The 144179-nt window shown below is 46.4% G+C and overlaps 2 protein-coding genes across 3 annotated transcripts in view; both read left to right on the forward strand.

The window, feature by feature from the left end:
* Positions 1-5444: 5444 nt before the first annotated feature.
* On the forward strand, positions 5445-115082 carry Nmnat3 (nicotinamide nucleotide adenylyltransferase 3). 2 transcript variants are annotated; one of them, XM_076868259.2, is made up of 5 exons: positions 5445-5707; positions 55161-55314; positions 103238-103421; positions 107920-107999; positions 113758-115082. In XM_076868259.2, exons 2-5 carry the CDS (start codon positions 55206-55208, stop codon positions 114138-114140), a joined length of 756 nt encoding a protein of 251 aa, XP_076724374.1. In that variant the 5' UTR covers positions 5445-5707; positions 55161-55205; the 3' UTR covers positions 114141-115082. The 2 variants fall into 2 exon arrangements, with proteins under 2 accessions (XP_076724374.1, XP_076724375.1); XM_076868260.2 differs by having other exon boundaries at positions 113712-114141.
* Positions 115083-142539: 27457 nt separating this feature from the next.
* The window catches only part of Rbp1 (retinol binding protein 1), a 22879-nt gene continuing 21239 nt past the window's right edge, over positions 142540-144179 (forward strand). The window contains 4 exon segments of the mRNA XM_076868522.2: positions 142540-142679; positions 142682-142768; positions 142771-142878; positions 143316-143494. Of these exon segments, the coding sequence (XP_076724637.1) occupies positions 142619-142679; positions 142682-142768; positions 142771-142878; positions 143316-143494 (435 nt within the window). The 5' untranslated portion in view covers positions 142540-142618.

A 144179-nucleotide genomic window follows, 5' to 3' on the forward strand; every position in this document is an offset into this window, starting at 1 on the left:
TCTAAGCCCTGATCTCCAATCTTCCTGTGCATTCTGGGGTCCAATCCTACCAATAAAGCCTCTTCTATGGGGTGAGCAGAGACTGTGTTTGTTGATGGTATCAAACAGATGAACAAAACCCTAATAGTCCATCCCCATCACTGGCTTGCTGTGTGAGACCCTGAGAAAATCCTCTAACCTCTTCGGATAACAATCTCTTCATCGTAAAATGATGGCTTATTCTTTAAGTGTGAGCGTCCTGAACAATTTTAAAATTCTGATCACTTACAGAAAGCCCTTTTGTACCAAATAGGCTCTAATGAACATCAAGATCTGCATTCAGGTTTTAGAGGCAAGGGTGGGACGTAAAAGCTCCATTAGGAAAGACAACGGAAGCACTGGGGTGCAGCTGCTGGAGCATTCCTTAGACAATTAAGCCTAGGTAGATGCCAATCAGAATTCACAGAGCGCCAGAATGCAATGTTTTCATTAGCAAAGAGTCTTCTGGCCATCGTTTCCAGGGTCCACTTAAACTGCTATGATTTCAACTCTTCTTGGATCTAAGACCTCTTAATTACTCCATTGTAAAAGATGTTTTTAGGGGGCATTTGTTTTCCATGTGAATGCCTCTTTTGCAGCAAAACTTCAGCATAAAGGGAAGAGACCTCTGTAAACTCAGTCCACACCTTCAAGGGAAAAAAAAATGTTTTCTTAGAACAGCAAAGTGGCCCCAGTTCGGCCTTCTGTTCTAGCAAAAGCTCATTGCTTAGCTGCATTTAATAATCCATGAAACATTTCTATTAACTTTAGTGTGTATGAATTGTGTGGCTGCAAAATGGGTAAAATGAAATTTAAAAAAAAGTGAGAGAGAAGCAGGAATACAAAATATGCAGAAAATGAAAATAAGTGAGATCTTAAATATTTGATCAAGGCCTTCCCTTTTCAGGTAGCCAGTTACCATCTTGGGCTCTCAAATGCCTACAAAAGCCACGGAACACCATTCTGAATTATTAAAATGACAAGGGGAACCTTTTCTTTTTACTACTTTTTAAAAAAAGCATGTAGCCTTTCAAGCTAACCTTTACTTAAATATTTAACACAGACACAGGGTCAAATATGAACTAGCAAAATTTCTCAGTCAAATACTCAACCTGTAATTATGAATCGGTTTAGATAATGCAGCCCAGCCAAACTCCCTTTGACCTTTTTCTGTGTTCTAACAATTCTTTCCGGAGTGAGGAATCCAGTCTAGCTTACTTGAAAGCTTGCATCCTAGAATGCTTTTAATCTATGTATTCACTGATTTTATTTTTTTTTATTCACTCAATTCTGTTCTTTCACTTGTTTTTTTTTTTTTTTTTTTTCATTCATTCGACAAATATTTTTTGAATACCGACCAGGAGCCTGGCACTCATCTGGATGTGGAGATACATCCGGAAATAAAATATATGATAAAGACTCAGCTCCTTTGAACCTTACATTTAAGTGAGGGAGACAGACAATAAATAAAAATATACTCCACTAACAAATAAGAAGTACTCTAAAAGGGGTGTTGTGTGGGAGTGCGTCTTTGGTTTTTGGCAAGTGGAGTTTCAGAAGGCTGATGAACTGGGCAAGCTGCCTTAAGACTGGGGGATGTGTCCTGTCAGTGAGTGACAACAGCAACACAGTTCTGGGGTACAAGAATGCCCAGGGCATCTGTTATGGCTTGGAGATGAGGTGTCCTCCCAGAGCGCCTGTTAATGCAGGAAATTTCCAGAGGTCAAATGATGGGATTATAAGAGCTGTACCCTAATTGGTCCATTTTACTTAAATGGTTTTGGGCAGGTGGAGTTTCAGAAGTGGGTGGTACTGCAGACAGGTGAGTATGGCTGGAAGAGGTAGGTCACAGGGGACATGCCTGGCAGGGTGCATTTTCCCTGCTGCCCCTCCCTCCATCTCTCTTTTCCCACCAGGAATGGAGCAGCTTCTCCTTGCCGCAGTCTCTAGCTGGGCACAAATCACAAGCCACCACACAGCTTGTAGATTCAAACAGCAATTCTTTATTCCCGAACTCACACCGGCCGTCTACAAACACGTTCTGGGGGAATCCACGTTCTCTGCCCAAATCCACACCTCCTGGGCTCTGTCTCCCAAATATACTGTCTGACCCTAAGAACTCAAGAGGAACTCAGGCAGCAGGATAGGCCCTATTCTAAACGGGGAACACCCTAATCTCCTATTATGCTAAACCGGGGACACCCTAAACACGGATCCTCCCTGGTCCTTGAGCAAGGTCACCTTTCAGGAGTCCTTCCACTAGACAGCATGGGAGTACGCTGGCAAGGAAATTGTCATACCTACTTGGCTGATGGCTCCCAGCATCTCCTCCAGGGCCTTCCATCATGAAGTTCTGCCTCATCTTGGGCCCAGAGCAAGGGACTTGGCCAACCATGAACTCAACCCCTAAAACTATGGGCAATAATAAACCTTTCCTGTTCTAAGTTGTTCTTGTCAGGTATTTTGAACATAGCAATAAAAAAAAAAAAAAAAAAAAAAAAAAACCTGACTAAAACAGAGTCCAAGGGGGGACAGTAAAATCTAGAACAGAGGTAAGGACTAGGTGATGCTTGGAGAACTTGTCAAGGCAAAACACATGAGGGCCCAGCCAGCCATGGGGCCAACTTGAGATTTTTAAGCTAATTGTGGTCGAAGTCACTGGAGGCTTTTGAGTGGGGGAGTATTGCAAATCAACTCATGTTGGAAAAAGTCACTTTGGTCCAGTGGTAGTGGAGGCCTGCCTCCGTTGCTATAGGAGAAAGACTTGGCTTGAGCATTACCTGTTCGCCATCTTCCAAAGTACTCCCAATGACTGAGAAGTTTGCCCTCTGGTCATTTTAAAAGCCCACCAGTTTCCTTTTCCACATTTTATTTCCAACCAGGCAAACCCTGCTCTTTCTGAGGGAGAGCTCAGAAGTCAAGGTTAGAATGGGTGCATCTAAAGGCAGAGGTATATCCAGAGTATGGAACAGTACCGCACACCCAAAAGCCTATTTTCCAGAATGTTCTCAGAACACAGCTTAAACCTGTGACTCCCAGCCAGACCAGTTGCACACTGATTGCTTCCCAGCGTTCCCAGTGAAATTCCATCAGAACACCATTAAGTGACCCAGGGAGACTTCAGGATCATGTTATATCATAGCTTGAACTCCTTTTTATGCCTAGAAGTAATCTATTAAATATTCAAAATCATGAGCAAATCTGTAAGTTCCAGTTTTCCTCCTTAGAGACCTGCTTCCTGAAGACTTTCCTTGGGTGGGATAAGTTAAGGTGTGTTCTTTAAACTGCTTTCTAGAACATTCCCACGGGAATAGGTGCCTGCCTATTACTATGGTGGTTTTCCCATGCTTCCTTCTTTGACTGCCTTTCATGTTCTCTGTTACACCTCAGTTCCCCTCTTGGGATTCCTGCAAGTCTCAAATAAACTACTTGCACATGACTACTTGTTTGAGACCTGCTTCTGGGGGACTTGATCTCACCCATCTTCTACATAAACTCCTTCTCCTTCCTCAGAGCCATCACCAAGGCACCTTCCTTAAGCTATAATGGCAAATAAGATCCAGGAGAAATGAAACTTACTAATAAGGGAGAGGACCAAAAATTCTAACCCCATCATACCCAGGATCCAGTTGCTGCCTGTGATTGTAAGCAAAGAACATTGCTCACATGTAGGTATTTTCCCTTCTGAAAGTTAGGAGCCAGGTGTCTCCAGAATGGATTTCTCAGCCACCGCCTCTCCCCCACCTAGGTTAGGTAAAGTTTGGCTGTTACATGAGGTTCCTATCTCCTATAATAAGTGGTCACTGTCTCTTGCCCAGGAAGCCAGGCTCCCTTCTAGAGCAAGCCTTGGTCTTCACTAGCCCAGGAAAGAAAGCTTTGATTCATGGGGACTCATTGCCCAGTCTTTCCCTCCCTGGCCTAGGGTCCTGACTCATAATGACCTGGCTTCTGATTTTAATCTGAGACTCCTACCAATCCATCATGCCACAGGCTACATAGAGATGCTTAGAAATCCCCAAGCTCTCCTGGCGCTCCTGCCATGCTGGGGCATTAACTGACTTAATAAAGAAGAACCAAAGATCATTATTCTTGTATACTTAGATGTTAAGCTTACTTAATTCTCCCCCAAAGCTAGCTGGGGGGAGGATTCAATTACAGTGAAGGAAACTGAGGCTTGGAAAGGTAAAGCGACTTGCCCCAGTTCATCAGGTGGGAGAGAGGGACCCACAAGGCATGGACACTGTACCTTCGGCCTAAGTGGGAAGCCTCCTTCCTCTGGGTACTTACTGGGTGATAGCTTGGTGCTCCCTGTGCTGGGGGAATCACTGTTCCTGCCCAACTAACCTCATGAGAACACTCTGAGGATCTGGTGATAAGAGAGTCAGGACCTTACAGTGAGCTTCCAGAAGCACTCCCCATCCTCAGGTGAGGACCTGGCATTGTAGTTAGGAATACAAACCTTGACATCATCCTTGATGGTTTTTTTTTTTTTTTTTTTTAACAGTCCAATTCACTCTTTTGGGAAATCCGATTGGCAGAAACTGGTGAGTCTTGACCTTCCAGACCCTCGCAGCAAGTCCCTTGTGAGTGCCAGGAGTTTGGAGGGTTTGGGGGTGGGGAGCAGAGAGGCCAGACTGCATTAGGGAAGCAAATTAGAGACCCATATTACCTAAGAAGATCTGAGAGGCTTAGGACCTGAATCTCCCAGGTCCCAGGCTTTTGAGGTCAATTCTTTTTTTCATTCTAAATAAATTTTCCCTTGCTGGTCCTAGCTCTGTTTTTTTTTTTTTTTTTTTTCCTAAAACTGCCCTTCTCCATCCCCCACAATTGTGTAAGCTCAGGCCCCAGAAAACCTTCATGCACTCCTGGTTTGAGGTTTCAGCCCTCAGAGGGCAGGGCTGGAGAACAGAGGTGTAAATTTGTCAGGAGAAGGAAGCAGGGGCGCAGTAAGAGAGTAAATTCTCATCTAACATGGCAGAAAGTCAATAGATAAATCAAGAAATCGCTATGTAAGCTTATTTTTTTAGCGACAAGGGGTGACCACCAGAAGAACTAAACGACGAAGGAAATGACAAAAAGGGTTGTGGGTGAGAAGCAAGGGCGAGAGGCCTGTTGCTTCCATTAGAAGCACGTTACAGGCAATCATTTTATTTTGTAAAAAGTGCTCATGCATACTCTGATATACTTTGTGATTCAGCCCTAAAAAGAAAAAAAAAGAAAGAAAGTAAAGTGAAATTGAGAACGAAATGGAATACAAAATATAGGAAAATAAAAAGCAAACTCAGAAAGCTCCCGAAGGTTGGGATTCAGGGAAGGAGCGCGGGGGCGGGTGGTGGTGGTGGGCGTGACTTGGGTAAGGGGCGGGGCAGGTGGGGCCCTGTCCCCTAGGACCAACCCTCGGGGCGGGAGCTTGTGGCCCAGGGCTGCGTTCACACTCCGCCCACAGCGGGGAGCTGGGGGAGCGCAAGGTCAAGTGCGCGTAGACCCCGCCCCCCAGCGTGGGGGCGGGGAGGGCTAACCCAGGACAGTTGGTCCCAGCCGCCGGACAGTACGGGCCCAAGGCGGCCCTGCGTCGGGACACCAGGAGCGATCCCTACTGACCTGTCCTCCAGCGCGGGCCCAAGTTCAGCCCTACAGATCCCCAGTCCCCGTCGCTTCGGGTGCCACTGCGGAGCCTCGCGACTCGCAGGTAAGAAGAGCCGGGGGCCCTGGCCCGCCCGCCTGCCTATACCAGTGTGGGCACCCGCAAGGACCTGGATCCCGGCGAGGCACCTGGGCCCGCGTGACTCCCGGTGGCGGCGGAGACTTGGGCGCCAGGTGGCGGCGGAGCTGCGGATTCCTGTAGCCCAGCACAGTTCCGCCCCTGCTTCCCAAACTGTCGGTTCTCGCTGCGTCCACCTGCGCCCCCACCTCACTCCGTTACCCGTTGAACTTCAACCTCAGCAGGCAGACCACCTTCTGCACGCATGCACGCAACAGTGTAAAATAATATCCACTCATCTTCCTCGTGGGCTGCTCAGTGCTCACCTGCCACTGGGCCAAGTACTGGGGTCACAGTGATGGGCTGACAAATGCAGTGCAGGCCGAATGAAGGCCCTGCAAAGGAGTGCCCTACAGGAATAGATAATCCACACACACAGGTGTAAAAGAGCTAGGAAGGAGAACTCCAGGGTGCTGGAGAATGTTTATCAGGACCCCAACTGCAGAAGCTGCTGGAAGTCAAACTTTCATGGGAATCAGAGTTCCAGGGTGGAAAACAACGGAGCAGGCATGTCTTGTTGGGAGAGAGTGTGACTTGTTTGAGGAAGGGAGTCAGAGGGGCTGGCCTGCAGAGAGCTTGGCTTCCTCCTGTGTAAATGGGACTGTTCCTACTTACTGAAGATGAAAGCCCTGTGTATAGATGAAGGTGCCCTTCTAGGGGAGCAGTCAGGAGAGCAAAGTGGAGGTGTTCTGCGGGGACTCTGGGTGGCCTCTAGGACTGCAACTCAGCAAACTCCCCTCCTCTCTCCTGAGGACGTCTCCTCTGTCAAGTGAGGGGTTCCAGTAGAATCTCTTAGGCAGCCTGCTCTCTGAGATGAGGTCTGGTTTAGCCATTCATTCTTCAAACATATAACTGGTGTCCACCTTCCCTTGCTCTGAGGATTCTGAGAAATCAGACAGAGGCACTGCCCACAAAGTGACAGTTCCAGCCTGATCAAACCCAGAGTAAGGGGTCCGACCCTCTGACCCACCTGGGCACTGCCAGCTGCATGAGTCCCCCGGGACTTGGGGCTCACGCTTTACCATCAGATGTCAGTTGCTTCATGACTTTCACTGGTGACTCTTAGCTCTTGGTGTCACCATCTACACCTGGTCAGAAGACTCCCCAGGAAAAGCAACTCTGCTGGTCCCTTGCTGAGGACCCTCAGACTTTGAGACCCCCATGAATTTGGGAGACCCTTTTAGGTTTCAGGAATCACCTGTTAGGCACTTGGCATGTTTTATGGGCTTGAATAATCCCAGGGTCTCCTATGGGTCTGTTGGTATAGAGGTAGGATTTGCTCCATGGAAGCCGACTGGGAGGCCCAGGGAGGGGGGGACACAGTCCAAGGAGGAACCTGGCATCATTCGTGGGGAGTGATCAAAACCACAGGACAGATGTTAACAAAATGGTGTTGGAGAGAGAGGGAGAGATGGAAGCCCTGGTGCAGCCCCTCTGTTTTCTCTCAAAGACCACAGCTCCCTGTTAAAGAGAGAAGGGAAGCTCAAGTCTTGGTGGTCACAGACCTGGCACTTCGCAACTCTGTCCCTGACCCTGGGCAGTCACTTATCTCCTCCAATGGGAGGACAGTGGGAGCTAAACAGGTGCTTGGCATTTCATTGTCCCCGAAGAAACATTAACTCTCACCCTCTCCTTCTCCTGCATGAACTAAAATAGAAGTTAATAACAGCGCCTACCTTAGTGCGTTATCCTGAAGATTGTCTGGATACCTAAAATACACTGGGCCTGCCTGACTTGTGGAGGATACTACTCTGCTGCAGCTATTGTTATGCCTTGTTCTGGGTAAACATCCTGGGTGGAACTAAGCAAGAGGTGGGTTGGGGGCAGGGCAGGGACTTAGGGGACTGGGCAGGGTGATTAGAGGGGTAGTTGGATTATCTTGTGTAGTGGTGGTTTCCCCAGAAGCACAGGCCTCCATGTGAGAGGGATGTTCTGCATGATAAAGGGCCTGGGGGAAGCTTCTGTCAAACCACAGTGGTCCAGCCTATGAAGACTCAGGCCAGAAAAATAGCCCAAGGTGGTGGTGGTTGGGGGGAGAACTAGGATTGGAAGAGAGTCTAAATGGTCTTTTTCAATGTTGCCTCTAACACATGGCCCTATACAGGTCTCCTTCAGGGGGCTACTTTCCTTTGCTCTGTGCTGACCTCCACCAACCAAATGGGTATGGGAATTGTCTGGGACTGTCTGGCTCTCTGTGAAGACCAATTTTATAACCCCTGCACCTGGCAGAGTATCATGTCTAAAATGCATGAACAAAAGAATGAATAAAAGAAAATAAGCCCAGAGACAAACTTTTTTGCTGTATACACATGTGTTTTTTAAAATGGAACCTGTAGCCCAAGAAAGATAACTATTGTTCGTTGTTGTTGTTGTTTTGCTGAGGGCCAAGCATGTTCATGCATGTGGCAGCTTCGTGATGAACATGAAGCTTTGTGGTCAGATGATGTCACTGCTGTCACCTCCCATGCATCACGGAAGCTCACCAAACCTAAGCTTTTGCATCTGTAAAATGGGATTCTTTGTACCTAACTCAGCATTATGCAAGTTAACTATATGAAGCTCTGACCTCAGTGCACACAGGCAGTATGGGAAGCCCTGAGCCTATAATAGCTGGTGTTATTTTTTATTATATTTATTATTTCCCTCTTGATCACCAGTATAATGAGGAACCACAGGCACAGGTGTGTGGCACTAATTCTGGACTCAGAATCATGTGGTAGCAAAGGTACTTTGCAAACACTAACCGGACAGTTTGTATGAAATGCAGTGAACTCTTGTGTGTTTCATTCATTACTTAAAGCACTTGACTGTGAGATCTTAAAAGGAAAAAAAAAAAAAAAAACTGGAAAATTATAATTTATGTGCCTTTCAAGTTCAGGTATTTTATCATCTAGATAAATCTTCCAGGCATCTATGTTAAACCACTTTGAGCTGTCGAAGCTCTTAAATAAAGTGGCTTGTTCTGACCAGTGTCTGTCTGTGATTGTTTATCATAGTTCCCTGGTAACGATGGACAGATCCCAATTTGCAGGGCAGGACTCAGGACAGCAGCTCCTGCCCATTCTTTTAGCCTTGCAGTTCCATACGAAGGTGTTGAACAAACCACACTGGACTCACAGTTCCCTCGTCATTGTCTCTGTCACGTGCACATAACCCATGTGCCAGTTTAGAAATTAAAATAGCAAAGGATTCTTTGTGTTTGTGTCAGTGCATGCATGCATGCTGAGGGTGAAACCCAGGGCCTCATGCAAGTGCTCCACCAATGAGCTACATCCCCAACCTCAGAAGAGCAAGGCAACAGTGGCTAGTGTGAATCTGGAAATCAGCTCTGGAGTTGATGGGTTTGTGAGTGAGAGTGTTTTGCATGAGGGTGATAGCATCTTCTGCAAGCCTGAGCTGTCTGCTCTCGCTTCACAGGGGTGCTCTCTCTTCCCTGACCCCTTGCCCAGGGGAGGCCTGACATCTTCCTGTTCCCTACTGCCTCTGTCTCTGGCCAGAGCTGCCCCTCCGCCCATAGTCCCTGGGCAGCTGCAGCCTGTGGCAGGAAAGCCTTCCTAGATCGGCTCCTCTGCCTTCCCAGGTAACTGTGGGCACCTCTGCTGCATGCCCCTCTCCAGCTGCCCAAATCCTCCTCTGCAGAGCTGGGAGCACTTCCACAGCTATCCAGGGGTCCTGCACCTGGTGTTGTGCCTGGCCCATCATCAGATCTCTCCTCCTTCCTTTCTTCCTTCTTTTCTACAAATGTTTCAGGCAGTGTCCTGGGGATTTGAATAAGCAGTTAAGACGACACAGTCCTGACCCTCCTGAAGCCCACACACATCATGAGATGGATTTAATGAAAACAGAATTAAGTACATAAATATCCACAGCGACCCATCATAAACCGGGTCAGCTGCCACGACTATGTGTGGAAATGGGACAGAGACAGCCAGTGAGGACATGCGTTCAGCAAGCCCGTAGGTGTCCATTGGAAGGTCATATTCATTTATTCACATGCCTTTAAAGACTGTTGTGTGTATTTTCTATAAATTCTGGTAAACAGTGTTTTGTGCTGTGGGTAATCCTACTGAGAATGTGTATTTTTTCCTTGTAATTATTTTTTATTTATATATGACAGTGGAATGCATTATAATTCTTATTACACACATAGAGCACAATTTTTCATATCTCTGGTTGTATACAAAGTATATTCACACCAATTCATGTCTTCTTACCTGAACTTCGGATAATAATGTCCATCACATTCCACCATCATTTCTAAACCCCTGCTTCCTCCCTTTCTAGAGTCCTGTGCCCTATCTAGAGTTTGTCTATTCCTCCCATGCTCCCTCTTCCTACCCCACTATGAATCAGCCTCCTTATATCAGAGAAAATATTCAGCATTTGGTTTTTTGGGATTGGCTAATTTCACTTAGCATTATCTTCTCTCATTCCATCCATTTACCTGCAAATGCCATGATTTTATTCTCTTTTATTGCTGAGTAAAATTCCATTGTGTATATATGCCACATTTTTTTAATCCATTCATCTATTGAAGGGAATCTAGGTTGGTTTCCACAGTTTAGCTATTGTGAATTGTGCTGCTATAAACATTGATGTGGCTGTGTCCCTGTAGTATGCTATTTTTAAGTCCTTTGATGATAGACCGAGGAGAGGGATAGCTGGGTCAAATGGTGGTTCCATTTCCAATTTTCCTAGAAATCTCTATACTGATTTCCATATTAGGTGCACCATTTGCAGTCCACCAGCAGTATATGAGTATACCTTTTCCTCCACATCCTCGCCAACACTTATTGTTGTTTGCCTTCATAATAGCTGCCATTCTGACTGGAGTGAGATGAAATCTTAGAGTAGTTTAATTTGCACTTCTCTAATTGTGAGTGATGATGAACATTCTTTCATATATTTGCTGATTGATTTAGGCCCCAATATTCTTAATAAGACTCCTTTGGCACAAGAATTAAAACCAAGAATCAATAAATGGGATGGATTCAAACTAAAAAGTTTCTTCTCAGCAAAAGAAACAATCAGTGAGGTGAATAGAGAGCCTACATCTTGGGAGCAAATCTTTGCCCCTCACACATCAGATAGGGCACTAATCTCTAGGGTATATAAAGAACTCAAAAAGCTAAACACTGAAAAAACAAATAATCTAATCAATAAATGGACCAAGGACCTGAACACACACTTCTCAGAAGAGGATATACAATCAATCAACAAATATGTGAGAATGTGTATTTTTAAAACAACTGTGCTCTATCCGCCAAACGGAAGAAGGATCCTACTGCTCTGGGTCACATATTCCGTGGTGGTCAGCTTCCCTCCACGGGTGAATCCAGCTGGGCGCTCTAGTTGTCATTGTCACCCATCTCATCCTGGGTGGCAGCAGTAGATGGGCATCCTGCCCATTCCCAGCTCCTTTTGCAAGGTTCATGCCAGAGCCCTCTCCCTCCCAAGCCACAGAATCCACTGGGAAGCCTATTTGCTTTCTTCTTCCTTTGATACCTCTGAGCACAACAGCCTGAGGGCCCAGCATAGATTTGCTCACCCAGTGGCCTGCGGGCTCCCATCTGAGAGGGGAGAAGGGCATAGCCCACCTCAGATGTCCAGAAAGGTTGGGCGCACCCACCCATGTGCATGCAGCTATGGCACAATGGCTGAGTGGTCCCCCACCCCCGCCCCCGCAGAGCTCTGTCATCCTAGCACAGTCTCTGGTGAGGAACCAGGGGACTCCAGAGGGACACCATGCCTGCCCTCAGGCCTGCCAGTTCCTCTGAGAACAGGAGACAGTAACACCCAAAGACTTGTTTTAAATAAGACAGGAGCCAAACAGCCCCGGAAAACATTCTCTCTCCCTAGTATATCCTGAGTATTTTTAGTTATTTTATTTGTTTGGCCAGAGCTGTTGACAAAATATACCTTCCATCCCCGTGGGTCTTAGAGGTAGATCTTATTACTCGAGATTAGCTGTCATCTTCCCCAAAGCAAAGGAAGGAGACCAGCGTGGCTGTTCCGACATGGGGGAGGCCTCCGTGTCCCTCCTGATGGGGCGGGCTGCACGGCTGCAGTGTAGACCGGCGGGTAAAGGCTGTGTTCCCAGGGCACGGCTTTAATAGGATTGTTATCATGTGGCTTGTTGCCACAGAGCAAAGAAGAGGGAGCTCTGGAAATCTCCCTTCCATAAAGGCTGACATCCAGTGATGGTATTTATGCCTCTTGAAAGCTCGTGTTAAGTGGTGGATATTTATGAAAAGGGTTTTGAGGAGTAAATGTGTCCATCAGTCAACCTGGAACTTTTTAGAGCTCCTCAGATGGTGTTAAATTAGACCAGCCTTCTTCCTGCCTTCCGCCTCCATCAGCGCCCCGCCCCTCCCTTGCTTCCTCTTATAAAAATGGAGTGTGAAAGCAGGGGAGAGCCCAGGCAGGGGCCTGGAACTGCCTTGCAGAAGAGAATTCGCATATTAGAAGCAGAACTGCAGGGCTTGGCGCCCAGACTCTGGCCCTTGCTGTCTGGGCACAGTGTCTGGAGGGAGAGGGGAGGCCAGCTGACCAGCAGGTTCAGACTAATGGCCCCTAACCACAGTCAAGGCAGCTCTGGGGCGGGTGGGGAGAGGGGAATGAGGAGGAAACAAGTGATGGAGCTAACCTGGATTGGGGCTCAGTGAGTGGCAGGTGGGAGAGAGCCAGTGTCGGCGTGGGTAAGGGAATTTGCCACATCAGGGGAAGCCAAGCCTCAGAAGGCTGGAAATTTCTCTGGGAGCAGGTGATCATTAGGACAAAACGCCTGTTACATGAATGAGTACAGAGGAGTTTAACTGGAAATTATTACTGACTTTGGAATGTTCATTTTAAAGATCAGAAACAGGTGTTGACTGAACACACCCTGTCCTTAGTATCAACGCCTGCTCTGCTTTGGATCCACCCCCCCATGTCTGCCCACCTTCCGGGAAACTTTTAGAATGCGGATCCCCATCTTTCTGACTGCTTTCTTTGTGAGAAAAAGGATGCTAGTGTCGGTTAGCTGCTTGATATTTTGTCAGTAATCAAAGGACTGAAGATGACAGAAGCAGAGGGGCTGCCTGTTGTCAGTGTCACAGAAATGCCACACTACCTCTTGGCTTCTTCTGCAACTCTGCTTTAAGAAAATAATCTGAAAAGTGGAAAAGGCACGGTATAAAGACACTGTCTCCATCGTTACTGATAATGGTGAAAACTTAGACGTGGTCTGAATGCACAGAACGGCAGGATCGTGAAATTATAGAACACCAGGTCAATGGAATATTATGCAGCCCTTAGAAACACAAAGGTTGGTAGCACGGGAAACCTTGGTAGCACATGCACAGAGTGCCAGGAAGGATCCATCCAGGCAGATGGTCTGCAGGGAGCCCTCCAAGGGGACAAGAGTTGTATACGAACAGTAGAATTATAGATACCTTTTTTTTTTCACTACGTCAAGTTTTTTGGCTTTATTGTTCCTATGATTTATTTTTAAAAATCTTAAAATGAACCAAGTTAAATAAATAATGATCTTTTTGCTGTTTTCAGTTTTGAGGTCACCACATTTTAGCATCATCCTGAATTAAATCTGTCTGTCAGCAACTTTTAAAGTAGACTGGGCTCCCTGCCTCCCTGTCTGTGGTCCAGGGCTATATTCTGGGTCCCCTGGCCAAACTCCTACAGGTGTGTTCCTGGTCCGGTAGACTCAGCCCTCAGGGTTTTATTGGTTGATGAAGAATACTGGCCCTTCTGGTCTCCTTCTGAAAGGCAGAAGTGGCACAGGAAGAGGTGGGGATTTGGTTTGCACTTTAGGGACCTCATTGATGAAATTTCAGCACCTGTGTCCTCAACACACACACACACACACACACACACACACACACACACACACACACATCCTAGATCAGCAGTTACCTGGGGCAACTCCAGTTGTTTCTGCCAGTCATCCCTGTATGCACACACCTTTTGCTGCCTAATGCTGGGCAAAGCCTAATGTCTGGCCAACAGAGTGTCCTAAGTGGCTCCATTGGCCAAACATGGGGGAGCCAGGACACGTCTTTGTTGGAGACAAAGATTTGAGTCTGAGTGGTTTATTTGGAGTGGGTTCCAGGAAGCACCAACAAGTAAGGAGCTGGCCAAGGAAGCGTGCCATCAAGTAGACTTTATGTAGATCACATCAAGTAGATTACATTCCAGTGTGGGAACCGGAGTGTCATCCTGCTGGTAATTCCCAGAGTTATCCTTTCAGAGGGCCGGGAGCTGGGTTTTCCAACCCCGATCCTGTCGGTCACTGGGTTGAGCATTGTTCCTTAGGGGGAATTAGTTGGTGGGTTCTTCTGTTAGGTTCTGATCTCCAGGTTTCTAGCACCAGGGCAAGCAGAAGCAGATGCTGGTAGTTGGAAGCCAAGCTGACGGGGTTCCAAGACAGTGAGGCCTGAGGCAGAGGGTACAGCCCTGGAAGCATCTGCTGTAAACAATGAGCACTCCCAGAGGCCGAAACAGAAGACAACCCCATTCATAGCTCCACGCTAAAGAACAGACCCAGTAACTCCACGTTGAAGACTGCATTAAATAATACCAACCTTCCCCCCATCGCCAAAATTATGGGACCACTTTAAGAAAAATATTACCATACTTTTTCCCCAGTGAATCAGAATAGACCCCAATCTTGGACTTAAGTAGCCAAAACTAGTGCTCTGTAGCTGTCCCCTGGGAGACCCAACCCTTGAAGAGAGAGCCTGGGTGTTTAATGAGATTTATCTGTACCTTGGCAATGTTTTCCCTTCTGTCATAGCTCTGGTATTTAATAATTTAATAAAAGCTCCTGTTATTTCTTTAGTAAATTGAGATGATTTTAAAAGAAAACTTCATCGGGAGAAAAACATTTAACCTCATTTGCATCAACCCATGATTATATCTCCCATGCCCTGTTTTTAATATTAGGACTGGATTTACTACACAGACACTAATGCCAGAAAATGGCAGAGAATTTCTGTAGTTATGGCTTTAGGCGCTGTGATAAATGTTTTGTAGTCATTGCCTTGATACTGAACACTCCATCTCCAATTAAAGATTTAGTAAGCTCTTCATCAAAACATCTCCATCAAAATATCACAGTTGAGGTACGAGTTACGGTCATGCTGATGTTTCCACTGAATTCACCCTGTGCTTGTGTGGGTCCCGATCCATACTGTAGGTTTTTTTTTTTTTTTTTTCTAAGCATGAAGGAGGAATAGCAGCAGGAATTCAGGCCATAATGCAGCTTCCCTGAACACTCGCCATATGTTGATTATTATGAAGTCTTTTGGTATACTCATCACCACGAACAAAGGCTTCACTCCAAGAGATGATTTAAAAGTGTTCATGTGGCAAGTACAATAGGGTCAGTGGCTGGAGTTCATGTGCTTTGAGTTATGGGCATTTTAGGATTTGTCCAGGAGGATGCTAATGTTTCAGAGACAAGATTTCCCTTTTAAATCGTGGTCTGAGATGCATCCCAGGAAGACTGGGAGGACCGACCTTCTATTCCATGTGCTGTGTCCTGTGCACACAGCAGACATCACCACCAGGGCCATTACCTGTCCTCAGAGAGAGCTCCCCATGGCCCCCGGGGGTCAGGGCTGGCTCACTAGTCGAAGCCTGTGGACTCTCTCTGCTCTTGAACTTTCATGTTTGTCCCTGACATTGCTGGGCATGGATGACAAAAGCCACTTTCATACCCCCCCCCCAAAATAAAGGAATTCAAGAGGCAGCTGTTTTGATCACCTTGTGGCTTTCCAGCCACCTCTGGGTCATGCAGGTGATAGTCATTTAGTTCAGTGTTTATACTTCTTTCTTTTTTTTTTTTTTTTTTTTTTTATCATTGCATTTCCCACCCCACCAGTTTCTTCTTATTGCCCAGAAGATGAAGCAGGTAGCCCCAGATTATGTGCTATTTTTCTCTCTTAAAAAGTTTGGTGGAAGTCACTTGTGTTCGTGGGAATGCATTGAGATTTTGATTTTTTTCTACACTTCAGGGTGACTGCTCTGCTATAGGTCCCCAGTGACCTCCACAGCACGAGATCTTGCAGGATTTCTCTGTCCCTGTTGTCTGTGTGGCATTTGCTGTCTCTGACCAGGCTCACCTGGGGAACCCCTGTCTTAGGTTTTCCTCTCCTCCCTTGCGGTCCCTTCTCTGACCCCTCACCTGCTGCCCTTCTTCAGCTGGCATTTGCAGGGGGACAGGCTTCCTTTGGCCTCCTCTTTCCATGCACCTCACCTGGATGTTTCCATCCATATACGTAGATGCCTCCATCATCCTCATCTGCACCACGCCTCGTCTCAGGAGCCCGACCTCTGTGTCCTGATAAATTGTAGTCTGTGTGTGACTCCTCTTGGGGCTCCCACTTGCATCCACAGTCGGCACGCTTTGGGTGTTCTAGACTGTTCCTTCTTTCTTAGGGCCAGTGAGCACTTGCCCTGTCAGGTCATTTCTGAGTCCCAGGTGAACCGTCGTCAGCCTGTCAGGAAGCCCAGGGTCAGTCAAGCGCACAGACGAAGTCCTACTCCTCAAAACCGAGACGCTCACAACAGACAACCACCTCACCGGCATCTGTCACAATTCTGGTTGTGGCGGGGTGCAGTCAGGCAGCACCGTCTGTGTCTCTCCAAGAGCCGTTAGAGGGTGGCTGGGACTGGAGCCACCTCCCAGGCTTCCTCCCTCTGTGGCTGCAGCTGGGGCCTCAGCTGGAAGGGTGGCTGGAGCGTCTCATCACGTGGCCTGGTCTCCTCACAGCAGGCAGAGGGACTCTGAGGACACACATCCCAAGAGGACCCTGCAGGAGCTGGGCCACTGCCTGGGCTCTACTCTGTGTCACTTCTGCCATCTTTTCCTGTGTCCTGCCTAGCCTCCCGGGGACAGGAGACGTGTCACCGTCTCACTGTGAAAAGAGCTTGTGGACAGGAGGGGAGTGACAGGAGGAGCTGTGACAGTGTTGGAAAGGCATCTTGTCCCAGCCCCTAACGTGCCTCAGAGAGCTGCCTAAAGTCCACAGGGGTTTATGCTCAACGTCTAATCTTTCTACTAGCAAATATATTTATAAGATATAAAAGTTAAGAAAAAATAAAAATATACAACAAAAGTGTCCCTCCCAGAGCTTCCATCCCTGCTCCCCTCCCCCGCCCCCCAGAGGATCCCTGTTGAGTCTTGTGGTCCTTCCATCATGGTCTGCGTGTCTCTTTATATCTCACTCTTTTTATATAAAACACCGTCTTCTACACCCACCCTTCTGCACCTTCCAGTTTTCACGTGTCATCCGTCTGCAAGGACTGCCTTCGCAGAGGGCTCTCTGTCCCTCTCTGACATGCCGTATTCTATCCTGTGGTCACCGTGGCTTTCCAGTCTGTTTTCTGGGTGGGCCCTAGGGACAGTGCTGCAGCGAGTACCATGTGCGTGTCCTCTTTCCTGTCAGTGAGTAGCCAGGGAGGCCACACCAGTCACGGGCACGCTCTTCCCAGCACCCTGTGTCTCATCCCAGCATGGCTCTTCCCAGTCTCCTCTGTCCACACGGGTTCTCAGAGGTCAGCGACATGGCCACTGCAGCGCCACACTGTCCAGCACAGAGCTCTGTGTCCACCCTGTACAGCAGAGGTGGAGACAGTGGAGGAGGAGGAGCAGGGAGGTGCCTGGCTACAAGTGACTGAGAGGCCTGTATTCCGCCTCCTCCAGTGTCATCCGTCATGGAGTCCCTTGATGGCAGTTACCGCTCCAGACTGCGGTTCCTCCCTCAGGGTCTTGCTGAGACTCGCTGGCCTTCATGCACTGGGGTGAGGCCCACCCCCGAGCCAGTGTTTGTAGACTTGCTGGCCAGCCCAGGTCTGCTGCCTGGCAGTCTGTCCTGCTCCAAACTACCACCAGCAGGCTTTGTTGTGGTGGACGATGTGGATGGGGTTGACCAGAGGGCCGTGAAATCACTGGTGAATTGCTGTCCTGATAAAAAGCCAACATCATGGAATGTTCCCTTCCGGAGGAAGCATCTTTAGTCATTTCTATTAGGAACTGTATTCCTTAAGGAATATAGGTTGATTCAGTTAAAGTAAAGTGACCAAACTCTAAGCTCCACAAGCAAGACTGTTCTTGTCGCTTTAAAGAAGGCATCCTTGGATGGCATATGTTCAGGATTCTTTCTGTCGTAAGAAATAAAAACTTCACCCAAACTGGGTTAAGAAAACACTGCGACTGTGCCTATTGTTACAGAAAAGTGTTTGGGTATCAGGCCCAGCTGGATCCAGGTGCTCAGAGGAATCTGGCCTTCACTGTCTTCCAGTTCTTCTTACCACTGTGATGGCTTTATTCTCTAAGGCAGCTGTGATGGCAGTTTTGGGCTTCTATGGCGTTCACAGCTCCATTCTTTTGCCCAGTGTGCAGATTGAACAGGGACTTGTTAGTCCTATAGAGATAATGTGTCCACCCCTGGACCAATCAGTTTTTCCAGGAAGTGGAAGTGCTCTGCGCATCTTGATTATGCCAGAATCCTGAGGAGTGGTGGCTGAGCAGTTTAGAACAAAGGGAGGCCGGCCAGCACGGTGGCGCTGTCTCCCAGACACGGGACTCCAGATCTGAATTTCAGACTGTGACCCGTACCCGAACCAGACGGTAGGCCTGGGAGTTAGGAACAGGCTCACTGCGCCCATCTCTCTGCTTTTGTATATGTTCGAAAATTGGTGTGACAAAAGTGCTTTCTTAAAAGAAAAAATAAAAAAGAGGTGCATCAAGGAAAGAGAAGGGGGCTTTTTTGAAAACTCTCGACAAACCAGCCTTCTTGTCCCTGGTTGCTGTCTGATTTTCTTGCTCTGTTTTTCTTCTCGTTGTACAAAGAAACCTTGATCTTTCCTTCCCTCTAAGCTGGGGATTGGTGGAAGACACTTGACTTTAGATGGGTGTGGTGTGCTTGCAGGGGTCTGGGGGGATGTCACCAAAGGGCCCTAAAATCCATGTCTCTATGATGCCCAGCACAAAAGCCTCCGAAAATTCCAGCTGGGAGAGAAGGATGTCTGAGCTGTGCCCTCGAGTCTGCATCTCCCCCTTTTTGGTTGGTATTTGACCCTGCAGGGGAGACAGGCCAGCTGAGGGCTTAGGAGGCCCGGGGCCTTCCGATCCAGAGAGTTAGGGAGAGGCCCAGAAGCCCAGCCGGGAACTGGCTGCTGGAGGAGATCTTAGCTCTTAGACCATCTTTGCATTTCATAGGTGAGGAGTCTGAGGCCAGAGGAGTGAAGTGACTGGCCCCAGGCCACACAGAGGGTAGCAGGAGCAGAGCTGGTACCACCTAATAGTTGCGTGGCCTCCATGAGCTCGGTTGCCTCTCTGAGCTTCTGCTTCCTCACCTGCCGTGGTGGGTTGAATCATAGCCCTTCAAAAATGTCCACATCCTAATTCCTGGGGCCCATGACCACGGAAGGTTACATGGCGTGGCAGACTTATGGTGGCAGATGAAGCTGAGCTTGCTCATGAGCTGAGCTGAGGACAGGGTGAGGATGCTGGGCCCCCTGGACGGGCCCTTCTCATCACAAGGGTCCTTCTAAGTGCAAGAGGGAGGCAGGAGGGCCAGAAGGAGGAGCAGCATGAGAGAGACGGCCCCGGCCTCCGCTGGCTGAGGATGGCAGGGGCCACAAGCCAAGGGGCAGAGAAGCTGGAAAAGGCGAGAAAGGCCTTCTGCCCCAGACCTGCAGACAGGAGGGCAGCCCTGCCCACGTCCTCATTCAGTTCCTTTGGGACTTCTGACTTGGCAGAACAGTAAAATAAGAAACATGTATTGTTTTCAACCACTAGGCTTGGGGTGGTTTGTTAAAACAGCCATAGGAAAACCCCATGCCTCTAAGGGGCAGTAGTCATACCTGCCTCAGGAGACTGGCATTTAGAGCCAGGGACATGATGTCTGATACCAGCAAAGTCAAGATGCTCAGTAACAGTAATGTCAGGGGTGTACAGTGGAGGTGGGGTCATTAATATAGAGCAGAGGAAGGGTAGTCGATGGCCATTGTCTTTGAAGAACCAAAGTTGGGGGGCTGGGATTGTAGCTCAGCAGTAGAGCATTCGCCTAACATGGGCGGAACCCGGGTTTGATCCTCAGCACCATATAAAAATAAAGGCATTGTGTTGTCTCCATCTACACCTAAAATAAATAAATAAATATATTAAAAAAAGAACCAAAGTTGGTGCCTCTGATAAAGTTCGAATGGTAGGAGGTCAGTAGGAGATGCCAGGTGCCCAGCAGGGTGTCCGGTGGCCCCTGTGGGAATGCCCCACTCCCAGAGTCCATGAGGCCTTCCTCCTCCACTTCCCCAGCACTCCCCACTCCACAGCACCATCCTGCAGGACAGGAGGCCAGAGCTAGCTCAGGGCTGACCCTGTGATGCTCCATCATAGCCTCAGGGATCTGTAGGATGTGGGCTCTGACCCCCAAGCTTCTGCCTGACCCTGTCCCTGGGGCCTTAAGGAGGACTCACCCCTCACCCGCAGTGTGAGTAGGACTGTAGTGAGCTTACCCTGGACCAGTCCCTGCTCGGGCTCTGTGACCATCTTCAGGACAGCCCTGGATGGCAGGTCTTTTTCCCCTGTGTTGAAAGGAGCAGACAGGCTCCACAAGGTCGGATGTGTTGTTCAAGGTCGTAGAGCTCATCAGGAGAAGAGCAGGACTACAAACCAGGTTTATCTGGCTCCAGATCCAGCTCCTGGACAAAGATGGTCACCAGGAGAGGAAGAGAGATGGCCTCCTTCACTGCTGACTCGGGGGACGCGGGGGTGCCGTGGCCTGTGGAAGTAAGTCTCCCCAAGTCCCTAGGTGGAGGGCCCCAGAAAGGAACACCCCTCTAGTTTCCTCCCATACCTCTGGGATGAAGGAGCCTTGGTGGGACAGGTGGGGCACCCTTGCTTCTCAGGGACTTTGAAGGGACATTCACACCTGTCATTTGCTCTCAGTCACCACAACCATTTCTGCATTTTACTTTTCAAGATGACACTTGGACTGGTGTGAGATGATACTGGGGAATTTTTGTTAATTGTTAATTTTTTCAGGTGTGATCATGACATAGTGGATAAGTAAGAGAGTGTCCTTATTTTAGGAACCATCCTTTAGTTTTGAAGTATTTACTTCGGGAAAAAGAGGTGAGGTAAACATGGCAACACGTGAATGACCCTTTGGGGACCTCTGTGTGGACGTTCCTTCTGTTGTTTATTTCCCTATGATTGTAATTTTTCATAGTAAGAAGTTATTATTTTTTTAAGGCTGAGCCTCAGAATGTCTGTGACACAGCCCTAGGTTCCAGGAGAAAACCCCCAAGAAGTCACTTGAGCAGAGTGGAGAGGCCTCTTGACCCCAGGAGGACGGAGGCTGGGAACAATGGGTAGGTCTGGAAGGACATCAGATGGCCAGACCTGATCCAGACCTGATTCTGGGTCTCGCAGGTGCACAGGGGATCTGCCAGCCATCTAGGGTCAGCCCTGAATCCAGTAAATAAGGAGCAGCTGGCCCATGTCCCCTGTTGCCTGGTCGTGGAAAGTTTTCTTACCATGTGACTGTCTTTCCCCAAATGGGGGGTGAGTTTCCCTCCCCAGGGGCAAAATTCCTTTGCTTTATTGCAATACAGGAAAAGGACCGTGTTATTTTGATACACAGCTCCTCATGGTGTGTACTACTTAATAGGTATTACATTTGTCACTGCAGATCCCCCAGCATGGCTTATTTATTTATATATTTTATTTTTGGCCAATTCTGTAATCGCTACGGTTTTACATGAAAAGTTCATTTTTCAAACATAGCATCGGAGCAGATAATCAGATTCCCCGATCTCCTGTTATCCCCCTCTTCTTTTGTACTCTCCCTTATCAAAATAGCCAGCTGGTGAAGAAGAGCCTGGAACTATTGTTCTCCCCTGTCTCCTCTAACTCTAGGGTAACAGTATTGCCAAGGACGTCACCAAATCCCACAGCCTGTGCTGAGCATCTTTTAATGGAGACATCACTGCTAATCAAGAAGCCAGGTTTTGCCAAATACAGGATTAAGATACTCTCTAAATACAGTGTTATCCTCCAAACAAAACCATTCCTTTCCTATGAGCCTTTGGAAGTACAAACGAATGACCAATGACCTCTTAGTGGTAATTTCATAAATTCTCGGGGAAATGAATTGAATCAGATCAATATATCTGCAGATGCATCAGACTTTTTGAGCTGAAAGGGACTTTAAGATGAAGCTGGTACAGCTCTGTTAGTGCAGGAAACATTCATTTTAACTGCATAGTCAATTCTCAATTAACAAGGGTAATGGAGTGGAAGGAGGTCACTGATAATCAAAAATCATGACGAAAATAAGATTATAGTCAACACTCGATTTTCTGAGGGCTGATTAACTGGCATGTGGATTAATTGAGGTTAAGACACAGTGGGCCCTGGGATGTCATCCCTTCGGTAATTGGCCAGCAGCTTCTCACCAGCTGACACTCCCACCGACCCTCTGTGCCCCAGGGAGGAGAGGGGTTTCCTTGGGTGGCAGTGACCTTGGGTGAAAGGGCACTGATGGTAGAGACTTCCTGGGAGCTAGGGAGAAGTAGGGGTGGGGGCTTGTTCCACTAACCCTCTAGAACACCGAGTCCATGTGCAGAGCATCAGAACCACCCAAAGGCTTATTATGCCGTATTGCTGGCCCCCCGTCCTGATTTCCCATCCAGGAGGTCTGGAGTGGGACCTAGGAATTTCCATTTCTAACAAGTGCCTGGGGGTTGCTGATACTGCTTGTCTTTGAAAACTGCTACTTTCTAAAACAGGTTTTTCACCCCAGACTGCACATTAGAATCACCTAGGGAGCTTTTCAAAGCTACTGATGTCTGGACGTGCCTTGACCAAATCCATGAAAGGCTCTGGGTGTGGGACCCAGCAGAGGAGAGCCAGAGCTCCCCAGGTCGTGCTAATGCTCAGCCAGGACTGACACCACTGCTCCAGGTAATGTTCCTGCCCCCCAGGAATCTGCCCAAGGCCGCCTTATGATTCTCCCTTGGCTGTACCCCTCTGTTTATTTGTCTAATATTTTTCTTTAAATCGAGGGTTTATCATGTAAATAGATGTATTGGAAAAGCAAATCACATATTCATGTAGGAAAACTATTTTAACAGGCCAGGAATGGGACATAAGTATAAACACAAATGTATTACCTGTTGACACTTTTAAGTTCTCACCTGGAACCATCTTGAATCCCATCACACTAGGGGGTCTCCACTCTGGGACTGTGCTTTTATTGTCTTGAATATGTTGAAGCCCTGGGGATGGAACCTAGGGCCTCACACATTCTAGGCCAGCACCATACCACTGAGCTGCATTCCCAGCTCTTTCTAAAATTTTTATTTTGAGACAGGGTCTTGCTAAGCTGCTGAGACTGGCCTTGAATTTGCAGTCCTCCTGCTTCGGCCTCCTGAGTAGCTGGCGTGCACCACCACCCCTCACTTGAAAATGTGTTTCTTGATCCTTTTTCTATTACAAAAGTGATGAAATACACTTATTTTGTTTTTTTATACACTCTCGTGGACTAAGGAGAGCAGTGCTAGCTCCGAGCACACCTAATTTGCCTATAAGACAAACAGGTCTAAATGCAAGCAAGAGCAACTTGTGTTACACAATAGCCCCGATTAGGTGACAACCTGTACGTCCAAAATAAAGTCACTGGTCAGTAGGAGAATAAACTGTGGTGTCGCCAAATAACGGAAAACCCCTCAGAAAAGAAGCCACTGTTGATTCACACAACAATATGGATGAATGCTGAAACAATATGGACCATGCTGGCTGAAGCCTGATGCAGGCGATGGTGATGTGTGATTCCATTTATACCTAAAACAGGCAGGACCACTATTTTAAAGACTTAAAATAGTGGTTGCTTCAGGAAGGGGGATGGGCTCAGCAGTGAAGGCGATGTTCCAGATGTTGCTAGGGTTGGAGTGACATGGACTCCTGCATTTGTCAACCATCGAATGGAGCTGGGGTTATGGCTCAGCAGTAGAGCACTTGCCTCGCATGTGCAAGGCCCTGGGTTCGATCCTCAGCACCACATAAAAATAAATAAATAAAATAAAAAGTTACCAAAAAAAAAATTCATTGAATGGTGTGCTTGAGAATGGCACAGTGCATTGTGGGTTCAGAGGCGGGGTGGGGGGGACAGGAAGAAAGCTAAGCAAATCCTTACAGAAAGCGAATCTGACCTCTGGTCAGCATGCACCTGCTGAGGTGGGCGGGGCTGAGTGCTCTGTTGCCTTAGTCTTTGAAAGGCGTCAAGAAAATCTAGATTGATGAATGAATAGAAGGGTAGATGTATGATCAAATAAACCTCATAAAGTATTAATTGTAGATTTAGGGATGGACATCCAGGTGTTCACTTTAAAGTTCTTTCCCTTTTGCTGTATGCTGGAGATCTTCAATAATACAGGTGGGGGTGTTGATACCGATGTTCAAAACGAGTACTTCTCTTGCTGCCTGAGCTCTAGAAGGAGCCACCCAGTGGGTCTTACTGTGATGGCTCCTCACCAATGTGGGATGGGAGGGATGAGCCAGGAGTGGAGGGCAGGGTGCTTATTAAGGAGCCCTGTGCCTGGAGAGAAGACAGGGAGTCTGGGGGGTGGGGTGCTGAGGGCATTCCCTTCCCTCCCCTGTGCTGGCTCCTGGCTGCTCACTTGGACAGTGAGCCCTGGGGAGACTGTGTTAGATGTGAGCTGCCAGTGCCCCCAGGGTTTTGCCACAGAGAGGGGCACCTCCCAAGTCCCTCCAACCACAGGACCCCAAAACATGCCACCCCGATGCCTCACTGGCCATCCTGAACCCAGGGGACGCTGAGGTTGGGGGCACTGGGGTGTGCGCAGGTTGGGCAGGTTCAGTGAGCAAGAAGAGCCTTCTCAGGTGTGGTTGGGGGTTCTGGAGGGGACCCCATATCATTGACCAGAGGCACCACTCTGGACCTCAGGGTCTTCCCTGCCTTCAGCACAGCCCCACAACCCATCCACTCACCTCACAACACTCACAGCACACACCCTAGTATACACTGCATGGCATGATTTACACATGGTGCAGTGTGGCCTCTGCATCGTCTGCCCTAGCAGCACACCTGCCTCCTCATGTGACATTCACACCACCCTCACACACCCCTCTCTGGCAGACTCCAGCAACACCCCTTACAGCACATAATCCTGTGGGACACCTTGTGACACTACTCCCAACATGGCCACTACACACTCCCCCACCTGGGTCATACCACTGCTGGCCCCTGGGAGGCCCCTTGTCCTGCCATTGGAGGTGGAATGCCCTGGGATCCCTGTGCTGTCAGAGCTAACCTGCTGTCCCCTTCCTTACTGCGAGGATCTTGAGATGCAGGAGAAGAACCATGTACTCTCAAGGGCAGAGCCTATGGCTGATGTCTAAAGGGTGGTTAATATGCTGATGACGTCTGTTGTCTCCTCCAAAAACCGAAGGAGTCCATCTTGAATACCTAAGAGCTTGGGGCTCAGTTGGGAACAGCCTGGATCCCTCGGGCTCCTGTTGTCTCTGACTCTTCAGGTGGAAAGTGAGACGGTGCATTCCCCATGACCCACAGGAGCCCCTACCTGCCCTGTGTTTCCTAGCTCTGTGCCTTTGGACCTGGCCTCCACCTTCAGTCTTCTCAGAAATAAGATGGCCCTAACTCTGCACAGCGTGTGCACAAATTAAAGACAGCGTAGGTACAGGCACAGCTACTGCCGAAATAGGAGTTAGTAGGCCTAAAAAGTACCCAGTACACTTACATTTATCTATTGTAATTGTTACTTTTATTATCAATTTATTATGATTTTGGTGTATTATTGTCACCCATGAAGATTCAGAAGGTGAAAAGATAATATTTGGAATTCCTGTAACTACAGATTTACTTTTTTTTTTTTCCCACAAATGGTGTTTTGAACATTTAAGTAGCTACTTGCTTTTTTCATATCTTACTCCTGCCCCTCCCCCACTTCTAAAATGAGTTCCTTAAGAGCAGGGACTATGTCTCCCACACCTCTGTTTCCAGGACCACGCACAGTCATACATGGAAGATGTCAGGGATCTTGAGGTCAGCACAATTTCTTGACTAACCAATCATCACAGAAACAACACTGTTCAGTTTGTCCAAACGGCACTCTCAAAACAAAAGCTGCCAGTAGCACCTTCAAAGCCACAGTCACGTCCTCATTTGCATGCTACTCTGTCACTTCACGTTACATGCCAATTAAATGGGACATTAAGCTGCCAATATGTCTGCCACTCTGCTTGGTAGAATCCGTTTCCCTTCAATCAGTGACCTGAATTCATTGTCTCCCATCTATTAAGGAGGTCTGTCTTCCCCCCACGATCCCCAGGCAGCGCCCACCAGCCCTAGTACTGCCCCGTCTTCTTCTGGAGAGGCCTGAACTCCGATCCCAGTGTGACCTGGCACTGCAGCGCATCTGAGGGATGTCAATCACACCTTTCAGAGTTTCTCCTAGAAATAGAAAAGGCAAGAGCTGGTGCCTAGAAGTGCCGGGTACCTGCCTGTCACCTAAAGCAGTTTTCAAGGAACTTCTTTTAGAGAGCCCTTAGAAGCAGCAATTGTGCCAGCATCTGAGTTCTTCCCTGTCTTGCTGTCACCTGGGCCAGGTTTTAGGTAAACGGATCATGGTGAGCACAGCCCATACTCGCATTGCAAACTCTTGCTATTTTATTGCCGGAGGCTAAAGATGCGGTGATGCTTGCTTCTTCCCTCCTTCTGTGGCTCAGGCACTTTAGTAATTTAAAAGTGCTTCTTCTCCACCTTCATCTAGAGAAGTAAAAATAATTATAATAGAAAATGGGTAATTTGCAGCTACAATGCCGGGCTGATAATCAAAAACTTGTAAATGGAAACATGAGCATATGTTTATCACTTCTTGAAATTAGATTGCAATTGAAAGTAGCTGTGGCCTCAAAGAGAGGGCATTATGGAAGGGAAGGGGGCTGAGCTGTTGGTGGGAGAGCTGCCTGCTAATGAGGCTTTTAAGTTGCAGTTGCCTCAGGAGCAGTGAATAAAGGCAGCCGTCCCAAGAGCAGCTCAGCTGTTCAGGGACCCTCAGGTAATCACTTGTGGATTGATTGTTCCCCTGCGTCAACCATGCAGGGGCTCACCAGCCCCCGCCATCAGGGTCCAGTTTGACCTTGTCAACCTAGAGCACAGGGCTCTAACCAGCCTGGCCCACGTCCCTCACCCTTCCTGCAACTCTAGTATGCCCCAACAGCCTCTCACATTCCCAGGATTTTGCAAATGCTGTTCTTTTTCCAGCCTGTCTCCTGCTTGGTTCCTATTCACTTTTCAAAACTCAGAACCCTTGTTACTTCTTCCTGAGAGCCCCTCCTTCAACCTCCTCAGTGCACCCATTCTCCTCCTGTTTCTGTCCATACCAGCTGACCACCCTGGGTTGTGGCCATCAGGGTGCCCTCCTGTCCCCACCAGCATGGCAGGAATGTGGCTTACCCTTCTGGTCTCTCTGGTTCCTGACCCACTGCCTAGCTCCTGGGAGATGCTATTTAATGTTTGTGGAGTGAAGGGATTATAAATGGAAGCCAAGGACTTGAAGGGAAAGTTTGGCTTTGAAAAAGCACAGTTATGACATCGTCATTGATAAAATAAATCCTATAAGGCTCTACACTGCCTGCTGAGATATAGGACTGTCTATATCTAAACTAAGGGCGGATGGCGAGGTAGGCCTGCAGTCTTCAAGTCAAAAGCAGGGTCTGCCCAAGAAACCTCGTGGTTTTGCCTGTCTTAAATTCTCTTTGCTCTATACCATCACCAGGACAGCAGTGTTTTTGCTGCATTGTATCTTATTCTTGTGGTATTATTAGAAGCACTGAAGGGCAGGAGAGGGAGGTCAGTCTTATTCATTTATCAGTTGTGAGCCCAGGAAGCAGGCTTATCCCACCTACACCCCTGCTCTGTGGCCCTGCATGGAGCCGGCTCCCCTGGGCTGCCCATGGAGCTCAGGCTCTACCTGTGAGGGGGCACCCAGAGCGACGGTGGGCTCTCCTTCACCACCTTTGTTATACTGGTAGAGCCAGTTCCTGGGTCATGGATCAGGGCAGGTTTCAGTCAGTCCCTGGTTGGAATTGACTTGGTTTTCACCTGCAGGTTAGTTGCCAAATGCTTAACTCTTCATTGGGGTCCCTGTCATGCTCCTAGTCCTGAGGAGGCAAGAGGGACTCAAGAGCGACTCCTGAGTGAAGGCTGTCACCCACCAGGGCAGCGAATAGCACTATTCCAGAGAAATCCTGGTCTCAGAGCTGTCCCAACCCAGGACTCTGCTGTGTGACCTACCAGCTCCTGGAGACCCAGGGACGTGAGAGGAGTCAGGGCAGCACCAGAACCACATCATGCCCCTGCCCAGGCCACGTAGCTTGTCTCCAGCATGTGGACCTGTGGAGTCACGAGGCGTGACCAGCAGTTGCGCCGAGGTGCTGTCAGTTGGTCTGGGCTGAGACGTGTGGCTGACGGTGTGTGTGAAGAGCCCCGGTAGCACATGGAGGGCATCGGGCAGCTCGGCTCCGGGACTTCTGGTGGGGGAAGGGCTGGGCTGCAGGAGCTCATGTCCATTCCGCAGGCTTTGCCTAAGCCCAGCCCTTTGCTAGGCACGGAGGCCGGAGGCAAGGAGCTGAGTGCCCTGCCCCACCTGCCTGCCCCTGCCCCGCGGGGGCCATATTTGGCAGCCATCGCTGGGTTTCTGTGTGTCAGTGCCAGCCCTGTTTATTAACAAAGTAGCATAACTTGCTTAAATATTGCAGAAATGGATGAACTGTGAGGGTGAAAGAGAAGTTTTTGAGAACTGAATGGAATGTTCCGGAAGGATTCGAGGTGAGAGCTGTCTTCTCCCTGGTCCTCCTGCCAGGCATGGGTGGAGAACTAGACTGTCACAGATTTGTGGAGAGGCGGGCAGGGGACAGAAAGCGAGGTGATTCTGCCCTTGTGCTGTTTCTCGCGTTTCTTCAGGTGACTTCCTATCTAGACGAAGCTGAAGTGGGGGGGGGGGGCCTCCCTCAGGGATGGGCTTCGTGAGAGCTCCACATCCTGCTCCACCTCCCTGAGATATTAAGTTGGAACCAAGGTTCACGTACAGGGTCTTCACGACTCTCCACTTCTCCGTTTGCTTCTCGGTGACCGCCCAGTCCACATTCCAGCCCGGGTGAGGGTGAGCCTGTGCTGCCCTTGGGACAGTCACTGCAGAGTGGGGGGTGTGGAGGGGCCAACCCCTGAGGCTTAGAGGCCAGCAGAGGCTCACCTTGAGCTAGCTGAACAGCTGCACAGTTATGACATCGGAGCGGCCACACAGCAGCCCCAGTGTGAGAAGCAGGGCAGGGCCTGGCCCAGGTGTTAGAGGGAGTGGACCGAGGGAGTTGGAGAGAAGTTTAGGAGGGGAATGCAGAGGACTTGGAGATGGGTAAATGGAGCAGCAAGAGGGGCTGGGAGGAAAAACAACCTCCCCAGCAACTTGTTGGGTGATTGTACCGGTCACTCCCAGGGACCTGGAGGAGACAGTGCAGAGGCACTGAGGGGGCGGGGCATCCAGGGGGAGAGGAGAGCTCCAGCAAGGAAGGAGGCCAGCGGTCCAGGCCACATATGTCCAGGGAAAAGGGGTCCAAGGTACTTGTCCCCTTTACTGAGCAATTATTTACGAAGCACCTTCTGTGTAACAGGCTGAAGACCAGGAACATTAAGAATGGGTGGGTTGGTCTCAGACGCAGGAGGAAGAATGACTTCAGGGGTGTTCCCCACAAGGTGCCCTCAGCAAGGTTGATAACGTGGGTGTGGGGCCATGTCACAGAGACGGTGCATGGAGGCAGCTTGGGTTTCAGGAGGTAGCAACTGAGGGGTGCCCCGTGTGCTAGGGCCCAGGCAGAGAGGCCAGAGAGTTTCCTGCAGAAGTGAGCCGAGGAGAGGCTACACCAAAGGGAGGCTATGGACCTGGAAGGGTCCCAGAACACAGGTTGTCTGATGGCTGTCAAGACTCTGACTCAGGAAAACGGTCACCAAGAGCCCGCAAGACACAGGATCTGTTGGAAAATAATGGCTTCCCCTCACTTAAGCATTTAACAACTTTTGACTTGTATTCTTTTTAATTTAACCATTTTTTAAAAAATTATGAGGACTTTAACAAAACCACCATTTTTATTATTCCGTGACACATTGAGACACGTGAGACTTTTTTTTACACTTGAAATTAAAAAAAAAAAACAACAACAACAACAAAAAACAAACCCACACCTCCTAGTCCTATTTTATTTGCAGTATGACCCCTTAGGAGTCATTTAATCCAAACAAGATTTTTATAAAACATAGAAGGAACATAAAATGACAAAATAATACCAGTAAGATCATTTACAAAGCAATGATTTCTTGATCCCCCCAATTCTGTCCTGTAACATTTGCACCCCATTGTTTCAATAAGGTGGGAGTAAGAGACTTTTCATGAAACTCATTTTGTGCTTTTAAGTCTTTTTTTAATCCTCTTTTAAGTAAATGCATGCCTCTGGTTAGTGTATCAAGCTCCCATGTTTCTTTAGTGGATTTCACTTTGAACTTCTAGAGTCACCGTGAAAGCCACCTGCTTTCGGTTCTGTGGTGACTCCTAGCCACTCTCTGGGGAGGCGAGGGATGGTGGCTTATTGGCTCTCGGTGCTGTCTCCTAGGGACACAGACTGCAAGGCGCTGTTCATTTTTGCTTTCAAAATTAAAGTGGATTTAATTTGCGCTGGAGAGTTTTGCTATTCTACCTAAACATGGTGCAGTTGGGAACCTGGGAGTTGGACCAGTCAAGTCCCCCGCTGGGGCCTCTGGGGCCCAGGCATAACTGAGAAGTGCTGTTGCCACCCACAGGCTTCCAGTTCACACCCCGATCCTGGGAGGCAGCAGCAGCCAAGGACCCTGGCGGGGTCCGGTGAGTCCTTGATGTGCGACCTTGAACACATGGGTTCACTCCTCTGTGACCAAGTTTTTGTTTCTACAGGGGTAGAGTCACAGCATTGAATTGAAATAATGGGTATAAAACAAATAGCAATGGTCCCCTTAAATGGTAATAATGACATGATCCAACTCAGAGACTCACTCTTCAGCTTTTCTCAGTTGGTCCACCAGAGCTTTTTAGGTTCACGTCCCCCTACAGGGTATGGGTGCCCTGAGGCTCACACCTCATGGATTATGGCTTTTGACTGGCATGGCTCTTCTAGGATATGCTAAGTCTCCTGGGACCCCATTCTGGGCTTGGGCACTGGCTGGCATGGGGTCCACCCCAGGGCAGAAGCCTTTCTTCCAGAATCAACCCCAGCCTGATCTTTCAAGGCTCTTGGTGAGACCCTTTCAGACTGGAACTGGGTAGCAAGTGAGGGTTGCACACAGCAAGGAGAGGGTCTAGGTGTTCTGTTTGGTGAGGGCAGAGGGGTGTAGTCTCCCTCTACCTGAGGGAGAGGCCGGGGGCATCCAGAGAAGCCTTGCTTTGCACCAGCAGAAAGAGCTATTTGAAGTCCTGGCCCAGAGCTTGGCTACCCTGGGGGTTTACTCTGCTCTCCATCATGTGTGTGGGCTACCTTAATCCCACAGCTGCCTTGGAGCTGCATCCTGGGTTTTCAGGAGCCTGGAATCTCAGCAGTTCTGATGGAAAAGCTGTTCAAAGCCACTGGCAGTGGGTCAGCCGCATCGTCTGCAGATAAACGGCCACACATTATTAGCTTCTGCTCCCTTAATATCACGCATGTTAGGCTGACTTCCTCCTCTCAGGATAACCTCTGGCTTTGGAATTATTGAGCATGAATATATGTGGAATCACTGGAGGAGTTTTTAATCTATTTTGTTTTTATCTTATTTTTCCCTTCAGATTACTTGGAAATGCACTTTCTGGAACTGAGGCCTAATGCAGAACTACTCTGTAAAAAAATGGGTGCTTCCCATGAAATTTAGAGTGAAAACCATCAGGCAGGTGCCCTTGCCCAGTCTCCTGCACCTTCTTTTTTGTGCCCAGGTGCTTTTTGCTCGGCAGGTGTCTGTCTGCCAGACTTGCTTTCCAGGTTCTCATCTGACCAGACCCAAGTGGCTCACGTTCTTACCCCTTCTGCAAACCCACAGCTGAGATCCTGGGAGGACTCCAAGCTCTTCTCCATTTCCAGAATGTTTTCCTTTTACAGTTTGAAAGGTTCATCTTGGATGAAACCAGAAACTTACTTCACATGATCACTTTGGAGGTATCACAGTGGAGGCTTATAATGACTTATTTTTATTTGAAAAACTACATGTCAGTTTTCTCTGGTTGTTTCTTGGATCCTCCTGTTGAAGGGAAATCAGATAGTCCCTTTTGTAAGCGAAGCTGTGAAATTGTCCCTGAAAGGTTTCAGAAATAAGATAGATCCTTCTCTCTCAGAGAGACGTCCGTCTTCCGCCTCAAGGAGAGGAAATGGAGTACAGATCCCTCCAGGTCCGTTTTAGCCTTAGAATTCGCTGAATTTATTTCCTGCATAGAAAGGATCATATGCATCTGCCATGCTGTCCCTTAGTGTCAGCTGGCCCTGGTACAGGGCTACATGTAATGGTGCATGTCACATGACCTTTAGATTAAGCCTAAACGTCACAGTGTGGTAGAAATCCCAGCCCTGGCAAGGGGTTGGAGCCTGGGGCTCCAATTCTGGCTTCGTTAACTTACTTCATTACCTCAGTTAAGCAATGTCACCTCCCTGGTCCTCAGTTTTCTTAACTGTAAAGTGGGATTTTGGATCTGATTCTGTATTATACAAAAGCACCAAATAAGCAGGGCTAAATATTTCAATTAAGCATAAGCCTTCTAGAAAGAGCATTCCCTCTACTTAAAAAAGGGTCTTCCTCCCAATAATGTGTATTCTTGTGGCAATTTCTTCTGAATACAGAAGAGGAGGGGCCTTCCTGAAATTAGCAGAAAGCAATCATATAGTGTTATGATTTTTCAGATTCGCAGCAAATCTTGAAGGAACACACCTTGAAGAGTAAACACTTTGTGTTATGGGGAAGAAAAGGGATTGGTTCCTTTCAGCAGAAAGCAGTAATTTCACTAAGAAGCATCATGGAAGCAGTTTTTAGAGGGACTTGTCTCTCTCAAAGCACTTTGCTCCTGTAGCGTGTGTTTGAGATAGAAGTGACCCCTGTCCCTGCCTGTGAATCCAAAAGGGAGTTGGGCTGATAGTTTCTTGTCTAGAAATTGGATCTCTGCGTAGGGGTCTTGAGACACACCCATGTGTCTTGTCAGTGCCCCTGAGCTGCTGCTGTGGTCCCTGTGTATTTCCCTGGCTGTACCCACTCCCTCTGGGCGAGCTGTTGGGCAGCCTGCTTGGGTAGTGATCCACACTGGCCTTCCCCTGGACAGACAGGTGGGCTTCCTGTGCCTGTGGGGGAGCACCAGAGACTTCCGCTGTGCCCTTAGGAGGGGGATAGGAGAGTCCTTTTCAAAGAAGTAATGCCTCCTTTCTAGGCCAGCAACTCACAATGCTGAGCCCTGCAGGAACTGTGTGCTCACTAGTGAGAAAACTGTCACCCTTGGGATGGGGGGTGACACAACCTTTAGAAACAGCGCCATGTAGAATTGTGGGACTTCTCAGGAGCAACGGTGCGAAGCTCCTTGGCTTCGGTGTGACACTGCTGGGAGTGAACTGTGACTTTGTCCCCCTGCCTTGGAAGAGACCAAAGATAGACCTGCTGGAGACTTTGGCCACTGACTGTGTCTTTTTTATACCTTTAAATGAGAACATGGTGGCAGCAGTGCCAGAGAACTCCATATAAATGCCAGGCTTTCTGCCTCCTGCTGCTGGGCACTAGCGGGGCTGTAGGAGACCTCGAGATGCCACAGCAGGGTCAAGACTGTTGGCCGCACAGCCCTTCACAGGAGTGCCACTGTTCTCCTGACACTGCTGGGCAAGGCTCTCAGAGCACATTTTATTGCCTTTCTGCCTTTTTTTTTTCTCAAGACTAGAAACAGCACCAGAGGTCCCCCCAACCCCTTATCTGATGGAGATGCGTTCTGAGACCCCCCAGTGGATGGATGCCTGAAACCTCAGAGAGGGCCAAACTCTGTCACTGAATGCCTTTCCCACCTAACCAAGCACTCGGTCACACTCTGTGGTCCTAGCTTCTGCAGTTTGAGGGGCAATAGCAAAACTAGCACAAATTTCATTGTCCCTTCTTCATGACTTCATGGAGAAGATTCATTCTTACTATAGATCTCGGTGACCTCAGTATAGGATTTTATTTTCCTATTGAGTTGGGAACTTTCACCTTTTCATTTGAAGGAGGCACTTTACAGATTTTCTTTTGCATATCCAAATTGCCAGTGTCACTACTTTTGCACTCTGGAGTCATTATTAAGTTAAGTAAGGAAATAAGGTTTACCTGAGCACAAGCATTGTAATACTGCTACAGTCAACCAGATAACTGAGATGGCTGCTCAGTGATGAATAGGCAGGTAGCATATACAGCATGGATACTGTGCTGGACAAAGGAATGAATCGTGTCTTGGGATAGAGTGGAACAGCATGAGATTCCATCACACTACTCAGAATAGCTTGAGATTTAAAATTTATGAATTGTTTATTTCTGGAATTTTCCATTTAATATTTTCAGATGAGATTGACTGTGGGAAATTGAAACCAGAAAGCAGAACTGTGGATAAGGAGGAACTCCTATATGAGCTTAGGGAAAAAATCAGGTCAGCATAAAGTAGTACTAATAAAGCTCAAGTCTGGCCACTTCTGCTGCCATCCCCAGAACCCTCCTCCTTCCCTTAGAAGTTGAAAGCTTACTGTCAAATGTGCACACCTCCAACAAATTCATGAGTATATAGAAAAATATACACCATGTGTAACAGTAATATAGATTGCTTGGCTTAAGTAATATAATACTCTATGCAATTTGCATTTCTTCTCCCTATATTTACTTAGTAATAGCTTCCCACATCAGTACATGTAGAAATAATGTCACTCTTTTAAACAGTTGCCTAGTACTACATGGAATTTAACCATTATTATTTTAATAGACTTTCAGGTTCCTAATTTTTCATTATTCCAGATAAACCTGCAGAGAATCACCTGCTAACATATGCTTCCAGACATCTGACTGTGTTTATTAATAATTACACCACATTTATTTGAAGATGTGCTGCACGCGCATGTGCGTGCACGCACACACACACACACACACACCTACACAGACATAGCAGAGCTATGGTTAATTTACAGAAAATTTCTCAAATCTCTCGCCTCCTCTGCCTGCTTTCATGCTTTACCTGTTCAGATGTTGGCTTTAGGAATTACACTGGTTTTGTTTTCCAGGCCCTCAGCCTCTGCCCTGGGCAGGCACCTTGCCCAGGGCTGGGAGTGGGCAGTGGTCCGGCTCCCACCTGTGTGACAATCACCCTCTTTCATGCCTGCTGGAGGCAGGACGTTGAATTCTACCCAATACCATCCAGGAACCGTGGAGTGTTAGGGACAGCTTTTGTATAAACTGAAATCCTTCCTCCTGTACCCCTATGGGTACATCAGTTTCCTATGGATGCTTTAAAAAACTGTCGCACACTTGGCAGTTTAAAACAACAAAAATTTAGTTTTTTCACAGTTTGAACTCGGTATCTGGAAACCAAGTTCTAGGGAAATCTGTTCCTGGTCTGGCCCAGCCTCTGGTAGCTGTTGGCACTCCTTGGCTTGTGGCCACATCCACCACAGTCCTCAAGGCCAGCGTATCCGGTTTTCTCTGTCTCCTTCTGCATGTGGCTTTCTATGTGTGTATCCTGTCTTGCTCTGTCTCCCCCTTTTAAGGATGTGTGTGATTATAGGCAGCACCCCCATCTCAAGACCCCTACCTTGTTCTCATCTTTAAGACCTTTTCTCCAAATAAAATAATAATTACATTTTCTGGGGGTTGGAACCTGGTATCTTTGGGGGACATTATTAAATCTACTATGATAGGATTTTTTTAACCTATTTTCCCCAGCATTTTAACTTACTTTGGGGGCACCCGTGATATTTCCCTTCAATTCTTTGGAAGAATGTATTTTCATTTACAAGGAAGTCCAAATTATTTTGCTCTGTGCATTGCAAATTGGCTTCAATTTGGTGAGGTGGCAGAGCCAAGGTCAGACAGAAAGTCTCCAGTTGGCAAGCTCCTTAACCCAGAGACTGCATGGCATGAACTTGCACACCTAGCTGCAGCAAGTTCAGGTGAAATGTGCCCATCTCCTCTTTTTAATTTAGAAATGTGTGGCTGTAGGAGAGTCTGCATGTCCTACCTCGAATGAGGTTGAGAAGGGTTCATCCCACCTTCCCCCGTGTAGATCAAAACAAGGCCCAAACCATGACATTCCTTCTGAAGTCTGCCCAGATGGGCGCACAGGAGTTCGGCTCTTGTTAAAAAACAGTGGTGGGTGGTGGGCGACATTAAGGGCCAAAGGCCCGGGGAAGCGTGTGCCTCTCAGGCAGTTAGCTGTGTTGGAATACAAGGATGGATCAGTGTGCGCAGGTTCAATGGAAAGAGGATAGCTGCTCCCTCCGACTCTCCAGTCCTCCCCCAGAAAGGCCTTGGACTTGGCCTTGCCCTTGCCATGCAAATGCTAATGCCTTCTACTTCCACTCCCCAATTTTACAGCAGACCTGCACGCTCATAAATTAAACTGCAGGGCTCAGCATTATCATGGGCTTCTAGGATTTAGTCCAAAATGGCCCAAACTCCTGCCGATTTCAGCAGAACTCCCTTTGGTCACTGCCTGTTAATATATTATAGAGACATGAGGACAGCGATCCAGAGTGCAGAGAGGCAGAGGCGGGGGAGAGCGCGCTTCCCTGCACAGAGGACCCGCCAGCCACCAGGGCCCAGGGAGCCAAGGGAGGGAGGTGTCCCTGGCCTCACCGCAGTCAGGGCAGCACCCAGGTGCGCCTGCTGCACCTGGGCAGGGCGATGTGTGGGCCCCAGTCTGCCTTCCCCTAAGGCACCTGGAATGACAAGGGCTCGAATTTAAAGCAAAACAAATCAACTGCAAGAAGTGAATAAAGCAAGCCCAAATATGGCCAGTTTGTGTCACTTTCTAAGCCAGTGACCAGGATTGAAAATATACACCCAAATGTCTCCCCAGAAGCAGGTTGCCAAGGGTACAGAAATGCAGTGACACTTGGCTTCCCAACATAATAGACTATTGCTGACTTTTTAATCAAAGCAATATGTACACATGTTTTTTAAAATCAATTAACACAGAAGGGCTTTTCATGAAAAATTACAGCTCTGCCCCCACCCACCCTCCCCCTGCCTACATCCCAAAGGCAGGACTTGGACGTTTTAATTATTTGGAGGGTTAAATGCACAGCTCTAAATTTTATGCCACTGAGTCTCATTATGAAAAGCAAAGATTTGACTCACTTCTTGTACTCTCTGCACCCTTCCTTTCCTCCTCCTTCCTTTTTTTTTTTTTTTTTTTTTTTTGATGCTGAGAACTGAACCCAGGGATGCCACTGAACAACTTCCTCCCTTAATAGTTGGGATTACAGGCATGTGCCACCACATCTGGCCAAACCCAATTTATTAAAAAAACATCAATATATCCTCTAAGAACTACACTTCTCAGTTTTTCTTGTGAAGGTTTTCCTTGTCACTGCATTCTGGCTGGTGAGGTGTGAGCAGAGGTTGTTGGGTGGGGCTGCAGGAAGACTACAGAGAGAGCTGACTCAGCAGTTGGCTTCTTCTGCCCTCCTCCACTCTTCCTCTTCCCACTTGGAACACAGATATGATGACTCTAGCCGAGACAGTTATCTTGTGACAGTGAGGCAATCTTGAAGGTAGATGGGAGGCATGTTCTAAGAATTCTAGGAAAAAAAAAAAAAATCTAGAGGCATCCCAGGCTACTGATAAGATCGTAGCTGCTGCTACAGCCCTGAACTGCCTGCCTTCTCATTTCATTTTATGAAAAAATAAACAGATTTGAAGTTCTCTCTTTTTTTAACCTTTAAATTTGTTTTAATTAGTTATACATGACAGTAGAATGTATTTATGCACTTTGATAATATCATACACAGATGGGATATAATTTCTCATTTTTCTGAGTGTACATGTTGCAGAATCACCTTGGTCATGCAAGTAATGATGTCTGTTTCATTCTACTATCTTTCCTATCCCCACATCCCTCTCCTCCCCTCCATCACTTCCCTCTACCTAATCTAAGGTAACACTATTCTTCCCCTAGTGCCCCCCACCTTATTGTGAATTAGCATCTGCATGTTGGAGAAAACATTTGGCCTTTGGTTTTATGGGATTGGCTTATTTCGCTTAGCATGATATTCTCCAACTCCATCCAAACCTTCATCACATCAGCCTAGGATCTGACTTCTTAGCAAGACTCCTAAAGCACAAGAAGTAAAACCAAAAATTGATAAATGGGATGGATTCAAATTAAAAAAGCTTCTCAGCAAAGGCAACAATAACATGAGGAGAGAGCCTACAGATTGGGAGAAATTCTTTACCCCACGCACCTCCGAAAAAGCATTAATCTCTAGGATGTATAAAGAACTCAAAAAACTTAACACCAAAAAAAAAAAACAAAAACAAAAACAAAAACAAAACTACAATCAATAAATGGGCTAAGGAACTGAACATACACTTCACAGAAGAAGAAATATGATCAATCAACAAACATGGAAATGTGTCCGACATCTCTCACAATTAGAGAAATGAAGTCCTCTCTTAAGGCACTATTTCCCCATATTTGTTATTCACAGTCAATTCTGTTTCTTGTTCATCAACTTTAATCAGTATCTAGACCCTCCTGGAGTTAAGAGGAACATATTAGTCCTTTTTTCCCTCTTCCCAACATTCTCCCTCCACCCGCTTCTGCTCAGTAGCTGTCCTTACATTGCCTATGGTGTGAACATCATTCTTTCTTCCTTATTCACAATGAATGTCTTTTTGTTTGCAAGATTGGCTCCAAATATTGAGCACCAAGAATAGGAAGTGTGGCTTATGACCTCCCTCCTGGGCCACATAGCCATGGATCACATAAAGGACTACCCCAGTATCAGGGGCAAATGAATTTTCTTACATTCCATCACAGGTTTAAAATTATGTCTCATTTTAATTCACATACATTTTGGCCCCTGCCACTCTCGTGGGGTTTTTATTATCGTTATCATTATTATTACTACTATTATTATTATTACTGTTGTTGTTTTGCTTGGATTATCCGCCATTGTCGTTATTGTCCTTATTGTTGAGAGGGAAGTGCGTTCACATGTCCCCACTGCTCAGAGCCTCTCCAGTGTTCTGTTTTCTTAGAGCCCGCATTGTTGTGTTCTGCCTGGGTGGTTGCCCTCCCGCCCCTCCAACTTTCATGCTAGCTGCCCATCTCCTGGTTTGGAGGCCTTATATTGTACCTTTTGGTTTTCCTTCTTTGTTCTGCTGGAACATATCCTCAAAGAACTTCTCAAGAAAGAGTGCCTGAGGGGCTGGGGTAGAGCTCCGCGGTATAGCATTGCCTAGCACACACGGGATCCTGGGTGCAGCCCCCCAGCACCACACACCCAGGAGAGCCCAAGAGGCAAACTTTCAGATCTGCCAAGTGGATTTTTCCTGTTCCTATACCTAATTGATACTCCAGCTAGAGAGAATTTAATGCTTATTTTCTTTCAGAAGTATGCAGTCATTTTCTCATCGTCTTTTACACCTAATTTTGCAAATAAGAGGTCAGTCTTATTATCATCCTTTTTTTATCTGTGAATTTCTTTCCTTTGTTCTCCAGCAGTCTCTAGGGTCCCTCCCTTATTTTCAGTGTGCTTGTATTTCAGACCAAGCCCATCATCAGTTGGGTTGACCTGGGTCGAAGTGTTACACCAGCTCAAATTGGCTGAGTAGTGAAAGGGGGGATTTCTTGGTTCACTTAATGGAAATGCCCTGAGTAGGAGTGACGTCGGGAGGAGCCTCTAATCCTAGTGGGACAGAAAACAAAGACTTGAGACCAGGATTTCTGCCCTCTCAGGATCCTTTTGAGATGTGATTGCCTGTGCATGATACCCACAGAGAAATAGAGCCTGGTGTCAGAAGGCTTCCCACAGGAGAGCCTTACTTTAAATGTTTAATCATAAAATACACATAACATAGAGGTCACCATCTTAACCATTTTTAAGCACGCAGTTCAGTAGCACACTGACTTTGTTGTGCAAACTTAAATCCCATATACATTAAACAGTAACTGCCACCTCCCTCCTCCCAGGGCCCAGTGCCTGCCTTCAGCTTTCTGTCTCTATGAATCTGACTGTTCTAGGCCCCCCAAGTAACTGAAGTCATATTTGTCCCTTTGTGACTGCCTTATTTCACTTACATAATGACTTCAAGGTCCATCCGTTTATAGCATATGTCAGAATTCCCTTCCTTTTTCCGGCTGCATAATATTCCATTATATGCACACAATGTCCTTTTATTGTTCCAGTCATTTTGTTTATTCATCCACCCTTTGATGGAAGGTTGGGTTTCGTCCACATTTTGGTTTCTTATTACAACGCTGCTATGAACATAGCTCTAGAGAAAGCTGTTTCTGTGTAGGGATTGGTGGATCACGTGGAAATGTTACTTTTAATCTTTCCAGGAACCTCAGTGCCATTTTCTACAACAGCACATGTTTTTTTCTCCCTGCCAACAATGCCCAGGGTTCCCGTTCTCCACATCTCCGCAACACCTGCTCTCTCGTCTCTCCTGGGGTCGTCCTCCTGGGGGATGGAGGTCTCTCGCTGTGGATCTGATCTGCCTCCCTTAGTCCTGACCTGAGCATCTTTTCACAAGCTCCTTTGCTGGTTTCCAAATCCACACACAGTAATCAAAGTCAGGAGCTCTGTGGGAGGGAGCCTGGTGCGGGATCCGCTGGGACACGCGTCTGCCTTCTTAGTCTGTCCCATCGGAGGCAGAAAGCAGCCGGACACCCTCAGACGGTGGCGGTTTCATCGGTCTTACTCTTGCAGGGACAGGCCGAGTCTGTCATGGACACTGGTGTCTTGATGCAGGGTTAGCCCGTATGGCTCCTGATCCTTGATGGCACAAAAATGGAAAGTACCCTCCCCCTTCCAGAGAGGTGCAAGGGTGGAGTCCTCAGTGTCTTTAATTCACCCTGACAACACCCAGCTGTGGGTTATCCTCACTCTGTGGAGGCCTGGAGGATTTGCTCGGAGCCACAGAGCCTGCGACTGTCTCCGTCACAGAGGTCACCCCCAAGCTCAGGCACAGGCAGCCTCAGTCCAAGGACGGAAGCCATGTCCCATGTCTGTCGCTGTTTATGTGCAGATGTCCTCCTGTTCATGAGAAATGGCAGCCTGTGCATGAGCTTTGATGGGGACATGGACACGGCATGTCCTGCCAGCCCTGCCAGTCCAATTTCAAGCAATAATTGAGGGAAGAAACAAAATTAAGTTTGTCTGTTCAAGACCCAGAGAGAGGCTACAGTCATTCCTGTGAACTACCCACCATTCTGGCCTCACTTCCAGCCGACGCGATAGAGATCGTGCGCACCATTAGCTATATGTCGGAGGGATTCTGTTAACATGTGAATTACTCACAGCCCCAAACCTGGATCAGCTCTGCTCTGACTTCACAGATCACTGCCCACATGTGCAGAGATCTGCTCCTAGCCCAGTGAAGAAGGGAAGATGGGCTGCCCAGCTTATAATTTGTAGAGGAAATTATATTACGCGTGACTGGAGAGAACGGCTCTGAACTTGGCCATTGTGCCCAGGGAAATTCTCAGCCTGCCTTTGAGCATCTGGCCATTGTGTGCATCCCCCTGCTGTGATTCACTGAGCCTCTCTGGTCTGTCCTGCCTTCAAGGGGAGCCTGGCCAAGTTTGCCTCTCTCCAGTGTTTGAAGATCCCCCGGGGTCCCCCTCCAGTGGCCTTGGGGAACTTGGTAGCAACAGCAGCTGGTTTTCTTGTGTGAGTGGATGAACAAGCAAGAGAAAACAAAGGCATATACTTAGTTAGAACTTTGAGATTCTGATTTAGGGCTGGTCCGAAAATTCAGTGTAAGGGGATTTGAGAACATAGGGATGAAACTGATCCTAGTATAGGAAGGACAAGCTGTCACCCGGCCTTCTGGGAAACTTTTCTTTCTCCTTTGTTAGAATCTTCCTTCCTTAAAACCAGAAAACAGCCTGGCTCATCTTCTGAGTTCAAGATGCTTCAAGATCATCAGCCTGCTTCCACCCACCCAGGTACCGGGCAGGCCCCTGGGCAGACCCTGGGCCACTGCCCTCCTGTCTGACTCCACTCTGTTGACTGGAGCCCACCACCTGCACTGAATCTCACTGGCCCTTTCCACCAGAGAGCTCCAGGCAGCCTGCCCTGCCCTCCACCTCCAGCCCCCACGTGCAATCCGCACCAGGAAAGGAGGCTCCGCAACCACGCTTCCACATAAGGACATCCGGCTGCAGTTGTGTGGACGGTCAGTTGTGCCCGAGTGTCTTTATGACAAAAATAAAAGAACATACATACATGGAAAAGTGTAGTCAGGGTCTCACAGCCTCTAATATTTTTCCGACATCCTTCTCAATGATCAATCCCCGTGGTATTTCCTGAGCCACCAGAAGCGGTTCAGAATTTACTTTCCTGTCTGTCAAGAACTTTAAGGGTCTGAGACTTTACCCTACTTGCAAGGTAGCAGGTTTCCATGCCACTTTCATGGATGCTGGAAGGAAACACGAGGATCCTGAGTCAGAGACCAGGGACTGCATTACTCACAGCAGAAACCGTCCTTAGATTTGAGGATTTTCTCGTGCTGCATTCCTAGGCTGTAGTCCAAAGGGTCAAGTGAAGAGGTGAAGCCGTACCTTCACATGCAGTGCATTTTGTTACAGGAAATAAACCCCACGCTTAGGGAAACCCAAATATTTTAGAAAGGGGAACAAACATGCCTATAATTTGCTCCAAAGAGACTTAAACCTCATCATACCAGATAGTAACTATGCCCACCTTTGCACCAGAAGATGACATTATCTACTTTCCGAGGCTGCCGTTCACTATACAAATATTCTTGAAAAGATAGTCAATGCCTTGCTGCTTAGACAAGCAGAAATGTGTGATCCGTGGAGAACTGCCTCTCGACATTGTCCTGGTCTAAAACTCATCCATACCATTTGATTGTTCCACATAGTCTTACAGCTACTCTGAGCAAGACCCAGCGCTAGGAGCAGGGAATGCAGAGTATAAAACACAGTAGAAGAGACAGACAGTGGACAAGGTGCCGTGTGATGAGATATGAGAGAAAGGTCCAAGGAGGTGTGGCAACCAGAGGAGGGCTTCCTGGAGGAGGTGGGCACTTCAAGACGTGCATTAGCTGACATCACATTGTGGGAGTGAGCCCAGCACTCAGGACGGGTGGAAAGCAATCTGATGGAGCAGGCATGAGGAAGGAGTCAGAAGGTGAACTATGAGGTTGGAAAAATAGATCGCAAGCAGATTGTGACTATGGATGTCACGCTAAGGAGATCCCACACGGTACAGAACGCAGAAGGTTGGGAGGGGGACTGAGTAGAGAATCAGATGCACACATTGAACGGCCCCTTGGGCAGCTGGACAGGGGATGGATCAGGGGAGGTGAGAGCAGAGACAGAAGACAGGAATAGATTCAGGCCCAGTGGAGAAATAATGGGCCCCAGACCAAGGACTGTGGAGGGTGGGAAAGGAACGCAAAGATTTTGCAGAGAGAGAACTAACAGGCTGTGGAAGGGTGGGTGGGGGAGCCCAGATGGCTGCCCGTCTTGTGCCACAGTGCCATCCCCTGCTGTCACCAACAGTTGCTTCTGTATTGTGCTGCCATGCTGTGGCTGTGGATCCCCGGCTCCCATTTTGATCTAATTTTCACCTTAACCTTGTCCCCCAAAGAAAAAGGAGGCAACTATTCCCTCCGTTCTGCCTTAGACCCTCTGGCATCCTACCCTTGGGGAGTCAGCATTAAGGCAAGGCAAGGGTGGGGTCTCAGCAATCCCTAAAGACAGTGGGTCCCCTCTCAGAGGTCAGAGGGGGAAGCCCTGACTTCCGGGAGGATCATCAGGGCAAGTTCCACAAGAGGGGCTTCCAGAACTGGCCCAAGCAGAGGCTCAGGAAGTAAGAACAATTAAAAGCCACACAGAGAACACCAGGTGACCGCCACTCGGCGAGGAGATGGCGCCCAGGTGGGCAGTGGAGGGAAACAAGGAGGAGTGGCAGAGGAGGCCAGATGAAGGCTGTCGCCTGGCAAATAAATCCTAGTGGAGAACAAGTTAGCCCAGCCTTTATCACCGGGCTGGAGAAGGGCCAGGACTGTGCTTGGTGCCTGGGAAGCAGTCGATGCGCCACATTAGTTTGAGTGATCGAGCCTGGCGTCAGGACTGGTTAATATGCTTAACATGTTAAGAACAGATTGGGGGCTGGGGATGTGGCTCAAGCCGTAACACGCTCCCCTGGCATGCGCGGGGTGCTGGGTTTGATCCTCAGCACCACATAAAATAAAATAAAGATGTTGTGTCCACCGAAAACTGAAAAATGAATATTAAAAAATTCTCTCTCTCTCTCTCTCTCTCTCTCTCTCTCTCTCTCTCTCTCTCTCTCTCTCCCCCCACCTTAAAAAAAAAAAAAAAGAAAGAAAAAGAACAGGGAACAGCATTGTACACTGGCATGGGCTCCAGTGACCCTGAGCCATGGCCCCTGTCCAGGCTGGATTGGGACACTGTCCTGCTTTGTCCACCCTGAGATCTCTCTACTTTACCCTTCCTTTACTCTGAGAGATGGCCTTCTCAGAACTGTCTGTGCTCCTTCACTGTTTTGCCTTTGCTGGGAGAAGGACCAAAATAACCAGAATTTGTTTGTCTTATATGAAATTTAAAAAAAAATGTAATTAATCCAATAAGATACTGAACGCCTACAGCCGTGTGGGTCTAGGGAATGTTGGCCGTCCTTGAAGGCTCACTATACTAGGGGCAGGGATTGATGAAGGATGAGGAGACATCATGGCCAACTGGCAGGTGTTGACCTTGAACAACTAGAAAAATGGTGGAGTGTTTTTCAGACAAGGGGATAGCAAGAGTAGATTTGGAAAATAGCAAGTTATGTCTCGAACACGGGGGGAAAGGAGGGAACTGGTGTTTCTAGAGCACCTTGTTGGTCTTCTTGAGTTGATCCCAGTAACCCTCGTGGCAATCCTTGGAGGTGAGTATGATTATCTCCATTTGCTGAGATGCAGGGTGGTGGATGCACTGACTATGGTAAGCACATGGTATTCACCAAATGTTGCTGGTTCTGTACCTTCAGCAGAGTAGAAATGTACATTCTAGCTTGCTGTAGTGGTGTGGAGTCTATGGAAATGCCATGTCCAATTTGAAACCAAGTGTGAAACTGCTGGTGAAGGGCCTCCCAGAACCCTCTTCTTCTTGCTATGGTGGCTATTTCCAGGTAGTAAATGATCTATTATCTTGAGTGCTAGGTTGAAAGACAGAGCAGAGCTTCTAGACACCATGAGACAGTGTATAATACTAACATGAAATAAACTTTTATTGTAAATTTGGGGGTTATTTGTTACTTCAGCTCACCCAGCATCTTCTGACTGATACAGTCAATCAAGGTCACTCAATTAGAAAATATTTGTTGGCTTTGATTCCATTCCATCTACATTGTTATCCAGTGGTATCAAATAGGTGTCTCTGGACCTGTAGGTGCCATAAGCAAGATGGAGAACAGAGCTGTAGATGTGTGTGTCATCTACACAGGTGAGGTGGGGAGTGGAGAGAAAGACATAGGGATTTCATCTGTGGGCTTTGGGTTGACTCTCTCTCTCTCTCTCTCTCTCTCTCTCTCTCTCTCTCTCTCTCTCTCTCTCTCTCATGCTCTTTCCTATGGGTTTGCCATCAACACCACATGGCCTGCTGATAAGTAGGACGTCCCTGCAGGGTCTGGTTGTTCAGAGATGCTGGCTTGAGTTTGTCGACAGCTGCACATTCGTAACATTGCTAAAAACTTCATAAACTCTGAAGCTTGGAAATGGCCCAAGCGACTTGAGGTTTTGCTCACTTGTAAATGTCTGAGTATTGTGTCCACAAATTGCAAATTGAGTAACTCAATTTTGAAGCACAGCTGTTATTTGGAAAAGACCCATCTAGGAACACAAGTTCCTTGCAAAATGATTGTGCTTCATTTTTGTCAAGTATCAGAAAACCATTTAACGGCCAAGCCATATGGCAAATGCCCACTGGAAGCAGGGTGCTTCGGCACACCATAATGGATGTGTTTGGGGGAATGTAGATGGGACAGCGTCTGGGTTTTGTGATCTACAGAAAAGCAGATTCACTGCTACATATTCCAGCTTTCCAGGTTCCTGAGTAAGGATTTTTTTTCCCATGAAAAATTCATATAAAAAATTAAGTTATGGTAGATTTCTTCCCCTTAAGTTTATTTTCCCTGTTCAAACAATCTGCATTTAAGTTGCTGCGTATGAAGTAGATCTAACTGAGACAATAGAAACTTCTAAAGGTTTACAGACTTTTTTGTTTCTTTAGAAACTGTTTCAGTAAACCTAACTATCAGAATTAGGTTGAGCTGCATATATTGGAAAAAATAGAAAACAATAATGGCTTAGAGGATTATTTCTCCCCAGGTGAAAGCTACCTGGAGTTGAGGTCCGGTGCTGGTACGGCAGCTTCAGGGTCTTTAAGCTCCTGCATTTCTCTTACTTTATTCTCTATCACACTTGAGTTTATTCTTGCTCTAGGCAAACAATATAGCTGCCATAGTCCAGCCATCACATTCCAGGCAGCAGGAGTAGAGAAGAGATGGGGAGAAAGGCATGTTTTTTATTGCAAAGAGAGTTCTGGGAAGGAACACCTAAGATTTCTGCTCAAACATCACTGGGCAGACCCTAGTCTCATGGCCTCACCCCGCTGCCAAGGCGGCAGGGAGATGTAGCATTAAGCTCAGGTAAGACGGATTCTGTGACTAAAGAGGAAGAAGAATGGATATTGGGAGGTACCAGCCGGCTGCCATGCCTGGGGGCCCGGGGGTTGTCCTTCCTGTGAGATCATAACCTTCCTGTGAGCAGGAGCCGGTTTTATTTGTCCCTCTACCTCCGAGGCACCGGCACGGCAGCAGGAGGGTTGTGTTCTTAATTATCTGCCACCTTCCTTCCTACCGCTGTCCCCAGGTGCCCTCACCTCCCACCCTGTCCTCTGCCTGCCTTGTTCCCAGTGGTTGGTCAGCTGTGATTGGGGGCCTATTGATTCCTTATCACAGAAGACGTGATTTCTATCAGACTGGCTTTAGCCTGCCCCGTCCCTCGGTTTCTCGATATTGATTTGTGCCAGGACAATTGACGTTTGGAGCTGATGGTTGATGTGGCTGGAGCTGGACCGGGCTGCCACCGTGAAGGACAGGTGCCATCTTCCAGGGCAACGTGGTGTGAGCGATCTGCCCGTCAGCCAGAGTATGTGCCCAGGGGCTGCCAGGTTTTGATGATAGGTGGCTAGAAAAATAACAATTGGGGTCTTTTTCAAACAAGACCACAAGCATCTAGAAACAGGTAAGGAATGGTGAATTCTGTTCTAAACACAATGAAAGGAAAGAGAAAGGAGGGGAAATTTCTGGAGAAGCCCCTGTGGACCAGGTCCTATGGGAGAGGGGTCAAGGTCATTATCTCCATCTTCCATGTGGCTCACAGGGCCCTGGGGGAAGTTGATTAGGCTCTTGCAACCCAAACCCCCATCCTTCCCAGGCTCGTTAAAAGAAGTTTCAATGCTCGACGCGTGTCAACTTTCTAGAGAGTTCCAAGCTCCTCACTTGGCAAGCTCAGTGGCAGTTGCTCAGCTCCACTTATTGCCACGACCAAAATTACTCCCCGCGGGATGGCACGGGACCTCCTTCCCTTCCTTGTGTTCCTTCAAGTCTTTCGAAAGTTCTCAGAACTGAAGAGCCAGCCGCCTGCTTCCCTGGGAGCCTCGTAATTAGGATGAGTGCATAATTGGCATGTTTGTTTCCTCCGAGGGCTGGCGGGCGAGGACCTGCACACCGACAAAGATAGCTCGCTTGGCTTTTGTTCTCAGCATCAGCGCGGGTGTGCCCATAGCAACCAGGGGCCAATCTAACCCAGTTGAAAAGAAACAGTGCGGGGGGGTTCTTGTGAAGGTTGATGGCCCCAGAGGAGCTGGTATGCTCACCCGGGTGGAAATGATCACCCTGGGTCCCGAAAAATGTGGCCGTCAACCCCACAAATACACATTGTGTCTTTTGTTTTCTTTAAGGTGAGGAGTCTGGTCCAAGAGGTCTGGGTAATGAAAGATGCTTGCAGAATCCATTTCCATTCTGCCCCAAGCCATCTGCTTTATGTCCATAATAAACAGGGGCGTTTGCAGCCACCTTCCTGGGTCAGGCGCCAGGCGTTCACCGCAGGGAAAGGTAAATTGACTGCCTCCCGAGCCAGGAGCATTAGCACATTACGGTCTGCAGCTCACTTTCCCGGTCTGCAGCTCACTTTCCCGGCCTGCCTCCTTCTCTGTGTCTGTGAAGGCATGTTGCAAAAGGGCCAGGGAGTGCAGGTGAGCTGGAATTCAGTGTGTGTGGAGCACTGGCCAGCCACCTTACCTGGCAAGCCAGGGGAGCTGGGAGCAGCAGAGAGGCCACCCTGGGGAAGCTGGGTCCCACCTGATCTTCTCAGAGCCGAGGGGACCTGGACAGCTGCAGCCGTCCTGAGGATGCCATGTGGCCTTTGTTGCCCACCTTCCCCGGCCAGCTCTCGTCACAGCTTGGCTCTACCCTCCTCCCTGCCCCACTCCGAGGTCACCTGAAACCCCACCCTAGAGGGCATCGTGGGGATCTCCTACGCTGCAGCCACAGGTCCTCATGCGCTTGGTGGCTGAGAACAGCACATGGAGACCAGAAATGTGCTGTGAAGGTGGGTGGGCCTGCACCCCTTCTGGAGGCCCCGGGGACACCCCGTTTCCTTGTTGTGCCACACCTAGAGGCCACCTGCACTGCTTTTGGGGTGGCCCTTCCCAGTGCCTTCCTCCCTCTGACCCCGCTCCATCCACACATCTTCCTCTCCATCCATCTCACCCTCCTGCCGCCCGCCTATAAAGACCCTGGTGATAAAACCAGAGAATTCAGGTACCGTCCCCATCCGAGACCCTTCCTTTAGTCACACCTGCAAAATCCATCATACCAGGTAGCATAATATTCACAGGTTCTACGGACAAGGATGTGGACCTCTGGGGCCAGTATTCTGCCTCTTGCAGCGAGGTGTTAAGCTCTGAACCCCCTGCCCACCGCCCACCATGATCAGTGTGTGATGAGTTGTCACTCCTGCAGATGACTGGAAGCTCCTTGAGGACAGGGGCCACATCTGCTCTGCCTCCCGTTGTACCCCATGCCCAGAACAGAGGGTCTGGCTACTAGTGGACACTTAGTGAGTGGTTGTCCCATGGGCCTGTCCAGAGGCCTGGCCAGGGTGCAGACCCTGGATGGTGTCTGGAAACTCTAAGTGACACCTCTTCAGAGGGGGCTGGGCCGAGTGTGGGAAGGGGGTTCTGGGAGGGCACCGTCTCTGCTGGCAAAGTGGCAGCCTTCAGTTCCCTAGGGCGGGCAGTGAGCCGGGCCCAGTGTGCAGGGGGCACCGGTCCCTGCAGATAGGGTCCTTGAAGAGGCACAGCAGAGCAGGGTCTCCTTAACTCCATCTAAGCGGGTGCAGTCCTGTCACTGGAGTGTCCCTAAGGAGTCAGAAAGGCCATCTCTATCTCTAGAAGACACAGGCCCATGACTGGAGCAGAACTGAAGAGAGGACAGCCATCTGAAGGGGACACTGGATTCCCACACACCTCCTGAGCACCCAGGTGTGCTACTGCTAGGGCTTGAGGGGACCAAGGGCATAAGGAACCACCCTCTAGGATCTGTCTTGTCCTTGGGGAAGAGCCACAGAGAAAAAAAATGAATAAGGGTTCTTCTGTGTTTGATGAGAAAAGAAAGTGGCCAAATGTGTTCCGGCTACATCATCTTCGGGGAGAGGGCATGGGGTAAATATTCCAAGGAGAAAACCTTGGATGTGGATCACCAGGGGTGGGGAGGGCATTTCAGGAGGTCATAGCCACATTTGCAGAAGCAAATGACACCCTTTGAAGTGGTGTCATTTGCCGAAGCAGCAGGTTGTCTTTGAGGAGCTGGATGAAATGCTGTGGAGCCGGCTGAAAGGTGGGAGGCCAGAGGTGGAATCTGCCTTGGCTCCAGTTTAATGACAAAGTCTGAGAAGGCTGCAAGCCACCTCCTCCACTTGTTAAGTCCTCAGCAACATTTATTACCCACTCTGCGGGCCTCCATTAAATACTGTTGACGAGCAGCCTTTCCCAAGAGCAAAACGTCTGCCCCACTTACTCTTCTCCCCAGACAGTAGGAGCCGGCAAGGCAGGTGAGGCTCTTTTGTCACTTGTGCCTGGTGATCTGCTCTCAAATCAGAGCCTGGTTTTTTCCCGGGTGGACCCTGAAGGAGTCCATCCCAACCTATCGGGGCCTGTCTCTGGGGCTCGAGGGGTGGGTGCTAAGTTGGAGGATGCACATGCTTCAGGTGCCCTAGTCTTATCTCTGAGCCTCGTCCTCCAGCCCAAGACGTGGCTTGGACGGGGCACAGTCACTGTTAAAAGCAGTGTGGCCCAGTGTGGCCTGGCAGGGCAAACAAGCAAAGAGGCTCATCGGTTCTTCTCAACCACACACCCATTGCCATTGATGCTGACATTTAAATAAATGTTCTAAATTGCAATTTCTGGAAACTTTGGAAAATGAATGAAAACCCCAGGCTACCTGAGATGCTGCAGTTTTAATGGCTCCAAATTTTATATTTTGTCAAAATGAAATAGCATTTTGAGAGGCTTCAAAGTAGTTGTGAGAAACAGCTATCTCCTTAAGTACCCGTCTCCACGAGGTTGTCCTTGTGAATAACTCAGTGCACCTTGCAAATAATATAGCATTAAACCACTCCACCTCGCAGGAAGAAGCCAGTGGCAGCTTGTAGACCCCTGTCTTTGCACGCAGGAGGGGATGCTCCTCAACCTCAGAGGGAGCGTGGGGAGGCAGCACTACCCCTGGCTCAGAGCTGTTCAACTTCACACTGTAGCTTCGAATACATCCAGGACAACCTTTCTGTACACGGGGAAGTATTCAGGGTCATTACCTAGTGATTGAAGGTACCAGGACCTGGGTCCCCTGTGCAGCCAGCTAGTGCTGTTTCTGACTCCACAGAGCCCTACTCTGGCCATGCTCTGTGCTCAGAGCCGAGATCCAGAGACAAAGGAAAGAGCCTCCTGCCCCCACGGGGCTTGCTCTCGGGTGGATAGGAAGCACGTGGGCAGGTGCCTTCTAGACTGTGGCATGTGATTCACTAAAGGGAAGTCAGAGACGAGCTGACCCAAGCCGTCTCAGCAGCCTCTGCGCTCTGAGCACAGTCACATCCTGAGTTCTATGGTGGCCACTGTAGCCAGGTAGCCCAATTCCCAGCTTCCCTTTCTTGCTGCTTCCTGCTGGAGAGGCTATGAGGCTAAACACATGCCTGTCCAGCCCTGGCTTGTGGCTACAGAGGCCGGGTGACCTAGTTCTAGCCAATAAGAAGAATCTACAGGTGGTTCTCAAAAACACTTATGTTCGGATTAAGAGGGTCAGCGGTCTAGTACAATTCCCTTGTTATGGTCTTGATATCAGGTGTCCCCCCAAAAGCTCATGTGTGAGCCAATGCAAGAAAGTTTAGAGGTGAAATGATTAGGTCACAAGAGTCTTAATCAGTGCATTAATCCCCTGATAGAGATGAACTAGGTGGTACCTGTAAGCAGGGACGGTGTGGCTGGAGGAGTTGGATCACTGGGGACATGCCCTTTGGGTTTCTATTTTGTCCATGGTGAGAGGAACACTCTGTCTACTTCCTGGTGCCGTGTCCTGAGCTGCTTTTCCGCCATGATGTTCTGCCTCACCTTAGACCCCAAGCTATGGAGTCAGCCATCTATGGACTGAGACCTCTGAAACTGTGAGCCCCCAAATAAACTTTTGCTCCTCTAAAGTTGTTCTTGTCAAGTATTTTGGTCACAGCAGCAGAAAAGCTGGCTGAAACACCTCGATCTGTGGCTTGCCTTGATTGAGGTCACGGTGGCTGTAGCTAAAGGAGTGATCTTGTGACCAGGAGGAAGAAGCAAGAGAACTAACTGCAGATCGTCGTTGAGCCCATGATCCAGTGCCATCAGCTGTCTACTTCTAGACTTATTATCACATGAGAAACAAATGGACCTCTCTTTGCTCAAGCCACTGAGGTTAGGCTTTGGGTTCTTCAAGCCAAATGCATCTCTGATACTAGCACCTAGCAGGCAGGCAGTACTAGTGATTGAAGTCGTAAATAATGTGATCTTCTGCGTTGAGTCAAGAGATGGCGGTGTGCTGGGGTGTTCTGGTTGGGAGGAAAATGAAAGAGCATTCAAGGCAGCTTAAAGCAGGTGGCCATGAGGAGCTCACAAAGAAACCACGACAGGGAGTCCTTTGTTGCTGGTCTGTTAACAGCAAGCAAGCAGCGGTGGATACAAGCCTGGGAAAGTCCACCATGCACCCAGATTAAAACCTCTCCCTTTAATTATAAAAGAGGATCTTGCAAAAACAGAAGAGAGATGAATAGAGTAGAAGCAGGGGACCCAGGGGCATGGGCAGGGAACGAATGGGGAGTGAAGCTGACCAAGTTCTGCTGGGTGCATGTGTGAATGTATCACAGTACATTCCAATTTTATATTAACCATGATTCCACCAAAAAATAATAAATAAATAGAAGGATGACCAGTGGAGTAGAGGAAGGGGACCAGGGCATGGAGAGAGGAAGTGCTAGAGATTAAAATGGAACCAATTATGTTTGGGTCACTTATGAATATGTCAAAATGAGCCCCACTGTTGACCATAATTCACTAGTAAATTCAAAATAAAAAACAATTCCTTAGGTCAAGAGGATCCCAGTTCCCAGCCATTGAGAATTCTCCAGATTTCCCCAGAACTGCACGCTTATAGCGGAAGCCCCTGTGGCTGGAGGGATAAGAGAGGGGCGGATGCTTCCCATCTGTTGGCCGCCACGTCCTCTGTGGCTGCATGACAGATCACCCCAAAATAGGCAGCTTGGAAAAGGACGCTTATTTGTTTATTTTGATTTATTATCTCAGCTTTTTTATTAGACTAGTATAATTATACATAATCGCTGGGTTCATTTTGACATATTCATGCATGCACAGAATTTGATTTACTCCATTTCAGTCCACGGCGCCCTCCTCCCCCTCACCGCCTCCCTCCCCCGTTCTCCCCCCTCCCCGGCTACTCTGCGGGTCTTCCTGCCACTCGCGTAGTTATTTATTTTTGGCTGCTGCTTCACTCAAGTCCCTGTGGGTCTCCGGTCTTCCGGCTCAGGGTCTTACCGACCTGGAACCAGGTGTCCACAGGGCAGCAGTCTCGCCTGAAAACTTGACCATCAAAGATCCACCTCCACACAGAGCCGCTGGTCATTTTGAGTCCTCCTGGCTTAGGCCACCAGAGGTCTCCCTGGGTTTCTAGCCCCGTGGACCTCTTCATGGGGCACCTGGCACACCTGGCAGCCGGGTCCCTCAGAGTGAGCTAGAGAGGTGAGCCCCAGGGAAGCCAGGACTTTGTGACCCTCCCTCAGGCAGGACGTCCCTATGCATTTGCCACTCTCTGTTCATTAGAAGGAAGTCACCAGACCCACCCAGGATGGAGGGGAGGGGGCTACAAGTGAACGCCAGGAGGTGGGGAGCATCAGGAACCACCCTGAGCTGCCCACCACAGGTGCACCGGCTTCTCCCTTGCCTTCCCCCGTCCCTTGTCAGGGACATTATCAGTGATATTATCCCCAGCTGTGTCAGCTTTTTTGCAGCTGTGACTAAAGGACCCGACCAGCACAACTGTAGAGGAGGAAGAGTTTATTTGAGGGCTCATGGTTTTAGCCGTCTCAGTCGATAGATGGCTGGCTCCATTCCTCAGGGCTCCAGGTGAGGCCGAACACCGTGGTGGGACAGTGTGGCAGAGGGAAGCGGCTCACATCACAGTGATCAGGAAGCAGAGAGAGACTCCACCTCCCAGATACAAATATATACCCAAAGCCACATCCCAATTCCACCTCCCCCAGCCACACCCCACCACTTCAGTTAGCATCCAGTTAATCCCTATCAGGGGAGTAATTCCCTGACTGGGTTAAGACTCTTACGACCCTATCATTTCTTCTCTGAACCTTCTGGCATTACCTCACACGTGAGTTTTTGGGCGACACCTCACATCCAAACCATGACTCCATCTAACAGATGAAGAAACTGAGTTTCAGAGAGGCCTGTGCTCTGCCCAGGTCTCCCAGCCACTGAGTAGCGGAGCAGGAGTCAGGCCAAGGCCGACTTCCCGGGAGCTCCTCACTCCCACCTCCAGCTCACAGGCAGGGCCCTGGGCCAGGCGGCTTCCTTCCTTCCTCTAACCTCACCCTGGTGCTAAGAGTAGGAGAACAGAGGGAGAGCTGGCTCTGTAGTGCTCACGTCCAGATGAAAGACAGTAGGTGAGATCAGAAGGTCTGTAGATTAGACAGTAGTCCTGCTGCCCTGAGCATTTTCTGATTTCAGTCATTGTTCTGCAGTTACGTAAGAAAATGTCTTCCTCCCTAGAAAACATGCTAAAGAACTTGAAGGTAAAGGGGTATTATTTTTACAAGTGACCCTCAAAAATTTCAGGAAAAAGTTACTATAGATATTTACAGATTAGGGGTGTGTGTGTGTGTGTGTGTGTGTGTGTGTGTGTGTAAGTGTGAGTATGTGTGTGTATGTAAGAATGAATGATCAAGCCAGTGTGGTAAAATGTCAACACTGGGGAACTTGGGCAAATTTCATTATGTTTGAAATTATTTCAAAATAAAGTTTCTCTAAAGTGTCTGTCTACTATGGGGCCTGCTGAGTTCCTTTTGGACTATCAGAGTTGACATTTGGGAGCCTTGTAGACTTCCTCTTGTCCTCAAGGTGACCCACAGTGCCCAGGAAGGGCATATGGGTGAAGGGCAGAGTGTGGGCTCTCAAGTCAGGTTGCCTGGGTTCCAGTTCTGGCCCAGCAACTTCTAAGGTCATGTAAGTAACCACTCGGGGTTACGGAAAGGACTGGGCAGAAGACGTGCACCTTGACATAGCACTTGGCCTAGCTCCTGGCCCATGTGAGCTGTCCCTAAATGCTACTGATCTGATTGCCTCCGCAGTCCTCCTGCAAGTGCTGGGTTAGAAACACTGGCCTGGACTTTTGTCTTGGTGCCAACTCCCTGATGTGAGTTTTTGTCTCCAGAAAAGCAGGGTGGCCACTGCAGGGGGTGCAGACACGCCTGACAAGATGAAGAGCCGAATCCCTGTGGTGCTCCTGGCCTGCGGCTCCTTCAACCCCATCACCCACATGCACCTGCGCTTATTCGAGGTGGCCAGAGACCATCTGCACCAAACAGGTTGGTGAGGGGGCCCTGGGTCCCACAGAACTGGTGGGTGGGTCAAGCCCTGGGGGCTTTGCGGGTCGCTGCCGTCACCCTCAGTGGAAGTGCTCAGCGGATTCACTCGCCACATAACTGTGGTGTGCATTCCCTCCGTCGCACGCAGAGGGCTGGCATGCCTTAGCCTGTGACACGTGTGCACCTCTTGCCCCTTTATGGGACCTGTGCCTCTATCAGGGGCTTCTTCCCAGCGCTCCCAACACGCACCTCCACAGCCCCGTGAATAGGCAGCCTGCGCCTCTGAAGGCTCCTACCACTCTTCAGTGGGAAGGCAGAAGCTCCCTAATGAAGACTGTGACATTGTCTCCTTTTGAAGAATAGATCTTAGACTATCGCAGATTAACAATCTTGTCTGTAGGGTATTTTCAATACAGATGGCATGACGTTGAAAGAGATATTTAATCAGCTGGAAATATATAATCTGGGAACGTTTCATCTCCTTGACTTTCCATGTCATTATTAAGGGAGTAAAATGGCATTTAGAGTCTGCTTGATTATTTCTAAAGATTATGTCATTTTTACATTGATATCAGATAGATATGAAAATATTTACATATTATGGATTTATGTAGGTTTATGTATATAAATGTTTTGTATGATTGCTTTGTTCAAAAACTTTTGCCTTTAAGGGCATTGTTTTTATACCAGAATCAATTCCTATTTACCTTTAATACATGAAAGAGTATTTGAGTAACATGTAAATCATTTCTTGAAAGAAATCATGTACAAGTATATATTGTAAAGAAAATAGCTTTGTTTACAAAAAAAAACATTTTTTATTATTGAAAAAGTGAAAGTGGATCTCTATTCTTAGTAAATAAATAGCTCAAATAAGGGAGTTTTAAAAAATCCAAACAATACAGTTGAAACTGGTCAGTGGACATTAGTAGGCAGTGTCCCAAAGAAGAATGTTTATACCAATAAGCTTGAGAACAGATGCGCTAAGTCACTAGAAGTCAATGAAAATGCAAATAAAACCATGGTCAGTACCTCAAGGCACCATGAAGGCAGCTACCCTGGCTGCCTGGCCACCATAGAATTGCCACTGTCTGTCACTGGGCTGATAGTTGGTGCCTGTGGACATTGGTTGTGTCTGTCAATAGTTTTAGCCTATGGGACTGGCTCATATCAGACTGACAGGATTTGGTACTAGCAGGACCGGGGGAAAACAGCCACACTCAGGCACTGCTAGTGATAGAATAAATAAGGAGACATTTTTGAAGGAGAATTTGGTATTCTGTGACAAAAAGTTTAAATTTATATCCACACATAATGAGGAGAAAAATCAATCAATGGAAACCTAACCAGCACTGACAAGGGAGGTCTCAGATGTTAGAATCAGCAAAGAGATCAAAACACTTGTGTGCCATATGTTCACAAGTTAAGTCGAGACACAGACTGCATAAAACTTCTAAAAGTGAAGAATATAATTTGTGAGAAGAAAAATACACTAGATAGGAGCAACAATAGATTAGACACTGTAGAAGAACAGATAGGTGAACTTGAAGGTATAACAAAAGGAACTACCCAAAGGGGAATACAGAGAGAAAAAGAAATTTAATACAGAAAGAAAGTATATCAGTGATCCATGAGGTAACTTCAAGCAGCTTTATACTCTTGTAAGGAAACCCAAAAGGAAAAAAGAGAGAGTGGGAAAAGATATTTGAAGAAATAATGATGGAAAATTTTTCCAGATTTGACAAAAACATCCCATAGATCTGAGTAACTCATCAACCCCCAAGGACAGGAAACATAAAGAAGATAACAGCAAAGCATGTGATAATCAAATTTCTCAAAACCAGGAATAAGACAGAATCTTAAAAGTATCCACAAGAGGGCAAACATAAGGATGACAGCAGATTTCTTGCTACTGAATTTACCAAAAAAAGAATTTAGGGAAATTACATCATTACAGAACTGAAAGAAAAACTATCCATCTAAAATTCTATATCCATTCTATATCCAGCAAAAATGTCTTTCAAAAACAGAAAAAGATATTTTTACATTTACAAAAGATGGAAGAACTCACCACCAGAAAACTTGCACTACAAAAGAAAAAAAAAAAATCTTCAGGCAGAAGGAAAAAAATACCAAATGGAAATGTTGACCTATAAAGGGAATGCAGGACACAACACATGGGTTATCATATAGTATCATGTAAGATTTTTTTCTTATTTAAATTTTCTTAAAACCTAATTGACAATTTAAGCAAAAATTATAATATGCTGTGGGGTTTATAACATATATAGATGTAGAATATATATCAATCAGAGTGAACAGGCTGGGGGGCGTAGAATGGAAATGTACTATGCACATAAAGTGATATAATGTCACTTAAAGGTAGGCTGATAAGTTCAAGATGTACATGTTAAACCCTAAAAAGCAAAGCAAGCAGAGTTAATAGGCATGCAAAGGAAATATTTGAATCAGAATATACTCAGTTCACTCAAAAGAAGAAGGGACAAAAGACACAGATGGAGCAAATAGAAAGCAAATAAGAGACTTAAACCTGACTGTATCATTAGTAATGTTAAATATAAATAGTCTAATGACCTCTAGTAAGTGGCAGATTGTCAGATTGGATAAAATAAGCAAGACTCAGCTATACACAGGAGTCCTCCCTTACCCACAGGGATATGCTCCCAGACGGCCGGTGGACACCTGGAACTGCAGATAGCAGCCAGCTCTATGTACTCTGCTTTCCCCCATACATACATGTCTGTGATGGAGTTTAATTTATAAATTAGGCATAGTAAGAGATGAATAACAAAGTGGGAAAAGCACAACCATACTATAATAAATGTTATTTAAGCAGCATGAATTATTTATTTCTGGAATTTTTCATTTAATATTGTCGGACCTCAGTTGAGCTTGAATAACTGAAACTGTGGAAACTGAGACTGCAGGTAAGGAGGGAGTGTGTATAAGAAGCACACTTTATGGGTTCAATCCCCAGTCCCGCAAAAAAAAAAAAAAAAAAAAAAGAAGGAGGGGATGGGGAGAAGGAGAGCACTTTAAATATAAAAGCAGAGATAGGTTAAAAGGAAAAGAATAGAAACCTCCCCTGTGCTAACTCTAATTAATAAAGAAAGCCGGAGTGGCTATAGTAATACCAGGCAAAGTAAATTTCAGGAAAAAAAATATTACCAGAAATAAGAAGTTCATTTTATGATTATAAACTTATGAACTTAAATTCAAAAATTCCAAATAAAATATTTTAAAACTAATCCAACAATGCAATGCATATAAAGGATAATATATCATCACCAAGTAGGATTATCTCAAAGGTGCAAGGTTAGTTTAATGCTCAGAAGTTAGTCAAGGTAGTTCAATATATTAACAAGCTAAAAAAGAAAAACCATATGATTATCTCAGTAGATACAGGAAAGACAGTTGTCAAATGGCAACATCAATCCATAACTTAAAAAAAAAAAAAACTCACAGCAAAATAGCAATAGAAAAACAACCTTCCTTTACCACCCCCAAAATCTACAACTAACATCTTACTACAAGCAAAAGACTAATACTTGATGTCCTAATATCAGGAACAAGATAAAAATGTGCATTCTTACTACCCTGTTCAACATGGTTTGGTGGTCCTAGACAAAACAATAAGACAAGAAGAAGAAATAAAAGGCATCTATACTGGAATGGAAGAATAAAACTACTTACAGTTGACATAATCATCTATAGAGAAAATCTTAAAGAAAATCTACCAAAAGGCCACTAGAACTTAGTAAGTTCTAGTGGCCTTTTGGTAGAAGGACACACATTTAATATATAAAAATCATTGGTACTTCTGTATGCTAACAACAAAGGATTATAGTTTGAAATAAAAATAATGCCATTTGCAATAATATAAAAAAGAAATACTTAGATGAGCCTGACAGAGATATGCAAGATTGTACAATAAAAATGACATAATATTGTGAAAGAAATTGAAGACATCCCGGTTCAAATGGAGAGATATACTTTGTCCGTGGTTTGGAAAACTCAACAATGATAAAATTTCATTTCTCTCCAGAATTACCTATAAATTCAACTTAATCTCAAAAGACATTTTTTCCATGTTTTTTTTAATCAGTGCATTATAGTTGTACATAAATGATGGGATTTGTTGTTACATGTTTGTACACACACACACAATATAATAATATAATTCGGCCAATGTGAATAGCTTTTTAGTAGAAGTAGATAAATTGATTCTAATATTGACATAGAAATGGAAAGAACCCAGGATATTTAAAATAACTTTGAAAAGGACAGTGTTGAAGAATTCACATTATTTGATTTCAAGACTAATTTTTAAAGCTACAGGGGCATTAAGATAGTTAAATAGATAAAGGGACCAGAATAGAAAGTACCAGTGCGACTCCCACTTATGTAGGAAGCTGATTTTTCACTCAGGTGTAAGGGCAACACAGTAGAAAAAGGACCATCTTTTCAATGGTGTAGGGACAACTGAATTTCTACATGTGAAAAAAAGTTCAATTCAGAGCTTACCTACACATAACTCTAAATGGATCATAAACCTTAATGTAAAACCTAAAATTATAAAATTTCTAGGAGAAAGTCTTTGTGACCCATAGTGGGGAAAAAAAATGGTAAATTGGACTTCATCAAATTTAAGACAGTTAATAGGATGAAAAGCTGAGATTTGATAAGGGACTGATATCCAGAATATAAAAAGACCTCTCAATTTGGAAATGAAATATAACAAAACAAATTAAATAGCAAATATTTGAATAGACTCTTTACCAAAGAATAGATATGGAGGGCAGTCGGCACAGGACAGGTTTTCAACAGCATGAGGGAATGAAAGATTAAGACCACGATGCCAAGCCACTGCTCCCTAAAGCCTGGGTGTGGTAAGGATGTGAGAGCTGTCATCCTCACACTGCCCATGGCACTGTAATTGGTGCCGGGCTGTGGAAAACAGCTTTTGCAGCATCTTACAAGTTAAATGTACATCTACTTAGTGATTCAGCCATTCCACCCCAAGATATTTAACCAAGAGAAATGAAAGAATACGTTCATGCAAAACCTTGTGCGTGAATGTTCAGAACAGCTTTAACTATGATAGCTCCCAACTGGAAACACTAGCGTGTGAATAGAGAAGCGGACTGTGGTTTATCTGGACAACAAAATAGTACTCGGTCATGAAAAGGAATGAACCCAACTTAGAGCTGAATCTCAAGATAATTATGCCACGTGAGAGAAGTCAGACCAAAGAAGGTATACATGATAGGTGTTCCATTTATATGAAATTCAAGAAAATGCAAACTAATCTACAGGGATAGCAAACAGATTTGGAGTTGGGGTGAAGGGAAGCCAGCATAGGAGGGTGAGTGGGAACCTCGGGGGTGTTGGAGAATTTGGCTTTCTGGATCTCGGTGTTGGTTTTGGGGTGTACACGTACATCAAAATTCACCATTTGTGCAGTTTGTTGTATATATCAATTATGCATCAATGAAAATAGCAAACTTCAAAAAAAAAAAGAGATACAGTGACTCTACAAGGTTGCTCTAGTTATATATAAAATGTAACTCTTTAGAACAAATGACTCCATTCTTTTAACAAACAGCAAGAAAAAAGGAGGAATTGGAAACTGTAAACAGAGACCTAAGAGACACATAAATGAAATATTGCATGTATTAGTGAGCTTTTTTCTCACGGTGACCAAAATACCTGACAAGAAAAACTCAAAGGAGGGAAAGTTTATTTGGGGCTCTTGGTTTATTCAGGGCTCCAGGTCCATCCCCCGTGTCTCGGTTACCACCCAGTCAGGGACTGATTAGGTCCTAGCTGTGACAATCCAGTCACCTCACCTCGGAACATTCCTGCATTAACGCAGGAGCTCTGTGGGGACAGCTCATACCCAACCCATAACATTTCACGTGGCCCTTATTTGAATCCCCTCCAAACAAATCAATCTTAAAATAATATCCTAGGAAATATAGGTAAATTTAAGCCCACTTGGATCTTATATGGTATTCAAGAGCTATTGTTTTTAGAAAAGAATGATTGTTTACTTTGTAAGGTCAATAATGGTATTGCTGTTATGTTAGAATAAAGTGTGACTTTATTTCTCGGGGGCACAGTATGCACCGTGGCGCAGCATCCCTGTGTATCTTACAGTAGTGCCCAGGGTGCTGTTGAAGCTACCTTCAGCTGGGGACATATGTGGCTTCTACTGGGTCTATGGAATGTAAGAGCCTGTTATAAACCCCTGTCTGATGGTGTATAAGACTCCACATATCTGTGTTCACCATTTAGGAACATCTCGACTCCTGGCACTCGGTGGCTTTTCCTGCCTGGCTTGGATTATCCCAAGGTCCCCTGGCTCCATGCTCCATGGCGCCGTCCTTGTGAGGTTCCTTGGGGGTGGTGCCAGTGCCCCTTGCTGCACAGACGGCTCCATCTGCTCTGTCCTGGAGACCTCAGATCCCCCAGGTTGAGCCTGCTGGTTCTCCCCTTTAGCGACATGAACAGCCTCACTGTGACCCAGGGAGGTTTCGGAGAGTCCTCCTGATCAGGAAAGGTCATGGGACCCCACAGAATGAATTGAAAATTCATCATATGGATCCTTGATACCTGATGTCTATCCCTTAGGCTATTAACGGACAGACCTTGGTCAGGTACGACCCCCGCCGCCCCCTTGCCTGTATTTTGAGTGCCCCTTTCTATCAGAAACACTTGGTCATTTCTCAAGTCCAGAACGGAGTCCCTTTGAATGCTGCCCATTGGGTGCCACCTTGCCCACGACCCACAGGTACCTACCTACTGCCTCCTCTCCAGGCCAGGCACCGAGGCTGGAAACAGAGTGGATCAACCTCAGCCCTCGCCCCAGAGCGCACAGCACAGGACACAGAGATGGTAGCAATGACTGTGGCACTGGGCACAAAGGAGGGACGTCCGTCTCCCACGAGGCAGCTGGGGAAGGCTCCTTGGAGGAGGTGACACAGTGCTTGAAGAAGGTAGAAGACTTAGTTAAGGGAACAGTTTCGAGGTCACTCTGGGGAGAGGAAGCAGAATGGGGAGAATCTGGGGATGGGCAGGAGGGCGTCCAGCAGGTGGAGATGGGGCTGGGGACGAGGGACTTTCTGGCCACGTGAGGGGTGTGCTGTGAACTCCCCTTCTCTGCATGGTCAGGGTCGACCCCGGCTGCTCAGGGCCCCTGTGGCAGCCACGGCCTCCCACAGCCAGCAGAGGAGCCCTGACTGACCAGTGGCCTCTGCAGGGCCAATTCTGGCCCAGAGCCTTTTCCCTGCATGGACCCAGCTCAAGGACCCTGACTTCCTTTTATTCATGAAGAAAACCATCCTCCCTTCTGTTGGAGTGTTCACTGCAACAACTCCCAGTTTTAATTCTACATCACATGCATGTGCATTGCATTAAACCAAGCTCAGGCGACCTGCTTTGTGCCTTTAAGGAGAATTCAACGACCTCTTCCTCCTTGACTGACATCTCAATCCCTTGCTCTGAACCCTTTGCTGCAAGCAGACTTGGAGCTACAGATGCCCTTCCTTCCTTTCTCCTTCTCTCCTGAAACCAACCCTTGAAAACGGCTAGAGTCCCTCCCCCTTCCACTTCAGAACATTCTGCTGTCTCCAGTCCTGTGACCGCGCACCCCCTCGTCGCGGGAAGGCACACCTCGGACAAAAAGACACGCTCTTCAGTTGGTTCCCATTGTTGATTGTCCGTGACCAAAGTCGTAACGAGCTCCATGAGGAAATGTGGCACCAGCTGTTTGTCATGCTCCTTCACTTGGAAGAATGTTCCAGAAAAAGACATAAGCTGCTACAAAGGAGTGGCCCCCGTGTTTTCTGAACTTTGCAGTATGGCCCTCTCATCTTAGATGCATCCTTGCCCTGGACGGCGGCTCCCTGGGCCCTCACAGGAGATTCTCAGAGGCTCAGATGACCCGTGTCATGGGCATCAGCAGCTTTTAAAAGTTCTTTTGGGGTTTTTATTCTTGTTTGACTGATCTTTGTCAGAAATGATTCAGCCCAATGTACGACCCGCCCAGAGCTTCAGACATACCCAGAGTGTTCACGGAATACACTGAGAAAGTCCAGCCCGCACCTCTCTCAGGGTGTTGGATGTATTCCCAGCTGTAAGTGGTTGTTTTCCAACATGCATTCACGGACTTTCTAATGGAAGCAGAATTTAATTTAAACCCTGTTTTATGTTATTTAGATGGTTTGTTATACCCGATCAATATAACCTGGCCATTGGCCTATATTTCAACAACAGTCCACTTGTATTCCTTTTCTAAAATCAAATTTTGTCAGTTTAATTAATACTCCTTCAACAATTGGTCAGCACCTATTCATTTCACGTATTTAACATACATTTACACCACCCTTTCCATTCACCAGTGAATATTCTGAGTGTGTTTCATGAACTGGTTTTAAACTTTACAACAAGCGTATGAGGCAGATACTGTTACTCAGTTTTACAGATGAGGAAGTTGAGGCCAAGGCTCAGAGAGATCAAGTAACTTGGCTGGGATCACACAGCCAGGAAGTGATAGGACCAGTGTCCCCCATTGTCTATGCCATAACCATCAGGCTACCCTGCCTCAGTTCATTCATCAGATCTCTTCTTAAGCATGGAGATGTGCTGAGTGCTATGCTGGATGCAGGGACACATGGGAGCAGAAGGAGGCCCAGTGTTCCTGGGAAACAGGCACTAATCAAATCCCACAGGGGTAAAAATTATTAAGGTGACATGCACCACAAAAGGCACATTTCTAATGCTATCCATGTGAACAGAGTAAATCAGAATTTGATGTAGGCTGAGTCTAGGGAAGGCATTTCTGAGAACATTAAGGACTGAGCTAAAGAATGAGGCACTTCTTAGGTTAAACACAAGGATGGCCGGGGTCAGGGGATGCAGTTGGCCAGGGTCAGGGGATTCAGGGAGAGAACAGTCTTGGCACAGGAAATTTCATGTGCAAAGGTCCTGTGGCAGAGGAGAGCAGGGCCACCAAGGAATGCCTGGGTCATGATGATTAGAAAACATGGAGCAAAGAGGAATGCTGCAATAAATGCGGCAGAAGAGGAAAAGAGGCACACCGTGAGAGCCCTGTAGGCACTTGTAAGGACTCTGTTTTTATCCATACAGAGATCATTCACATCTTGCTCTCTGTTGCACAGGTAAGCACACACACTGGGCAGGGGATGAAGGGAAGCCAGTTAGGAGGCAGTTGAAACAATATTTTTAACATGGCAGGGATTATAGCAATGAAGAGAGATGTTGCCAGGGGAAGGTAATTAGAAGATAAGATTCATCTGGTAATGGAGTGAATCTGAGGTAGACAGTACCCCCCCACCCCGCCCCCACTGCTAGAGTCCAGGAGAAGAGCCAGATTTGGAAGACAGGATGGAGAGATTGCCAGGGACCCCAGGTAACAATGAAGTTATGCAGGAATGCACAGAGAACTGGGGGGTGGGGGCGCAGGGACAAGCAGTTGGCTTCCTGCGAAGGAAGGAGGAAGAACTTGCAGAGAAGCCAGAGGAGAACCTCAGAGAGCAGTTTCTATCACTGAAGACAGAAAAGTCAGAGAGCCCCCAGCATCAGGTGCTAGAGGTTAGAGTTCAAATTAGGGGAAGATGGAAAAGCAGGACTCTGGGGTTAACAGCCTGGGTTGCTGGTGGAGTCTGGGAGGGGTTTCGTTGCAGCAATGGTAGTGACCCCAGGCTTATTGTCCACTTAGGACTGGGAGACAGTCCTTCAGAGAATGGCCAGGACCTGGACAAAGTGAGGTCCAATGTGCAAGAGCAAAGAGAGATGGTTCGTCATCAACAGCAAAGAGAACAGGGGGAGCAGGCGTGCCCTCTTCAAGGCCAGGAAAAGGCACCCCTGACCTCCCAAGAGAAACTAGAGACACGGATTTACGTATTTGGAAGGTTGTTGATGGCCGCATCGCTTGCAATGGCCAAACATGCAAAGCAAAATATTCTATGGTAAACATTATTAAACTTATTACATATTTAAATGTAAGAAGTAGGTTTCTTTTCCCGGAGAAGTTAGCAATTCTGAAATTATTTTCTGTGTATCCTAGGATTGAGCAGTAAGTAAATATCTTGTGGATCTTGGAAATGGGGTTTCTTGTTGTTGGAGAAGGGAAATACAAATGTGGACAGAGGAAAGAGACTTGCCCTGCTGTGTGGGACTGGAACTGTAGTATCAGTAGGATAGAAAAGGCAGCTGGCTGGGTGGATGGGTGGATGGTAGAGACAGACTAGATAGATAGATAGATAGATAGATAGATAGATAATGGGCTAGGTGTGTATACAGACACAACATACATCTATATCTTAGCCTGGTCTCCTGAGAGATAATTATACCCCAGTAGCAGTTATATAAATTGGCATCCTAATTTGGATTTCAAAATACTATCACATAAAAGGGCTCCTTAGAAAACTAGTTGATGCTGGATGTGGGGAGAGAGCGTAGAAGACAGACTTGGAGTATCTCGTGGTCCTAGAAACTGGGGAAGCCCTTGAAGCTTGGGCACCTGTCAGAGGACACAGAGGCCAGCCTGCAGGTCTCCCCCAGCCACAGCCGGGTCAGTTTGAGCATGAAAATAAATAATGAAGTAGATACACAGGACTCACTGAACTAAGTTTCAGTAAGAGTCTAACTGATTTTAACAATCAAGTGAACAAACAAATGGGGGAGAAGGAGAGCACTCCTCAGGGAGAATTCTAATGCTAAAGGGACAGGGGGCTGGAAAATCACCACTTGAAAACCATCTGACTTACACCAGAATCACTAGTGGGTCCTAAAGCTAGGTGACATGGGATGACAAGATATGTACTTGGCTGCAAAATAACTCCTAGTAATAGATGTACTGATTCCAAGGGGAGTCATTATTTACTGACTTCACACTGGAGAAACGTGGCCCACACAATCCTAACCAAATGGTCAAAGCTAACACTACAGCCCGGGACAGAGGGACATCACACACGTCCTGATGTGACCCACTGGGAAGGGCTCGCTGTCCCATGTGTGCCGTCCCCAGAGGGGCATACTCTGACTCTAAAGACAGGGACATTCTACAGAATGATTGGCCTATACAAAATGTCACTGCCACGATACACAAAATAGCTATTCCAGAGGAAAGAAGAGCTACGCGGTGTGACAGCTAAATGCAGCCCATGCATTGATTAGTTGTTTGATTGACTGATTGCTATATTGGGGAATATTGGGAGAATTGACAAAAATATAAATTAGATCTGTTAGGTCAGATAATAGTGTCGTGTCGGTGTTAATCTCCTGATTTTGATTATTTTATTAAAGTCATGTCAAAGAAAGATTTTGTTCAAAGGAAACATACTTAAGTATTTAGGAATAAAGGGACATCGCACCTGCAGCGTACTCAGCTGGGTCAGAAAAGTGTGTGGAGTTAGGGGAGCAGAGAGAGGGAGAAGGATAAAGCCATCATGGTAAAATATTTCCATTCAGGGAATCCCAGTGAAATATATATGAAAATTATTCTTACTATTCTTGCAACTTCTCCTGAAGTTTTATCAAAAGAAAAAATCCTAAAATATTAAATATGGGCTCGTTAAAAGATTTTTTTAAAAAATCACAGTGTGTGGACCACAGAACATGCACCTTCCCCGGCAGATTCAGGTTGCACTTGCTAGGTCCGCAGCCTCTGTGGCGAGAGAAACTAGAGACACGGGTAGGGTAGGTGGACCAGCCTGGGCTCCTGCCCCTTGCTCCTGGAGGGGAGGTGGGCAGGACAGTGGTGGGTGTTAGGTATTTGGCAGCAGGGAGAGGAGGCTTCTCTGGTCCTCCAAGGCGAGCTCCATTCTCAGCTGACAGTGAGGGCTGCTGGGAAGCTCTGGGACTTGAAGAGGGGGAAGATATTGGTTATATTGTGGGTGGCCCTGTGTACAGGACCTCTCAAGCACTACCAGATGATGTGGCTGGTCCATCTGAGGTCAGAGCTGCAAGCCCCGGGGTGGCTTTTCCCAGCAGCTCTTGGCTTCTCCAGGGAAGCCTCAGAGAAACAGGAAATCTGCATCCAACCTGGGGGCGGGGGCAGTGTGCTACCTGAGAGTGGTGGAGGTGAGGAGGGACGTGGCTTTAGGAACTGCTTTGAGGATCCTTGAAAGGACTCATGTCGGGATCTCAGGTGGACCAGAAATAAAGCGCAGGAGGGAGCAGATGGGCTGGGAGGGTCATGAGTGGGTGGGCACCCCTAGGGGGGTGGGGGGGAATCCGTGGTTTTATCCAAAGTGGCGGAATATGTGACTGGGAGGAGCCAGGGTGTGTTCAGGGCCTGGGGACAGATTCGCGACTCTGGGGCAGTTCTAGGACTTGCAAGGTCCAATGCAGGAAGGAACTTCAAGATACAGCGGAGAGAGGCAATAAGGCAGGCATTGAGGCCTTCGGTGGGTGGTCCATGTGGGCTTGGAAATCGCCCCAGGCCGTGGCCAGGTGAGGGGGGAAGAGGAACATCACGTGCCAGATTTCAAAGCCAAGGTGTGGCCATATTTTTAAGGTTGGTAGATGATGCCCTCGTAAAGAAGGAGAGGATGCAGGGAGGGGGCCTTCCTTGTGGAAGAGCCCGGGTGTAGGTGACAGTCAGGGCGGAGGAGGGCAGAACCTTCTGAAAACGAAGGAGCAGAGCTGAGGACCCTGCTCTGTGTGCAGGCCTGAGTACAGGTGCATCTTACAAAGAGGAGGCACCTCTATTCCCCAAGAGGGTCGGATTCAAATGGAACCAGGTGGCACGTTGGACCGGGCAGGGACACCTGAGGCCCAGGGACAACGGCGAGGCACAAGAGAACGTGACGTGGGCTGGAGGGAGTGAAGGAGGCTGTGTGCCAGCGCAGCTCGGCTGTCGGGAGTACCGTCCCCACCTTGACACGCAGGGCAGTGGAGGCATAGGGAATTGTCACTTAGCAGCTCACCTGGGGGCTCTGGGACCTGAACTCAGGTCTGGTCCAAGGCCACTGTCCCCTGCTGCACAGCAGACTTCGTGAGTCCTCCTGAAGGTGCAAGTCCCACCACAGAGCTGGGGAGGGCCAAGAGTTCAGGGGGACCAACAGGAAGTAGAAAAGGGGCCAGAACTTGACCTTGGAGTCTGCAATGCCAGACAAGGAGCGGGGACTTCAGGTGAAGGGGACCCACTGAAAGTCTTTAACCAAGTGAGCCATCAGGTGCCCACTAGGTGGAACTTAGACCATGGGAGGAGCCTTGGCACGGGATCCTCAGCCTCTGGAAAAGCAGCTGCTGGAATCTCACAGCAACCTGGATCTGGATAGCCTTGACCCTGACCCAGTGCTTGGCCCTGCTGATCCTGAGTGTTCTGGCACTCTCCACCAGAGGGGAGAGTCACCTTTGGGGGGCAGTCATGCAGCGGTGGACAACTCCACCTGCCTGCAATGTGACCTTGTGTGCCTTCCCACCCCTTTGCCAAGGTCATCTTGGGAGACCTTGGCAAATGCCTGGATGAGGCTTTGCAACCACGGCTGTTACTGCTCATCTGGAAACTACCAAGGAAGGAAGTGACTGACCCATTCTTGCTCTGAGCAGTCATCACTCTTCCTAAGTGTTTAGAGACAGTCAGTTTCAGATTCTTTTCCTTGATTTTGCTCTGGGTCAAATTCAGAGTTCCAAACTAAGGTCTCCAGAATTTATTCTCTAAGCTTTTCAATGATTGGTGTGACAGATCTCTCCAGAAGGAACAGCCCCGATTCTCCAGTCTTGTGGAGCAGACCTGGGCACACATCTGCAGTCGGTCAGATCTCTGTCCTGACCTAGGAGGCCATGGCTATGACACACAGCCTGCCTCACCCAGACCCCACCCAGACCTGGCTGGCTGCCTAGCTGCGCTCAGCTCTGACTCGGTTGCTCCTGGGTCCTATTTCTGTTCTCCCTTGCATATCAAAAGAAAATATTGCAGAACGGTGGTGAACTTCAGAGGGGACACTGCTCCCCTCCCTATGACCACGGGGTCACAGAAAGAACCCACTGGCATTACAGTTGACCTTGATGCCAAACCAACTTACCAGCTGCATGACCTTGAGCAGTTGACTCTGCCCCTCCAGCACAGGAATAACCTCTTCTAACCTTACAGGGTTGTTTATTTTAAGGCTTAAAAGAGATGATGTACATAAAGTGTCCAGACCCTGTGATAGATCCAGTGTGTGCTAGGTCTCTTCTCTTGTGTCCTGAGTAAGCCCAAACCCAGGGCTGATTTAAAGCCATGACCAGGCGGGTTAACAGAATATTCTCATATCTATGCATAGAAGGGAGGAAAACCACAAAACAGTTTCTCCTGTTTTCTTTTATCCCTTCCTTGATACTTTATGATGTTATTTCCTAACGATCCTGCCCCACATGCTTGTGGCATCCCAGATTAAATTGCATCGTAAAGATAACAACCCAGTCCAGAGACTTGCCTTTTTTTTTCTTTCCTCCCCTTTGGACAACCTTGAGGAGGGGAAACATGTTTTATGGCTCCCAGTTTTTTTTTTTTCTCTCAGTGACTCGCATTTTAAATTAAAGCATATTTATTGTAATAACATTCACACCAGCAATTTTCTGTGTTAAATAAAAATGTCTGATGGGTGTCCGGCATGATACACAGCACTTCCGCTCCCCTTGTGATTTTAATTTTAATTCTCTATTACACAGTGCATATGGAGAGAATTAAATGCATCATGATAAGGTGGTGCAGTACAATCTGAGATAAGGGGGGAAATTAAGCTATAATAATTTCATTTAAGGCAGCGACAGCCCCAGTTCTGGGTCTGCTGGGCTTCAGGAGATACCAGGAGAGCGTGAGTAAATATTATAGAAGCTCAGCATGTTGCTTTAATCTTGGGCTCACACAGACGCTTATTAATCAAATAGAGTGATTTTAATATATATTCATGGACAGTGCTCCAGCTTGACCTGAAAAAAAAAAAAAACTATTCATTTTCCCATTTCTAATTTAAAAGATTTTTCTGGAAAAGATAGGCTTAAGAATGCTGAATTACTCCAGCAATTGTTTTGAACCGAGATAAGTTTTTGCCTATCATGGGAAGCTTCAAGGATTTGAGGTTACAGTGTTACATTCCAAATTCTTTCAAACAGAGGTGCTTTTTGGACCTTATAACAAACCAGTATTTTCTCTGTCTTTGCATTTCTACCTTGAGATGTGGCTTAACTGAGGCAGACTTTGAAAGGGTCTGTGGGGCGGGGGGCACAGTTGCCATGGTGTTCTAGCTCCAGACCTGGCTGCACCAGGGTGGGGTTGGAACAGCACTGGACAGGTGTGTGTGCTTCACACTGAGGTCCTCAGATACCTCACAAGGCCCCTCCCTTTGGGCTTCACTAGCATTATTCCTTAAAAACAGTTGGTGAGGATGTGGTGAAAAAGGTACACCCATACATTGCTGGTGGGACTGCAAATTGGTGCAATCACTATGGAAAGCAGTATGGAGATTCCTCAGAAAATTGGGAATGGAACCACCATTTGACCCAGCTATCCCACTCCTTGGTTTATACCCAAAGGACTTAAAATCAGCATACTACAGTGACGCGGCCACATCAATGTTTAGAGCAGCTCAATTCACAATAGCTAGACTATGGAACTAAACTAGGTGTCCCTCAATAGATGAATGGATATAGAAAATGTGGTATATATATACTCAATGGAATATTACTCAGCTTTAAAGAAGAATGAAATTATGGCATTTGCCAGTAAATGGTTGGAGTTGGAGAATATCATGCTAAGCAAAATAAACCAATTCCACAAAACCAAAGGTCGGTTGCTTTCTCTAATATGCAGATGCTAATTCACAGTAAGTGGGGGGCACTAGGGAAGAATAGTGTTACATTAGATTAGGTAGAGAAAAGTGATGGGGGGAGAGAGGAGGGGATGTGGGGATAGGAATGAAACAGACATTATTACTATATGCATATATGGGACTACATGACCAATGTGATTCTGCAACATGTACACTCGGAAAAATGAGAAATTATGTCCCATCTATGTATAATATATCAGGGTGCATAAACACATCCTACTGTCATGTATAACTAATTAAAGCAAATAAAAATTTAATAAAATTTTTAAAAAGGGTTGTTGCCGACCGAACATCCAAGAAGAGATTAGAATCTGGAATATATAAAGAACTCTCAAAACTCAATAATAAAAACACAATCAGTCCAACTAGGAAATGGGCGTAAGACATGACATTTCATGGAAGAGGATATATGGATAATGAATAAGCACATGAAAGATATTTAACACTATTAATCATTAGAGAAATGCAACTTAAAAGCCACAGAAATACATTACTACACACCTACCAAAGTGGCTAAAATAAAAACACAGCAATAATACCAAATGCTGGAAAAGATGCTCAGAAACTGGATCACTGGAAAGTGACAGTAAGAATCTAAAAAGGCTCAACTACTCTGGGAAGAAGTTGGGCAGCTTCTTATAAGACTAGACCTGCAACCACCAGGATCCGGCAATCGCATCCCAGTTACTCATCCTAGAGAAATGAGAACTTAGGTTCACACAAAAACCAGTATTTTTTTACAGTTTGTTTTTAATGTTTGTTACAGTTTCTTTCATAATAGCAAAAACCCAGAATCCACCCAAATGTCCTTCAAGGGATGAATATATCCATACTCTAGACTATTCCTCTGCAATAAAAGGAAATGAGCTATTCATGCAGCAACGTGGATGAATCTCTAGGGAACCATGCCGAATCAAAAATGCCCATCCTAAAAGGTGATATGTGATATAATTCCACTTAGCATACATTCTTGAAACAATAATTCAAGAACAGACTTGTGGTCGCTGGGGTTAGGGATGGGCCTTGGGAGATGGGAGGGAAGAGAAATAGACAGAAAAGAGCAGCTCAATTTCCTGTGGGGGTGGAGTGTTCGTGTCTTGACCAGTGGGTGCATGAAGACCACAGATGTGACAAATTTCATAAAACTAATACACACACTCAGGTTAGTGCATATAAAACTGTGACATCTAGCCGGGTGTGGTGGCGCACCCCTGTAATCCCAGCAGCTTGGGAGGCTGAGGCAGGAGGATCACAAGTTCAAAGCCAGCCTCAGCAACAGTGAGGCACTAAGCAACTCAGTGAGACCCTGTCTCTAAATAAAATACAAAATAGGGCTGGGGATGTAGCTCTGTGGTTGAGTGCCCCTGAGTTCAATCCCTGGTACCAAAACAAACAAAGTATGACATCTAATAAGATCAGTGGATCAGTGGATTTTATCAATCTCAATGTACAGAAGTACAATGTTGCAAGAAATTCCCAGTGAGAGTAACTAGGTAAAGCAAGCGTTCATGGGATGTTCTGTATTACTTTCCACAACTGCCCATCAATCCACAGTCACCCAAAACATTAACAAATTGGAACATGACTGTATTAGAGTAAGGATGAAATGAGGAGGGACACTCCCCTCCACGGGGTCTCTTCCATGCTGTGTCCTTTAAACAGCCCTGTGAGATAAGTGTTAATGTTCCTGTTTTACAGGAATAAGGACACCTGAGGTCTGGTGCCTCACTAAGGTGACATGTTCTGCAAGTGTTTGGCAAAGCCCGGGTCCCAGAGAGCACAGAGCCAGGGCTGTCATCTGCCACAGGCTGCTCATCTCCTGGACAGACTGTGCTCTCTGTCGCCTTCGGCTGCTGCTGCTGCTGTACCACCAACCAGTCAGGCCAAACCCTCAGGTCCCCAAGGAGTCAGCTCCAGGGTTGAGATGCCAGGGCTGGTAACCATCTCTGTCTTGCAAATGGGAAGCGACGATCAGAGTCGGGGACCAGCGCTTGGCTCCTCCGCTAAGCAGAACATAAAGAAACCTCGTGCAAAGAGCATTCAAAAAGATCCAGTCGGATCAGACATTCTGTGAAGTCGAATTCCCAACAGCACAAAGGGCGTTAATTAAAACGAATTGAATAGATGTGTCTGTATAAGTATTCCTAAAGATGAGGTTGTCAAGACAGAGTCAGACCTTGGGGAAATTTATGAGTTACTGATAATTATAGGGAAAATAAATTTAAAAGGACAAAATCATTTAAGGATAGATTCTATAAACTAATGAGATTGGCGGCTCGCAGTGGTATATGGGAAGTGTAAAGAATGGGGGATGGGAAAGGAGCAGAAGATGGGGTGAGCAGAGGGACCCTTCCCGGGTGTGCCTCTTTCTACAGTACTGTCTCTTAGAACAGGGAACCCCAAGCCAGGAAAAACTACACGTATAATTAAAGCCTGCTGGGATTCAATAGGAACCCAAGCAGATGTGAGGGAAGCTGGCTGATTTGTGAAGGAATGCATCAGCACACTGAAGGCAGTAGGAAGCGGGGAGCTGACCCCAGAAACAAGAGCACATGAAGACAGGTCCTGCAGGGCTCAGAACCTCAGAAATGGACACATCAGTGCAGTTCTCCAGCTAGCATTGATTTTCCACAGGGGTGTAGGTGAATATTTTTGGAATTACCTTAGGTAAATACTAGGATCAAGCAAATAATTATTGTGAATGATAGAGCCCAATTTCTTACTGACGAAGAAAGTGATTACAAATTTCAAAGGACAGAAAACTAGAATGAAATCTTTGGTGTTGAATTGGAGTTGGAGGTTTTAGCACCAACACATGGTTTTTAATGTATGTGCAGATGGATCATTCTAGAAAAAAACAGAGAGGTGTGTGGACATATTGCTAGGATAGGTAAGGAGGTAGGCATGGATGCAGGTATCGTGGATATAAAATTATACACACAGGTAGTGTTATAGGGACAGACCAGGCAAGGCACCGAAGATAGCAGGAAACAGTTTTATTTGGCTGCAGCCAGATTCAGAGGGTACAGCCTTTGCTGTAATCAATCAATCCCCTGAACCCCGAGTTCAGGGAGTTTCAGAATTTTATACCCAGTATGTAAGGGGAGGGGCTCAGAAGTTCACATAAAGAAGCTTTTTCTTTCACTGTTCAGGGCAAGTTAACTCTTCAAGGACAACATCTGAGAAGGGGAGAGCTTCATCTCCCCTTTCTTTCCTCCCCCTACCAGCTGTTACCATGGGTCCATTTGTAACTTATCTTAAAAATGTAGACATCTCTGTGAAGCCCTAGCTCAAGGCCAGAGGCCTTGTTTGCACATTTCTTCAAAGTACTATACTGGATACATTTGTGAAAAACTAGTAAGGGGGTGACCAGCATCTGGAGTGCTGGTATCTTCTCGGCCAGTGGCCAAGTAAAACAGAGCAACACGAAAATAGGACGTTTATCTACATTGGACTCTTTTGCAGAGACTCTTTTGCTGACAGTCCTAAAATCAGCCATGGTGAAGCGGGCTTTTCTGCGGAGAAAAGGGTTGCCACTTCAGTATAGAATTTCCAAGCTCTCTCTTCTAAGAAGGTCTAGAAACCACAACATCCAGAGGCAATGGGTACAACCAACCCCGTTGGCTTCTAAATGCCATTCTTCAATAGCAAAAACCAGAGTCCCTGGAAGAAATGATTGACCCAGCAGCTGGACAGAGACATTACAGGATAACCCTGAACATCCCATGGTTCCAGAAAGCAAGGGGATGCTGAATAAATAACAGGGGACAGAGAGAAGGCAACTTAAAGGCGCTTCCACCGGACAAATCTGGGATCATTTAACAAATAAATAAGAATATTGGATTAACCCTGTGGAACAGAATACAATACACCTCCGTCCATATTGATAAAAATAAATGAATAAGTAAAGGTAGGAGAAAAGGCAGTTCTTCCTTGGTTTGAATTCTAATTAAAACTACAGAAGAAATGTTGGAAATAGAAAACCATCGTTTCACAAACATCACAGTAAGGATCCTTGCAAACCAGAGTCATTGGTGGATGCTAAAATTAGATGCAGAAGTAGGAAGGGAAGTGGGCTATTTGCATCTCCTCGTGGTGTTTTCCGAAGAGGTACGTATTAATCACACACACACAGGGGAGCACGGTAGCCACTGTGGAGAAGTCTGGCAGACACCCTCTCGCCCAAGCATCCAAGTTAACGTCCCCAGAATCAAGACAGATAGGCATCCTGTGCCCTCTGCCGTGGCGCACTGGGAAGGGACCAGCAGTCCTTGTGAAGTATCTCACGTAAGATGAGCGAGCTTCATGAGTCATGAGATACCCTCAAGGAACCAGGCTGAGGGGTGGTCTCCAAATCACCCGCCAGGACTTCCCCAGTGTCCAGATCCTGAAAGACCGAGGTGCTGCCCTGACTGGCAGAGACTGAGGATACCAGAAAAGCGGCACCGTGGGACAGTGGGGACAATATGGAGGAAGCCCCTAGATCAGTGGATGGTGTTAATGCTGATTTCCTGGTTTAGATGATTGTGTAAGATGCTAACATTGACAAAGGCTGAGCAAAAATGATATGGGAGTTCTTGGTGCTACCTCAAACTTGTCTAAGTCTAAAACTATTATAAAATCAAAAGTTTAAATAAATAGGGGGAAGTACAGAGGAAGCCAGTTATGTTGAAATCATCATCTACATAGCTCAGTTAATGTGTTATAGTCAAAAATTTTAATCATGTGAAAACAAAATGATGGTAACGATGTGACATGTGAATAGCTTCTTAGATTTCTCAAAATATTTTTATCATGTTATTTACTCTCCAGATCACACCCATGAGGTTGGTATTATTTCAGAGATGAAAAATCTTAATCTAAGAGGTACTTGGTCTAGTTAAAATGAGAACAAGGCACATAAACAAGCAACAACCTCAAAGCCAGAGACACAGAGCTGCTGTCCAGTGTCTCCAGCCTGGAAGGGAAGTGACCGCAGAGGTGGGGCCAATGAAGAGACTTTAGGGGAATCCTGGTAGCTGCCTTTTGAGACTGTAAGGATGACAACCCTATCCACACGGCACAGAGCCTCCACATCCCGGGCACTGATAAAGAAGAGGGAGAAGATGAGGGAGATGTTGGTGGTGGGAACTTAGAGCTGAGGGGCATCTTCAAGGTCAGCCCAGCAACCTCCCTGATGGCAGAGTCTGAGCATCCTGACAACGGGACCCACTGTGGACCCTTAGCCTGGGGCAGTGACTTATCGCCATTTGAGGGAGTCTCTCTCTCTCTCTCTCTCTCTCTCTCTCTCTCTCTCTCTCTTTTTCAGTTTCTGTCTGTATTTGTGAAGAGTAGACATATGTTTTCATCTGTTTTTCTATTTTTAAGAGTTAACAAGAGGCTGGGGATATAGCCCAGTTGGTAAATTGCTTGCCCTCACATGCATAAGGCCCTGGGTTCAATTCCCAGCACTACCAAAAAAAAAAAAAAAAAAGTCAACAATACTCGGATTTGCAAAGCGATCACGTCTAGTATCAAGATGACTCAGGAATGAATATCAAGAGGAGGATGAGGGATTGAGGATCACAGGGTGGTTCCTCTGCCCTCCCCTCAGAGTCACCCCTGGTCTCTCTGGAGTGACTCTTGCAGTCTGTGCAGGTGATTGGAAATCTTTCTAGCTACTGGACCCGAGGAGTTTTCCTCGAGACCCTGGCAGAACTTTGACGCATGTGGTAGGCTATAGAATAACAAGAGGCACCCCTGACACCGCAGCCCCCCACTGAATGCTACTGACATGGATCATGGAGAACTTGGCCCACAGACTGTCACTCCACCAGGACACCAGGTGCCACTCTGCGCTCCTGGCCTTTCATCTTTTTTTCCCCATTCAGTGGACTGGCATGACCTCTGGTGCCACACTCAAAAATCAGCACATGAAACAAGTCACACATAATCAACAATAGCCTGAACATCTCCAAAATCAGCCCATGCAGGCTGGTGTGTGTGCGGCTGACATTACTCACTGCATATGTTCATAGACAGGACACAGACGGTGAGCTCACAACGGCATTTGGAATAAAATCACAGTCCTAGAATCAGATTACCTGGGTTTAGATCGTAGTTGTACAACTAGTCAGCTTTAGATCCCTGGGCTATCTATTTAATGTCTCTGTTTGTTCATCAGAAAAGTGGGGGTGACCATACAGTTCTTCCACACAAGAGTTGTAAGAGATAAGAAGATGGTATGTGCAACCTGGTAGCACACGCCTGTATCCCAGAAGTTCAGGAGGCTGAGGAAGGAGGATTCCAAGTTCAAAGCCAGGCTCAGCAATTTAGCAAGGACCTAAGCAACTTCGCAACACCCTCTCTCAAGATAAAATATTAAAAAAAAAAAAAAGGGCTGGGGATATGGCTAAGTGGTTCCTGGGTTCAATCCTGAGTACCAAAAAAAAGAAAAAGAAATATGGTATATGTGAAACCATTAGCACAGTTCCTGAGACTTGGTTAACACTCATTAGCATCTTTATTTTACATACAGACACATGTGTATATATACATATATCAATGTATACATAAAATATTACTTTCAAGAAACTTAATTACTCAATTTTATGGTTTGGATACGGAATCCCTCAGTTTTACGGTTTGGATGTGAGGTGTCCCTCAATAAGCTCATGTGATAGACAATGCAGGAAAGTTCCAAGGTAAAATGGTTAGACTGTGAGAGCTGTAACCTAATGAGTGAATTAATACTTTGGAAGGTCTGCTGTTCTGCATGGTATCTGTAGGCAGGTGAGGCCCGGCTAGAGGAAGTGGGCCTCTGGCCACGTGCCCTTGGGGATTCTATCCCCTGACCCCATCCCACCCCACCGGGGTTCCTCCTCTCTCTGCTTCCTGGCTGCCGCGAGGTGATCGGCTTCCTCAGACCTGCCCTCTGCCAGGATGTTCTGTCCCACCTCTAGCCCATAACAGTGATATTGGCCAACCATGGATGAGACCTCTGAAATGGGAACCAAAGTAGGCTTTTCTTTCTCCTAGTGTTTTATGGGCTATTTTGGTCACAGTGATGAAAAGTTGACTCAGGCACCCCCAAAGGCTCGTGTGTAGAGCTTGGTTTCTAAAGTAGCATTGTAGAGAGGCAGGGCTTTGGGGTGGTGATTGAATCATGAGGCTCTCATCTCCCCAGTGGATCCACCATTGATGGGCTGCTAACTGAATGAATTAGTGGGACACGGTAGAGACTGCAGGTGAGACCTAGTGGATGGACCCAGGTCACTGTGGGTTTTAATCAGCTTCCTCACTGTTGTGACTAAAGGATCCCACCAGCACAACTACAGAGAAGGAAAAGTTTATTTGAGGGCTCATAGTTTCAGAGGTCTCAATCCACAGACAGCAGGCTCCATTCCTTGGGGCTCAAGGTGAGGCAGAACATCATGGCAGAAGAATGTGTCAGAGGGCAGCAGTTCACATGGTGATCAGAAAGCAGAGAGAGAAAAACTTTATTCTGCAATACAAATATATACCCAAAGCCAACCCCCAATTCCCATCTCCTCCAGCCACACCCTACCACTTCAATTATCACTCAGTTAATCCCTATCAGGGGATTAAGTCACTGATTGGGTTAAGACTCTTACAACCCAATCATTTCTCCTCTGAAACTTCTTGCATTGTCTCACACATGAGATTTTGAGAGACACTCGGATCCAAGCCATAACACTGTGGTTATATTCTGAAAGGATACATTTAGCTCCCAGCCCCATCTTTTCTCTCTCCTTCCCCACCCCCATCTCTCTCCACCCCACCACCCCATTCCCCTTCCCTGCTACATGGTTAAGATGTTCTGTCTTTCCAAAGGCCCAAAGCATTCAGGCCAAGTGATTCAAGTGACTATGGACTGAAGCATCAGAAACCATGAACCAAAATAAATCTTTCCTCCTTTAAGTTGATTTTCTCAGGTACTTTGTCACAGTAACAAAAAGCTGACTCGCACACTCAACAAGAGCACATAGTTGAGAAAGTTCAGAGCTAGTCTGTTGTGACTCTCCCTAAGCTATCTGCTCAAAGGAGCCACAAGCTTCATTTTGTGCTACTTTTAAAGTTTATGATTATCCCATGGCTAACAAGGACAAGGGCAAGCTCAAGGACACCATCCACATATCTGAAGGCAGAGTGAGGCTGAATCCTCCCATGAAATTAGCTGGTATGCAACTCTGTGTGGCAGGTTGAACCCGTGAGATGGAGATCCCTGCTTTGAACTGAAGGTCTTGTTAGACTCTAGACTTCAGACCTCAGGATTCTGCTAGTACCACACCTAGTTCCACTCAATGGTTATTGAGATGCCATAGTAACTTGGGGAAATACTTGCAATTGTTTTTACCATCCAGACTTTGCATACAACCTAGAATAATGACACTGTATTTTCTATGTCCCCTCCTCTCCTCTCCTCATCTGGCCATGGGAAGGATGACGGCACCAGTAGGAGCAGTGGCGATGGCTGCTTTGACAGCTTCCCGGTGGCTGCAGTGGTGGTAGTTACTGTCGGTGATGGTGGTAACGATGCAGCGGGCTTGGTCGGTCAGTGTGGTAATGATAGTGTTGGTGTTATTGGAATGGCGATGGGGACATTGGTGGTGGTAACGAGGCAAAGGTCACAGTGATGGTGTCGACAATGGTCTTGTTCATTATGGCAGGATGGTGGTTATGAGGGTCTGGCTGGTGGCCAGGCATGATGACCAGGAGTTGATGGTAGCAGTGTTGAAGATGACCAGGTAGATGCTGGTTGCTATTTATATATAAACCTGGATGACAGGGGTGGAGATTTCTATTTGAAGAAGATTCCCCCAAATGATCCTATCATACCCACAGTTATAATTTCCCAGGATCTCATGGATAGTGCAACCAATTGAAAGCACTCTCATTCCATGATGTAATCTGTGGATGGAGTTCACCAAATATTTCCCAAAGCATGGTTTTCTGAATACTTATTCCAAAGAATGATCCATGAAAGCCAAATGAGCTAGTTAAACCCTGGGATTTCTTTCCTCTTCTTGGAAAGCTGCTGTATACATGTGCTCTGGACTCTCAGAGCCTCTATAGTCTGCAGCAAAAATCTGTCTCATTGTGTCCACTCCAGTGTTTCCCAAGCATCTTTGGTCCTCATTCTGTGGAGGAGGTGAAGGGTCCCTGTTGACCATAATGCAGAACAGTTAGAGGAACACTAAACAGCATGTGAAATGAAGAAATAAATAAATAAAACTTAGTAAAAAGCATCCCCTGTTGGGACTAATTTTTACGTGCTTGGTAAGAATGGCCGGCTTTAGGTTAGCTTAAATTATGTCTTACATTACACATGGAAAAGATCATCTTAAATTTCCATAAGCAGAATTGACCAAGGAATACATTAGACATGTAAATTAGGGGTATTATTAGAAACAAGCCTCAAAAATGAAATTGCATTAACTCTATAAAACATTTACAACCTAAGAAACCCATATCCTTTTATTCCATACTCATAAAATTGGTAATTTGGTTATTATAGAAAAGTGGTCCTTGTTTACTTTGGAGCCTGGAGCTGGGTTAATGAACTAACCTCGGATGATTGGAAGGAAGTGGTCCTTTCAGCTCCCACCAGTCTGCGGTTCTCCACTAATGTGTAGAGATCACCTGGGATCAAGTTCCCACGCCTTGATGTTAGGGAGCAGCTTGTTGCCACCAGGAATGTGTGTTATTAGCAGTGACTTCAGTGCTGACCTGGCTTCGAGAAGTTCCAACAGAACCCATGTTGGAGTGTTGTCCTCTGCTCTGTCTACCAGCAGAGGCAAGATTCCTGTCCAGGAGCAGCCGGTGAGGGGAGGTGGAAGGTGGACCACTCAGGCCTCTGCCCTAAGGCCATATCTATTAGCTGCAAGGCCAGAGTGCATACCCACCCCCATCCCCACAGTTGCTTATGGAATCAGGAAGATGACTTCCTGGTTTCTAGAAGCATCCCTCTGCCACTGTGTAACATCAGTCTTAACACAAATAATGAAAAAAAAAAAAAAAAAGGAGCTAAACAGTTTAAATTTTATCTATAAAATTAAGCCCTGTGTTTTGCCACAGCATTTAGCTCCATGACCTATTTCATTGAATCCTCTGGTACTGATCCTGGACAGTTTCCTTCAGTGTAAATTGCCACGAAGGTAAATTGAAAACGTATCAAGAAGTGGGCAAGGATATTAGTGCAGAATCAAGGAGTCATTGAGCTTCGGTGTTCTGCAGATTCTTTTTTTAATCTCCTTTCAATACACTACAGTGGGAAGGACTGATTTGGTGAACAAGGCCTCACCTGTCTTATGTTACCATTTGCCCTCTGCAGTGAGGGCGGCTGTTCAGATGTACCATCCTCCCAAAAACCTGCTCCAACCTGCTCAGAGCTCTTCTGGACTCCTGAAGCAGCCCTCGTGTGCCCCTGCCCAACATGGGTAACTAGTCCTCTCCCTAGGCCCAGAGACCCCCATCCCCAGGAGAGCAGGACTCCCTCCATGTTTATTTCTGAACCTACAGTGCTGACAGGCTACCTGGCTTGGAATGCTGTCTGTGGAATCAATGAACATCTCCACTTGCCTTACAAAGAAGGAAGGGAAATGGTGTTTGGAGGGCACATGGAGGAGGTAGACCCAGACTCAGGGGTATTTCCAGTGTGCTCTCCAACCGTGGCCACACCTGAACTTCTCTCTGTCCCCTACCCTAAGTCATTGATTCTCATACCAGCCCTCTGAAATATGTGGCATTACTTATTCTCATTGTACAGGCAAAGGAACTGAAATTTCTCATGTTCCTACCAGTCTCCCAAACCCCCGTCTTGAGAAGTTGAAGTGACGGATTGCCCAGGGAACAGGGCCACTTTTCACAGATCCCACACACAGAGGTTGCCCAAGGCGTCATCCTGAGCTGCTCCCGCATGAGACCTCCCATGGCTTATCCCCAGTCAGAAGTGCCTGTTTACAGTTGTGCCCACCACTCCATCCCTCCTGCCTTTCATCCTGTGGAAAGTTCCTGCCAGGTCTCAGGTCCCCAAAGAAAAGGTCATATGTTTCTGAGGATCCCAGCAACACCCGCATGTAGAGTTCTGGTGGGTTCTTTATAAAAACTTAACACCAAAAGAACAAACAGCTCAATCAATAAATGGGCTAAGGAGCTGAACAGACACTTCTCAGAAGAGAGATACAATCGATCAACAAATATGTGAAAAAATGTTCAAAGTCTCTAGAAATTAGAGAAATGCAAATCAAAACTACTCTAAGATTTCATCTCAAGCCAGTCAGAATGGCAGTTATCAAGAATACAAACAACAATAAGTGTTGATGAGGATGTAGGAGAAAAGGCACACTCATACACTGCTAGTGGGACTGCAAATTGGTGCAACCAATCTGAAAAGCAGTATGGAGATCCCTTAGAAAACTTGGAATGGAACCACCATTTGACCCAGCTATCCCACACCTTGGTCTATACCCAAAGGATTTAAAATCAGCATACTATAGTGGTGCAGCCACATCAATGTTTATAGTAGCTCAATTCACAATAGCTAAACTGTGGAACCAACCTAGATGCCCTTCAATCGATGAGTGGATAAAGAAACTGGGGTATATTTGCATAATGGAATATTACTCGGCATTAAAAGAGAATAAAATTGTGGCATTTCAGGTAAAGGGGTGGAGTTGGAGGATATGATGCTAAGCGAAGTAAGCCAATCCCAAAAAACCAAAGGCCAAATGTGCTCTCTGATAAGCTGATCCATAATGGGTGGGGGGCATGGGAAAATGGAGAAACTTTGGGCAAAGGGAAGGGAGGGGTTGGGAGGAGTCATGGGGGCAGGAAAGATGGTGGAATGCGATGGACATTATTACCTTGGTACATATATATATGACTGCACATATGGTGTGACACTACATCTTGTACAGAGGAATGAAAAGTTATGTTGCAATTGTGAACAGTGAACCAAAAAGCATTCTGCTGTCATATGTACCTAATTCGAATAAATGAATAAATTTATAAAGAAAAAAATAGAGTTCTGGTGAGTTCCTTTTAAAGCTCACGCACTCTGAAAGGACACATTTGTTCAGCACACAGCCAGGAGTTAAATGGTGGGAGTTGGAGGCTTAAAAAAAGGAAAAAAAAAAATGGTTCTAATGTCTGAAAAGCAGTAGGACCCCAAGCAGGCAGCCACCTGACCAGGGGCTTTGTCACTACCCAGACACAGGCACTGCCAGCCCAAGTGCCAAATGCCTGGGACCAGAGATGATTATGGAGAACAGAGCAGGAGAGAGAGAGAACAAAAGTCCTTTCTGTCCAGTCCCAGAGGGAAATTTAAACCCTATGCAATATTGATGCTTTTGTTGTTTACTTGGCTAAGTTTTTACGAAGTTGCGCACATAGAAAGTAGGACATTTGGAAATGAAAGGAAGAAAAACCTCACACTGGCAAGCTTGGGCACTGTAAATTCTGGAGGCCAGAGGGGGCGCTTTGTAAAGTGCAGGAAGAGTTTGCTGATTGAAAGAATCTTTCACTGCACAGATAGTAGGAAGGGAAATGGCGGGCAGTGCACCATGGGCACCGGGCAGGTAAGACAGGCCATCCGGCTTCCAGCAGCCAGCTGTGCTTCCAGAGGGCCTGGGGCCTCTACTTCGAAACAGCAGGACACCTGGATCTGCTTTTCTGTCTACCACAGGCTTCTGTGATGGAGCCACGCAGTGGCCTTCGAAATTGATGGGCACCGCTGGCCAGCAGGGCGGAGAGCTGAACAGTAAATGGGTTGTCTCGAGTTCACTTGGACTGTGCAGGCCAGGAGCTCTCTGGTTCAAGAGAGAGAGAGAAAAAAAAAAGGCAAAATTGTTAAATACACTTGGAATGTGATGTAAAAATAAAGAAAAGGCATCAAAGCTCAATTGCTTCTGGCCAGACCCCCATGTTTTCCAGGCTTAGCTTGGAAGTCGATTTAAATCACAATAATCTCTTTTTAAAAGCATGCTGTATCTGTTTGGTTGAGATTTGAGATCCTGGGCTTTTGCTTTTTTAATTTTTTTTTTTTCTCTTCACCTGCTCCATTACCCCGGCTTGCCTTTCCTTGTTTACTTGATTCCCAGCAGCTCTTGCAACAGTTGCTCCTGAGCTGTCTTAGAGTTTGCCTTTCAAGGCCTTGTTTCCCAGGGTGCCAGCACAACCAAAAAAAAAAAAAGGAGAAGAAGAGGAAGAAAATGGACAAAAGGGTACACTAAGTGGGTAGGGGCCAATTGTGCCTGTGCCCACAGGGACACTGAGCTTCTCCCAGCAGAAGCCCCAGATTTACGTCTGCACAGGGACGGGGAGAATGAGGGCTTGTCTGTGCTCCCGGGAAGCCACGTCTGAGCATTACCTAATGCTTTTCTCAATGGTTTTGACACGTGTAGTTTTGTTTTAAATATGCATGGTAATTCTTAATAAAATACTGATCAACGCGCCAAGGCATTCTCCGTGGAAATAATGAAGTTTTTACAGTTTGGAATGCCATTAAGTCTTGGCTTCATGGTTTGTGAGGCTGCTAGCATTTTTAAACAGCAATAACGATTTATTGAAGCCAGTCTTGCTGGGGGAGGTGGTCTCATTTCTCAGGCCAGTTCCAGAGGGGGAAGTTCCTCCATCGTGCCCCAGAGTGGCCTGGTCTGGGTGCATCAGGATAGTAGCAACTGGAAACACAATAAAACTGGAGGGCAGGAGGAGTGGGCCATCCTTCTCCTCTCTACGAGACCAACTCTGCCCCTTGAGAGGTCCCCTTTTCCTGTCCCTACAACTCATGCCCACTACTCTGAGCACCATGTCTGAAATCTTCCTGGGGTAATTGCAAGAACTGAAAGGTGGGCTGCTGCTGCCTCAGCTCTGTGACGGATCCTTGCCCTGTAACAGCATAACCATGGGAAAATCACACAACATGTTGGAATCTGTGTTACTGTTTCAATTATTGCGACTGCTTAACAAACAGGATATGGTGGTATAACTTGACCATTTTGATAGGCTCATAGACTCAGCAGATCAGGAATCTGGACAGAGCCCAATAGGGGCAGATTACCTCCATGATGTCTGAAGACTCAGCTGAGACAAAGGCTGGGAGTGAGCAGGTGGCTGGAGGCAGTGATCCTCTGTGGACTTCTTAAGTCTAGCAGGCCACGCTGGGTATGGAGACTCTAATCTGTACTCTGGGGTCTCTCTGCATAGGCTACTTTGGGATTTCCCAGAATGCACTTGACTTCTGAGACACAGTACTCCAAGACCTTAAGTTGGGTACAGTAGTCACATGGAAGAGTGGCCAGGTTTTCCAAGAGTCCTTGGAAATAATGCTGGGGCCATGTTTGCAGAACAAGTCTACCATAGTCCTCTCTTCTGCTGAACCTGCCAGGTCAGGGAGGGGAGGGAGTACAATGACTGAGTCACCAGCTACGTGCCATGAGCTGTTCACGTTAGTTACCTGATTGTAATTGGGTGGGTCTTTACAACTGTATCCACACGCGCTTTTGTTATTTCCAGCTAAAGCATTTTCTCAGTCAGCTTCAGCTGCACCAAACCTCAACATATCAGGGATATGCTAGAAGAAACAGTTTATTTCTTGATCACAGATCTGTGGGTGGCTGGGACAGGGGGTTTACCCACCCACTCTGGGTCCAGGGAAATAGGAAGGGCAGTGACCACTTGCGTGTTCTTCTCATGGGGACAACACAGGCTCAGGGTTGTAAGCCCCATCAAGCAAGCTTTGCATCTCTTCATGTCCCATCTGCTAATATCCCACTGGTCCGGCAGGTCTTCTAACCACACCCAAAGTCAAGGGCTGGGGAAGTACACTCTGCCTGTGTAATGCTATAATGGCAGAATGAGGAATTGGGACCCATAACTCAACTTACCGTAGCCATTTTCTAGCACAAAGAAAATTGGATAAGGATATTGTGGCATTACAGCTAGTGTTTAACAGTATAATCTTGGATGCAAAATACCCATATAAAGTAGTAGGTTATCAAATTGCTAATAAAATAATAATTCTACAAGACCAGGTAGCATTTATCCCAGGTATTCAAGGACAATTTACCATAAAGATATCTATTAATATATCACATTACTAAGACAATATACTTTTATGAAACCTAAATCATCATCTCAATACGTACTTAAAAGTCATTCAATAAAATCCAATACCTATTCAGGGATTTTTTTTTTTTTTTTTTTTTTTTTTTGCACTCCTAGTAAATTAGAACTGCAAGGATCCTTCCCTAGGCTGATGCACAGTGGCATAACACTTCAGAGGCATTCTCACAGTCACAAAGAAATAGAAAAGAATGCCTGCTCACTGCCCTGATTTCTAATGCTATCCATCAAATTAGAGAAAGGAGACTTGGTTTTCATTGTTGGCAGGTGATGTTCCTCTCTCCCTCCAAGGGAATTAGAATTAATAAGTTGAGTATTAATAAGTTGAGTACTATTAGAATTAATAAGTTGAGTAAGGGAGCTTAGATCCAGGATAAACCAAGCAAAGTACTCAGTTTTCTATGTAACAGTGGTAGTATTAGGTACCGAAACAAATATGTATGATGAAATATAGTGAGAAAAAAAAATTCCATTCTCAAGAGTAATGGCCAGGAACATGTCCCTGAGTCTCACCTTGGCCAGATACCTGAAGGGTGCCAGGGGGCAGCAGCTCCGCCTTCTCCTGAGACACTCGACCAAGTGTGACCAAGTGGGAATAAGCCACTTATTGATCAGGTTTCCAGTGAAAACACCAATGGGTGGACATTTTCCCTTATTTATTTAACTGGAGAAAATAGTTCTGGAAGACTAAGTAGGTGTTCAGAAACTTCTTGCTGTGTCATCACATAGCATCAACTGTGTGATGCTAACTCCAGTTAGCACAATGGAGCATGAAGTCCACGTTAAATGAACATATGATTAGAGAAAAACAGAATCAGGGGAGATGGGGAGAAAATTTATATAATAAGAGAAAGTGAGACAGACATTTAAATAGTTGGAGGAAAAAGGCAATTGATTTCCTGCCTCATGTATTTCACTCAGTAAAATACTAAAGATAATCGACCCAAAGGTTACCTTTATGAAACAGGGACCTACCCAGCAGCCAGTGGTGGGCAGACAGAACTTTCCAGAAGAGGCCAACCAAAGTCACAGGTCATATGAAAAGGGACATCCGTTCCAAAGGAGGTGCCAATCTGCAGATTCAGAGCAGGTGGCTTTCCACTTAAGGAGGAAAAGAGAATGTTTGTATTTCTGGTTCTCCGTGAGACTGAGGGGAGTGGATGGCACAGGCAGAGGTGCAGGAGGAGCAGCCTGGGGACGGTGACATGCCAGATGAGTGGTCGGAGGAGACAGATAGGGAGGCGACTTCTAGCAATGAAACAGAATGAAAGCGCTATTCCAAGAAATTCTATGAAACTCAGTAACAAGATAAGGAGACGAAAATGTTAAGACGAGACACAGAGAATCAATACCAGACCGGATCCAGGGAAGGCCTGTGAGTCCGTTGCCAGAGGGACCAACAGTCAGGCTGTGAACCTTCTTGTCAAGGAGAGTTCCTACGTGTTGGTAGATAGATAAGGAATGCAAGCGAGGGGGCACTTTACCAAAGAAGAAATGTGAGTATAAGTGCTAAAAAAAATCACCTAAGCAAATTTAAATGCGAATTTTAAAACACACACAAAAATATATTCTCAGAGATTGGCAAAGATTTTTGAAATGAGTAGATCCCAGAACTGGTCAGTGTGCAGTGAGGTTGGGTCTCTCATACCTGCGGATAGCTGTCTCCACCCTTGTTCAGAATTTCTGAAAAGCATTTTAACAAAATGTAGCCAAGTCTTCTCCCAGATCTTCAAGCCATTTGAACATTTCTATTAATTTGTCTTTGAAAACAACCCAAAACTTGCAACCAAGATCTAAGGATGGTCAGTATATATTGATCCTAGTAATATATATATATATATATATATATATATATATATATATATATATATATATACCATTATTATGTAATCATTTAAAATGATATTTTCAAAAGGGCCAGTGGCCAAGAAAAATGCTGATGATATAATCTCATAAAGATGATATATAGCATTAAAAAGATAGTGCACCACGATCAAGTGGGGTTCATCCCAGAGATGCACAGTTAGTTCAACATACAGAAATCAATAAACATAATTCAAAACATCAATAGACTTAAAGACAAGAATCACATGATTATCTCAATAGATGCAGAAAGAGCATTTGACAAAATACAGATCCATTCATGTTCAAAACACTAGAAAAACTAGGGATAGTAGGAACATACATCAACATTGTAAAAGCTATCTGTGCTAAACCCAAGGCCAGCATCATTCTAAAAGGAGAAAAATTGAAAGCATTCCCTCTAAAAATGGGAACAAGACAAAGATGCCCTCTTTCACCACTTCTTTCAACATAGTTCTGGAAACACTAGCCAGAACAATTAGACAGATGAAAGAAATTAAAGAGATTCAAATAGGAAAAGAAGAACTCAAACTATCCATATTTGCTGACATGATTCTGTATTTAGATGACCCAAAAAAATTCCACCAAAAAACTTCTAGAACTCATAAATGAATTCAGCAAAGTAGCAGGATATAAAATCAATACCCATAAATCAATTGCATTCTTATACATCAGTGATGAATCAACTGAAATAGAAGTTAGGAAAACTATTCCATTCACAATAGCCTCCAAGAAAAATAAAATATTTGGGAATCAATCTAACAAAAGAGGTGAAAGACCTCTATAATAAAAACTACAGAACACCAAAGAAAGAAACTTTAAAAGACTTTAGAGGATGGAAAGATCTCCATGTTCTCGGATAGGTAGAATTAATATAAATATATTATTAATAAAACTGCTATACAGATTTAATGCAATTCCTATTAAGGTTCCAATGATGTTCTTCATAGAAATAAAGAAAGCAGTCATAAAATTCATTTGGAAAAACACGAGATTCAGAATAGCCAAAGCAATTCTCAGCAAGAAAAGTGAAGCAGGAGGCATCACAATAGAGCTATAGTAACAAATGGCTTGGTATTGGCACCAAAACAGACATGAAGACCAGTGGTATAGAACAGAAGACACAGAGACAAACTCACAAAATACAGGTATCTCATACTAGACAAAGGCACCAAAAACATACATCAGAGAAAAAAAATAGCCTCTTCAACATGATGCTGGGAAAACTGAAAATCCATGTGTAATAAAATTAAATTAGACCCCTGTCTCTCACCCTGCACAAAACTCAACTTTAAGTGGGTCAAGGACCTAAGCATTAGATCAGAAACCTTGCACCTACTAGAAGAAAAAGTAGGTCCAAATTTCTATCATGTTGGCTTAGGAACCAACTTCTTCAACAAGGCTCCTAAGGCAAAAAGTAGAATCAAGGATCAGTAAAAGAGATATATCAAACTGAAAAGCTTCTTTACATTCTTTACAGAATGGGAGAAAATCATTGCCACCTGCACCTCAGATACAGCATTAATCTCCAGGATATATAAAGAACTCAAAAAACTTAACAACAAAAAAACAAATAACCCAATCAATAAATGGTCAAAGGAACTGAACAGACACTTTACAGAAGAAGAAATATGAATGGTCAACAAATATATGGAAAATGTTCAACAATTAGAGAAATACAAAGTAAAAGTATACTGAGATTTCATCTCACTCCAGTCAAAATGGCAATTATCAAGAATACAAGTAACAAAAGTGTTAGCAAGGATGTGGGGGGAAAGTTACACTCATACATTACTAGTAGGACTGCAAACCGGTGCAACCACTTGAGAAAGCAGTATGGAGATTTCTCAGAAAACTTGGAATGGAACCACCATTTGACCCAGTTATCCCACTCCTTGGTTTATACCCAAAGGATTTAAAATCAGCATAGGCAGTGATGTAGCCACATCAATGTTTATAGCAGTTCACTTCACAATAGGCTAAGCTATGGAACCAATCTAGGTGCCCTTCAATAGGTGAATGGATAAAGAAAATGTGGCTAATATACACAATGGAAAACTACTCAGTCATAAAGAATGAAATTATGGCATTTGCTGGAAAATAGACGGAACCAAAGGCTATCATGCTAAATGAATAAGCCAATCCCATAAAACCAAAGGCCCAATGTTCTCTCTGTTGCTGACTCACAACAGGTGGGGGCGGGGGTGGGAGTGGAGGTTCACTAGATTGGATGAGGGTGTGGTGGGGGAATGTGAGGGGGAATGGGAATAGGAAAGACAGTATAATGAATCGAACATAACTCTCCTATGTTCACATATGAATACACGGCCAGTGTAACTCCACATCATGTGCAACTACAGAATAGGAAGTTATACTCCACATATGTATGATATGCCAAAATACATTCTACTGTCATGTATAACTAAAATGAACAAATTTTAAAAGGAAGATATATAGGTAGATTTACATTATATGGAGAACAATATACACAAGATAAAGAAAATGAACCAAAATATAAATAGTATTAACCTGCTAGATGTGTTTTACTAACTTTGGATCCTTACCATTTACATTGATTTCTGAACTCCTTTTATTCATTGATAACTTTTAAGTTAGTATAGGCCTTAGAGTGCAGGACCGTTGGTTCTGTCTCCCCCACCCCAGATTCCTGGTTCACAGAGCCTCTTTGGGCTATTTCTCTGGTCTTTGGCTCCCTATTTCTAAATAACAAGCTCATACTGTTGCTTCCTGACTTTTTGGAGCTAGATATTATCCATTGACTTCTAATTATGAAAAATGAGACTCCAGTTCTGTCACATCTCTGCCGTCAGGCTCACACTTCACGTCTCAAATTGATTAGCTCACAATGTTGGTTCTGCTAATATTTATTGCTTACATTTTTGTCAGCGTAAATGGAGTTAACTAAATCGCACAGACTGCTGCATTTCCCTGTCTCTTATGTAACTTTAGAACTGATAATTGCTTCCTTATTTGTTCCCTTGTGTCCTTACGCCTGAAACTTAATTGAGTCCCACATTTTCTAGAAGGTCTGGAAAGACCTTCTTTGTACAGGTGACTCAGATGAAATGTCCATCCCATGTTGTTTCTGCCCCTATCCCTCCTGAAGCTCCAATCTCTCCTCAGCCAGCTCTCTACGCCCGCTATGTCACTGTCATCTGCGATCTCCTTTCATTGATTCCCTAGGGTCCCTTGACTTGTCTTCTGATTTACAACTCTTTTGTTTCTTGGATTCCGTATCTTCTACTTTTTTGGTTTACCATCTCATTTTACTGGAGTGCATTCTCCAGCATCTTTCTGACAAAGGTAATATGAGAGGTAAACTTTCTAAGATTTTGCATATATGAAAACAATTCTATCCCATGGTCTCAAGAGCAGTGAACTACAGCCTATAGGCCAAATATAGCCCATGGCCAATTGTCATTTATTTTGTAAGCTAACAGGGTTTTTTACATTTTAAAAGTTTTTTGTTTTTGTTTAAGAATATGCAATTGGGCTGGGGTTGTGGCTTAGCCGTAGAGCGCTCGCCTAGCATGTGCAAGGCCCTGGGTTCGATCCTCAGCACCATATATAAATAAATTAAATAAAGGTATTGTGTTCAACTACAAAAAAATAAATATTAAAAAAAAAACATTCAAGAAAGACTGTATGTGGCTCACAAATCCTAAACTATTTACTGTCTTCTTAGTAGAATAAAAGTCTGCCATGCCTATTCTAACCAATTGGTAGTTTGGCCAAATATAGAATTCAAGGTTGGAAATTAACATTTGACTCTACTGTCTTCTAGATCCTAGACTTGCTGTTGAGAATTACAGTGCTTCTCTGCTTTCCAATTCTGTGTGTTTGACCTTTGGTTTTCTTTCTAGAAACTTGTAGAATCTTCTCTTTAAACTTGGTGGTCTGAAGTTTTATAATGGCTTACCACTGTGTGGACCTTATTTTATTCAAAGTGCTGAGCATTCAGAGGATTGTCAACTCTGAAAATGTGTGTCCTACTCTGGGAAAATATTTTTCTTTTTTTCTTTGATGATTTCCTCTGGTCTCTTTCAGGAATTCCTATTAAATTTGTCTACCTCCTGGATGGAGCCATGCTCTCTTTGGCATGTGATCCCCCTACACCTGTTACCCTGGGGTCCCGCCCTGCACCTGACGTGCTGCAGGCACTTGGTGATATTATGGAGTGCATGTCTTTTCATCTCTAAGAGCTTCTTCCTGTTTTCTGATTGTTCCTTTATAAAACACCCCATTCCTGTTTCATGGGCAGGATATCATCTCTGCAGTATTTCTGACAATATTACTGGAATATTATTAAACGTCCCTTCTGCTCCCTGCATTTCCCTGTGTCCCCCTCGTTCCTTTCCTCCTGGTAGTTGCTCAGTTCTGTCTTTTGTGGTGGGCACCTTTCTGAAATCTGTCTCTTCCCAGGCTGTTGTCTGAGTCCATTTTAAGTTGTGATACCAAATTGCCGGAAGCAGGGTAGTTAGAAAGAAAAGACAGTAGTTATCTCATAGTTTGGGAGGCTGGGAGCCCAAGATCAGACAGCCCCCTTTGTTCAGATTCTGACCAGGGCCTCATGCTGGGTGGCGTCACACTGGCATGAGATCAGATAGCAAGACAGGAAGCCAGAGCTGGGAGGGGCCAGCTGGAACTAACTCAGTCCATGAAGCCAGCACTGGGCCCTTCCAGGAGTGGTGCTCCCGATGATGACCCAAATACCTCTCACAGCCCCACCTCCTAACACGGCACCTTGGGAACCAGGCTTCCAGTGCGCGAACCTTCAGGAGAAGCACTGAATCCACCTCCCAGCCGCAGCAGCCGTCTCCCCATCCTGCCCATCAGGGCCCTGATGGCAGACCAGAAGCTCTGGATGTGTCTGTGAAAGCTAATGGTCCTCAGGGCCATGTGATCATGCCTTAGGCCCAAGACCCCCAGGTGTACCCGTGTCCATGTCTTCTCTTAGATGAGCTGTTCCCCAGACAGACAGCTCTGATCTGGTGTTGTAGGGGGACAAATGTGATCCTCTTGTCTTAAAGATGGTACTTCTCCTTCCCCTCGGCTGTGCCTTTATTCTCAGGTGTCACAGTTTGCTTTGGCCGAGAAAGCAGATACTTGGCCATTTAACATGGCGCTGCTTGGGTAAGGGTGGCGTGGCTCCTTACTAATCAGGGTGCATGTTACCCAGACAGGAAGAAAAAGGCGGAGGCCTTAAGGAGCTCTCAGTCTTTAGGAAAGACGAGGGACAGATCACTATCATACAAGGGCTGTGAGGAGGTGGGCTCGGGCAGCAGAGGGTCCCTGGACAAGTACCTGCAGGTAAAGAAGGATGGAGGGTGGGTCACAGGAAAGGCAACACTGCGATCGTGGCCAAGAGCATCTGAAGGGAAAAGGCCTGCACTCATGACCATTTGGAGGATAAGAAGGAGTTTTAGCCCAAATTGTTATTTTTATTGACTCTCCTCTCCTGGGTGCTGTAAAAAAGCATTGATTTCTCGGTGCATGACCTGTGCCGTCAGAATGAGCTGAACCATCACGGGTGACACCTGGGTATCCAGGATGCCCAGCAGAGCTGCCTGGCTGGGCCCAGCCCCCCACCCTGTTTTCTCCTGTAAAACAGAGATCAATGTGAAGGTCAAATGTATGTAAAGGGCCCCAGAAAGTCACAGCCCAACAGGAGTTCTTCCTCCCAGCCCCTGTTCCTTTTAAAGGGGAAAAGAGAAAGAAGTAGCCTGTATGTCCCTCGGATGACCCAGGTAGGCAGGAATGTAGCTGTTTTCTTAACACTCGACATTCTCTCAAGTCCCTGTTTCCACAAAAAAAAAAAAAAAAAGGCTTCTATTTTGGGCTGAGCCTCTTTCAGGTCAGTCATTAATCAAGTTCATTGTCCCTGCCTACCCGTCCAGGGCAGTTTAGCATCCTGGAAAGGGTTAGCCTCCTAGCATCCAAAAGGGCCATCTGGCCCTACTGCCCCCAGCTGAGGGCTCTGCTCTCAATCTCGGGCATTAACCTTTGTCCTCTCTGCCTCAGCTGTTGAAGCCTCCTCGGCTTCTCCTGGCCACAGCACCACCCCCCTGTCATCTAGGCTGGTGCCTGGGCTCTCCCTGGTACTGCCAATGCTGTGGTCCCTGGCTTTGGGCTGCACCCTCCTGTACCCTCTACCCTCTCCCTAGGAGCCATGTCCACTGTTAATTCTTAACCCCCTTCACTACGCCCTGAAGAGGCCTTGGGAATTTTCCAGGATCCTTGGTTGCCCTGCTGAGGGTGGGGGATGGGTTGTTTTCAGCAGCACCCTCTGCCCTTCCTGCCACAGCTCCATTTCTATGCTGCGGGTGCTGCTCTGAATTGTCCTAGAGCAATGTAAGGAGGTCTCCTCTCAGAACTCCAGGAAGCGAACTATGCGCCCACCTGCTCCCCAGTGTGCATACTTCAGTGTGCATACTATGTCTGCCCAACCCCACCTCTGACAGCGGTTAGGGAGCAGGCATGACTCCAGTGTGAGCCCTCTAAACCCCAAACCTTTCTTCTAGACTCTTCTCCGCCCTGCTGCCAAGTTCACCTCACCCCACCCTCAGCCCAGAAAGAGCCTTTCATTTCCTTTAGCATACTCTCCTCTTCTTAATACTCTCAGGATTTCGGTGTAACTTTGTGCTCTAAGTCCCTGGACTCTGGTTCCTGATTTTTTAAAGGAACTTGAACCTTTTCTCTCTCAACAAGCCTACAAATAAAAATAAAAGCTACAAATAAAAGCTCTAACGTTTGCCAGTGTTACCTCTAAAATGAGTATAAGGAGCCAGTTCTGGAAATCAAAAGGTGAACATTGCCTCCCTGTTCTCCGCTGGGGTCTGCCACCCCTTGATGTGGTGGATACTTCAACTTGCAGGAAGGAGGGTCCCGGGCAGCCAGGATGGCCAGGAATGCAAAATGTATCAGAGATCATCAAGTTCTGGGGGGAAAGCTACACCCTTTGGATTTCAACTCTCCTTCTGAAACAAGAAGTGGTGGGTAGAATGTCTTTCATTCTTCATTGTTAAAGCTGAAAAGATGGGAGATCACTCATAACCAGAGAGGTGAGTGGGCTATTGAAGCACCAGAGCCACTAATGCCCTGAAATACACACCTAAGTTTTGGCAGAACCCAAAGGCAGGGATCATGTAGGTGACTTCCCTAAAATTAAGCTCAACCTGAAGGAACCACATACTCTGGGCCAAAGTGAACAGGATCTTAACTCACCCCCTTCCCCAATCCTAGAGGACTTGAGAGAAGCCTTAGTACCTTAGTACCACTGCTTAGACAATCAGAAGAAAAAAGAAAGGAGAAAATATCTTTATGAAGAAGGGCCACACATGAACCCTTGCTCAGATTTGCGTCCTTCAGTCTGAATTACCCCAAGTTCAAGTCGAGATCTGTGAGCTTCTAGAAATTCCAGGTTCCTGCAAAAGCAAGTATGAAGCCTTTCCAGAGGAGGACATGTGACCATCGGGATGTGGCAGGCATTGACCAGCAAGCATCCAAAGATAACTAAGCACAGAAAGTAAAACAATAGGAATAAGAAGTAACAGAAATAAAAGACAGAAAAAAATAACTGTACAGACTCTGAAACTAATATTACTCAATATAAATATTGAAGCAGTTATGCCTATATTTACAGAAAAAACCTGAAACGTATTTTGCCACATTTGTTGAAGAACCAAACTTCTAGAAATGACTAAAATAAACAAAATTATAAGTTCAATGAAGGCCCCCTGAGAAGACATAATCATTCTAAAACAGAAACACCAAAAAACAGAGTCTCAAAATACATGAAGCAAAACAGAGCTAAAAGGCTAAATAGTCAAATTCACAATCATAGGTGGGGACTTCGACATCCCACTCTCAGCAATGATGACAAATAGACAGAAAACCAGCCAGGATGCAGAGGGGCTGACCACATAGTTAACCACAGTCTTGAACTGACATGCATGGAACTCACCACTCAATGTCACATTCACCAAGATAGGCCATATCTAAATATGAACTAATCTCAACAAGTTTAAAAGAATCAAAGTCACATTAAATATGGTTTCTGACCACCATGGAATCCTACTGGAATTCATAAAAAAAAAAACAGGAAAATATTAAAACACATGGAAATTAACACATCTGTAAAAAATTCATGGTTCAAAGAAAATACTGCAAAGGAGTTTTTTTTTTAATAAGTAAAACCAAATGAAAATGGATACACATTGGAAAAGAAATAAATTCTTATTTGCATATGACAGAATTGTCTATGTAGAAAATCTCAAGAATCTACCCCCAAAACTCTGAAAATTTTAGGAAAATTATTTCATTTGCAAGATAAAGATCAACACACCAATATCCATATATGTATATACATTACAATAGAAAACATGTGAAAACCAAAATTAAAAACAATGCCACTTAAAACCGATCTAAAAAAAATAAAATGCTTAGGTATAAATTGAACAAAGCATACATAGAATTTCTGTCCTAAACATTAAAGATGCCAATGAAACAAGTCAAAGAAGACCGAGACAAATGGAGAGAGGTATAACATGTTCATAGGTTGGAAAACTCAAAAGTTCAATGAATGATTTTGAATCACATTAGTAGAGTAAAACATAGAATGAATGAATTGGAAGACAGACGAAATGAAACTATTTCGAATGAAGCATAGAGAAAGAAATTTCATGATTCCAGAAGAGAGGGCAAGAGACATGAAGTCTCCATGTATACAGTAAAAGGGCCGGAAGAAAAGGCGAAAAAGAGATGACCCATGGTTTAGACATGATGTGTCTCCCAAAGCGTGAGTACTGTATTAGATAATACCTCAACATTCAAAGGTGAAATGATTGGGTTGTGAAATCACTAACTTAATCAGTGCAGTACTCCACTGGTAGGGATTAACTGAGTGGTAACTGTAGGCAGGTCGGGTGTGGCTGGAGGAGGTGGGTCAGTGGGGCCTGACTTTGGGGTGTATATTTTGTCCATGGTGAGGAGACCTTAGTTTCTCTGATTCCTGCTTGTCCTATCCTAAGTTCCTTTCTTCCACCACACCCTTCTACCACGATGCTGTGCTCACCTCGGTCCCAGAGTAATGGAGCCAGCTGTCTGTGGACTGAGACCTCTGAAACCATGAGCATCAAATAAACTCTTTCTCCTCTAAAATTGTTCTTGTGAGGTCTTTTGGTCACGGTGGCAAAAAAGCTAAAATGGATAATAACTAAAAATTTTTCAAACAAAAAACTGTAACCCACAGATTTAAGAAACCCAGGGATCCCAAATCAGGGTAAATAAAAAGAAATTCATATGTAGACAATGTTTAAAGATGAAAAAAAAAAATACAGACTACCTGCACATAAATGGTGGTAGACTTATAGAGGTCTTCTCAATATCAACAATAAAAGATGATGGAACAGTAACTTGAGAACACTGAAGAAAAAAAATTATTACAACCCACTATTTTTTTTGAAAGACAGAGAGAGAAAGAGAGAGAGAGAATTTTTTAATAATTATGTTTTAGTTTTCAGTGGTCACAACATCTTTATTTTATTTTTTATGTGGTGCTGAGGATTGAACCCAGCGCCCCGTACATGCCAGGTAAGCGCGCTACCGCTTGAGCCACATCCCCAGCCCTAAAACTCACTATTTTATACCCAGTGAAAATATCTGTCAAGACTAAAGCCACACTAGCTCAAGGAAATTCTACAGTGTATATTTCTGCCAGACAGATTAATTCTGCCAGATTCCCAGGTGGAATGTCTGACATACAGGAAGAAGTAAAATGTCGAGAAAATAGTAAATACATGAAAAAAATTAAATAAGCATTGGTTGCATAAAAGAGAATAGCAAGTAGCAAGATCTAATAGAATAAAGACACAGCAAAAATGATACATGTAACAAGAGGGTGGTAAATGGAGTTAGTCTTTTGCTGTTAAGGAAAAGGCTATCTTCGCTTTTTTTCCTTAATAACACAAAGGTTTTGATTTACTTTGGTTGTAAGATTATGTAATTTCTAAACAATCTCAAAGAGAAAAAAATTGAAATAATAAAATCAAACAGGAAAAGAGAATAAAAGTAACTAGAATATGGTGACGAAAACATAAAATAAGATGGTACCTTAAAATCAAATATTAGCATTCACATTAAACATAAGTAACCCTGTGTTTCAGTTAAAAGTCAAAAATTGTCAAAGTTGACATTAAAATGTTTTCATGGGCTATTTACAAAGTCTTGCTTAAACAGAAGTATAGACATTGAAAGGTGGAAAAAATACACCATAAATATACTCACCAAAAGAAAGCTGTTGAGGCTATATTATCACAAAAATAAGTGAATTTTAGAAAAGCATAATTTTACCAGAGATAAAGAAGCTCAATTCACATAAAGATACAGATACAAGACATATAATATATATCAAACAACAGTTGAAAGAACTAAAGGGAAAAATAGAAAAAATCTAAAGTGAAAGATTTTCTAACGGGATTAATACAGCAGGTGGACAAAAAAAAATCAGTAAGAATATAGATTTAAACAAAACAATGAGTAATCTTAACTGAATGGTCAAATCATTACACCAGACAATCACAGAATACAAATCTTTCCAAGCACACATGAAGCATTTACCAAAACTGACCAAATACTGGGTCATAAAGCAAGAGTGAACACATTGCAAATGATCGAATCAATTTAGAGTATGTTCTCTGATTATCAGTGGAACTAAATTGGAAATCAATACCAAAACTATAACCCACATGTCACAATATGTTTGGTAATGAAAAAATGATTCCTCCAAATAACTCATGGATCAAATCAGACATCACAGTAAAAACTAGAAAGTATTTTGAACCAAACGGTCATGAAAACACTCTCTATCAAAGCTTCTGAGATGCAAGTAGGAATATGCTCAGAGGGAAAATGTTAAAGCCTGAACTGTGTATTTTCGGAAATAGAACAAACTGCAAATTAATTAGCTGAGCACATATCACAAGAAGTTAGAAAAAGAAGAGCAAAGTAACAACACGAGAGTGGAAGGATAGAATTAATAAAAATAAGAACAGAATTTGGTGGAACACAGAAAAGAAGCATTCAGGAGAGAAAAATCAATATGCCAACAGTTGGTTCTTTCAAAAGACTAATAAAATAACAAACCTCCAGTAATAGTGTGCAAAGAAAAAGAAAGGGATGCAAGCAGCCTTCGGAATGAGAAAAGCCATCGGTACAGATGGCTCAGACATTGAACAGATAAGAGAACAGCATGAAGAAACTTACGCCAACAGATTTCAAATGTTAGATGTAGTGGACAGAAATCCTAGAAAAATCCAAGTTGCCAAAAATTATAATGAAGAAATGAAAATCTGAATCATCTTCTAACCATTAAAGAAATCGAATCAATTGTCAATGATGTTCCCACAAATTAAATTCAAGCCTCATCAGACCTCACTGGTGAGCTCCACCAAACAGCAAAGAAAAAAAAATGTTACTTCAGTCCTCCACACGAGCCCTGTCAGGGTATAAAGAGGAAAGTCCTCAACCCTCTGTATGAGTTTGGCTTCCCCTTGATACCAAAGCCTCATCAGGACATTGGGTTAGCCAGCTTTGGGTCACTCGGTGTCACCAAAATAACCTGACAAGAACAACTCAGAGGAGGAAGAGTTTTAAGGTGGTTCACAGTGTCAGAGTTTAGTTTATGGTCAGCCGAGTTTATTGCTCTGGGTCCAAGGTGAGGCAGCATATCGTGGAGGAAAAGTGTGCAGAGAGAAGCTGCCTCAGGACATGGCGGCTGGGAATCACAAAGAGAGAAAGGGAAGGGACCACAGGGAATGTGCACCTTGCCAGTGCAAGACCCCACACTGACCAACCACCTCCAGCCCTGACCCCACCAGCCTATAGTTACCACGAGGTTAGCCCTTCAGACAAGGATGGACGGATTCGTTTACAGCTCTCACAGTCCAACCATGTCACCTCTGAACATTCCTGTATTATCAACACAGGATATTTTGGAGGACCCCTCATATCCAAACCATAACATTCCACCCCTGGCCCCCAAAAGCTCACGTCCACCACATAATGAAAAAAAATGCATTTAGTTGATTTTTTCAGGAGACCCCGTAGTCTTAGCAAAATCCCCCGAAATCCAAGTTCAAAATGTCTTCTGAGACTCAAGGCAGACTCTTGGCAGTGAGCCTCTGTAAAGATCAAAAGCAATTACATATATCCAATACACAGTGGCACAGAGTAAATATTATCATTCCAAAAGGGAAGAATAGGGGCTTAGAAAGAAGGGGTAGGACCAAACAAGACTGAAAACCTGCAGGCAAACAGGTCCCTTAACACCACCTATAGCCTCTTGGGTACCCCGGGGGAAGATGTTCTCTCCAAAGGGCTTTGGAAGCTTAGGGAAGGCTCTGGCCTTGCCAATTGTTGCGCTCATGGTCTCTCCCTTTAGTCTGGTTCTCTCCACAGCCAGCAGATTTTCTCAGCGGAGAGTCCATGTTACTGGCATCTTTTAATTTCTAGGGTCTGCCTTCCAGCTTCGTCCCCACCTTCACAGGGTCACTTATCACCCTCTCAGGGCAATCTGCACAAATGCTGACCTTGCTCCACCTTGCCTGGCACTCCCAGATCTTTCCTCAAACTCCTGGTGGAACCCTCCATGATGGCCTAACTTCAGCTTCCTTCGTTCCCACAGAACCAGCAGCACGTGGATGATGCCGAGGCCCGCTACCAGCTCAGGGTGACCCCTGTCACCTTAGCCATCTGCAGCACCCTCTCAGTACCTGGGTGGCTGAGCACAGTGACAAAAATTTGCTAGACCCCTTGTGCAAGCAGGACATCACCAGGATCTCTTCTCAAAGGAATTTTTCCTTCTACATCCTTAAGCCTGTGATGGGTGTGGTCTTGCAAATCCCTGAGATGCCTTCAAGCCTTTTTTCCCCCCATTTCCTTGTGCGAAGTACTTAGCATCTCTTTCACGGCTAACATCTCTTCAACAGTCACACCTTTCTTGTCCCCAATTTTAAAAGCACTTTTTTGGTCAAACTGCAAGTTTTTATTCAGCTCTGCTTTCCTCTCCTGATTCTCACAGTAAATTTGGCTAAAAGATTCTAGCAAAATTCATGCCACTGACTGAATGCTGCGCTGCCTTAGAATTTCCTCCACCAGATTAATTATTCCATCGCTTTAAAATTCAGCATCAGGCAAAATCTCAGGACATAGGAAATGTGGAAAAGTTCTTTGCCAGAGTGTCACGTGAAGAGCCTCTAGTCCAGTTCCCTCTAGAGTCCTCATTTTCCTCTGAATCCTCAGGAGCATAGTCCACATTCCTATGGGAATTCTGGTCTTCTGAGCTCCCACCAGAATTTCCCATTAAGCTCTGCTCACAGCAATCTAAGATTTATCTATTCTGCATCCCCAAACTTTTCCAAACTCCTCCCACAAACCAGTTCCCAATGCCTCTGAACCACATGGTCAGGGATTGTAAAAGAATTATAGACCCATCTTCCTTCCCCAACGACTCCCCCACCCCCAGTACCAGTTTCTCTGTTAGTGAGCTTTGTGTCACTGTGACCAAAATACTTGACAAGGATTGAGAGGAGGAAAAGTTTATTTTGGTTTTTATTTCAGAGGTTCAATCCATGATTGACTGAGTCCATTGCTCTAAGACCAAGATGAGGCAGCACACCATGGCAGGAGGCCTACCAGAGGGAAGCTACTCAGGACATGGCAGCCAGGAAGCCAAGAGAGAGAAAGAGGACCGCCCTTCCAGGGCACACCCCACTGGCCCACCGTCCTCCGGCCACATCCCACCTGCCTACGTTTACCAGACAGTTAGCCCAAACTCGGATGGGTTGATTAGGTTATAGCTCTCAGAGTCCACTCATTTTACCTCCAAACACTTCTGCGTTAACCCAGGAGCGTTGCGGGGGGTGGAGGGGGGGACACCTCATATCCAAACCATAACAGACCATAAGACAAAGAATTATAGAGCCGTCTTCCTTCCCAAAAGTAACTAGCAACATGAAGCCATCCACCGGTGTCAGTTTATCTAGAAATGCAAATGTTAGTTTTAAGACTAGAAAATTATTCAGTGCAATTCACTATATTAACTGACCAAAGGAGAAAAATTGCACCATCATTTCAACAGTTGCGGGGGGGATAAAATGATAAAATCCAATATTCTTGCATGTCAGAGACTCTGGAGCTAGAAATAGAGAATGTCTCCAAAAGTAACACTGTCCAGTTCAAGTAGACTCAGCTTCAGAAGAAAGGCCAAGTGTCAAGGGCTTACTACATTAAAGTTATCTCTCATCAGACAGATCCCATGCAGGTTCACGGGATCTACAGGGAGTTTCCGTGGCAGATGAGCACAGCCCATGGCTATTCCAAGACAGGCCTCTCCTTCCACCGATGGCAGGATCCTCCAAAGTCAGTTCACCCAACTATCCCCCAACCCTGCTCCATGCTGCATCCCATCTTACACCTTGCAGCCTCAGTGCCCAGTTTGGACTAAGAAACTACACTTACCCATTGTCCCCCACAGGGGACATCATGATGTTCCTCAAACATTTTTATTTCTTGCACTGGGGATTGAACCCAGGGGCACTTGACCTCTGAAATACATCCCCAGCCCCCTTCCCCAACTTTTTAACACTTTTGAATTTTATTTTGAGACAGGTCCTCAGTAAGTTGCCGAGGCTGGCCTCAAACTTGCGATCCTCCAGTCTCAGCCCCACAAGTTTCTGGGATTACAGGTGTGGCCCCTGCACCCAGTCTTCCAGCATATTCTGGTATCTGGCTCTGTGGGCCCATTGCTCTGTGGGCTCCGCCCTTGCAGCCTTCCTCTCGATAAAAGTACTGCAGGGGGTTGTAGAAGACTGTCAGGGAGGCACGAGATCATGGAGGTGATACCCTTGCTCTTGCTGTTGGCCCATGAAGGAGAGCATGCCAGGGTTGCCTCCACTCAGGACAGGCAGAGGTCTTAGCACCTGCCTGGACTCACACCACAGGGTGGCAAGCATCTGTCTGGACATGCAGCATCATAGTTCTCTCCTGCCTAGGTATGTACCAGGTGATCCAGGGCATCATCTCACCTGTCAATGATGACTACGGGAAGAAGGACTTGGTGGCTTCTCATCACCGAGTGGCCATGGCCCGGCTGGCCCTGCAGACATCCGACTGGATCCGTGTGGACCCCTGGGAGAGCGAGCAGCCACAGTGGATGGAGACGGTGAAGGTGCTGAGGTAAAGGTGGTCATGATCTTGTGCCATGACCTGCAGGGTCTGTGGGGGAAGGGAGGGAAGGGGAGCAGAGTGGGACTTCAGCCAGACCTCTTCAGCCAAGGTCTGAGAAGTGTCTCCAGTGAGAGAGACCGACAGTCACCTTTTCAGAGAGGTCCCCAAGCAATGATAAATTACAAGCCACTGTCCATCAGGAAGCACTTATGGAGAGACCTACCCAGTCTTCTGTCAGAGAGCTGTAGCATCAGGCCCTGGGCCATCACTCAGTTGCTATGTGACTCTGATCAAGTGACTTAACCTCTCTGAGACCTATTTCCTACTTGTGAACTGAAGACAATAAAATCTAACGAGGATTTTTTTTTCAATGTAAATAACTCTCATGACCTTGAACAGCCTAATAACCTTCATTATGATTATTTTTGTCATTGACTAGCTTGGAAATTGAATCTATACAATAAGCTCTTTTGCTTGTACAAATCATAGGTTCTCTAAATCTAGACTTTTATGTAGAATAGAAAAAAAAGAAAGACTGTGAATCTAGAAATAGTTACTTAAGATTTTTTTCCTGTCTATCTTTTGAAATTGCTGTTAGTGTTCAACATAAGTAACATAGCTCTTCCAAGCCCAGGACCAGGGTGTTTGGGGGAGAAGCAGGGAGTTTCATCTGCCCTGGCTGTCACCATCAGTCACCCCCGCCAGCTCCGTGGCAGGGACTGCAGGCTGCAGGCGGGGTCTTCTATTTGGAAGCACCAGGATTTTCACGGAATGGGAGGAACACGGGACAAGTCAACTCATTGGCAGCCCTGTCCATAATGTGTTCAGCCTCGGTTGTTTACTTATTTGCGGAGGCACTTGGAAGGAAACTGTTCGCGTTTTGAGTAAAGGTAAACATGGAGACTGCATGTGCTGGTTCCAATGACTTCACCTTCTGCTGGGGAAGAACAGCTAGGAGCAAGTCACCAGTTATAGTGCCACTTCAGAAGCTGCTGCTGAACCAAAAGGAGAGCAAATAGGAAATACTTGTCAAGATGTGTTCACCCTTTTTTTTTTTTAACCACCCCTTGGAATAAGCAAAGGCTCATATATTGAAAACTGCACAAGGAATAAATTTGCACCTCGATCATCCTTTTAGAATGAGTCATGGTCTCATTTATCCAGGCTAACAGAGGAGAACAGAAGCAAGACAATAGATGACGCAACAAATCACTTAGCCTGCAGGGATCTGCCTTCCCCGCCACCCCAGAGAGGCAGGTTGCAGAGGGCACAGGCTTTGAAGCCAAACTGACCAGTGGAATGACTCGGTGTAAGTGGCATGGCCTCCTCCCTGAGCCTCCGTTCCTCACCTAATAAAATGGGTGACGTCACCTACCTACCGCACAGGATTCTGAGATGATGCAGCAAACGACCTGGTTTATGGGAGGTGCTGGATAATGCCAGCTCCCCTCTCTGCATCCTCAACATGAGGCTGACATGACTTCTCCTCAGAGCCCATCCGTCATTCATGGATACGCAGGCAGTGACCAGAGTAATTTAATGTCACTCATGCTTCTGCTGCAAAATGCAGGTGTGAGCCACGATTTTACTACATACTCTTTATTTATTTATTTATTTATTTATTTATTTTACTGTGTTCTTTATTCCACCGCTGGCTACACATTTTGTTTTAATCTCACTGGCCGGGGGCAGGATACTGAAATTTTTGAAGAGTTCGCTGGTGATGCTAATGTGTGGCTAGTGTTGAGTCCCACAGACTCCGTCACTGAGCATGTAACTCACTTCTGATTTAAACTGAGGTCCCCTCAAGGCAGTGGTCGAAAACCCTGGCTACAGGGATCACTTGGAAAACTTTTTTAAAATGCTCACCCTCGTCCCAGAGATTCGGGTTTGCTGGGGCGGACTCTAAGTGTGGGTAAGGGTCCCGGATGATTCATGCGCTGCCATGGTTGAGAATCATGGTGTAGACAACAGTTTTCACGGAGAGATGATTGGAGATCTTTTAAAGGTTGAAAATCTGGTTAAAATGGTCAAGTCAGGTGGTGTGACGGCAGCATGGCAGGAACTGGTCCCATCATTGCTCCACTGAGTCTCCTTCTGGCAGAGTCCACAGTGGATCCATACCACAGTGACACAGTAGCAAATGACATCAGGATGAATCTCACAGTGGTATCAATTCCCCGTGGAGCTTATTGAAGATTATTTTTCTTTTTCCCAGATTGTTTATTTATTTATTTATTTTTTAAAATCTCAGCCACTTTTGTGTCCTTAGGCATTGGCAGCTTTCCTTCTCTGTGAGCTGTGGGCAGGAGGGTCTCACGGTGCCAGCTCCTGTGGCCCATCACCCACTGTCCTCTTTGTCCATTCCAAGCATGATCTTAAGTTGTATTCATTTCACAGATGAGAATACTGAGAGGCTAAGTTAGTCACAGTCACACAAATCAGCAGGGGGTGGCGCTCCAGTCGGGCCCCACTCTGAAGCCATGCCGTGGCCATCTTCAAGGACAGTGACCTGGCGGCTGGGAGCATGAGGTAGCTAGCTGTCTTTGCTCTTGCCATTCTCACCCTCTGAAGGGGCTTCCTTGGAGATCAGGGGGCTGCTGGGGACACAGGGAGGATGCTGCCAGCATCAAGTCACAGGCCCAGTGCTGGCCACACAAGGACAAGCAGCAGCAGCAGTGGCCCCCAGCCCAAGAGACAGAGAGGAAGTCCACAGGGAAAGCACACTTGGTACTGAAGGTCATCATTTGAACAAGATCCAGAGAGCCAAGATTCAAAGTGAGACAACTTGGAGTTTAGAGACAAGTAAAACGAGATGCCAATCACCACCTTAAGGCCCCACCTACTGCACATGCCAGGCTCCATCACGCACATGCAACTCTGAGAGGTTGGGTTCAGCCCCATTTTACAGGTGGGGGGATGGAGGCTCTGGAAGGCTCAGTCACATTCTCAAAGTCCTACAGTCAGAAAGCGGAGGGGGGACTCAAACCTACTTCAGTCTGAAGAGTGGGTGCAGACCAAGCCGGGGTCTCACCTTCAGAGAGGAAGCTTTCCAAGCCACGCAGCCAAACAGCCATGGAAGCGGCCTAGCCGGGCCCTGGGGAGACTCAGCCGAGTCTCTGAAGCAGTTGAAGGGCCCTGGGCCAGGGTGAGATGTTTTCATGTACCCACTCCTTCCCTGGCTCCTGAGTTCAGGAGACTGCAAGTGGGCACTTTCTAAGGAAATAAGAATATGAAGGTGAATGAAATGAGGTCCTTATTCACAGTCTGGTGGGACTGAGGAGTGTTACTGTAACAACAGGTGAACTCTATTGAGCAGGTCCTGCATGGACTAAGCTTTCCTGTTCCTCCACGCCTCCTCCTGGTCCCAATCAGCAGGGGCCACTTCCCTGGCCTTTTGCAGGATATGGCACTTTCTCTGTGGTCTTATGATATGTGCTGCAGATGAGGCCCAGTGAACTTTCATGATCAATTAACAGATGAGGTCAGTGAGGCTCAGAAAGTGTCAGTAACTCATCCAGGTTCTCGGACCACTTGGCTTGCACTTGAACTTGAACCCACACACTCTGGCTGCAGAGCATGTGCTTTTCCACCGGGCTCCGCCCCCTCCCGCAGGCGGCTCTAGCAAATGCATAAAAATAAGAAGAGAGAAGATTGGGTCCGTGCAGGAAAGCGTGTACGGTGATTTCCTATTCCATAAGAGAAGAAGGTGCAGATACCTCCTGGCTTAAGGAAGACAGATGGCTTAAAACGCTGAGCATGCCTAGTGGGTGCAAGTCTAATCCTCTCCAAAATGCTCAGTGCATCCATTAACTCTTCATCTCCAGGACTGCCCATCAGAGGTGGGCACTGTCATTACCCCCTCTTTGCAGAACCATTCACACAAAGACCCGGAATCCTTCCCCCAGGGTCACACAGCCTCGGGGGAGCTGGAACTCCCCTCAGGCCATCTGACTCCAAGCCCTGGCTCTCAGTCATCACCCTGCTGCATTTTAAAGCACTGGTTTATATGAAGGGCATGGTGTCTCTAGAGAGCTAGCTGGGGGCTAGGATGTGCTGGGGCTTGGTGTGAGTAGCTCCTCACTTTCACAAAAGCCCACGACACAGGCATTATCACTGGGCTTTCCAAATGAAGCCATGTGCTCAGCTCTGCCCCTAATGGCTGGGTCCTTCACTTCCACTTAGCATTGACCTCTGTATTTTTAAAGTGGGAAATAGTGAAGGAAATGTTGAAAGAGTGGAAATAGGCTCGCTTGCTGCTTTCACCCACATGGCACAGAAAGTAGTGAGGTGTCTTGGAGGGGACTCTCTGGGACAACCCAGATGGCATCTGCTTTCTGACCCAGCACCTGGCACAGTGCCAGGCACACAGGGTGCCCTCAACAAATATTATAGGATAAACAGATAAAAATGGATAGGAACAGGTCAGGACTTAAATTCTGAGACCCCTGGGGTGGCTCTGGGGACGGGAGGGCCACATACCTGAGCCCCTGTGTTTATGCTGCAGGCACCATCAGAGCCAGCTGCTCAGATCTCCACCCCCGATGGAAGGCTCGGACCCCGGCCAGGCGCCCTCAGCACCCACAGGTGGGTGCCCACTCTCTCTCCACAGGAGGGGGGATGCCAGCGATCCCTGTGAGCATTGATAGTGTCACAGCTGCGGAGGACTTGAGGCCAGTCCTCTGAGCTCAGACAAGGAATGTGCTGCCCACCTGGTTGGGTGGATCTGTCAAGGTCAAAAGCTCAGATTCAACCACCTGCCACCCCTCTCCTCCATAAATTATTGTGCTAACTTGGGATTTACTGCCCAAAGGAGTTTACCTACCCCGTGACCTGTGCTTGTGACATGGATTACAGGGATACACTGGTGAGTGTCGCTGGGATTCTTTTAAAACCCTTATTTAGCCTTTTTGAATTCAAACTGTGTCATTTAAAATATGAACAGAGACAGTAACCCTTTCTCACAGTTACTCAACGATTTACTCATAAGAGGAAACCTATTTTTAAGGGTATTTATAGTCAATTTGGATGATCCCCTAACCCTGACCCCACGTTTCACCTCTTGTCACCTCCTGGTGGTTGATGGAGACTTGCTGCCTGTGACTTCAGGGGACGCCCAGCCCTGGTATCCATGGACCCAGGCATGACCTTCTTATGAAAGCAAGCAGGATCCCCGCATGGTGGTGGTGGTCAGGGGTGGGGACAGGATGTGACGTGCCAGGGAATCACTGGCCCCACTGGGTCGAGATTCCACCTGTCCATCTGCTCAGTCTCCTATTATGGGGTCTACAACTTGGGTTGGTGGGACACACTTCCACCCTGTCAAGGAGAGGTGCACCTAAAATGTTTTAGCCATGCAGAACTTTCCAGAACCTTAACTACATCCATGTGCATTGTGACTCATCAAGAAAGGGAAAATGCCCTCAGCCATCCCTACTTTTTAACCCTGGAACTCTTTTCCAATGCCTTTTTGTGTTTCTCAGACCCAATGTTCCCGAACAGGAAGGGAGCATACTTCTAAAAGGACTTGGAAATGCCACCAGGCCCTGACAGGGGAATGCTGGTCAATGGATCCCACCCAGCAGAATCACCTGAGGGCTGCTCAAAAACACGGATTCCCAGGCCTCTGCGTGGGAATGGGGCCCAGGAATCTGGATGTTTAATAAGTACCTGGGGTTTACTTTACAGCCAGTTTGGGGGACTTTGCACCGGAGTCAGAATCTAAGTAGGAGTTCTGGTGCCTCCTACATATGCTCCCCGGCACGTCCCTGGGCCAGACTCTGGGCTCAGACTGAGAACAGGGACAGCCAGTGCCAGCCCCTGCCCTGAGCTGGAGACAGGTGTGAAGGAGCAAGTCCAGGCTTGAGTCCCACTCATAGGCCATGTAGGCTCTGGAGGTCGGAGGTATTTCAGGACAGAAGGGCAGGCTAGGGCACAAGGCAGGAATCGGCTCCGTGTGGGGCACTCCATGCCCGGGGAACACCACACCCTGCGGGGAGACACGGGGAGCAGCCAGGGTGGCGTGGAGACCCAGCCCTCTCGCACCTGCTCTGCAGAGACTTCCAGAGTCTGTCTCCTCTCTTTCCCTGACTGTTCCTCTTCCCCTTCCCTTCTTGGCTCCTTGGTGGAAACCCTTCCTGTCCTGCAGGCTCAGTCCTGAGGCCACCTTCCCTGTGAAACCACCCCAGCTGCTGTCATTCATGTGAGCGCTCTCCCTCTGCCAAAGCACACCCCACGTTCTCCCCAGATCCACCTGGCTCTACCTGGCCCTGTACTAGTTGAACTCTTTCTCTCTTTTAAGACCCTATATTCTGCTTGTCTTGTTCTATTCTGTGCAAAAAGAAAGTTTTCATGGAGTGAAAAGTGGACTTTTCAATTTACCAAAATATATTAGTTCCTTTAAAAACAAAACAAAACAAAACAAAAAACCTCTCCATGCCCTTTGCTTGACAAATTCTCCTTCTAGGAATCCAGCTAAGGGGACTATTAGAAATTGGGACAAAGATGTATGCAGAAAGATGTTTGCACAGCAGTTTTTACAACGGCAGAAAATAAAAGCAACCTCCTTGTTGAAATATAAAGGAATGTGTAAGTAAATTATACTGTATACATAGGACGAAGAATCTGCATAAAAGGTTTCAATGATATGGAGAAACTGTTATGAAGAAAGCAGGGAAAATCAGGATACGATACCATAGATATTACCTCGAGTCTATAAAAAAATGAATATACTTTCACATTTGCTTGCACGTCTAACTCAACAGAAAAACTTAAGGAAATACACAAATATGTTGGTGGTTTGTGTTGAAAGCAGAATGATTTTTATTGTCGCTGTTGTTATTTTCTGTTTTACATACTTACGCATTTTCCATATGTTCCCTGAGGTACACATATTTCATGTTTGTAATCAGAAGGAAAAGTCAGTGATTGAAAACCAGAAGGTGCAGTTTTCTCAGCCTCTGTTTGGCTTTCCCTGACATGGCATGTACGTTACGAGTGACACATTTCTAAGGGACCATCTTGTGTGCTGTCTTTTGCAGTGTGTTGTTACACCCTGGGGTTGCAAATTCCGTGATGAGTTCAGCATTCCTTCTGCAGGAGCCTGGCTTTGCCCATCACTTTTGTGATTTGCTGTCCTCCTTGGACTCACCCAGAGTCTTGTGGGTTTCTGTGTCCAGGAGATCCTTGGATGGGACCCTTGGGAGTGGATGATGGCCCCCGTCCTTTGAAGTTTGACTGTCTGTCTTTTGTGAAGGTGGTCCCTGCCCTTGGCTCCCAGGACAGAGCCCAGCTCAGTGATGCTCAGAGGGTCCCTTTCCATTAACCAGCAGGTGCTCAATCTGCGCACACTTCTCACTGAATGGTTAACACGGGTACCACCCCTCAGATGCCTAGACCTGGTGCCTTCTCTGTTTAGGACCCAGTGGTCCCACGCTTCTAGGTGTCTGTGGGGTTCTGTGATGGACATCATCATCAGTGGCTGTGTTCAGACCTGTGCCAGGTGGGACATTCAGGCTGCATTCCTCCATCTCTCATTTCCATAACATCCATGGTCATGGTGCTCATGTTTCCATTTCACAGCTGAAGAGACTGGCTAGGTGGCTTTGCCAGAATGCCAGCGAATCTAAAATCCAAACCCAGGGTGCCCGTATAAATCTTGGTTTCCTCTGCTTTGCCAAGCCTGTAGCTACTCAAAGGCAGAACACACTTCCCCCAAAATGCCCAGAGACGCCCAGTTCATGTCACTGGGTCACCGTTAGGACAAACCACATTGAAAGCCTTTACACTGCTTGTTGGAGTTGGGTACTTTGGACTTGGACACAGTCACCCAGTCTGAAAATGTTGTAGCTCTGATGTAAGGGGATGTGAAAGGGATACATGGATGCCTTTGCGAGACCTGAAGGCAAGACAGCTCAGAATTGGGGTCTGAGGCCTATGTCACCATAGGAACTGATCCACTGCAAGATGTCCCCCGGAATAACAATCACCACCAGCCTCACAGACCTGCCTTAATGGGGATCTGGGGACGTGTGGGCACTTGTCCCCTCTAGACAAGGGTCAGAGTGAATAGTACTCCTTCCTGTCATGGTTAATCAACCAAACAGGACCTAATACGGAACGAATAGGAGGAAACCTCCCCCATAAAACCACTGGGAGAAGAAGGGGGTGTCTTCTCTGTTCTCTGACCTGTGGAAACAGAGGGCATGTGCCCGAGCCCCAGGAGACCCTGGAATTAAATGGAGATCATTTAGCAACCACCCACAGGAAGGCCACAGAACAAGCAATTCTTGAAAACCCAAACACTGATCAGTGGTTGAATAACAAGAAATTAGCTGTAGAACAGTGTAAGTCCATATGTACAATGTGAGCAATGAGACCAACGCAGAGTAGTGAAAAGTGTGAGTTACTAAATGAATTTTAAATGCGACTTTATGAGTTTAAAAAGGCCAGGCATTTAGGAGATAATTCATAAGTGCTGAATGGATATTTTGGTGAGTAGACAGGTAGATAAATAGGTACATGGATAAGTTAATTAATTAATCATGGGCAGTTAGCACATAATAGCACTTACTCCGTGCCAACCCCTCTTCTAAGTGCATTATACTTATAGACCTATTCAATTCTCAAATAATCCTCTAAGTAAGTACTACTCACAGCCTCATTTTAAGAGATCACATGAGCCTCTGAATGGCAGGGCTGGAATGGGAGTCGTAGGTGTCTGTGCTGGAGTGTTGGTGTGAGGCCACCAAGAATTCACACTCGCGTGAAGGATGGAAGGTTTGAATGTCATTCACTGTACCAATGGCATGCCACTGGGGGGGGGGTGGAAAGTGTGTTTCCATAACTACATCTGGCTCTTTGAACAAGTCCTGTGCCTGTTGTCTCAGGGATGGGGAAACCAAGGCTCAGAGAAGGGAAGACCTTGGTGCCATAGCGGCCTGTGCCTAACTGAGGCCAGATCTCAGACCTCTGCGTGACACCATTGGTCCCTCACACCCCACCCATGCCCAGCCCAGTACTCCTTTGCAAACCCTCCTCTCTGGTCCATGTCCAAATTCCTTCAAGTGCTCCACTACCAAGGAGCCCCAACCCACCCTGTACCCCTAGCGTAGCCCCTCCTTCCTGTGGCAACATGGTGATAAAGATACCAGCCCTCCAGGAGCCCAGACTTCACCATATACTGAAGCTGAGATTGGTTTCTGGAAGGACCAGAGATCTTGCAACAAGCTTTAGCATGGACCTTGCTTTTCCTTTTCAAGAATATGAATGGGGGTGGGAAAACCCTGCTGGTCTCCTGTGCTCCAGTTATGATGCACGTACAGATTCCCACCAGCAGGCGGCAGCAGAGCCTAGCAGTTACAGATGCCCCACCTGGAGGCTGGCTGCCTGACTCCTGACTTCTGGGACTAGCTGAAGACCTCACTTGCCTCTCAGAGCCTCAGTCTCTTCTTCTGCAAAATGGGCACAAAATACCTACCTCATAAAATTGTTCCGAGGACCACATGGTATCATACACACAGTGTTGAGTAATAATACCGTACTGACCACCAAATTAATGTTAAGCATTATTTTCTCACCATAATCAGCATGATAGAGCAAATCCCCAAAACTTACCCACCCTGAGTTCTGAGATTTGTCATACTGGAAATGACAAGGCCCCAACTAAGAGCTGGGGATGTGGCTCCAGCGGTAGAGCGCTCCCCTGGCATGCGTGCAGCCCGGGTTCGATCCTCAGCACCACATACAAACAAAGTTTAGTTTTCCGCCGAAAACTAAAAAAATAAATAAATATTAAAATTCTCTCTCTCTCTCTCTCTTTAAAAAAAAAAGGCCCCAACTAAGATCTTAAAGATTCTTTGGTTATTCAAAGAGCCTTTCTTTATACCTCACCTTCATGATGATGTTTTCCGTAGAAGTACCAGGTCCTAGAGCCTAATACACCAGGGCAGGCATGGATCCCAAATATGGCAATGACTTGTCCAAGAGCTTTAAAACCCTTACCCTGCTTCAGAAAGGGAGATTCTGGGGACGGCATGACCGCCTCTGATCCTGCAATCACAGACAAGTCCTTTATAGCACTGGGGGGTGGGGGGGATCTTTGTATTATTTGGCATTTTGTCAAAATTAAACAAAAGCTGTATTGATGAAATCATCACTTATAACCACATGCCCTGAAATAGTTTCGGATTCCATTGCTTGCTTTTTCTTGAGCGGAACACAGAAACATTGAGTTCTCAATACCTTCCAAGAAAAGCACTGGGCGCCAGTCCCTGGCAGAATGTCTCCTTATCTTTCCAGGCGGCGGCCTTGGGTGCCTCTCTGAGACCCGCCCTTGTTTTCACAGCTGCGCCCCAGCTGAAGCTCCTCTGCGGGGCAGACGTCTTGAGGACCTTCCAGACCCCCAACCTCTGGGAAGACGCACACATCCAGGAAATAGTGGAGAAGTTTGGCTTGGTGTGCGTGAGCCGCGTGGGCCACGACCCCAAGGGGTACATCCTGGACTCGCCCATCCTGCGGAGGTACCAGCACAACATCCACCTGGCCAGGGAGCCCGTGCAGAACGAGATCAGCGCCACCTACGTCAGGAGGGCCTTGAGCCAAGGGCAGAGCGTCAAGTACCTGCTGCCTGACCCGGTCATCGCCTACATCAGGGACCAGGGTCTCTACACCAAGGACAGTTCCTGGCAAGCCACAGGCACCCAGAGGGGCCCAGGAAAGACGAGCTAGGAGGGACTCAGCCACCTCTCCTCCTCCCGGGAGGGGGCGGTGCAGCTTTTTTGGTTTGCTTTGGATTTTGCTTTGGGTTAGCATTTTTTCATTTGTTTTATTTCTACAGTGATGTTACCCTTAAGTCTTGACTCTCCTGCTCCAGGACAAGATAACCTGCCCCCACAGCCAGGACAGACGCTTATCAAGGAAGTTAAAATGATGGGGCAGGTCCTGAGGATCAGGCAGACCCTCTCCGCCACTGCATGGTAATTAGCTCTCCGCACACTGAACACCATTCTGTGCGCCCCAGGGTCCGAGCAGAATTGCCCACGTGCATTTTTTAACTAGGACCAGGTGCAACATGCTGGTCTTGATTGGCAGGATTTGACAGGATGCTAATTACTGAACAGTGGGCCTTGTCAACGTCCTGGTTTCAAACAGAATAATACTAAACGGAGGAGTCAGAAATTTGGAAATTTGATGATTTCCACTGCATCTTGCCTTACAAACCATTGTCTACCTGCCTGCGGGCCTTTCCTAAAATTTCAACTGAACTCTTTCTAAGGCGTGATACTCAAGTACTATTTTTGATACAGCGAGTATTTTTAACACTGCTATCCTCCAAAAACCAGGGCTTCTGGTTTCCCTGTTTCTAAAAAGGAACGGAGGTAAAACAGATGCCTGTTTTAGATGTTTTTGAATGTTTTATGACTGCCTACCTGTTGGAATATTGGCAAAGGGATAAATAATAAACTGACATCAAAAAGTGCTAATGAAAAGTTTCTCTTTTTTTTTCTCCCTTTGTTATATTATTAATGCCTGGTGTGCCGGCTGTTGCTCTTCTTTTTAGTCACTCCGAGAAATTTGCTGCTGTTCCTACCGGAATGACATGAATTTGAAAATTTGTGTCCTGGGTCCAGGGAGCACAGGAAATCATCGATTTTCAAGGTCATGCAAACAGTTTTCTCATCCAAAGCACTGGATCGGCGCCTCTGTTCAGGTGGCCTCAAAAGGGAGCAGGGACCCCTGGTGTGTTCAGATCTGACATTGCACCCCAGGTCCAGCAAGGGCGTTGGGGGGCCTGATTGGGTTGGGGTTGACTCCACCCCTGCTGACCATTGACTGCACTGGGAATTTGCTTCTCCAAAGCTCTCCTCTGGCTCAGCTTTGTTACAGGTTTAATGGTGCAGAAAAACAAAGGGCAGGCAAGAAAAGCTAATGCTTCCTCTAAGACACCCCAATATTCCTGCTGTAGCCTGAAATCGAGATTAGAAAATCAATATCGGTAAAATTTAAACTAAATTTTAAACTGAATGAGGGTAGGACACTCCTTTAAGACCCCCAGCCTTCCCTCCCCTACTGGACTCTGCCCTTGAAAAGATCCCTGAGGACCTCAGAACTCAGGGGAATAGGAATCAGACAGTCTTGTCCAAAAGCTGCCACAGCATAATGGTGTGACCTGCCTAACTCCCTTCTCCCCTGGAAGCCTCAGTTTCCTCTGCCTTTAAAATGGGACAGGATGATGTCACTTGGGACAGGATGATGTCACTTGGGACAGGATGATGTGAAATTCCACTTTAACTGATTGTGCTCCGGATTTGCAAGTTTGGTAACTGGATTAATACATGAATATGAATTTTCTTATCTTTGTCCTCCTGTTTCCTAAAGATATCCTCTAAATTCTCTCCCACCTCTAATTTTCTAAGACCCTGAGTACTTCTGACTTTGTTTCTTTTTTACCCTGTCCAGGCTTCTTTGGGTTCAGCACATTTCTAGCAAGACAGACGACTCCCCACGGGCGGGGGGGCAGGGGGGTCTTTGTTTTGTTTGTTGATATATCCTAAGTGCCTAGAAATTTGGTACTCAAAGTGCATTCTGGGCCACAGTGTGCTGGTTAGAAACACTCTTGGGTCTCACTATAGACCTACTATTCTTTTCCTGGAAAAGGGCCTTTGAAAGTATACACAGTTTGGGCTTCACGAAATGGATTTGCCCGATGACAGTGTAGACAGCAGGGAAGTGACAATGGACTTGAGACACGGAAGATGTGTTCCCAAGACTTGGGTATGATGGAGGTGGCTGGCTTTCAGGAAGAACGGCATATACAAAGGCCCTGAGGCAGGAGAAGGCAACATAAGTACCACAATGAGCAGGATTCATCATCACTTCCTCAAGAAAGCATCAGTTATTACATTGTGCACCTGAGAGCAGGTACCGTGCCTGCTACCTCTCCCTGTCCAGTCTCTCCCTAGTCTCAAGGTACCAGACCCAGCAGGCTTTCTAGAGAAGTCCTCATCTCCCTGATCCACATCTATATGATATGGCTTCCACCAGGTAAGGCATGAATTTCTGAGCCTTTCCATTGTCTCTTTCTAAAGTAGAAAACACAACAAACCTTTATTAAAATATCTATGTATACATGCACACATGTATATATGCATCTTAATTTCTCTTATCTTGCTTTGCCTTATTGATTCATGTATCCTCTATTTTTTTTTTTAATAGAAGGGAAAATATGTATTGCGGCTGTGGCCCTGGCGTACTGCGTTGACTCTGACCTGCACACCTGATTTCACATTCCTTCCCATTCCCTTGGGTTCTATTTGCATTTAGTTTGCCAGACTGTTTTGTTTATTTTGCAAGAACAGAAAAACAGTGGTTTTGGCTCCTGGGTAAATAGAATTTCCAGTCTTAAATAAAGGTTCTCCTGTGATAGCATTTGCTGCCCAAATGAGAGGAGCGCTGTATCCTTGCCTGGAGAAAGAATTTTTCATTTATAATCCTGTCTGTGTCACTTGGGACAGGATGATGTGAAATCCCATTTTAAACTGATTGTGCTCTGGATTTGCAAGGTGCGTTTGGTAATTGGGTTAATACATGAATATGAATTTTCTTATCCTGATCTTCCTGCTTCCTATAGGAGCGATGTTTCTGCTCTTCTTTTTTTTTTTTTTTTTTTTTTTTGCAGAGGGCACCCTGCAATTCAATTCAGTCATGAAGTTATTTTCTTAGACCCAAACTGGGTATCACAGCTACACACACAAGTGACTAATACATAATCTACGATAATTCGCCTCGACATGAGCCTCAGAACAGTTTAGTACTGTTAAAGGATTGTCCATGGCACTATAGACTAGAAGGGACCCTCAATTTCATCTGGTCTCCCGCTTTTCCATTATGATACAGTAAAGTCCCACAAATGAATGGGAGTTTCACTATTAAAAACATTTCATGGGCAGGTCTGAGGAGCACGGCTTTCCTTGCGCCTGTTGGAAGTCCGTGGCGGGCTTGCACAGCCCGCGAATACTGCCTTCCACAGCCCCTCACTACAGGGCCTCCCAGCCCAACCGCCTTCTTCTCTTACTGCTGCTGCAGTGACCTCCTAATGGAAGTCCCCAACCCACTCCTGGCCCCCAAATCCATTCTCCACATAAGATCTGTGTGCAAATCTGGTCCCATCACCTCCCTGCTGAAACTCCTTCTGGAAGACACCATTCAGACAATGAAAAGACAGACTAGGAGGGAACATTGGCAAAATGCATGTTTGATAATCTGTCTCCTGAATATGTAAAGAGCTCTAACAACCAACAAAAATAAGATGAACGATCCAATTTAAAAAGAGACCCTGCACCTACTAGTAGAAAAAGTAGGTCCAAATCTCCATCACATCAGCTTAGGAACTTACTTCCTCAACAAGACTCCTAAAGGGCAAGAAGTAAAATCAAGAATCCATAAATGGGATGGTATCAAACTACAAAGCTTGTTCACATCGAAGTAAACAAGGACATGAAGAGAGAGCCGACAGAATGTGAGAAAATCATGTCCCCTACACCTCAGATAAAGCATTAATCTCCAGGATATATAAGGAACTCAAAAAACTTAAAACCCAGTCAATAAAAGGGCAAAGGAACTGAACAGAAACTTCACAGAGAAGAAACACGATCAGTCAACAAATATATGAAAAAATGTTCGACATCACTTGCAATTAGAGAAATGCACATTAAAACTGCGCTGAGATTCCATCTCACTCCAGTCAGGATGGCAATTATCAAGAATACAAGTAACAATAAGTGTTGTCAAGGATGTAGGGAAAGGTGCGTTCATACACTCCTGGTGGGACTGCAAATCTGTGCAGCCACTGTGGAAAACAATTATGGAGATTCCTCAGAAAACTTGGAAGGCAATCACCATTTGACACAGTTATCCCACTCCTTGGCATATCCCAAAGGACTTAAGATCAGCATACTTTAGTGACGTGACCACATCAATATTTACAGCAACCCAATTCACAATAACTAAGCTATCGGAACAAATCTAGGGGCCCTTCAACAAATGAATGGGTAAAGAAAATGTGGTATATAAATGGAATATGACTCAGCCATATAGAAGATTGAAATTATGGCATTTGATGGTAAATGGATGGAACTGGAGACTATTATGCCAAGCAAAATAAGCCAATTCCAAAAAAATACAAAGCCTGAATGATCTCTCTGATATGTGGATGCTAACACTGGTCATATGGCTGAGGGTGGGGCTTATATACACCACCAGCCCATGAAGGGACAGGAGACTGCGCCTCAAGCAGGCTTCCCTGGGCAGGGCTGTGCATGATGGCCGCATTTCACAGCCAGAGCCAGAGCGTGCTCTGTGGGACTCCACCCCAGGAGCGAGGACTGTGGAAGCCCACCCTGGACTCCTCCTGGAGCCTCCACCTGCTGTGTGCATGTCCTTTCTCCATGGTAACCATGACCATGACTGTGCGTATAACTACCTCTGGGGTCTGTGAGTCCTCCCAGCAAGTCACCGGAAGGCGGAAGCCCCACACCAGACACTTCACTAGAAACGATATATGAATGGCAAACAAGCACAGGAAGAGAGGCTCAGCATACCAAACACGAGGGTTTAAATGTAAACCAGAACCAGAATGAGCCACGACTTCGTACCTATTAGGAAGGTTAAAACTGGCCCAGCAATTTCCCTCCTCACGATCTACCCCAAAGAGATGAAAACATCTGTCTGCTCAGACCGTGTGCAAATCTGCAGCAGCATCACAGCCCAATACAGCAAGAACTCAGATGTGCATTAGGTGACTGGAGGCGTGTACACTGGTAGCTCTCCACTGCCGTAACAGACGCCTGAGATAACCAGCTTACGAGGACAGAGCCTGACTTTGGTTCACAGTCTCAGCTGTTCCCACCCCTGGCCCCCTCGCTTTGGGGCTGTGACAAGGCAGAACATCATGGTGGGGAGTGCAGGCGGAGGAAGCTGCTCATTTCTTGGCAGCCAGATAGCAAAGACAGAGCCAGGTGGAAGAAGGGCTTAGATCCCCTTCCCCACCTCACACCTCTGTGACACCCTCCTTCCACTAGGCCCCTCCTACCTGGGGCTCCATCACCTGCCCCCAGGACCACGGGCTGGGGAGAAACTCCCCAACACGCATGCCTTTGGGGAAAATGCAAGATCCAAACTGCAGCAGATACTGTTCAGTAACTTTAAAAAGGACTAGGGACCCCACAACACGGTGGAGACTCAGAAACATACTAAGTGGACAAGCTAAACGTAGGACCTGTGGTTCCAATTACAGGAGCGAAAGTATAGAGGTGGAAAGCAATGGCTGTCTGGGGGGCAGGGGGGACTGATGGCAGGGAAGCAGGGGGAGCTTTCGGGCTCATAGAAGTGTTCTGGAACGAGATGGGGGTGATGGTCGCACAATATGTGAACTAAAGTTCATAATTACCAAAAGTCATTTTAACATAAAATGGGGACATTTGTAATAAAGTTATACTTCAATAAAGGTGAATCTTAAAAATCCTCTGAGCTTCCTCTGCTCGCCTTCTGAGTGAAGTCCCAACACCTCTGCAGTGGTCCCCAAGCAGTCACTGTACTCCCAGCTCCCCCTGCCCCTTTGTGACACTTGTCCCCCATCACTAATAGAACTACTGATGTCCCAAGCACAGCTCCTGGCTCAGAGTGGGCACCCAGTATTTCACAAAATAGCATCTGAACAAGCATCTCAATAGCTTGAAGAAGTCTGCGATTAAAAAAAAACAAACAAAAAAAACCTTTAACTTGGCAAAGTGCTGCTTTTGAAGCATATTTGTGCACAGAATCCCTTTTTATACTTAATAAGATGAGGGACATAATACTCAAAGGAGCAGTTTGACTTCTTATCTACAAGATTTAAAAAAATTTTTTTTTTTTTGCTGCTACAAACAATGCTGCAATATAAACACCCTTATGCATAAACTTTTACGAGCGGATGTTTCTGTGGGACAGATTCCTAGAGGTGGTATGGCTGGGTCAAACGGTAAGTGCACTTTTTATTCTAATAGATATTACCAAAACGTAAATGGTAGATTTTTTTTAAGTACATTGGATTTTTTAAAACAATCTCGGAGCTGCTGAAATGCTTGCCGCCTTTCCCTTTGCAGTGAACCGTCTTCATTATCTCTGATACAAGTCAAAGCAAAAATCCATCTCTTTATTGCAACAGATAAACTAGGATGAAAAATTTCAGGAACTCATTCGCCACGGATAAGCCCAGCAATCTGGGGACAAATGTTCCTGCTGTTTGCTGGGTGCCTGAGAGAAGGGGGTATTTTTTTCTCTTTGATGAAGAAGAGCTCTTCTAGAGGAAATAAGGTGGGGTTCGGAGGGGAGGTTTAGTAATCATGGCAGCAATGAAGGACAACAAGAGGACACGGTAGATGTCCAGGTTTAGGTCAGACTGGAAAGAAAGAAGTCCCCACCCCAGTTTCCCCATCTCTCTCTGTCTCTCTGTCTCTTTTACGGTTCAGATGTGAGGTGTCCCCCAAAAGCTCATGTGTGAAACAATGCAAGAATGCTCAGAGGTGAAATGATTAGATGATGAGAGGTGTGACCTCATCAGTGCCTTTTAATCCACTGATAGGGATTAACCTATCAGTGCTCTAGCTGTGACATATAGGTGTGGCTGGAGGAGGTGGACACTGGAGCATATCTTGGGGGTTTATATTTTGTCCCTGGAGAGTGGAGCACCCCTCCCCCACTTCCTGATTGCCATGACCTGCCATGATGTTCTCCTAACCTCAGGCCCAGAGCAATGGCATCGGCCGACCATGGACTGAAGCCCTGAAAAAAGGGCCCAAAATAAACTTTTCCTCCTCTTTGTTGTTTGTGTCCTGTATTTTGTTCATAGTAATGGAAAAAGCTGACTTTGTCCTTTCTTCTCGGCCCCGCCCCTCCCCCTCCTCTCTCTCTCCCCCCTACCCCACCCCCCAGGCTGGCCTCTGTGTTCCTCGGCTGCTGCATGTCCTCCTGCAGCCTCAACACCTGTGCCCAGGTGACCTTCCACCTTCACCCTCTTCTCTGTCACCATTCCAGGTTCCCAAAGACACTTGCTGGCCCTGCATGGACTTGTCCACCCTGGTCCACGTGGCATGGCTGGCAGGGCAGGATCACATGTTCCTGTGGCAGTGAAGTTTCTATAAGGAGGAGGGACAGGCAGCCAGGAAGGGAGAGAAGGGCACTTCCCCAACTGGGTAAGTGCCACAAAACCAAGAGAACTTAGAGGTCTGTGTACGTGCCCTGCCCTCCTGCTGTTAGAGGGGGTGGACTAGGAGGACATGCTGGAGGCCGAGGTGCATTGGAGGAAGAAAGAGAGGCCTTGGGTAAGGGGGCAAGGATGGCACCTGCCACCAGCCTCTCCTCTCCACAGCTGTTCCTGGGCCAGACGGGTTGGCAGGTGGCGGAGGGAGCTCCCTGTCTGCCCAGACATTGCCTCCACATGTGTTTGAGGGAAGGAGAGCCTAGGAGCCTGGCTTCTACAGGGGTGGGCAGAGCGAAGGCCCTCAGTTGACCTGTCGGGGATAACCGGCAGCCCGATTCTGCAGGGAAGCCAGGGTCTTCCTCTGTGTGGAATGTAGGACAAGCAGTGGAACTGGCTTGGGGTCTCCATCCCCCCAGGCAGCCCCAGGGCTTGTCTCAGTATTCACAAAGTCCCTGGGAACACTAGTTTGATCAAAACTCAACAGGCTTCTTGGCAGAAGGATGGCGAATTTGTACAAATGGATGTTGGATGTGTGGAATGCCCTGTCATCTCAAGGCATCACCTTGTCCCGAGACCTGTCTTTGCTAATGGCTACCCACCTCCCTCTGACCTGAGCTGTAACAGAGCCTCTGTTCGCTGTTCCTGCTGTCCATGTGTCCCTCCACCACGTCCCATCACCCTGGCTGTCCCTTTTCCACAGCTGTGTCCTGGCCTGACTGTGCACCCTCTGAGGGCAGGAGCTGTATCAGAACAGCTTGGTGCTTCACAGGGTCTGGACCAAGCGCCCCAGTGGCTGGGCACTGGGTGGCCTGGCTGAGACCCCGCATCCTCTTCCCCACCCCCACAGCAGCCTACGCTCCTTTTAGGGACTTCTTCTCCCCTCCAGAGGTCACTCACTCCTAGAATTTAAATCTGAAACAGAACAGACTGAAAATGGGTTAGTCGGTCCTGGTAGCCATCACCCAGCCCCCTTACAAAGCCTCACTTGTCGTCCCTATTTTCCTTCCCTTGTGTGAGCTCTTGATCATCCTTCCCACAAATTTTTCTCATTTCTTAAGTTCTCTATAATCGGTTTCTGTTGCTTGCAACCTAGGGGAAGGAGGTTGAGGTGGGCGGAGAAAGCAGGAGGGTGTGGAGAAGGAGGAATGGAAGGGGGAACCTAAATCATGCCCTGTGAGGGAGTGAAACAGAACCTCCTGGAAAGCCGGACACCCGCCGGACAGCGGGGACAATGGGGACAGTGGTCCAGAAGAGAAATACTGTCTTCCTGGAATAGCCAGCCAAGCCCATTCACACCTGTAGTAACCCTGGGCCAGCCGTGGAAATGATCTCAGAAAATCATCTCAGCTCCCACAAACGTGGCCAGGTTCATGGTGCCCTCTGCCGTGACAGCAATGACTGACACCCACTGGGCCCCTGCTAACACAGACAGTACAGCCACGGCCCAGTCCTCAGACTGCTCAAGAGAGAGCCCTGCATCTGGGAGATCAGGAGTGAATTCAACAAAGGTCACGTGCTACCCCACATAGCCAGTGAGGCACCCCGACTGTGATCTACCACAGCCTCAAGCATTTTTCTACATGGCTATGGTTCCTAGTTATACCTTGAAGTGAAAAACTCTATCTGAAAATGAAGATGTCTGGATGGTTGGAAGGATGGACAGAAGGACAACTGGGTGGGTGGGAAGTGCTATAGAGATGAGTGAGTGGGAGATGGGTGAGCAGGTGGGTGGTGGGATGAGATCGGTGGAGGTGTAGATACAGGAGGTTGGATGGATAGATGGTGGATTGTGGATGGACGGACGGGCAGAGGGTTTGCACATCCTGCTCCCATCCCTGTGGCACAGGAGCATGGGGGCATGGAACAACACCCTGTGCTGACATTGAACAGTCCTTGCGACATCTGGCAGGCAGAGTGCTGTCCTTCCCACCACCACACCCTCAGTGTGATGCGTCCCCCTGGGCTGGGGAGCTGGCAACAAAGCCCCCTCACATCACTTTGCCACCATGACTGCATTTCTCTCCCCCTTCTGTCCTTAAAACTTTGCAAATTTTAGAATTTTTAATTTTTTTAATGGGCACAAAGAAATTGCACATATTTATGGTGCACGGTGTGATATTTCGAAACACATATACATCGTGCAATGTTTAGCGTTCAAATTGAGGTAAACATATCTACTTCCTCATTTATAATTTCTTTATGGGGAAGACATCCGACCTTCTTTTATCTTTCTGCAAATATCATTAATCTTATTAATGATACTCTACACAGTACACATTATCATTCTCCATAGTCACCTACTTTGCAGCACTGTGTAGTACTGATTTATCTAACTTTGTACCCCTCGATTGCCCTTTCCCATCCATCCCTGCCACCTACTCTCTCAGCCTCTGGTAACCACCACCCTACTCTCAATTTCTGTGACACCGACGATGACGTTTCTAGATTCCATATGAGTGAGATCATACAGTACTTGTCTTTGTGTGTCTGGCTTATTCCACTTAACATAATGACATCCACTTCCATCCACACTGCTACAAATTAGAGGATTTCATCCATATCATGGCTGAATGGTCTTCCATGTTCCGTGCTTCTTTACTCATTCATCTGTTGATGGACATTTAGGTCATTCCCATTTCTTGGCTATGTTATTGTTGCTGTCATAAACGTGGGAGCGCAGGTGTCTCTTCAACATACTGACTTCATTTCGTGTGTGTGTGTGTGTGTGTGTGTGTGTGTGTGTGTATGTGTGTCCAGGATTGAGACTGCTGGGTCGTATGGTAGTTCTATTTGTAGCTTTGATAGGAAATTCCACACTGATTTTCCTAATGGCTGCCCTGATTTGCATTCCAACTCACGGTTGCTGCAGTCTGGTTGGACACAAAATCACGAGCCACTCAAACAGGAACAAACTTTATTTTTTGAAACTGCTGCTAATGATCCACACGCCTCGGGGAAGAATCCCGATCGACCTATGCCGCATTCTCAGGGAACCCCAGAGGCGGTTCCTCACTGGAATTCCCTCCTACCTCACTTCCCCAACCAATGGGAACTCTCCAGGAGTCCCATAGCAGGCCAAGGTGGACAGCAGGAGTCCAATATCCATATGAATGCAAATCTTAACATAATCATATCATCTCAATGGCTTGTTGGCGTCACCTTTCAACCAAAAATGCCATGTGTCATATTACTTGGCTGTGGCTCTTAGCAACGTAAGTAAGGGCTCCTCTTTCTCCACATCCCCTCCGCCACTTGTGATCTTCTCTTTTTGATTTATACTAACTGGAGTGAGGTGCTATCCTGCTGAGGTTTTGATTTGCGTTTCCCTGATTTGTGATGTTGAGCATGTTTTCATTTACCTCTTGGCTATTTGTATGTCTTCTTTTGGGAATGTCTCTTTATTTAATGTCTAGTGCTCGTTTTTAATTAGATTATTTGTTATTTTGCCTTTGAGTTGTTCAAGTTCCTTACCTATTCTAGATATTAACTCCCAGTCAGTGTTATAGTTTGCAAATATTTTCTTCTGTTCCGTAAGCTGTAGCTTCTTTACTCTGTAGATAGTTTTCTTTGCTGTGCAGAAGCTTTGTAGGTTTTTGTTTCCTGGGCTTTGAGGTCTCATCCAAAAAAAAAAAAAAGAAGAAGAATTCTTTGTCTATTCCACATCCTAAAGTGTTTCTACTATGTTTTATTCTAACAGTTTCATAGTTTAAAAGTCTTCAATTCATTTTGAGTTTACTTCTGCAAATGGTGAGAGGTGTGGTCTGGTTCCTTTTTCTGTATGTGTATCTCCAACTTTCCCAGCACCATTTTTTGAAGAGGATGTCCTTTCCCCAATGTGTGTTCTTAGCAACTTTATTGAAAATCAGTTGGATGTAGGTACCTGTGTTTACTTTTAGGCTCACTCTTCTCTTCCACTGCTCTCTGTGTCTATTTTATGTCAATACCATGCTGTCTCGATTACCTCAGCTTTGCAGGAATTATTGAGGTCGGGTAATGTAATGCCTCCTGCTTTTTCTTCTTGCTGAAGATGCTTGGCTATTCAGAGTTTTGAGTTCCACACAAACTCTAGGACGGCTTTTTCTAGTTCTGTGAAGAATGTCACTGGATATTTTGATAAGGATTGCACTGATCTGTACATCCTTTGGGGTCGGATAGACATTTTAACAATATTGATTTTTCTGAATCACAAACACACACTGTCTTTCCCTTTTTTGTGGCCTCTTCAATTTCCTTCATGAAAGTTTTATAGTTTTCATTGTAGCGATCTTTATCCTCCTTCATTAAATTTATTCCTAGGCATTTGGGGGGGGGGCTGTTACAAATTGGGTTACTGTCTTCATTCTTTTCCATCAAATTAGCTCTTGCCATATAGAAGTGCTGCTGATTTTTCTGTATTAACTTTGTATTCTGCAATTTCACTGAATTCATTGTTAGTTCTAGTAGTTTTTCTGTGGAGTCTTTGGGGGTTTTCAATTCATAAGATCATGTCATCTGCAAACAGTGACAATTCCACTTCCTCCTTTCCAATTTGAATGCCCTTCGTTTCCAAACGACTATGTTGAGTAAAGGTGTTGAAAGTCGTCAGCCTTACCTTGTTCCAGATGGTAGAAAGCTTTGGGTGTTTTCCCAGTCACTGTGTGGCTAGCTGTGTACCTGTTATGTGGCCTCCGTTGTGTTGAGGGACATCCCTTCTATCCTGATTGGTTCAAAGTTCCATCAAGGGGGAATGTTGAATTTCACCAAATTAATCTTATGTATCTATTGAGATGATCATCTGGTTTTACCCTTCATTCTGCTGCTGTGGTGGATCACAGGTACTGATTTCCACATGTTGAACCTTCCTTCATCCCTGGGATGAACCCCACTTGACCATAGTGAATGAGATTCTTAATGTGCCGTTGGATTTGGTTGGTAAGTTTTATGTTGTTCAGGATTTTTTCATCTATCAGGGTTATTGGCTATAGCTTTTCTGCTGTTATTGTATCCTTCTCTACTTTTGGTGTCAGGGTAATGGTGGCCTCATAGAATGAGTTTGGAAGAATTCCCTCCTCTTCAATTATTTGGAATAAATAAAGAAGAATGAATATGAGTTCTTCTTTAAGTGTTCAGTAGAATTAATAGAACAAGTTGTTTTAGTCAGCTTTTTCACTGATGTGACTAAAAGACCTGACAAGAACAATGTTACAGGAGGAAAAGTTTAGTTGGGGGCTCACCGTTTCAGAGGTCTCAGTCTTTAGACAGCCGACTGCATTCCTCCCAGCTGGCTGTGAGGCTGAACATCATGGCAGAAGAGTGTGGTGGAGGGAAGTGGTTCACATGGTGATCAGGAGCAGAGAGAGACTTCACTCACCAGGTATAAAATATATACCCAAAGGCACAGCCCCAGTGACCCACCTCCTCCAGCCACACCCCACCTGCCTTCAGTCACCAATTAATCCCATCAGGGGATCGATTCACTGATGGAGTTAAGGCTCTCATAACCCAATCATTTCTCCTCTAAACCTTCTCGTATTTATCACACATGAGCTTTGGGGGGATACCTGACATCCAAACCATTCCATCAGTGAATCCATCTAGTGCTGGGCTTTTCTTGGAAGGGTGATATTACTGATTCCATCTCATCACTTATTATTTTGTCTGTTCGGGTTTTACATTTCTTCATGATTCAGTCTTGGCAAGGTGTTCCTATCAAGGAATTTGTCCATTTCTTTTAAGTCGTCAAATTTTCTGGCATATGGTTATTCATGAAAATCTCTCATGAGTCTTTGTAGGCCAGTTGTAATTTGCCTTCTTTTTTTGTCTCTAATTTTATTTACTTGAGCCTTCTCTATTTTTCTTAGTCTAGCTAAGTCAATTTTGTTTATCTTTCTAAAAAAAATGAGCCCTTGGTTTTGTTGATCTTTTGTATGTTTTAGTGTCTATTTAATTTATTTCTGCTCTAATCTTTATGATTTCTTTCCTCCTACTAATTTTGGGCTTGGTTTGTGATTGTTTCTAGTTCCTTTGGGGGTCATGCACTGTTGCTTTTTTGATGTCTGCCTTCACAGGTACAAACTTCCCTCTCAGTACCGCTTTTGCTGTATCCCATCCCTCAAGTTTGGGCATGTTGTGCCTCCACCTTCATTTATTCCGAGAAACTTTTAATTTTCCTCCTTGATTTCTTCCTTGTTATATTGGTTGTTCATGAGTAAGTTGTTTTATTTCCAAGTATTTGTATCATTTCCAAAGTTCTTCTTCCTATTGATCTCTAGCTTTATTACATTGTGGTCAGAAAACATGCTCATTATTATTTCAATTTTTTTAAAAAAATATATTGAAACTTGTTTTGAGGCTTCCCATATGATCTCTCCTAGAAAACATTCCATGTGCTTTTGCGAAGTTACATTCTGAAGCTGTTGGATGGAATGTTCTGTGGACATCTATTTGACCTAGGCTATGGTTTATCTCTATTGTTTCTGTGTTAGTTTTCTGTCTGGAAGATCCATTGCTAAATAAAGGTGGGGTATTAAAGCCCCTAATCTCCCTCCCTTTAGGTCTTTACATATTTGCTTAATATATTTGGGTGCTCCAATACTGGGTGCACAATATGTACAATTATAATTTCCTCTTGCTGTATTGACCCCTTTATTATTATATAACAATCTTCCTAATCTGTTTTTATTTGTTTTTGATTTAAAGCCTATTTCATTTGATGTAAGTATGGCTACTGTTGCTTCTTTTGGATTCCATTTGCATTGAATATCTTATTCCTTCCTTCACTGTTAGTCTATGTGTGTTGTTAGAGGTGAAGTGAGTTTCTTAGAGGCAGCCCATAGCTGGGTCTTGTTTTTTTATCCATTTGGTCACTCTTACATCTTTAAATTGGAGAATTTAATCCATTTACATTTAAGGAAATCATTGGTAAATAAGGTCTTATGCCAGTTTGTTTTTTCTACTTGTATTTACCTTCTTTGTTTTCCTCTGTCTTCCTGGTACTTAAGTGATTTTTCTCTAGTGTCGTGTTTTGACCCCTTGATTATTATTTTTGCTATATCTACTAGAGTTTTTTTCTTTATGGTCACCATGAACCTTACAAAAAACTCTTTGATTGTAACAAGCTACATTTAAGTACCAGCAACTTGACATTCTATTGTAAATATTAAAAAAAAAGAAACAAAAAAACAAAAAGAGAGCAACAAACACTAATAAAAAACTATACTTTGCACTTCATCCTTCCTCATTTTGGAATTTTTTGTCCCATTTTACATCTCCCTATATGGCCTGTCTATTTCTAAATATATTCATATAGTTATTATTTTTAACTATTTTGTTTTTTTAGTCTTTCATATACAGATGCTAATGGTTTCCACACCACTTTTGCCATCTGCATAATTACTTTCACCAGTGGATTTTCTGCCTTCCATTCTCAAGTCCCTCTTAAACCCTATAACCAAAATATGTGCTTCTAATGTTGTCCCAAAATTCCTGTGAGCTTTTTACACTCATCTTCATTTTTTTTTCTTTTTTCTTGCTCATTAGCAAATCTTTCAGTTTGAAGTACTGCTTTCAGCATTTCTTGGAAGACAAGTCAGCTGGTGATGAATTCTCTCAGCTTTTGTCTGGGAATGTCTTTATATCTCCTTTATTTCTAAAGAATAGCTTTGCTAGATGTAATATTCTTGGTTCGCAGTTTTATTCCTTCAGCACTGTGAAAATTTCATCCCACTCCCTCTTGGCCTGTAAGGTTTCTGTTAGGAAGTCTGCTGTCAGGTGAATTAGGATGCCCTTTCATATGTGTTATTTATTTATTTATTTATTTTCTTGCTGCTTTGAGAAACTTCTTTGCCTTTAACCTTTGAGAGATCAATTATAATCTTGTGTACATACACTTGGTTGAGTTGAATCTGACTAATGACTTTTGACCTTTCAACACACAGGTATTTGTATGCTTCTCTAGGTTTGGGAAGTTTCTCTAGTTTGGGAACTTTCTACACCTTTATCATTCTCACGTCCCTCTTAAACCCTATAACCAAAATATGTGCTTTTAATGTTGTCCCAAAATTCCTGTGAGCTTTTTATACTCATCTTCATTCTTTTTTTTTCTTTTTTCTCATCTGTGTATTTTCAAGTAAATATATAATTGCAGCAATATGTGCCACAAGCATAGCACAGCAGGAGGAAGCCATAGCAGCATGGGACTTGGTCCTGTCCCTATGCTGTTCTGGCTTTTGTAGGCTGTGGGCTCTGGGCATGACCCAGAATTGTGGCCTTGGTGGCCATGGGACTGGAAACCACTAGTATCTGGAGTAGAAATCCATCTGAGTGAGGACACAGGTCGCCTGGAGCCAGAGTGGGTCCAGAGGTCTGTCCATAGGCACTGGCTTTCTTTTGTTGGATCAATTCTGCTATTAATAACTGCTATCGTGTTTTTAATTTCACTTAGTATGCTTTCCAGCTGAAGAATTTCTTTCATTTTTAAAGTTACTTCAATCTGTTAAGTTTCCACGATAGACTACTGAATTGTTTGTGTTTTCTTGAAGCTCTTTTGAGTTTCATTATAATAGACATTTTGAATTATTTGAGTCCATACATATCAGTTGCCATATTGTCAGTTTCCGGTACCTTGTTTTGTCTATCAAGTGAGGTCCTTGTTCCCTGAAAATTCTTGATATGTATTGGAGTACCATGTCACTTGTGCATTGAACTAGTTACATATTTCAACTTTCTTGTGCAGAAATTCTAAGCCACAAGTCTATGGCTGATGTTTTGTCAATATTTCAGCACTAGAGGGTAACCCAAGCCCAAGTTTGTCCCAAATTGGTATGTTGTTCAGAATGAACTATGGGACTCCCTTAAAAGGGTTATCCAGCCCTGCAAACCTCCACTTGGGGCCAGGGTGACTCAAATACCTCATCCACAATCATTAACCTGTGGTCAGGTGCTGTGGAATGTTGTCTGACTTGAGACCTCACTGTGGAGGGCCTAGCCCCAGGCTTCTATATAATGACTTAGTGTATCTTTTCTCTTCTGCAACATGGAAAATTACTGTCTGTGTCATGCTACAATCCCATGGCCACCAAGGCCACAATGCTGGGTCATGCCCAGGACCCACAACCTACAAAGGCCAGAACAGCATAAGGACAGGACCAAGTCCCTTGCTGCTATGGCTTCCTCCTGCTGTGCTATACGTGTGGCACATATTGCTGCAATTAGCCATAGATGATTCTGGCTGGAGTAGAAATCCATCTGAGTGAGGTCACAGGTTGCCTGGAGCCCGAGTGGATCTAGAGGTGTCTGTCCATAGGCACTGGCCAGGAGATAGGAGCCCTTGAGATCTGCCCAGTGTTAGGCTTCACCAGCACAGTCCTGAGATCCAAGACAAAGTCCTGTGCTTACTTCTCTGTCCTACCCCCAGAAGATGGAATCTTGCACTATGTTGTGCGGCTGAGGGTTAGAGGAGTGGTGGTGCAGAAAATATCTTGGCTACCTGCTAATGCAGGTCCAGAGTTTCAATCAATGTGCATTGGCCTCAGGCCAGGGCTATGGGGTTCTGCCTGGTGCTGAAATTCCAGCCTATGACCTGGACTTAATTTCCTCTCCTTACCCCCAGTACAAGGTGTCTCTCTCCACACTACCTTGCTTAGGGGTTGAGGAGGGGCAACATTATCAACTCCTTGCGTCTTGCTTACTTCATTGTGTCTTATTACTATGCTGAATAGTATTTTCTCGCTGGGATTCCTTAGCTCTCATGAAGATAGTTTAGTATGTGGATAACTACTGTTCAAACTGATGTTTCTATGGGAGATGAAGGTTGGAGGGTCCGCCATCTTTCTCTGAGAGAAATTTCTGTGCCTGACACTTTTTAGTGTCTCTCCCCTTTCCTGCAGAGAGAGTCCAAGGAGCCTGTTACCATTTGTAAGGCTCTCCAGGACCTGGCCACCTTTGTCTCCCCAACCCTTCAGCATCCTCTCCCAGGGTGTCAGAGCATTCCATCCCTCCTGCCTCCCACTGTCCCTCCGTTGGCCACTCTGAGCCATGTTTGGCTGTTTCCTGAAGGTTCCAGCTTTCCCACACCCTGTGCTTTTGCATGAGCTCTTCTGTCATAGAACTTACTCCACACTCAGGCGAAGGCCTAATCATTCTTCAATGCTTTGTTCCTGTGCTCAGACATCATCTTGACCTGAAAGCACATGTACAACCTTCTACTTGTCACATTTCTGTCCCCCACTGGACTGCAACTTACTTAGGATGGTGTCTCACTCACAGCAGAAACAGATCAGCTTCTTGACCATGGACATAGCTTCAATTTGGGGAATATGTTTGTCCGTTTATTATTTACCTGGAAACTTTCTTTTTTCAAATAAAAAGTGTCCTCAGCATCTTACCTAGTTCCAGGGACCTGGAAGGTGCTCAGTAAGGGTTTACTGAGAGTACCCACAAACCTGCAGCTTTGAACCTTCCCCCACTTCCCTCAATGAATTTCCATTGAACTCATGTTGCTATGTGTCCAGCTCTTGACCAGGAGGAACAGAGAAGGAATTTAAGAAAGTCACTGCTACTGACAGTCTTATAAGAGGGCTGGAGTCAGTATGGACACGCACACATGAGAAAGATGCATGGCCTCCTAAGAATGCAAGTCCCATGATTGATTGTGAAAGCCCAGGGCTGTCAGAATTCAGAGAAAAAATAGTGGTGAAATTGGACCAAGGGGACCTTGATGTGTGGAGGAGAAGGTGGAGAGAGAGAGAGCGTTTGGGCCAGAGGAGCCACAGGACCATGGTTCAGAAGACAAAGATGGGAAGTTGAGGTAGGTCTGGAAAACATTTTGAGGGATCTGGCTGAGGGCCCCAGTGACAAGGAAGACCAGGAAACGAGAGTCGACTGAGGATGTGTGTGCCAGGGGGCTCCAAAACTGCCCCACCAGGGATTGGCTCAGAGACATTAAGTGACTTATTCACAACCATAAGTGCATAGGAACAGTGGGCCTAGGCTTCAAAACCAGTGTGAGTCCAAAACCCAGCTCTGCTGACTGCACCGCAGGGACAGTGGGCATGTAGAGCGGGAAGGAAGGTCACAGGTGACAGGGTCTTATTAAACATAATTGCAATGCAGTTTGGGATGTGTGCTCTGCACTAGAGTCAACGCACTCCTGACCTGTTTCTTAGCTCTCTGAGCATCCAGATGGTCTCTGTGACCCGCCTAAAGAATGTGTTCGCCCTCTGCTGCTTCTATGGAGACAGGTCAGAGACCGAGGCTTGCAGGCTGGGTCCGGACAGGTGACCCTGGTTCGCCACTCCAAGGCCGGGCCCCAGTCACAGGTCAGCATGAACCCTGATCTGTGTTCCCTCACAGGAAGGCCTCGGAGGACCCCGCTGTGCTTCCTGGAAATCACTGTATGTCTGACCAGGTGTTTTCCTTTCATCTCTTGGTTGTCTAATTCTGCCCCAAGAACGTGAAAACATTGCCCTGGCCGGATTTGTTCTTGTTAAATCTGGCTGGAGCCTTGCTAAGGTACATTAATCTTTAACTGTTTATGGATTTTTCTCCTTAGAATACATGCTCTATGCTTTCACATCCCATGGGGAGTCAAGTTCTTCTTCCATATTGACGACGACGTGGGAGACTTATTTTCTCCCTGGGATTCCCTTCTCCAGGCTTATTTATCAGATCTGCAGGCCAAGATCCCCATGGACCTTTGCCTCATTCCTGAGACAATAGGTGGTTAAGACCTTGGGCTCTGAGATCAGACAGAGCCAGGCGCAGACTCAGTGCCCAGCTCTAATGCTCCACCCACGTGACATGGAACAAAGTCGTTAAACCTCTCCAAACTTCATTCTCTTCTGCAAACGAAAACGCAATAGGGTCTTATCTTACCCAGGTTCTCTAATCAGCCAAAACCCATCCGTGGTCAGAGGAATTACTTTGCAATGTCCTTAACTCTTTCCAAGGACTTCGGTCTCCTTTCAGCCCTTCCCATTACTCTCCTTCCAAGGAAAGCTGCCTGCTCTTTGGGTGTCCACCACGTCAGCCTTACAGGGTCACCTTGCACCCTTAATCAGCTTAATAAGAAGGTGTGGGACAAAAAAAAATACAAAATGATGATCTTACTTAAAAGGGAGGAGGCAGGGAAAGCTATGAATATAGATGATTCATATCTCTTACAAATTTATGACTGGCCAAAAACACTTTCTAAGAGCATCATTAAAGTAAAATCCCCAAATGTGTAAATATTCTGGTGTTTCAAACCCTCCAAGGTCAAGTACACCAAGTACTTAAGACTGCTTAAAATAAGTAGTCAAAAACCAAAATGCTACTGGTAGCGTGCATTGGCGCAAGCCTGTAATCTCAGTGACTGGGGAGGCTGAGGCAGGAGGATCACAAGTTCAAAGCCAGCCTCAGCAACTGGGAGGCGCTAAGCAACTCACTGAGACCCTGTCTCTAAATAAAATACAAAATAGGGCTGGGGATGGGGCTCAGTGGCCAAGTATCCCTGAGTTCAATCCCTAGTACCATCCTCCCAAAATGTTGGAAAACACTGGTCCCCCCACACACAACCTCTGCACAAAACCAGCAGCCATGTGGACCAACAGTCTGCCTATTTATTTAAAACCAGCTTGGCAATGGCTGCCCCTGGTTGCCAGCTTCTCAGATTGCCTGCCCCACCTCCCATTTTAGTTCTTTTACCAGCCTGTCTCAGGGGATAGAGGCTGGCTGGCCACCAGAATGCAGATAAATTATATTGACCCTTTTCTCACCTTTCAGTGACTCTAGAATAACCTAATTTTCCTTGACACCACGCTTAAATATTCCTTCAGTAATTGCTTCTGACCAAAAAAAAACCATTCCCACATCAATGCCATGACACGGTGAGGCTGGGAATCATGACACTCTGCAGTCTTTCATCTACCTTATCTCTCACTGGATGAAATGACCATTTACAGGCTGAAATAAGACTGAAACTCAGAGGCAGACTACTCCTGATTTCCTGCCGGCTCTGCTACCGTGTGAGATGCTGACAGCTGCACCCATGCTCTGGTGACCATCCATAACTGCTCAAAATCCTCCTGGTCCCACTGCTCCATGAGATCTTCACCCCAGGGGGGGCCATCAGGACATGAGCCATGACCTGGCACAGCGTTGGAACTCAGATGGGTGGCTGCCACCAGCAGATGGGTCAACCCCTACCCATCGCAGCCACCCTCCATCAACACCTGCTCCACAAAAATTGTCGGATTCCACAGTATCCCTACTTCATTCTCTACAAGAGAGTCCTTTTAAACATGGTAGATGTTTATGGGGCCACAGGATTGGAAGGTCTAGACTCAGGTATCTCTGCAGAAGGATGTTAGACCGAGGAGGTGGGCTGGGGTAAAGGGGAAGGTCGTCTGTCCTTCACAAAGCTACCGTGACCATCGGCAGTTGACTCTTCAAGTGGCCAGGGTCTGCCCACTGAACCATGCTGTCCTCACTGTGGACAGGATCCTGCTGACTCCCACCTGCTCTATCACCCTTTCCACGGTGCCCCAGCCATCCATGGCAACCTAGGAGAGTCCAGCACACCAGCCTGTAGCTGAAATTGTAGGAAGGCATGGCAAAAATGACCCTCCTCCCCCAAACCGGGCGTGATTCATAGGGAGCCTACCAACATGGTAGACGGATATGGCTGCCCACAGGGCCACCTCCCCACGTGCCAGATCCTGGGAGACCTTGGCCTCCTTGGACCCTTGAGCCTGCTGCAGCACTTGGTGGCAAGTTACAGTTAGCAGACAGTCACATGACACAGCATCCAGGAATAAAGACTGTGGGTGAAATTGACTAAACAAGCTCAGAAGTTAGGCTTGCGCTCTGCAGTTCTACCCCATTACGATGGTCATCTTTACACACAGAGGGGAGCAGGAAGTGACTCACTGAGAGAGGGACTGCTCCTTCTCAACATTACTTACTCATTCTCAACTTACATACTCTCAAATGCAAATGCAAAACACTCTGAGATCACCTTTTTCACCTAGCAGAAGTCCAAGAGTTTGAGCACATAATCTGATGGCATGACTGGTAAAAAACACATATTTTCACATGTTGTTGGTTGTCAGTTGGTGAAGTGATAAAATCCTGTGGAGAGAAATGCAGCAATAAATTATTCAGCCAAAGTGCATCCGTTTTTACACTTTGACACAGAACTCCCACTTCAAGGAATCCATCCCAAAGATACACTAGCAAAAGTATAAAGACTCACCCTTCCATCCCATCACTCTTTGTTACAACAAGAGACTGGGAGCAACCTGTGTGTCCATCAGTAGGGTACTGGTTCAATTACCTGTGGCCTGTGCACCCAGGGGTGCACCGCACAGCTTTTAAAAGGGACAAACTCCCTGTGTATTGCTGAGGAACAGTCTCCAGGATGTTTTATTAATTTTTTAAAAAGATATGATATCTTATCATTTATCTAAAAAAGGAAAGGTGTGGGTAGATAATGATAATTACCTCTTATAATGGAAAGAAAAACCATAACACAAAAGAGATATGGCAGCCACTGGTGACGTATGAAAGAAACATCACCAAGTGTGTTTGAATTCAAATGCGATAATTGAGCCCCTTGCAGATATTTGTTATTAGGGAATTAATATATGTTTTCCAATAATGATACTGTGGTTATATTTCCAAAAAATAAGTACCTCTCAGAAGCAGTCAAAGAGAATGTATTATCCACCTGCTATTATGCAATTACCTGTTCTCAACAAGGTCATCTCAGAGGCACCCACAAAAGTGCTGCAGAACTACCTTAGAATACCGTCCACGCCAGACAGCCAAAAGCAGATCACTAAAAGGGGGTCAAGTGTGAATTCCCAGTCCAGATCACCACCCACTCTCTCCCTAATGCAGGAGGAATAAGAACCAGAAAACCGAACATAAAAAAGCCCAGTTTTCTGGATAATGCAAGAAGAGTACAACATAGAAAAGTGGGTTTCTGTAGGCTTTCAGCCCAACAGTGGTAAATTCAGGGAGAGAAGATTTGGGGATCACATCAAAGTCTGGCTTACACATTGAGCTACATATTTTTGTTAATGGAAAGAGATTTTTTATTGGTTTTGAGTATGTGTGTTTGATTTTTGGTACCAGGAATTGGACCCAAGGGTATTTAACCATTGAGCTATATTCCAATCCCTTTTTAAATTTTTAATTTGAGACAGGGTCTTGCTAAGTTGCTGAGCGCCTCACTAAATTGCTGAGGCTGGCTTTGAACTTTCGATCCTCCTGCCTCGGGCTCGGAGCCTCTGGGATTACAGTTGTGCACCACTGTGCCCAGCTTTGCCTTGTTCTTTGATGTGGTAGGCAAAATAATGGTCCTCCCAAAGATGTTCATGTGCTGTCTGGAGACCTATAAATTTCTTACTGCTATGATTTGAATAAGTGTCCCACCAAGGACCATAGGTTAAAAGCTTGGTCCTCAGGGTAGTGGTCAGGGGAAGTGGGGAAACCTTTAGGAGATGGGCTGTGGGGGGCCCTTAAGTCACAGGGGTGTGCCCTTGAAGGAGAGGGTGAGACCCCAGACCTTTCCCTGTTCCCTGTGCTGATGCCTGGGAGAGCAGTTGGCGCCACCTTGTGCTCCCTGCCATTCCCATCTGGCACGCCCATCAGAGGAGAGAGCAATGGCTCTGCCTGTTCATCTGCCTTATCTTGGACTGGCACCTCCAACACTATGAGCCAAAATAATCCTTTCCTCTTTATAAGTTAATTATCTGAGGCATTTTCTTATAGTGACAGAAAGCTAACACAGTTACCTTTCATAGCAAAAGGGACTTTGCGGAGGTGATTAAATTAGAGATCTGTAGATGGAGGATTATCCCGGATTATCTGTGTGGCACAATGTAATCACACCATGTAATTATAAAACCAACAAGAGAGTCAGGGAAGGAGGTGTGAAGAAGGACGCAATGGTCAGACTGATGTGGCTGTGAGCCAGGAACTATGAATGACATCCAGAAACAGGAACTGCAAGAGAGGAGCTCTCTCCTAGGGCCTCTAGGGGGAATGCGGTTGTGCCAACACCTTCATTTTAGTCCATGGGGCCATCTCACTCAGACTTCAAACCTCCAGAACTGTAGGATAATAATTCACCATTTTAAAAAACCTTAAAATCGTAAGTCCTTATCTTTTAAAAATACTTCTTGCAAAGGCATGGTGTCTGGTATTTGCTCCAAAGTAGTTTTTAAAAATTAGGGTGTAGTGGGTGGGATGTTAGTGAAACTAGGTTGGCCACGGCTGATGGTCATTGAAGCTGGAAATGGATCTGTGGTGGTTCAATGTCGTGTTTTCTTTGTGTTTATATAGGCTTAATTTTTTTTCAAGAAAGACGGAGGGTTTGGGGGAGACAAGGAGGAAGGGAAAGAGGTAAGGAAGAAGAAGAAAAAAGGAAAAAGAGAAGGAAGGGAGAGACAAAGAGGGAGAGGAAGAAGCCCTTCCCTTGCTTTGCAGTGTAAGTCGAGATCCACAGGAGCCATTGTGTGGTTGGCTGAAGGATCAGATGGAAGACAGCCGTCACCCGGCAGAACCATTCTCCACACAGAACTCAATCCCCAAGCCACCCCCCAGAGCGGGTTTAAGATTCTGAGACCTGTGGACCTGGTGTGTGTTTGCATGTCTGAACATTCATGAACCTGTGACAGAAGAGCCTCCTCAGTAGACCTCAGTGTCCCTCAGCTCCAGTGGCCTCTTGGCCAGCCCTCTGGCTCCCCAACACAGTGGACACGGGAAAGCAGCTTTGTTGGGCCACACACATCTTTTGAGAGACACTAACCTTACAGGTGGCATGGTGACAGCTGGGAGATGGGAGCGGGGACATTCCCTGGAATGAGATTCCAGAGACGTGTTTGAATACAGGAGGAGATTTCACAAGCCTCTCAAATAAGCTAAGCCACTGAGAAGCGAGGCCGGGATGAGGGGCCAGAGCCAGCACCCGCAGATGAGGACAGCCTTCTTCCTCAGCATGAGGCAGGAGTACCAGGCACCAAGTGAGGGTCCCGGGGTGGGAGGTCTAGTAGACAGGGTGGGATGAGACTGGGACCTTTCAAGCCAGCATCCTGAATTGAGCCTCAGGGCCTGTCCCAGGGATCTCTGCTCCAATCTCATGGCTCTTGGGAAGCCAAGCAGCCTCCCAAACTGGGCACCTTGTGGCCACCACTTGGCCTGTCAACCATATGGGCAGAGGACCAACCTCACAAGGCAAGAAGCAAGCCATCATTTTGTGAATCTGTCCCCTGTGCTCTGAGGAGTCCTGCAGAGTCGACCGATCAGTAAAGAATGAAAAGGCACATTTCCTCCTTGTCCTCAGATGGGGGGGCCTGGAGCCCCACGGAGCCCTCTCCAGCCAGGAGCCCACCTGGGGCCCTTTAGATCTCTCCTCCCTTTTCCCTTCTCCCTCCTCACCCCAACCCAGGATTGCCCCTGTGCCAGTCTGTCCCACTGAACACACAAGGTCACTGGCCTGGCTGTTGTGGCCTTGGCAGCTCTTGGGGCCTCCAAGAATTGGCTCTGGATCTCCGCCACCCTTCTTTAAGGCTAGTGAATGAAGCAAGCTCACTTAGAAGTGTCCCAGCACGTTTACCTTCCCCTCCAATCATTAACAAGTCTGCCCTCCGTCTTGTCACCTGTCCCCTCCTTCCTCTGCCCTATCTCCTCCTCCTCACCTCTCTGATCCTGGCTGCCCTCAATGTTCAGCCAGAGCCTCACAGATCGCCAGCCCTCACAGACCCCTTGTCTCATTTTTGTCCACTCTCCTCAGTTCCTCTTCTTCTGATTTACACAAGTGATGTCAGCTCCAGCAGAAAGAAACTCCAGAATATGCCCTGATTCATGAATTAAATTGAGCATGATGGAGTTGGCAGAGAAAAGATGATCATGATCGCACCAGATGCCTCCGCAGAGCACATTCCACTTCAACCCACTGGACTGATCTTAGGGCCCCAGCAGCCGGACGCAGACCTGCTGCACCCTGGCCTTTCACTTCCAAAGCTCCTCTGGCTCAAGCAGCAGCAGAGCTGAAGCAGCCTCTGGGCCCCACCTCTCCTTTGCAGTTCATCACGCTGAGAGGTGGGTACTCAGTGTCTCCATCTTACAGAGGTGGAGACTGAGGCACAAAGAGGCCACATCATCTATTCAAGACCGCTCCACAAGACAGTGACATAGGCAAAGTCAAACCAGGCCATCTGGCTCTGAAGCCTACTCATGACACCTTCCCCCAGCTTCGAGAAACTCACAGCCAGCAGGGGCTGTGCCTGGGAGGAGACCCAGAAGAGAACGAGGATACTGACCTTTAGGGGACTAGTCAAAGAGACAGGAGGGACCAAGGAAAACCAACCACATTAAGTGCTGTGCTGCCCAGCTCAGAAGAGAGAGGTCAGGTGAGCAGATGTCCAAAGTGGTCAGAAGAAGGAGGAGTGGCCAGATCTTGGTTCTTTGGGATGGACAAGGGAGGCCCTGGGAGGTGGGAGGAGCAGCAGGCCTCTCTGCTCAACTGCGAGGGTCCTCTCCAGACATGGTGAACCAGGCACCGTGCTGGGTTTGGGCATAAACCATCTCAGGAGACACAAGACAAAGAGAGCAGGTTGGGGAGGGTGAGAAACTCAGTTGGCTGGGCTGGATGGTGCCAGAGAACAGGGGAGAGGACTTTATAGACTAGTTGTAGGTGGCCAAGGAAGGGCTTGTTTGCTGTTTAAGCCTTTGGCTGATCCTCCATCCCAGTGAGTCAGGATGCTAAGGAAGCCCAGGGCTGTGGGTGGCCCTGAGAATTCAGGAGCAGCCCCACCCCTTCCCCTGACTGAACTACAGAGGCATCTTCTCACACTTTGACCAAGGGCAGGGCTGGGACAGGTTGTGTTGGCCACTCGGTCAAGATGAGCTCTGGGCTGGCCAGAGAGGGACACTGAGCCAATGTCTGTGTGAACCTCTGAGAACCCCAAGAGGTGGCCGCAAAGGAGAGGAAGGCAACAGGGGCAATGCTGGGACAGCCATGCTGTTCAGCCAGGGCAGTTTTCTTCCCCTACCCCAGCTTTGCAGTCTGAAGGCATCTTTGTGGGGTGCCACTGGGATCCTGTGACTAGAGGCCAGGGATGTTGCTAAATATCCCACAAGACACGGTGATAGGGGACAGACAGATGTGAGTGGTGGGGACACAAGCTTAGGGAATAATTCCATAAAATGGGCCCACTGTGCTGACTCTTTTCCAAGAAGCAAGTTACCTGCAGCCTTGCCTGACTTCAGTGGACAGGATCTGTCACATTCCTCAGCACACTACCTGTTATCTGCAGGAGAAGTGCAGGCCCCAAGTAATGTCCAGAAGAGGAACCCAAGCTCCCCGGAAGGGGGAGACTTTGGTGACTCTGTCTACAGACCAGATCCTGAAACTCCTAGAGATAAGGGTAATTCCTCCTAAACAAAAAAAAAAAAATCTCTAAGAATGTATGGTTAAGAAATCCAATTAGAACCTGTCAGCATGGGTCAAAGTGACTTTGAATTGTCATGGCAGGGGGGACTTAAAAATCTGATGTCATTGAGGCTCTCTGCCCTGGACTTGGGCAGGACTCTGGAAACTTCTCTGGGATTCCCAATAAAAGTGGAGTGCAGGAGAAACACATTGTCCTTCTCCTCTCTGAGTGACAGGACCCACTCTCCCCTGGGAGTGTCCCCTTTCCCTTTTCCTGTCCCTTCAATAAACTCATGCCTGTTACTTTGAGGCTGAGGGATGTGTCTGAAACCTGACTCCATCACAAGAATTGGGAGTTAAGTGGGGGGCGGGGGGTTCCTACATGCTGCCTCAGTTTCCCAAAAGGCCCCAGTCCTGTAATATCAGGACAGTTCCCACTACCCAACAAAGAGCTATCTGTCCCAAAAGGTCAATGGTGCTGAGGTTGAGAAACCCTGGAATCGAGCAAGTGAGGCCTGAGAGACTGAATCCACACCACTCCCCAGGAGGAAGCTGCCTCTACCCTGAGGAAGGGGTGTCTTTTCCTGATTCTGCCTGGAGCAGCCAGACTAACATGAGCTTGGGGGTAGGGAGGACATGCTGGTGCTGCTAGAGAGGAAGAGAGTGTACTTGCTGTCACCCAGGCTGTCATTTGTGCTAAAAGCAATTTAAAAGAGATATTCAGTCTTTAATGGAGGGTCAAAAAGTCAACCAATGTGATTATGTCATCTCCTTGGTGGCAGAGAGAGCCCTTTTAAAAGCACTATGACATACCCACACAGGTGGCAAATAAGACGTGATCCAAGATCACCATTGTAACACTGTTTCTAAGAGTGAAGCCACATCAATGCCCGTCAAGAGGGCCAGGCAGGGTAAACAACAAAATACCCTGCACCACCACGGGGATGCTTTATGCACAGCGATGAATAGGAACCCGAATATATTAAGCGGGAAAAAAAGCAAAGTGCAGAACTCGAGGGAGTACTTGGCAGCTATTAAGTGAAAGAGAGGACAAAATTAACAGTATATTGGTAATTGCTTACATTTGCATGAAGTAGTGGGTCTCTATCTAACTTGATTGTGCATCAGAATCAGCCCCAAGGACTTCAAATAATATAAAACTTGATTTTTATTTTTCCGGCAGGATTGGAGAGCGTTCCCCACTCTTCTCCCCAGAGTTTTACTGCCGGGCCCACTGGGGCGGGGAGGGTGGGGGGCAGAGCGGAGCCTTAGACAAAGGCCTGTTGAGTGGCCTCCTTCCCTAATCCCTCCAGCAAACCTGAGGAGTCTGATTCCCAGGCCTCAAGTGGCCGCTGAGGGTGACAAGTTCATGGCGTTCAAAGGAATCCCTCGGGAACCGAAAAGTTGTGACCAATAATAAAGGGACCTCTCAAGTCCCATCACCTTCTCTTCCTTTACAGGGGAAGCGAATAGAAAGTCTGAGACGAAGGTGGCCCGCGGCGAGGGACAAACCTGACCCTCCAACCTCCCCCGCCCCGCCCCCACCAAGGGGGAGGAGCGACGGCTACAATGGATCCTCCTGCGGGCTTTGTGCGCGCTGGGAATCCAGCTGTCGCCGCCCCGCGGAGACCCTGTCCCCCGAGAGCGCGCATTTCCGGGCCGCCCACCACCCAGATCGCGTCCGCAGCCGCTGCCCCGGCACAGCCCAGAGCCGCTCCCTCCCGCTCCGTGGCCGACGCTCCCGCCACTCCCCGAAATGCCAGTCGACTTCAACGGGTACTGGAAGATGCTGGCCAACGAGAATTTCGAGGAGTACCTGCGCGCGCTCGGTAAGCGCTGCCCCGGCGGTCCCCAAGGTCCCGCGAGCCGTCACCCGCCTGCTCCGCCTGGGCAGCCGCCGCCCGGTGCACCCCGGCGCCAGGAAGGGCGACCGCGGCCGGCGCTTGCTAGGGCGGCTGGCGGGCTGCGAATCGGAGGCTCCGGGGTTGCAAGGGTTAATTGGTGGCAAGCGTCTGCTTGTTGGCTCTGGACGCGGATAATTTAATTAGTAGAGCTGGCCTTGGTTTGCAAGTTTTTGTTTTTAAAGGTTAGTGTGGGAGCAGAAAACTTTGTGGCCAAGAGGAAAAGAGAAAAGAGCGCAAAGCCAGCGGGGAATCCCAGCTGCATTCCTGGAACCGCTCCCGGGTCGCGCTCTCTCCCCCGGGAAAGGTTCTCTTTGGAGAGTTTTCCTGCCAACTCTCTTCCCCTGTCCCCGCACCCCTTGCAGATGTCAACGTGGCCTTGCGCAAAATCGCCAACTTGCTGAAGCCAGACAAAGAGATCGTGCAGGAAGGCGACCACATGATCATCCGCACGCTGAGCACTTTTAGGAACTACATCATGGACTTCGAGGTTGGGAAGGAGTTTGAGGAGGACCTGACCGGCATAGATGACCGCAAGTGCATGGTGAGGATTCGTGAGTCCCGGGTGTCTCCTGCTCAGGAGATCTGACCGAAGGCCCCCGGCTAGTCTAGTTGATCTTTGAGAGGAGCAAAGGCCCTTGTGTTGTGAAAGACTGCGGATCTTCCCACTTCCAGCCCGCAGGGCAGGCAGCACCCAGTCAGCAAGCACCCCACCGCATCCAAACCTGCCGGTTTAGTTATGAGGGATGTGGTTGCTGAGTCTGCCCTGTCCAGGCGCTTTGCCAGATATGTTCAGCGCATGACTTCACCAAGGCTCCCCACAGCCCTGAGGGCAGCAGGAGTTCCCCCTCTTACAGGTGAAGAAGAGTCTGGGAGAGATGAAGGGTCCAGGAGACCCTGGCTAGGGACCAGCGACCTGGGGTTCCAAGTCCATCCTGTGCCCTCTAGCAGACTAGGGGCTGCTGGAGGTAAAAAAAAAAGGGAAAGAAAGAAGCAATACAGGACACCACCCTGAAGCGTAAACTTCCAGTGTACCCCCATGTGAAGTCCCCTAGGGAACAGGCACCTTGATCTCTCTGGAAGCCCCCTGATCTGCCCTTCCTTGGGATGGCTGGGTCATGCTAGCTGGGACTTGGCCCCTGGTCATGCCCTGACCCACCCTATCATTTTCTGCCTACCGAGTTTCCTTTTAACCTCTGGGCAGATCAGTGCCCCTGCAGCCCAGGCCA

This window comes from Callospermophilus lateralis, chromosome 10 (assembly GCF_048772815.1).
Source record: "Callospermophilus lateralis isolate mCalLat2 chromosome 10, mCalLat2.hap1, whole genome shotgun sequence".
In the NCBI taxonomy this organism is placed as follows: Eukaryota; Metazoa; Chordata; class Mammalia; order Rodentia; family Sciuridae; genus Callospermophilus; species Callospermophilus lateralis.

Bases quoted from the DNA above. Each gene is read 5' to 3' on its own strand.
- Nmnat3 (XM_076868259.2), top strand. From the start codon at position 55,206: ATGAAGAGCCGAATCCCTGTGGTGCTCCTGGCCTGCGGCTCCTTCAAC. The intron at 103,422-107,919 runs GTAAAGGTGGTC...TTTATGCTGCAG, and splicing joins GAGACGGTGAAGGTGCTGAG to GCACCATCAGAGCCAGCTGC. The intron at 108,000-113,757 runs GTGGGTGCCCAC...TTGTTTTCACAG, and splicing joins GGCGCCCTCAGCACCCACAG to CTGCGCCCCAGCTGAAGCTC.